The sequence below is a fragment of the Saimiri boliviensis genome, chromosome 7, assembly GCF_048565385.1.
Source record: "Saimiri boliviensis isolate mSaiBol1 chromosome 7, mSaiBol1.pri, whole genome shotgun sequence".
Lineage (NCBI taxonomy): Eukaryota > Metazoa > Chordata > Mammalia > Primates > Cebidae > Saimiri > Saimiri boliviensis.
This window is the reverse complement of record NC_133455.1, coordinates 18,664,086-18,808,264: the sequence shown is the minus strand read 5'-3', so window position 1 is coordinate 18,808,264 and position 144,179 is coordinate 18,664,086. Positions and strand designations below refer to the sequence as shown.

Sequence of the window (144,179 nt, the reverse complement as noted above, 5' to 3'; positions counted from 1 at the left end):
GCCACCATATTGCCCAACTCCAGGGAGCTCTGTTCACAGCATAAACAGTGAATGGTGCTCCCCGAAGTTAAGAAACAGGCTCGCAAGCAACTCTACGACGTAGTCAGTGTCACAGGTTGCCTATGTGTTTCTGCTCTGCCATCCTTAGAACTGGCTTTCATCCTCAAGGCTGCCCCATGATCATGGGTGGCTGCTAGAGCTCCAGCCATCACATTAAAAAGAAGATGGAAAGAAACAAGGGGCAAAAGCTCTCTGGAAGCTCCACCTAATAACTTCGGCTTATATCTACCTATCTCGTTTGCCATCCATACTGCAATGATGCTGCAAACTATAATTTCTCTTTAACTTGACATCCTACTTCCCCCCAAAAAAACATATATGAGACTTTAATTGAAGAAGAAGGAGAATGATTATTGACTCTCCCTCAAATAAGTACTGAATTGGGAGGCAGAAGGCTTAGGTTCTGGTCTCTATTTTTATCCTAATTGACTGGGTGATCTTGGGCAAGATGCCAGTTATTCACTCATTGGCCTGTGATTAGCTAGCATGCCTCAGCTTCAGGCTGGGAGATTGGATTCAGTTCTTGTCTATGTATCCATCATTTTGAAACCTAAGTTAAAGCTTCACCAACTACCCAATGCATGCACTTCTCATGGTTCAGGGCAGGAGTACAAAGAAACAAACCAATACTATCTAAGCACATTTAAAGTTCCTACTCAGACGGGATATACAGTACATCTGTTCACATCTATTAGGCCAAGGAAGCACCGGACCAAGACTGAAGTCAGTGGGAGAAGGAAGTATATTCCTGATTCAGTAAACCATGACAAGAGTGGCGAAGGAAGAAAGAATTATAAACAAATAATACAATCGATGACTACTCTCTTGAGGTATTGAGCATTACCTCAATTAATTCTCACGATAATTGCTTATGATAGGAACTTCTACCCGTTGACAGGTTTTTTTTAAAAAAGACGAAACCTGAAGCTCTATGGGTTAAGCAACTTGTTGAAGGCCACAAAAGTGTCACACCTGCAACTCAAACTGTCTGAATCCTGAACCCAGCTCTTAGCTTTCAGGCTAGCTGTAGCAATCTAGTCTGATTTTCATGTTCCTTAACTTCACATCTCCTGTAGTTCTTCTGCCACATTGGCACATATTTATTTTCTATGCAATGAAATGTTTTATGACGCTTCAGCCCAGCAGCTCACCTGTAAGCCTGCAGCATTTATGTAAATACTTCTACTATTAATATTGTTTGAGCCTTAGGTCTAATTTATTACAAAATCCAAGGCTGTCATCTTGGGAGCTGTGTCTCCTATAAGTAACTGCACTCAGAGATGAAACAAATAAATGTGAGTTTATGGATATAGTATAAACCGTTGGGAGTTCACCCGTAAGCTCCCAGCACTCACCATTCCCGTGCATGCTGGTGTCTTCTGGTGCAGGCAGCCACAACTCTCCCTTTGAGGGCTTCTCCTGGAATCTCACTCTCGAGGTAGACCAGCTGCTCTGGGGAGCTGACACCCCCAGGAACAGCGTTCAGACCATGACAGACTGGGGTTGGAAGATACATACTCCATCTTTTTATCCCTTGTGAGGACAACTTCGAGGCATGCTCTGCATTGTGTCTCAGAGTTCCCCAGCAGGAGTGAGCTTCAGTTTCCTCTGACAGCAACCTACTCATGAACACATGTTACATGAGCTTCTTTCCTTGCAAATTTCTCAACCTCCTTACTGATGCTTACTGGAATCACCTCCAAAAGCAAAACAAAATTAAACAAAACATTATGAGCACTCAGATACTTGTCTTGGGGTTTACTTCTGAGGGAACACTACTAAGGCAAGAGGTGACTCATTATTATTTTATTAGTAGTGGGAAGTAGTTGGTGTTATATACGTAGGTGGTAACTACTTGCATTCCTTTCATTGTTTATTTCCAACAAGGTTTAACTTTGTCAAAGAGGGATCCCGCAGGCTCCAATGAAGGCTTTGAATACTCTCAGAAGAAAAATGCACGTTTGCATAAAATGCACCTCCCCGGACTCTGTCGGTCCTAGATTGATTGATTCAATACAGAAAGAGAGAGAGAACGCTACAGGCAAGCACTAACTGAGGCAGGAGATCCCAGAGTTCTAACTCTGGAGGAAGCTCATAGGCTACTGCTGAGCTAATAGTCTCTTCCATTTCTGGCTTAGCCAAGTTCAGGAACATCATCCTTCATAGCTCTAAAAACTAGACTAAGCAAAAGCCAGGTGAAAACTCATTGTCGGAAATTCTTCATTACGGGCCTGGGAGTGCACTCCTCATTGTTTAGGTTGCTTATCTGCTGGCCCTGTGTTCACCTCTTCAGTTCTCCGAAGCCTTCACCCTCCAAGGCGTCACGACAGACTTCAAAGGCTTCTCCACCCTTGGAAGTGACTCGTAGATGTGTAGGTGGCAGGAGGAGGGAGCCGCAAGCAGGACTCCAGCCTCCTGCCTTTTGGCAAGGAAGCGAGGGCTGCTGTGGAGGCCAGAATTAATTCCTCCTGCTAGCCAGGAGGCCAACGCATTGGGATGAGCCAAGCACGCACCCCACACCCCCACAAAGCCAGGCTTCCCTTTCCTTAGGGTAGATTTTTCCAGTCTGCTTTCATTAGTCTGGCTCAACAATTTGATAGTGGGTGGAAAAAAAATGGGCTTTGAAAGCAGCCAGCCAAGCTTGAATTGGAATCCAGGGCTCCGTGAGAATGATTTAACTTTTCTAGGCCTTACTTTCCTCATCTGCAAAAGAGAAAATACGTATCTCCTTTGCCAAGTTGCTTTAAAAATCAAGGAGAAATCTAAAATCATGTGTCGATGAGAACAGAGCACACAGTAGGTGCTTCGTAATTGCCAACTTCGATTACTGTCACCATTATTACTACTACCTCCAAAGGTGCTTATCTGGTTTCCCTTGCTAACCCTAATTCCATTTTCTGCTTTCCTCTCCTTTCCTTGCACGCTAGAGGACGTAATTCATTTTGCTCCCCTCCCAAATCCTGCCTCGCTTGAAATACTCTCCTGGGTTTTTTCAGAGCCATGCTACCACCTGCAATTATCCCAGTGGCCTCTCTCTGAGGCAATAAGATCTTTCTTTATGAAAAAGCCACAGCAAAAACCAGTTGAAGCATTTTAGATGTGGTCTGACCACCGCCCCATTCAGTTCACCCAGAACAATGTCCCCTCTATTGAGGCTGCATCGTAAATATCTTACTTGCTTATCCTAGGCTAGGAAGTGGTCTCTGGGGCCAAGAGATTGCTTTCTTCTAATTTATTTATGGGGAAGACTTTTAAAATCTGACTCTTTGGTCTGTAAAGTCCATTACTGACACAGACAACGGCAAGGTCTGACTAAAGCAAGATACCTATTGCTCAGTGCCTCAGTTTCCTCATCTGAAAATGTGGCATGACCTCCTGTTACTAATTATGATATCTGATAAGACTATTACTAACATAAATAATAGTATTAAGAGAAACAGCAGCTCTCAGTTGCTGAGGGTTTGCAGTGTTGCAGACACTGGGCAAAGTGTCGTGTTTCATTCATACCTCTATAAGTACAGGTCATCATCATCATCATCATCCTCATTTCTCAGATGAGAAAACTGAGCATCAGACAGGTTACATACACATAGTCAAGACTATATGATAATAAGAGGCAGAGTCAACATTTGAATCTGGGTCAATGGGATCCCAAAGCCCAAAGCCCAACTACCCCCAACAATCTGTCACTTGGTAACCATGCTACCATAGTTAATATAGCAATTGAGAACCCGGTAAGAAAAACTCAAAGAGCATGACCAACACCACTGGGCAAGACGGGGTTTATCCTTCCTTCTATTATTTTTATTATAAGACCAGAACACCCTAGTAACTACCAGCCCCCACAGCCTAAACAGGCGGTAACCAGGGCTTGCTGCATGTTATGGTCAGTCTCACCCTAGAACTAATAACGCAGCATCTGCGCCCTTCCATGACCCTCCTTCCCTGGGAACTATGAGCAAACTCATTCCCCTATAAAAACAGAGAAGCCAAATTGGTTCTAAAGCAGCTGTCTTTATTATCTGGAGGCAAGGAAAAGCTTACGAAAGCTTTCTTGGGATCTGAGCCTGGTTTCGCTGTCCCTTTGTAGAAGACCCCGAGGGGAGCGCCTGTTGAGTTAATTCTCTTAGTCCCAGTGCAGAGTGGGCACAGGCTGCCTCCTGGCCTTGAACTCAGAGCTGACATGCCCCACTGGTCCTCTGGAAAGCTCGAGGCTGGCTTCTGGAAGAATGGACAGAACCTGGAATGACCAGCAGGAAGGGCCCTAACTGCCCCAACCAGAAAGCTTTCCACTCTTCAGAAGCTGCTGATGTGGGAAGACACAGTTCTCTTTGTTCTTGAGTTGGTCAACAAAATCTCTACATTGAGTCTTCTCAGCTTGAGGCTGCGCGTTTAGTTACTTCCTCCCCTACGATGAAGACATTGCAGGTGGGCAGTCCCACATCCAGAAGCCTCCACTAGATCTCCCCGTGGGTGCCTTCTTCTCAACCATCAAATCCTTACCCCTGTTGTCAACTCCTCCAAGAAGCCTTCCCTGACTACTCAACCTAGATCATCACATATCCGTTTGTTTTCTTTTCAGTACGAGAAACGACCTTGTTTGTTTAGATATTTGATGGCTTATTGGCAGTGCTGCCCATCGTCCCCTCCCTGGAATGTAGGCCACAGGAGGGCAGAGTCCTTGTCTGTCTCATTCACTTCCAGGTTTCTAAAATCTAGAGCAACGCTTGCTCATAAACTAGAGTTGTTAAATGAATAAATTCAACAAACAAATAACTGATTGAACGGAAGACGGAAGATGAGTACTCGTTTCTATTTGGTACTTAAGGAGAGAGAGGACTGATGAAAGCAAAGCAAAATGAAGAAGCCAGCAGTCCTGTGAGCTCCATGAGCAGCCACCGCACTTCCTCATACCCCAGCCCCGGCCCTTTCCTCTGTCCCTGCTGAATGGAAGCTCTCCACCAGACTGAGCTCCCGGTAACATGAGGCATTTTTTCATCTAGTTTCTTATGCCTAAAACCAGCACAGAGCTGGGTGTGAGCAGAGCAGGGCATCAGACTTTCTGGATTCAAACTCCACTGACTCATGCGTGATTTTCGACAAGTGACTTGTGCTCTCTAAAGCCCAGCTTCTTCATCAGTACACAGGGATGATAGAACTTCCCTGCTAGGATCGATGCAAGGATTAAATATGACAGTTGTGTATAGTCTAGGCCAAACTCAATAATTATAATAATAGTGCAATCATCACTAAATATGTTAAGGTCTTAAGTGTATTATTATAGTACAAAGTGTTTTCATATCTGTAAATGGTATATGCATATTTAAAATGTATTATTCTCATGTCTTAAATATTATAAAATGTTTTACTGTTTAAAATGTACTTTTAAATGTTTTAATATTTTACATGTGGTATTTTTTAATGTTTTCTGAATAAAGAAATTTTTTAAATGTATGATTTTATTTCTCCCTCTTTCCCACCGCCTGCCCCTTTTCCTCTGCAAATTGAGGGCTCAGGCTCTAAAACTTGGACTATGACAGCTCCATTTTCATTTCTGTCCTTGAGCCCACATTTCTTTCCATGCAGAAAGGTCTAACGTGAGCGTTCTTATGTAGAATAGCCCAAACAAGAGCTTTGAAATCTAACAGACTGGGGTGTGAAGCCTGACTCTATTATCTATCCCTTTAAGTTTCTCTTTCATCATTTCAAAAAGAGACTCAAAAAATCTACCTACTTCACAGGGTCATTTTGAGGGATAAAGATGAGAGTGTGTAAGAGAGGGCTCAGTCCAGGTTACATGTATTTATTGAGCACATACTCCATGCCAGCTCCACTACTAGGTACTGGGGATAGCTCAGTACACAAGAACAGAGATCCAGCTCTTACGGAGCCCCTAGTGCAGCAAGCTGTTATTTTTTCCCTTCTGAGTAGTGGACTCCATATTCCCTGGAAGGCCAAGATTCTCAAATTCCTGTTTAATGATGTGGGCTGTCTGCCTCTTCTAGCGTTTTTTTCTCCTCCATCCAACTCACCTTCCTCTCATGTTCTTTATCTAACTCACAGTGGCATTTAAAGAATATGCAGAGCTGAGTATGCAAGGCACATAAAACTAGAAAGGTGTTCCCTTAGATGGTGAGCAAATGAGAGCAGGGTCAATGCTGCAGTGGGCACCATGCTGCACCACCCAGATCCCACCTTAGACAGAAGCGTTATTCCCTCACCTGCTGGGAATGTTGTCAGCTGATGGCTCTTAGCTGGTAGCCTTCCTGGAATTGCCCTTGGCTAAAATGCCCTTTCTCTCAAGGTTACATTCCCTACTTGGGGCAGCTGACATCCAATGACTCATCCGTGCTGGTTTCCTTCTTCCAACTCAGGACAACTCAGAAGGGCAGTCCCAGTTCCAGCAGTGCCTGTGGGTCTTGCCAAGGTCTTGTAACTGCACCATTGCTCAGTCTCCCCTGCTGGCTAATCTTGCTTCCTTCTCTCTTACCTTGCACAAATCTCTATCTCAGAGTCAGTCTCCCAGGTGAATTGAACCTGCAGCTATCCTCAGTGTCCAGCATATAGTCAGCATCGATCAATATTTGTAGACTAAATGGCATATTGTTTAGGATTACTGTGATGGCAAGCAACGGAAACCCAATCCAAACATAGGAGATGAGTCACTCAAGTATCTGAAGAGCTGGAGCATGTCAGTGTCATCAGGACTCTCTCTCTCTTCTCTGCTCAGCTCTGTTCTCCCCCCATTAGCTTTATTGTCAGTCCAACCTTCTTCACATGGTGACTCCTTAAACTTCAGGTTTGCATTTACCCAGCTTTCCCCTCTTTTACTGTTTATTATTATAATTGACAAACAAAAATTGTACAGGCTAGGCATGGTGGATCACGCCTGTAATCTGAGCACTTTAGGAGGTCGAGGTGGGAAGATTGCTTGAGCTCATGAGTTCGAGGCCAGTCTGAGCAACATAGTGAGTTCTATCGAAAAAATTTAAAAAGTAGCCAGGCATGGTGACATGTGCCTGTGGTCCCAGCTACTCTGGAAGCTGCGGTGGGAGGATCGCTTCAGCCTGGGAAGTTGAGGGTGCAGTGAGCCCTGATCATGCCACTGCACTCCAGCCTGGGCCACAGAGTCTTCAATAATAATAATAATAATTGTACATATTTATAATGTACAACATGATGTTTTGACAGGTGTATACATTGTGGAATGACTAAATCCAATTCATTAACATACACATTCTCTCCCATACCTTTTTTGGCAGTGAGAAATCTTAAAGTCTACCCTCTTAGCAATTTTCAAGAATGCAATACATTGTTATTAACTATGCTCACCATGTTGTACAATAGATTTCTCCATTCAGCTTTAAGACCTTCAGAAAGAAACAGGACTTCTCTTTCCTAACAGTATCCAAAAAACTCCCCAGGCTGAATCTCATTGGCCTGGTCACATGACCATCCCTAAGCCAATCATTATGACTGAGGAATTGACTTTCCTGATTGGCTGGGCTTGAGATGCATGGGCATCCTGGGAGCTGGGGAGCTCCACCGAAACCACAATGATAGCCCAGAATCAGTGGTTCTCCTAAGGAAAAACTAAAAAATTCTGCTGTAAAAGGGGAGAATAAATGCAGGGCAGTGAAAACTCCAAGGGAGCCACGAGAAAGAATTTATACAAAAAATCCACCGTACAACTTCAATCCTTCCTTTTTTACATTATTCACACTTCCAGCACGTAAGTATTTTGGGAGAACTTTCAGTCTTCCCTGAAGATACAAATGACACTATCAGCCAAGAAAATGTATAGGCATTCTAGGCATCAACTGACAGAACAATCAGGAATTTTTTAAACTACCTGCAAAATTCCTAATATCTCTGCAAACCCAGCTCTAATGTCATGGAGGTCTTTCCGAAATTATTACAGAAATAACCCTCTGACACTCTCTTCAGGGTTGCTCTGTCCCCACTGTACTGACTCCATAAGGTGCCATTACCTATTTTAATGTCTCTTCCACTGACCTAGGAAGCTATACATAATTGAGCTTCTCAGAAAAATATTCTCCATACAGTGGAAGCTAAATATAGGCTTCTTCATGGCCTCTTCCCCAACTGGTCAATAGGAGTTTGGCCAGGATGTATGAAAGCTGCTAGAGAAATCCTTACAAAGGTTGGTGGAGATTCTATAACTTCTCTCTTTCACAAGGCTTGCCATCATCCCTGGGTGTGTAGCCAACGGTAACAATTGCTTATGTTCATAAACACTTTCTTGTGCATGCCTTTTTTCTGTTCCTATTATCAGCAGCAGTCATTATTTTATGTTTCATTTGTTGAGTTCATGATGTGTACCAGCCCCTGAGGTAAGCACCTTATCTGTATTATCATATTCATTCCATATGGCCTCAAGAAGGAGGTATGACTTATTTTATAGATGAATAAGCTGAGACTGTCTCAGAGAAGTCAAGTGATTTGCTCAAGGCTGCGCAGCTAGTAGGGAGTGGAACCAGAGCCTAAACCCAAGTGGCTGTGTGGCTCTAAGACCCTTGATGCTAAGCAATGAACTAGTATTATACTCATCCTTGCAAAGTCCTGGGAGACAAGCCAAAAAAAATGTGCTTGTCCCCATTTTACAGATGGGAACCTGAAGTGTAGATTATTAAAGGGAAATTTACAGAAAGTCACAAATATATCCTAAAGGGCATAAGGATCAGCTATGCTTCTGCAAGGGATTGTTATGAATTCAGAAAAGGGAAGCGAGGTGCAGAGAGCAGCAAGCCTGAGGAGCACTTAACTCTCCCAGAGATGTCTGGTTTCAGACATGTGCGTGAATCAAGCACTTGGCACAAAATCGACTCTGGATAGACGTGAGCTGAGGCCGAAGCCATGGACACCAGCAACCACAGAGGACTCCTGACAGATGTGCTATTTCATGCGGGACCATTCATTCACATGATGGATGTGAAGCAGCGAGGCTGAGCCCGGGGTCCCATAGAAACCAGCATCCATGGGGAAGCGCTTCACATGCCACAGTCCCCTCCCCGCTCAGACTTGGAGCCAGCCCCCAATACTGTCTGCCGGCTCCTCCCCTCCTTCTTCAGCAATGAGCTCCACTGCGGAACTTGATGTTTCCTGACCCTGCAGTACCTACCTAACCTTGCCTGTACTCTCCCTATTCCGCCACCCCCGCCCCCGCCACAGCCTGTACCTTGGTTGCAATATCTCCTCCTCATAAATCACGCGGCCATATTAACTGTCTCTCAATCAATCTCTTCCAGGTGTTGGCTCAGACAGTCTCTCAAGGAGAGTGTCTCTCCCCTTGAGGCTTAGCCGCTAAGAGCCTCCTCGTCTGGGAACAGTTAAAACCCAGATAGCTTCTTTTCTTTCTCAGGATTTCTTGGTTCAAACGTGAGACCCCCAGGATCCACAGACCGCAGAGAACTTCAAAAAAATTCAGGAGAGGGTCAAACAGGCTCTAAGGGGCATTTATCAACAGCCAGAGGCTTGGTAAATATTGTCAATGTTTGGTATTTCCACCAGCACATATTCTGCAAAGGAAATCTAAACCTCAAGCCGGGGCTTGAAGCTGAAAGCGTTGGGTCTTCCAAATTCGACTGTAAATACGAGTTTGTTTTAGAGAGTCGCCATCTCACAGTGTCTGCTCCCTTTATTGGACACTTTGGTACGTGTAGCAGAGATAATGCTATGTATTCATAAAATTCCATTTCAGTCTTTTATTTCCCACAACCTTTGGTTAGTTTTAGGACATGTGACTAGGTCCTGGCCAATGGTAAACAAGCATATCCTGCCACTTCCAGGTTTGGCCATGAGATTCCCTGGGCAATCACCCAAAATCTCCTTCCCTTTCCTCAATTACCTAGGAGGTTGTGTACTCAAAATGGAAGGAGACTAGATTTCTGAATCACCGTCTGGAGGAGAACTGCCAAAGATGGCTGCCCAGTCCATGTGATGAAAGTGAGAATGTCAAGCCACTGAGTTTTAGGGATTTATTACTGCAGCATTACTTAGCCCATCCTAATACAATTAGATTCAAAAAAGCCTATCAGTTTGCAAGATATGACTGCAAGCTACTTACATACCACCTTTCATTACCTATCTTCACTTGTAAATGCTGTAGCAGCTGTGATTAGTGGTATATCCACTGTCAAGGAACATCGACTGTTGGAGTTGATACTCAATTTGCTGTAAATCAGGCTTTCAGTTTGCCCCACTAATTAGACTTTAAATTCTATCAAGGAATCATAAAACAGTCATTAAATATTTGGGGTCTAGAATGAAGCAGACTTGGGTTTGAATATAACTTAGTCATACACACTAATATGTGAACTTAGGCAGGGTTTAACTTTCAACTTCCTCATCTGCAGAGAAGAGTGTTTGTAGTAGATATTGTTGGCTGCATTCTATCACAGTTGCTCTTTTCCCAGATCCCTTCTTTAGGATTGAAGGATTGACTCTCTACTAGAAAGATTGTCAGCTGACAGCCTTCAGATATCAGAAACAGCCTCATCGGCAGAAAGCTACCTCTTCCAAAGTCACATCCTTTCCTGGGATGGCCCATGTCCAGTGATGGATGGATGGGAGGTATAAAAGCCTGATCTCCTTTCTTCCTGTTCCCAGCTTGGGACAGCTCAAAAAGGCCATCCCAGATTCAGAGCTTGTGGTGCAGAGTCCCTGAGACAGTCCCAATTATCTCTGCTTCTTGATTCTCACGTCTTTGTATCACCTCCTCCTCATGAGCATGAACAGGATCTGCGACTTGCTTCACTGTGACAGAACACATCGAAGGTGAGGATGTTGCTGTGATTATGTCACATAAGACTGTAAGGTCCGACTTGCCAGAAGGCTCTATCCTCTGTTGACTTTGATGAAGCAAGTGACCATGTTGGGAAGACCCATGCGGCAAAAAACCTAAATGCGGCCTCCTGCCAACAGCCACCAAGAAACTGAGGCCCACAGGCATACAATCTGGAACAAACAGAATTCTTCCAACAACCACAGGAGCTTGGAAAAAGATCCCTCCCCAGCCAAGCCTCTAGTTCTGTCTGACATCCTGATTGCAGCCTTGTGAGAGACCCTGAATTGATAGACAAGAAAAGTTACGCCTGGACTCCTGACCCACCAGAACAGTGAGATACTAAATGTGTGCTAACTTTGGAATTTGTTACGTAAAAATAGACAACTAATATAAAGCTCTCTGTGGGGTTGTCTAAAGCCTTCATTGAGACTACAGTACATGGGAAGGTGAGGCAGGCAGATCATTTGAGGTTGGAAGTTCAAGACCAGCCTGGCCAACATGGTGAAATCCCATCTCTACTAAAAATACAAAAATTAGCTGGGCATGGTGTTGTGTTCCTGTAGTCCCAGCTACATGGGAGGCTGAAGCAGAAGAATCACTTGAACCCAGGAGGTGAAGTTTGCAGTGAGCCGAGATTGTCCCTCTGCACTACAGCCTGGGTGATAGAGCAAAATTCTGTCTCAAAAACAAACAAAAACCACATTATAGCTCCACTCTTTCCTCTGTTTACTCTTGCTTCCTTTCCTTATCTTTTACGATTGTTGATCCCAAGAGAACTCCTGTCTTAGCTCACTTTCTGCTGCTATAATAGAATACCACAGACTGGGTAATTTCAAAACAATAGAAATTTATTTGGCTCAATTGGCTCACAGTTCTAGAGGCTGGGAATTCTAAGAGCATGGCACTAGTGGCTGGTGAGAATGTGAGACAGAGAAGTGAGACAGGAGGGAAACGGGAAGACACTTATCCTTTTATCAAGAGCCCACTCCCATGATAATAGTATTAATCTATCCACAAGGGCAAAGTCTTCATGACCTAATCACCTCTTAAAGTCCTCACCTCTTGATACTATTACAATGGAAATTACATTTCAGCATGAGTTTGGGCCAGGACATTCAAACCATAGCAATCTTGTAATAATAAATCTCTTGCACTCTAAACTCTTAGGGTCTACCTCTCAGAGAACCCATCCTGTGACACCTATTTAATATCTACTTGTTCCCTTTTCTGTTTTGCTGATAAAACTCTGATTTTTATGTTTGATTCTCCTTGAAATGACCTTATGCTTCCAGGGAGTCAGGTCCCTGCCCATGGATCAGGAGGTGGACAGATGGATGAATGAGTTAATAGATGGTTGAGTGGAGGGAGAGAGTGAGAAATAAATGGGTAGATGGATGGATGGATGGATGGATGGATGGATGGATGGATGATGAATAGATGGATGGCTAGATGGGTAGATAGATGAATTAATAGATGGCAACACTTTCTTTTCCTTTCTTTTCTTTTTTTTAAATTGGACTTTAGATTCTGGGGTACATGTGCAGAGCATGCAGGATTGTTGCATAGGTACACACATGGCAATGTGGTTTGCTGCCTCCATCCCCCCGTCACCTATATCTGGCAATTCTCCCCATGCTATCCCTCCTCAACTTCCCCACCCCCCCATTGTCCCTCCATTGGCCCCCTCCCAATAGACCCCAGTGTGTGATGCTCCCCTCCCTATGTCCATGTGTTCTCATTGTTCAACACCCGCCTTTGAGTGAGAACATGCGGTGTTTGATTTTCTGTTCTTGTGTCAGTTTGCTGAGAATGATGGTTTCTAGATTCATCCATGTCCCAACAAAGGACACCAACTCATCATTTTTTGTGGCTGCATAGTATTCCATGGTGTATATATGCCACATTTTCCTTGTGCAGTCTGCCATCAATGGGCATTTGGGTTGGTTCCAGGTCTTTGCTATTGTAAACAGTGCCGCTATGAACATGCGTGTGCATGCGTCTTTATAATAGAATGATTTATAATCCTTTGGGTATATACCCAATGGGATTGCTGGGTCCAATGGAATTTCTATTTCTAGGTCCTTGAGGAATCACCACACTGTCTTCCACAATGGTTCAACTAGTTTACACTCCCACCAACAGTGTAAAAGTGTTCCTATTTCTCTACATCCTCTCCAGCATCTGTTGTCTCCAGATTTTTTAATGATTGCCATTCTAACTGGGGTGAGATGGTATCTCAATGTAGTTTTGATTTGCATTTCTCTAATAATCAGTGACGATGAACATTTTTTCATATGTTTGTTGGCCTCATATATGTCTTCTTTTGAAAAGTATCTGTTCATATCCTTCGCCCGCTTTTGGATGGGTTTGTTTGTTTGTTTCTTGTAAATCTGTTTTAGTTCTTTGTAGATTCTGGATATTAGCCCTTTGTCAGATGAGTTGCAAAAATTTTTTCCCCTTCTGTTGGTTACCGGTTCACTCTAATGATTGTTTCTTTTGCTGTACAGAAGCTCTGGAGTTTAATTAGGTCCCGTTTGTCCATTTTGGCTTTTGTGGATGGCAACACTTTCTTCCTTGCTGCCTGATGTCCTTACACACCGAGGTCTGATATTTCTCAAACCCTTGCCTATAGGCCTAAGCTAATGTGTGTGGTCATTTTAAGGACTTTTTATTTCCTCTATGCCAATGGCAACACAAAACATGAAACTTCTTTTCCTTAGTGTGCCTTATGTCTCTGTAAATGGAAAGTGGAGTGGGAATGCACATTTTCTTCAATGTTCTTGTTATCCATTATCACCTTCCCAGGGAAGCATAAACAAGAGTATCAGCCTGAGACATCCTAGGTTCCCATTGAGACCAAGGAGGCAGAAGTTCTCTCTACTAGTGACTTACTATGCAACCTGTGCCAGCCCCTTCTCCTCTCTGAGCCTTAGTTTCCTCCTCCGTCCAATATGAGCATTGAATGAAACATTGTCTGAGCTCCCCTTTCTGCCTGTCATGCCCTATCATTTAGGATGTGTTCAGCTGCAATTAAAAGACAAACCAATGTAACAACAGTAAAATGTGCATTAAAATATTAACAAGAAGATTAAAATTTCTGGAACTGTTGCAGCTGCTCAATAATTTCGTCAAAGATACAGACTTTTTTTTGTCTTTTTAATTTTAATTTTAGATTCAGAGGGTGCATGTGAAGGTTTGTCACAAGGGGTATATTGCATGATACTGAGGTTTGGGCTTCTATTGATTCCATTACCCAGACAGTGAACGTAGTACCCAGCAGAAAGTTTTTTCAGCCCGTATTTCCCTCTCTTACTCTCTCCAGTGTCTATTGTTCCAAACTTTATGTCTGTTTTTACCCAAGGTTTTGCTCCAACTTGTAAGTGAGAAGGTATTTGGTTTTCTGTTCTGTGTTGATTCATGTAGGATGATGGCCTCCAGCTCCACCCATGGTCCTGCAAAAGACATGATTTCATCCTTTTTGTGGCTGTGTAGTATTCCATGGTGTATATGTACCATATTTTCTTTATCACGTCCACCATTGATGAACATTTAGGTTGATTCCATGTCTTCGCTATTGAGACTAATGTATGTGCAGGCTTTTTCCAATCCTTTCTCTTCACCATATTTAACATGTCGGTTTCCAGTCTTATCCTTGTCATCTCAGAGTCATACTATAGCTGCCAGAGCACCAACTATCACACTTCACTCTAGTGTCCAATCCAAATCAGGAAGGAAAGGGCCAAGAGCAAAAAAAAAGTGTTTTCTTTTAACAAGCAGGAAAACTCTTATTAGAAGCCCCCCAACAGGATCCCTGTATGGTTTTTTGTTTTTTTGTTTTTTTGTTTTTTTTGGCCAGAACTGAATCATGAGGCCACATCTTGCTGTAAGGAAAGCTGGGAAAGCAAGTACTTGACAACAACAGCTGCAAAGCGGGATTTCCTTGGGTGTTTTGCTGCATTGGTCAGTGCAAGGAAATGAGATCTGTTTGAGGGAAGGAACGGACAGTGTCTGCTAGGGAGGCTTCAAAGGCGGTATCACGTCATCCATGCTCCAGTCTATTCAGACAGACTGAGCAGCCATGGATGAAATAATTTGAGGCCACAGTGGACACACACGAGAAAACAGGGCAGAAACAGAACTCTTGAGTACTGAGTGGCTGTGTTTGAAGAAATGGAGGCAGGGAGGAATTGGAGATGTTGATTGAATGGGAATGAGCAAGAAGAGACGGGAAATCCTGACCTCTAGCTCATCCTGCCTGGGTTCAGGGCGCTTCCTTTTGCCCCAACATTTTTACTTGCTGTACTGAAATCTTCCATGTTCCCACCTGATGGAGGCCAGCAGGAACTTGCCACAATGCTCCCTTGCTGAAACCCCTGACGTCATTTTCCATGTTCTGAAGAGTAGAGAGGAAATTCCTTCAGCTAGTTTCCAAGGCCTTCTGTGATCATGTCTCTGCCAGTCTGACTGGCCCTCACTGCCTCTGCTCTCCCAGCTCCCCGTGCTCCAGCCACACTGACCTCTTCCTGTTCCTAGAATTGATTTAGCTCAATCCCACCTCAGGGCCTTTGCACATGCTGTCCCCTCTATGTAGAGAGCCACTGGCCCTTATTTTTGCTAGTTAATTCCTACTTATCTTCCTAATTGCAGCTTAAAGAATACTACCTCAGAGCAGCCTTCACAACTTCTCTGCACCATGACATAAATCAGTCGTATTGATAGGTGTTTATCTGAGTCTATCCCTACTTCCCCCACTTCCCATACACTTGCCTTTCAGCTCCAAAAGGGCAGGAATGATATTCATGTATCTCGCCAAAAGCATAACAGAGTGATTAAAAACAGAGGCTTTAGAGCCAAGCTGCCTGGGTTTCAGTCTCAGCCATGCCACACACTAGCGGAGTGACCTTGAGCAAGTTTCTTAACCTCTCTGTGCTTTACTTTCCTCATCTGTATAAAGGTAAGAATAAAATCTACTCATAAGGTATTAAAAGTCTCACATAGCACCTCACATTCTATGTGTTATACATGCATTTGAAATAATAATAGTAAAATGTTGGCACATAGTAGGTGCGCACACACAAAAAAACTTGTTGAATAGATAAGTGATTGTTTATTTCTCTCACTCTAGGCAAAGATAATTATACCTTTCCATTTACTTATTTCCATGATAGGAACAGGACTTGGCGCATAGTAGGTCTGCAATAAATGGAGACTAATTCAATGTCTGAAAGTAGGAATGATTCCTCCCCACCGAAGCCATGTGGACTCCCAATATTGCTATCCACTTTGAGCTTTTCCCCTTCCTTCTAGAATCCAGGTGGGGATCTTCAGCTGCCTGGCCATGGGACAACCTCCCCTGCCCTCTTTGTACTCCCCCACCCCAGCCACAGATGCAGAGCAGCTTTGATCACTGACAGCAGCCTTCTTGAAAGAAAAAGAGAGAGAGAGAGAAATCTGGCCATTTAAGCTCTCTGAACATGACACTTATTAATAAAAGGAGCGGCTGTCAGCTCTGCTCCAATTAGTTATCCATTGTGCAGGGCGGATGTGGAGGCTGGAAGGTGGAGGTGGGGGGACAAGTGAGAAGTCACTGCTTTCAGATATTAAACACATGAGCAAGCCTGGGCTTGTGCTACTCAGCTGAGAAAGGCCTGGTCCCCTTAGGATTCTCCAATCTCATTGGATTTTGACAGCCGTAGGTACTACTCCCCAATCTCCTCCTGTTTTCCTATTGTCGTTAAGTTTTTTGTTTGTTTGTTTTTGTTTCTTTGAGACAGGGTCTCGCTCTATTGTCCAGACGTCAGTGCAGTGGTGTGATCATTCATGCCTCACTGCAGCCTAGACCTCCTGGGCTCAATTGATTCTCCTGCCTTAGTCTCTCAAGTAGCTGGGGCTACAGGCACATGCCACCATGTCTGGCTAATTTTTGTATTTTTTTTGTAGAGATGGGGTTTTGCTGTGTTGTCCAGGCTAGGCTTGAACTCCTGGGCTCAAGCCATCCATCCGTTTCAGCCTCCCGAAGTGCTGGGATTACAGGTGTGAGCCACTGTGCCCGGCCTGTCATTAAGTTTAATTACACAATTAATATATGAATGTGTTCTCCTTGCTTGACCCTACAGATGAGGCTGCATGGGCCCCACCCCCACCTTAGTCTCCTCGTTGTCTCCAAAGAAGTTACCATGGATAGCATTTTGGAATATATGTCTCTTCCCAAAACATATTTTATGCCTAATACTCTGTATCTCATTCAATAGATGGGTTATTTTGCATGTGTATATATTAATATGTAAACGTTTCAGTTGGAATGTGTTGATTCGCTTTGTGTTTCTTTCTTTCTTTTTTAATAGCACTGTCTTGAACATATGGTGTTACACCTGGGTTCTTTTGCTCAACGATGCCACGTAGATCCATCCAAAACAACCTCATTCTTTTTTACTAAGGCATAGCATTCCTGAAGATAGATAAATGCTGGTTTATTCAACCCTGGCTGCATATTAACTACCAAGGGGTGTGCGTTTATGTTGGGGAGGGAGGAGTCCTTTATAATATACCGATGCCAAGGCCCCTCTCTAGCAGAGTTGAATCAGAATTCTGAGGCTCAGGCCTGGCATCAGTGGGCCATAATCCCACAGTGATTTTAATGTGCAGCCAGGGTCAAAACTTCTTCATTTAGCCAGTCCCCTGTGAATGTATATTCAAACTGTTTGCAAGTCTTTGCTATTGAACAACAACAACAACAAAAGCTTTCTGGACATCACTTTGTTCCTTCTTCCCTGTACATCTGTGCTGGTATTTCTCTAGGAAAGGTTTTTGAACCTTAACGCTATTGACATTTGGGGCCAGATCATTCTTTGTGGTGGGCTGCTGTCTTGCGCATTGTAGGATTTTGAGCAGCATTCCTGTTCTCTCCCCACCCAATGCCAGATGTATACATGCACGCACATCACGGCCATCAAAAATGTCTCGAGACATATCCGGGGACAGTGGGGCACAAAGTCACCCCTGGTTGAGAATGACTGCTCTGGGGAGGAACCCAGAAGGGAAGTTGCTGGTTATATGGGACGTGCACTTTTTTTTTTTTTTTTGGAGACAGTGTCTCGCTCTGTTTCCCAGGCTGGAGTGGTGCAGTGGCGCAATCTCGACTCATTGCAACCTCTGCCTTCTGGTTTCAAGCAATTATCCTACTTCAGCCCCCCAAGTAGCTGAGATTATATGCTCCTGCCACTACGCCCAGCTAATTTTTGTATTTTTAGTAGAAACAAAGTTTTGCCATGTTGGCCAAGCGGGTCTCAAACTCCTGACCTCAAGTGATCTGCCTGCCTCGGTCCCTGCAAAGTGCTGGGATTACAGGCATGAGCCACTGCACCTGACCAATGTGCACTTTTTTTTTTTTTTAAGTAGACAATACTTCAAAGTGCCTATGCTCTTTCACAATCCCTAGTTTTCTAAGAATACAATCTTTCCATCTCTTTATCCCTGTAAGTTTGGATTTAGAATTTGGGCTAAAACCCTAAGCATGTACCTCCACTTCCCCACTACCTCCTGCAGCCCCCAAACCCAAGAATGCCTTAATGCTTTGAGATAGAATTCTAGAATCCAGAATATGAGCCTTGAGGTCTGGGGTGGTAGAAGAGACTATAAAATAAGAACGAGAACAAATTTTCTTTCCTTTCGTTTCTCCCTCCCTCAGTTCCTTTCTTCCTCCCTTCCTTCCATCTCTCCCTCCCTCACTCACTCTTTTTTTTCTTTTCTTTCTCTTTGTTTCTTTCTCTCTCTCTCTCTCTCTCTCTCTCTCTCTCTCTCTCTCTCTCTCTTTCTTTCAAGGTAATTCTGGCTAAAGGGGAGGGGTAGATATTTCCCTCTTCCTGCCCCCACCTCGAATTTCCAGAATCTACTCTCAGTCTCAGCCTCGTTAAGGTTAAGTCTCTGTCCTGGTTGTTCTCTGAGTTTTATACGTAATGAGAAGAGTGGACAAGAGGCAGGCAAAGCCAGCTGTACTGAGAGACAGAAAGAGGCTTCCCAGGAACTCTGTGTGTGTTTATGTGCACGTGTGTGCATGTGTCGAAAAGAAAATCAAATTCACAGGCTGGGGAAGGAAGAGGAGGGGGAGAGGCAATAGGACCCGGCCAGTCGTGTCTCTTTAAGCAAGATAAGCCCCCGGCCCATCCATCTCTCCTGACACTATCGGCCTGTTGTCTAAAGTACTTACAGTTCTCTCCTGTGAGGAGGAGGCCTGACTTGGGGATGCTGGGGGAGGGGAGGAAGTGAGGCCTCCCGGACAGGGCACCCTGGCTGGCCCACTTCCCCAAAGAGCAGGGATGCCTTGCAGACCGAGGTCACCTTTCCCCTCCTCCACCCTAGGTATGCCCTGTTTTTAGCTCAGCCCTGAGTGCTGGAAAGATGGGCTGGTGCTGGCTCCCTACCTGGGGCCCCATTCCCAGGAGGCATGGAACCACTTGAAACTGCAACTTGTCTTTCTCAAGTGGCAGAGAGAGAGTGTGAGCCCAGGGAGCAAGCGAGCAAGAGAGAGAGAGAGAGAGACAGAGACAGAGAGAGAGAGAGAGAGAGAGAGAGAGAGAGAGAGAGAGAAGAGAAACAGAAGGGAAAGGCCAAACCAACCCCAGCTCTCCTATCTTTAAAGGGTCCTTTAAAAATTCCCTGTGGTTCTTGCATCCATCCACCGGTCATCTACATTGGGTATTTCCAACCACCATGGCATGTTTATACCTGTGTAACAATCCTGCACAATCTGCACATGTACCCCAGAACTTAAAGTATAGTAATAAAAAAAAATCACTGTGGGTCTTACAATACTATGAAATAGATATGATTATCCTTTAAAAATCCTTTATCCGATGAAATAGGTATGAGTATTCTTTCCCTTTCTCGGAGATAAGGACACTGAGGCCCAGAGAAGTTAAATATCTTGACGGGGGTCAGAGAGCTAATCAGAGGCATTGGGTAGGATTAGGACTTGGACTTCCCTAAATTCCAAAAGTGGTGGGGCGAGGTGGCTCACGCCTGCAATCCCAGCACTTTGGGAGGCTGAGACAGGCTGATCACCTGAGGTCAGGAGTTCAAGACCAGCCTGACCAACGTGGAGAAACCCATCTCTACTAAAAATACAAAATTAGCTGGGCGTGGTGGTGCATGCCTGTAATCCCAGCTACTCAGGAAGCTGAGGCAGAATGGCTTGAACCCAGGAACCAGAGGTTATGGTGAACCTAGATCATGCCGTTGCACTTCAGACTGGGCAACAAGAGTGAAACTCCATCTCAATAATAATAACAACAATAATAACAATAATAATAATAATAATAATAAACCCATCTCTACTAAAAATAGAAAAAAATAGCTGGGCATGGTGGCAGGCTCCTATAATCCCAGCTACTTGGGAGGCTGAGGTAGGAGAATTGCTTGAACCTGGAAGGCAGAGGTTTCAGTGAGTTGAGAGCACACCAGTATACCACTCCAGCCTGGGCAACAGAGCAATTCTGCCCCAGAAAATAATAAGAAAAATAAAATACACGCCAAAGCTGACATCTGGACTCTAACCAAGACATTTCTTGCAAATCCTCTGTGATGAGAAATCGTGTGGTGAATGATTGTCTAAATTGATGTTTATAAAGGTTATTGGCTTAACCAAACTTTAGTCAGGCTTCTGAATCTTTTCCTGGATCCATCTGTGTACTTCTTTGCAAAATCCATCTTTAGCAAGAGCCCTGCTAAGTCAGGTTAGCCAGAATCTCCATGGTCCCTATCTGATCTCTCTCCATATCCGATCCCTTTCCATGTGTGACCAGGTTCTTCACCCTCCACCGCTCCCCAGGTGATGTCTGAGCACCCTGGCCTGTCTTCAGCAAGACCCCTGTTAGGTCCGTTTAGCCCTAAGCCCTAATGCTTCCTTACAGTAATTTCCCATCCACTGACCCCCAACCCTGCTCCTTGGCTATAAATTCCCACTTGCTCATGCTGTATTCAGAGTTGAGCCCAATCTCTCTCCCCTACTGCAAAATTCCATCACACTGCCCCCTGCACCTACTGTGATAGTTCCCACACCTTAAATAGGCTGCCTTGCCATCTTGAACAATCATCATGAATGACTTTTTTAAAAATGTCAACTTCTATTTAAGATATTTGGTACATGTTCAAGTTTGTTACATGAGAATATTGCATGATTCTGATGGTATGAATATCATCACTCAGGTAGTAAGCATAGCACCCAGCAGGTAGTTTTTTAACCCATGCTTCCCTTCCCCCCTCCCCTCTCTAGTAGTCCACTGTCTATTGTTCCCATGTTTGTATCCATGTGTGCTCAATGTTTAGCTCCCCCTTAAAAGTTAGAACATGTAGTATTTGGTTTTCTGTCTCTGTGTTAATTCATTTAGGATTATGGCCTCTAACAGCATTAACGTTGCTGCAAAAGACATGATTTTATTCTTCTTATGGCTGCATAGTATTCCATGGTATATATGCACCACATTTTCTTGATCCTATCTACCACTGATAAACACTTGGGTTGATTCCATGTCTTTGCTATTGTGAATAGTGCTGTGATGAACATATGGGTGCAGGTGTCTTTTTGATAAAATGACTTATTTTCCTTTAGGTATTTATCCAGTAATGGCATTGTTGGGTCAAATGGTAGCTCTATTTTAAGTTCCTTGAGAAATCTCCAGACAGCTTTCCACAGTGGCTGAACTAATCTACATCCCCACCAGTGATGTATAGGCGTTCTCTTTTCTCCAAGACTCACTAGCATCTGTTTGTTTGTTTGTTTGTTTGTTTGTTTGTTTTTTCACTTTTTAATCGTAGCCATTCTGACTAGTGTGAGACGGTATTTCACTGTGGTTTTGACTTGCGTTCCTCTCATGATGAGCAATGATGAGCATGTTTTCATATGTTTGTTGGCTGTGTGTCTGTCTTCTTTTGAGAAGTGTCTGTTCATGTCCTTTGCCCATTTTTTAATGGGGTTGATTTTTGCTTATTGATTTAAGTTATTTGTAGATTCTGGATATTAGGACTTTGTCAGATGCATAGTTTGTGAATATTTTCTCCCATTCTGTAGGCTATCTGTGTTCTCTATTGATAATTTATTTTGCTGTGCAGATGCTCTTTAGTTTAATGAGGTCCTATTTGTCAATTTTTGTTTTTGCTGAAATTGCTTTTGAATGACATGGCCAAAAGTTCTTGCCCAAGGTCAGTGTCAAGAAGAGCATTTCCTATGTTGTCTTCTAGGATTTTTATAGTTTGAGGTCTTAGCTTTAAATCTTTGATCCATCTTGAGTTAATTTTTGTATATGGTTCAGCTTCAGTATTCTGTATGTGAATAGCCAGTTATCCCAACACCATTTATTGAATAGGGAATCCTTTTCCCATTGCTTTTTATTTTTTGTTTGTTTTGTTTTATTGAGACAGAGTCTTGCTCTGTCACCCAGGCTGGAGGGCAGTGGCAGGATCTCAGCTCACTGCAACCTCCACCTTCCAGGTTCAAGCAATTCTCCTGCCTCAGCCTCCTGAGTAGCTGAGATTACAGGTGCCCACCATTGCGCCTGGCTAATTTTTGTATTTTTCGTAGAGATGGGGTTTCACCATGTTGGCCAGGATAGTCTTGAACTCACCATGTTGGCCAGGATAGTCTTGAACTCCTGACCACAGATGATCTGCCTGCTTTGGCTTCTCATTGTGATGAGATTACAGGCGTGAACCACTGTGCCCAGCCCCATTGCTTGTTTTTGTTGACCTTGTCAAAGATCAGATGGTTTGTAGTGTGCTGCTTTACTTCTGGGTTTCCTCTTTTGTTCCATCCATGAGTGATTTTTTTCTTTAATGATGGTTAGCCATTCATTCTTTATTCATTCAATAAACATTGTTTGCAAGCCACCTTTATGACAGGCTCTTCTCTGGGTATAGGCGATAAAGACCTGGACTCGATTGCTGATCAATTTCTGTTAATGTCTGCCTAGATTAAAAGACCTGCATAAGGAACAGAAAACCAAATACCACATGCTGTCCCTTATAAGTAGGAGCAAAAAGATGAGAACTCGTAGACACAAAGAGGAGAACAACAGACACTGGGGCCGTGGAGGGTGGGAGGAGCGAGCAGGAGAGGAGAAGAAAAATAACTATTGGGCACTAAGAGCCTAGTACCTGGGGTGACAAAATAATCTGTACAACAAACCCCCATGATATGAGCTTACCTGTATAACAAATTTGTACATGAACCCCTAAACCTAAAAGTTAAAAATTAATTTTAAAAATGTTTTAATCAACAAAAATAATTTAAGCCTTAAAAAAAAAAGACCTTCAGAGACGTTGTATAGTAGTAGGGGTTCTCTAGAGGGACAGGATAAATAGGGTTTATGTATATATGAAAAAGAGTTCATTAAGGAGTATTGACTCACATGATCACAAGGTGAAGTCCCACAATAAGCTGCCTGCAAGCTGAGGAACAAGAAAGGCAGTCTGAGTCACAAAACCTCAAAAGTAGAGAAGCCAACAGTACAGCCTTCAGTCTGTGGTCGAAGGTCAGAAAACCCTGGGCAAACCACTGGTGTGAGTCCAAGAGTCCAAAAGCTGAAGAACTTGGAGTCTGATGTTTGAAGGCAGGAAGCATCCAGCACAGGAGAAAGAGGAAGACCAGAAGACTTAGCCAGTCTAGTCTCTCCATGTTCTGCTCTCTCCTTTTATCCTAGCCACACGGGCAGCTCATTAGACGGTGCCCACCCAGACTGAGCGTGGGTCTGCCTCTCCCAGTGCACTGTCTCAAATGTTAGTCTCCTTTGGCAACACCCCACAGACACACCCAAGAACAATACTTTGCATCCTTCAAGCGAATCAAGTTGACATTCAGTATTAACCATCAAACCTTGGTAACCAGCCCTTAACCTTTTGTCCTTCAAAATACTATATTTCCACCAAATTGTGACTTGGGATTTTGTAGCACATCTAGGGAGCCCAGGAGAAACAGCACTATAATATTTGCTGTTGGGTTTACCGTGATTGTATCATGAGGAACATCATCAAAAAATTCTGCAGCACTGCGACATCTTTACAAGAACCCAAGGGAGAACTTGCTTCTGGTTTTCTGCAAACATCTCGATTTGTTTGTCTTTTAAAAACTCACAACCTCTTGTAGCTGACTATAATTCTCAACTTGTTTTGGCAGCTAGGAAGCTCAGAGCCAAATGTATTTCTGTTAACTACAAGGAATGTTCCAGTTCCGAAGGCTAAGAATCAAAATACCCTAAAGCTTTGTGGTGTAAAACAACCATGAATAATGCTTTTGGATTCTGGGGTTGGGGATTTAGATAGAGCATAGCAGGGGCAACTTGTCCCTGGACCGTGATGTTGAGAGTTGAGGATGGAATGACCTGAAGACTTTTCACTCACATGGCTGATGGTGGTTGCTGGGTTTAGGCTGCGGGTTTTAACTCCTTGCCACGGAGGTCTCTCCTGTGATCTGCTGTGGTCTAGTTTGGGCTTCTTCACATTTCCCCAGCATGATGTCTGGGTTTCCAAGAGCGAGTGTTCCAATGAGGTAAATTAGGTGGAAGTTGTACCACCTTTTTATGACCTAGTTTCAAAAGGGTTGCAGACTAAGGAGGTAACCCCCATTCCCCCAACCTTGTGCCTGGGCTGTTTTTAGCTCGGCTCTTAGTGCTGGGGAGCATTAACCCCCTACCACATCCTATTTGTCAGAAGTAAGCTGCCGGATCCAGCCCACAATGAATTGAAGAATCACATTCCACCTCTTGATAGACACATCGTGGTTCTGAAGGAGGAGGGGTGCAAAAATATTGCTGTGGCCCCTTTCAAAAATAAGGCCACACGTGACCAAACAGCACTCATTGACACGTGCCACTACTCTTGGCTTGATCACTGTTATGTGCATTGTTGTCTTTGTGAGTGGTATGTATTTTTGCAAGCAGCCTCAAATTATTTATGGAAATAGGCAGAAGGCAGACAACAGCTGTGACCAATGTCGTTTTCTGAGTGTTTGTGATGTGCCTGGCACTGTGAAAATAGTTCCTTCCTGGTGCCTTCACTCACTGAATTCACAAACAGCCTCTTATCACTACTTTGCAAGTGAAGAAACTAGAGCAGAGGAAATTGAAGTTCATCAGATCTGACATCGCTGAATAGCGGCAGAGGTGGGATTCAATTCCAGGCCGTCTGATTAGCTCTAGGAGTCGCCTTATACACCTTCGTTCTTACCCTTTGAGCCTTACTTCACACCAAGGGTTTGGCTTGGTATTGTAACATGAAGGCTACACAAGATTTACCCCTCTCCTTTGCAAAATATCTCCCTTGACCACCAAGTGTTCTTAATCGCCACTTTTGCCAGGAAATCAAGAGAGTATCCAGTGACCTCTGCATATTCATCAAAATTAACATTCTCTCCAACTGAGATCAGCCAGCCTGAGAGAAACGTGGCAGAACGTTTCTGAGCACCCGCTTCCGGCCCGACACGGAGCTCTCAGGAATCCAAGCACAAGGCAGTCCGTGTCACACTGGACTGAGATCTCCTTGAGGACAGGGATTGTGGTGTTTTGGCTTTGCAGTTTGGCACATCACAAAATGTACCTAGCACGGTGAATGAAGAAAGTGAAAGTGTTTCCATCCCAGGAAGGAGACTTTGGGTAAGTGACAACCCTCTAAGCTTCCATTTCCTCATCCGTAAAACAGGGATAAGATTTTCCTGCACACCTCACAGGGCTATACTGGGAATCCTTTAACTGAGTAGGTCTCCCTTCTGGCTCTGACTTCCAAAAAGCTCAAAGGCACTTTTGAGACCTATGCATGATAATCATGTAAAACGCTTAGCACGTAATCAGCCCGCGACAAACAGGGCTTTGGGAGCACTCTGGGTCTTCTGCCCCACACCCCATTATAGTTGATGGCAAAGGGGAAGAAAAGATTATATGAAGTCATTGGTCTTCTCCCTTCCCCACTCTGAAAGGGGCAGCATCAATGCAATGGGATGGAAACTGGGGCTTTGGTGTTTCAAGAACTAATGGAAATCTCCTAAAAAAAAAAAACTATTTTTGTAAACCTTTGATCCTTCAAGCCAAGATCTTTGGGCCAAATGTCTGAGTTAGTGGATTTAACCAAATGCAGTCAATGATGCTCAGGGGTTGCAGCCTCTTTGGGGTGTGACTAGTGGTGGGGTGTTGAGTGAGCAGGTGGGAATAGCAGCCTGTTTGCAGAATACAAGAAGTTAGCTCCAACGGCTAGTTGTTGCTTTGTCTCTCTTGGCCCAATTAGCACCGACTGCTATTTTTATTTTTGATGTAGGATGTGGCTGGTGAGTCAGGAAGAAAAGAGTGCCTCATTATTTGTTCTTTGCTTGCTCTTGGAAATATCAAGAATACTTGGCCCTCAAGACAAACCCCAGCTCTGGGCCTAAAAGCTAAGTCCAGATATGTTATATATTTATTCAAGGCAGCAATTGGCCAGGAAACGACTATAAAACACACATTTTGAATAAAAGAGGGAGATTTATGGAGCATTGGCGAATCTGAGTCATATCTCTCTGCCTCCCCCAGGCCAGGATCCCTTAATCACTAACATACCCCCAGCTTGTACACTCAGTGGGCACAGAATTGCTTCCTTCTGGTCCCGTCCCTGCTAAAGATGTGATGTGGATTGTGCTACTTTATCTGACAGTCGGTAAATGAATTGCCAATTCATTCTGAGCTTAGATGGGGGCTGGGTTTTTCCTTCCGAAGAAAAATAGTGGGGCTCTTTCATATGTATCTTTGATCAGTCGGGACTTGACAAATTATTTTTCTAGGAATTTCTCTATCTGTAATGCCACTGGGAAAAAATGGATTTACTCTAAAAGAATCACTTTTATGTTTCAGAAATTAGAGCAATGTAAAAGCTTTTATTGAGTTCCTCTCTCTCGCTCTCTCTCTCGATCTCTCTCACTCTCTCTCTCGATCTCTCACTCTCTCTCTCTTGCTCTCTCTGTTCCTTCAATTGTATTTTTATCTAGAGCAAGGAGGTAGGTAGCAGAAAGAGCTAGAAACATCCACTGATAATAGCTAGGCTTCTGGCTGCTTATTTCAAGTGCACGAAAGTAGCAAGAAAGTAAGTCTCAACTCCCTTATACAACTGGTATTGAGAGAGCAAAGTCAAATCTTCTGCCCCAGTTTTCCCTTGCAATAGCTAAATTTTTCCCATTTGAACTCTTTTTTAGCAACAAACTTTAACTTGAAGAATACCTGAATTATGTGTCAACAAGATGCAATCACACTGCAACTATCTCATGCCCATGGCTTAGACATAAACTTACAAATGGCAGAGGGTTGGGACAGAAGATCTTAAAGTTATTTTCATATCAAAGTTTTTATCAGTTATAGTACAACCTGAAAGAAAGGAATGTGTTGAACATATAATGGCACAGAACCACATGAACAGTTGGGTGGGTTGTGCACTGCACAACTCCAAGAGACACCACTCAGATGGACTATTGATGTGAATGACTTACCCTTAGCGTTATGCTGTGCACAAGCTGTAAAACTGAATGGAAGTTTTGAAAGGTAATTCAAAGATCATCCTAATAAAGGACAATCTTGGGGCTCTGGATCAAAGAAACTGAAGAAGGAATTTTTTAGGGACTAAATGAGCACAGTAGTTTTGATCTGTTTATTTCTACTCTCAAGATTCTCTCTCTGGGAAAGAAAGTCAATAAGCCCCCATGAGTCAACTACTCCCAGCCCCTTGTCTAAGGAGGAGAAAGTTCTTTGGTTAACAGCTTTACTTTCTTCGTTTGCATTTTCTCCAAAGCATACCCTGAGATGAAGATTTGGATGTGGAATTTTATTTGCATAAGGGGGGTGGGAAACGTGACAAGGAAGGGAAGGAAGCCAATGTGTTAAGATATTAATGTGCTAATGAGTAGGTTACCTCTGTGGGCAACTGGGGCTTGCTTGCAACTGATCCCTGCTGGAGACTCTCTGAAAGAGTGTGTGGAACATGCTCAAAATTGTCCCTCCAATGAGACAGAAGGCTTGGATATTTACAGACCAACTCCCATCTCTTGTGGCTTAGGAGACACTCTACGAGGGAGGCTTTAATCCCCTGGCACTTGCTTACAGCCTGACTCACACACAGGCCAATTACACTTCTGTGGCCAGACAAAGACCTCAGGCAGAGAGACATAGATGCTGGAGATAGGGAGCCATTGGTCTACATGGGAACTACCCACCAAAGCAACAGATGACCTGGAGGATGGGCCCGGGAGATAGGACCAGGCACTGACAATGTCTGCTGATCTGTCATAACAGAGAAAGATAAATGCCCCCTACCAAAAAAAAACCTAGGATGGCATCTCCCAAAGAAGGAGAAAGAGAAATGGATTCAGGGAGGTCACAAGGCACCCAATGGCAGTCACTCAAGGATTCCAGAATAAGTACAACTTTGCCTGGGTTTTTGCCCCGTCTCTCCCATAACCAGCGCTATGACCTTGAGCAAATCATTGACTCCACTCTGGAGATACTCAGGCCTCAACTTCTCCTTCTCAAAAGTCTGTAGAAGATTAACATCTGACATTTTCAGGGACCTCAGACCTCAGGGATAAAAACAGGGTCTCCTCTCCCAGTGGTTTCAGAGTTGTAGCATAAAGCAAAGGCTAAGTGAATTGCTCTTCAGCATGAGACATCCGCTGAGTGTCTGCCCCAGTTCATCAGATGGGGTTTGAGAGTTCACATCACAGCTGAGCTCAGAATTCGCCTGCAGCAAGAAGGACCTTAGATGTGAAAGCTCGTGTGGGGTCTTAAAAAGTAGGACGGAAGGCAGAAAACCACACTGCCACGTGTGTACCTATGCAACAATCTTGCATGTTCTTCACATGTACCCCAAAACCTAAAATGCAATTAAAAAAATAAAATAATAAAAAAATTTTAAAAAGTAGAGCTGAGGCCAGGCATGGTGGCTCACACCTGTAATCCCAGCACTTTGGGAGGCCTGAGGCGGGTGGATCACAAGGTCAGGAGTTTGAGACCAGCCTTACTAACATAGTGAAACTACGTTTCTACTAAAAACAGAAAAATTAGCCAGGCGTGGTGGCGCATGCCTGTAATCCCAGCTATTCAGGAGGCTGAGGCAGGAGAATCACTTGAACTCAGGAGGCGGAGGTCGTGGTGAGCCGAGATCTCGCCACTGCACTCCAGCCTGGGCTACAGAGTGAGACTTTGTCTCAAAGAAAAAAAAAATGCAGAGCTGAGGCTTCCGGAAAGAGAAAGAAGAAATTCCGCTGTGGACAGCAGCTTCAGCCAAACCTGAGAGTCACAGCCTGCCAGTTATGGCCTGAATTTTGCCCAGCCCCCATTGCCAAAAATTCATATGTTGAAGCCCCAACCCTCAATGTGACTGTAATAGGAAATGGGGCCTTAAGGAGGTAATGAAAGTCAAGCGAGGGCATAAGAAGGGGTCCCTAATCTTGTAGAAAGAGGGAGAGACACCAGTTATCTCTCTCTTATTCTCTCTCACTCTCTGTCTCCTTCCCATCTTCATGTGCACACAGAGAAGAGACCACGTGAGGACACAGCCAAAAGGTACATTTATATCATGGAATAGTACTCAGTGATTTAAAGAAAAATTGAATGAACTATTGATACACCCAATGCCTTGGATGAATCTAAAGGGAATTATGCTGAATGAAAAAAAGCCAAGCCCCCAAAACTTATATACTGTATAGTTCTATTTATATAACATTCTTGAACTAGTTCTATTTATATAACATTCTTATCATTTATATAACATTCTCTATGGTTCTATTTATGTAACATTCTTGGACAAAATTATAGAAATGAAGAACAGATTAATAAGTAGTTGTCTGGGGTTAGAAAAAGAGTTTCAGGGATTGCAGGTGGTTATAAAAGAGTAACACAAGAGATCCTTGTGGTGATGGAAACGTTCTGTATTTTGACTGTGGTAGAAGACACAACATGTGTGCTGAAATTGCATGGCACTAAATCCACATCCCCACAAGTGAGTACAAATAAACTGGAGAAATCTGCACAATACAGGTGGTCGTACCAATATCAATATCCTCATTGGGCTATTGTGCTAAGGTTTCGCAAGTTATTAGGGTATATGAGTAAAGGGTATATGGGATTTCTCTGTGTTTTCTTACAACTGCATGTGAATATACACTTATCTTAAAATAAAAAGTTTAAGAGAGGCTGGGCACAGCAGCTCACACCTGTAATCTCACCACTTTGGGATGCAGAGGCAGGCAGATCACTTGAGGCTAGGAGTTTGAGACCAGCCTGGGCAACACGGTGAAACCCCATCTCTACTAAACACACACACACACACACACACACACACACACACACACACACACAAAATTAGCCAGGTGGGATGGTGCATACCTGTAATCTCAGCTGCTTGGGAGGCTGAGGCATGAGAATCACTTGAACCTGGAAGGCAGAGGTTGCAGTGAGCCAAGATCACACCATTGCACTCCTGGCTGGGTGACAGAGTGAGACTAAGAAAGAAAAAAGAAAGGGAAAGAGAGAGAGAAAGAAAGAAAGAGAAAGAAAAAGAAAGAAAGAAAGAAAGAAAAAGAAGAAAGAAAGGAAAGAAAGGAAGAAAGAGGGAGAAAGAATGAAAGAAGAAAGAAAGAAAGAAAAGAAAGAAAGAAAGAAAGAAAGAAAGAAAGGAATGAAGGAAGGAAGGAAGGAAGGAAGAAAGAGGGAGAAAGAAGAAAGAAAGAAGAAAAAAAGTAAGTAAGTTTCAGAGAAAGGGAGAGAATCCAATGAGGCTGGAGAAGGAAGGCCTAGTTAGAGCTGGTAAGCCCCTGACTCAGTTTGGGCTCACCCCGAGGGAAGGATTTGGGAGGATTTGGAAGGTGATCATAGGGAGGAAGAAGGATGAAAGGAGAAAAAGCCAAGTGATTGAGTCATTGAGCTGATTACCGCTGTGGGCAACCAGAGTGCAGGCCTCTGCAGACCCTCTGAGGAATTGTGTAGAACATAACCTCTGAACTGTCCCTCCACAGGACAGGAGGCTGCAGCCTCTTTCCACCAGCTCCCCAGCCCCTCTACGGAGTGTTCCCAGAGTCATTATTTTGTGACTGTGCCTGCATTGAGGCCAAGGGAGCCTCTCAGCTTTAGGGAGAGCCCTGCTGCAGAAAGACAGATTTGTGGTGGAGCTCAAGGTGGGATGCTGTCAGCATGCACTGAGCCTTCCGCCCTAACTGTGTCTGAAATTAGAGGTGGGCAAAGAGGATGCAAGACATGGCACAGGAACCCTCTGCTACAGCAACCTCGACATGTGGAATCCCGTCCTCCAATGAGCACATACGGTGAGTCATTCTTAATCCATTTATTCAGGTCATATAGTCAACACCGTTCAGGGTGAAAATACAAGCAATGAAGACTGGAGCATTCCTGCCTCCGTGAACCTCTTTTGGTTCCAGGAAAAAATTTACAGTTCAAGAAATGAGAAGATCCCAGTACTTTGAGAGGCTGAGGTGGGAGGATTACTTGAACTCAAGAGTTCAAGACCAGACTGGGCAACATAATGGTACCCCATCTCTACCAAAAAAAAAAAAAAAAAAAAAAAAATAGAAAAGAAAGAAAGGAATGAAGGAGGAAGGAGGGAAGGAAGGAAAAGACAGGCATAAGGAAGGAAGGGAGGGAGGGAGGGACGGAGGGAGGGAAGGAAAGATGGAGGGAAGGAAAGAAGATCAACTGTGATTAATGTTTTTTAAAAAAAAAAAAAACAGAGAAGATTCTCCTAACTCATTATGTCATGAGGATGTCATAAAAGTTCTCCTGAGTGAAGTTATAGTTTCTAAGCCTCTGTTATTAAATGCGTAGAGAGGGCCAGATGCCCTGCTGAATGCTTTATATAAACTCTCTGCTTTCATCACTACGTCAGACCTGGAAGGCAGGTCTTACCACTTCCACTTTGCAGAGATGAAAACTGAGGCTTGGGGGAAGTGAATAATTTGCTCACACACCAGAGGACTAGCTGGGCTTCCAACACTAGGAAACCAGCGTTTAGCCACAAGATTACAAATCCTCCTTTACTTTTTCTGTGATCGACATCTCCAAGGATATGCCACCCAAAGCAGTGTTCTGTCACACTCCAGCCACCATCTCCTTCTGTCTCTCCCTCTCTTCTTTTAGGCTCATGGGAAAGGACAGAGATGACATGAATCATTCCATCCCCTAAAGGAGTGGGGGCAGCATGGAATGAAAGAGAAGCCACCATGAGCTGGGTAGCACTGGACTATCACCATGTTGCCTGGTATACGGACTAGCACATGGCAAGCAAATGAAAGCTATTACTGCTATTGCCACTACCCTTATCAACACCGGAGGGACATCAGTCAAATGTCAAAACTCTGCCAGGAATAACCTTCAACTTGCACACCAGGCTGTTTCCTCCACCCCAACACTCACAGTTCTGGGAACTGGAACCAAGTATGCCTAAACCAACATATTCACTTGTATTAACATGCATGACTTCTTTTTAAGTGTAATAAAAATGAATTCTGGCCAGGGGAGTGGGCTTCCACTTATAACCCAGTGACTCAGGAGGCTGAGGCAGGAAAATTGCTTGAGGCCAGGAGTTCAAGACCAGCCTAGGCAACATAGTGAGAACTCGTCTCTTTAAAAAAAGAAAAAAAAAATTAGCCAGGTATGATAGTGTGTACCTACAGTCTCAGGTACTCGAGAGGCTGAGAGATCACTTGGGCCCAGGAGATTGAGGCTGCAGTGAGTTGGCACTGTGCTCCAGCATGGTCAACAAAGCAAGAGCTCGTCTCTAGAAAAAAAAAAAAAAAAAAAAAAAAAAAGCCTTCTGAAATTAGAAAAGAAAAGGTGAAAAGGTGAGATGCTGATAATCAGTTTTTAGAGATGTAAAAATTACTCTCTTTCTTCTTTGTTGCCATGAAGGTCCAAAGTTGACAATCACTTACAAAACCAGCTATTTATTTTTATTTTATTTTATTTTGTTATTTTAAGAGAGAAGGTCTTCCTCTGTCCCTTAGTCAGAAGTGCAGTGGCTTGATCATAGCTCGCTGCAACTTCCAACTCTTGGACTCAAGCAATCCTCCTGCCTCAGCCTTCCAACTAGCTGAGACTGCAGGTAATCATGTATATCACCATGCCAGGCTGATTTTTAAAATGTTTATAGAGACGGAGTTTCACTATGTTGCCCAGGCTGGTCTTGAACTCCTGGCCTCGGGCTATCCTCTCACCTTAGCCTCCCAAAGTGCTGAAATTATAGGTATGAGCCATTAGCCACTGCACCCAACCCAAAGTCAGCTATTTAAATATGATTTAAGATGGTGCCTGTGGGAAAGCTGTGTTTTAATTATTGTTGAAAGTGATGATAATGATGATGGTGGTGGTGGTTGCAGTGGTAGTGAGGATGTTAATGTTGGTGTTTTCCTAGCCTCTACTGAGCTTAGGTCTATTATTAAAATAGTAGATCATAGGGCCAAACTTCTCAACAAAAGAAAGAGGATAAAGACAAGAAGCAGCAGCATTAATAATTATAAATCCAACCAAGCTCAGTGGTTCATGCCTGTAATCCCAGCACTTTGGGAGGCCAAGGAGGGCAGATCACCTGAGGTGAGAAGTTCAAGACCAGCCTGGCCAACGTGGAGAAACCCCGTCTCTACTAAAAATACAAAATTAGCTGGGTGTGCTGGCACATGCCTCTAATCCCAGCTACTTGGGGGGCTGAGGCAGGAGAATTGCTTGAACCTGGGAGGCGGAGGTTGTGGTGAGCCGAGATGGTGTCATTGCACTCCAACCTGGGCAACAAGAGCAAAACTCCATTAAAAAAAAAAAATTATAAATCCTAGTTAATCTTTTCATGAGCTAAGAGCTATTGAGCATTTTCTCTATACCAGGTGATACGGTTTGGCTGTGTCTCCACCCAAATCTCATCTTGAATTGTAGCTCCCATAATCCCCACATGTCTTTGGAGGGATCCCATGAGGATAATTGAATCATAGGGGGTGGGTCTTTCCCATGCTGTCTCATGATAGCAAATAAGTCTCACACAATCTGATGGTTTTATAAACGGCAGTTCCCTACACAAGCTCTCTTGCCTGCTGCCATGTAAGACATGCCTTTGCTCCCCTTCACCTTCCAGCAGGATTGTGAGGTCTCTCCAGCCATGTGGAATTGTGAGTCCATTAATCTTCTTTTTGTTTATAAATTACCCAGTCTCAAGTACGTCTTTATTAGCAGCATGAGAACAGACTAATACACCAGGCTCTGTGCGAAGCACTTATGCTCACTGTCTCATTGAAACCTCAGACAAATGAGGACTCTCTGGGGTACCCATAGTAACCCAATTTCACATCTAATCAAATGGAAGATCAAAGAGGTTGAGTGACTTGCCCAGAGTCACAAAGACAGTAAATGACAGAGTGAATTTTGTAACCTAGTTCAATGAGAGAACAAAGGTAAGGTAAGCGAGTGCCTGATTCAACATGTGTGAGTTGTGTTTATTAAAAGGGAATAATAGCTCATCCCACGACCACAGCCTAACCTGCCAAGATGACCAAGAAAGCACACAAGTAGCACCCTCAGAAAGTGGAAACAAAGAAGTATCCAGGCATCACCTTGTTTTTGAGTTGAATATGGAACATTCCATGGTGAGCAGTCTGCTGATCGGTACCAGTACCCAGCTCTGTCACTGAGGGAGCAATGTCTCTCATTAGGGTAGCTTTATCCCTTCCTCCTCAAGGGAGACAGGAGTGTGCCATCTTCCTCATAGGCTCATTTCAATGAACAAACGACAAGCTAGATTTTATTTACTAATTCTACTTCAAGTTACAAAGATACTTCATCTTCATCACAAGGAAAACTGTGACATCCCCAAAAGAACAAAGAAAATTTAAACGCCCCCAACCCTGTCACTGTTACTGTTATGTGTCCTGGAGTGCTTTTGTTTCAAGTGTGAATGTATGCTGATGCGTTTAATAGAATTGAGGAGCTGCTGTGCAAACTACCTGAAGCTTGCTTCTTTTGCTTGCAGTGAATCTTAAACATCTTCTTTAAATCTTCTCCATAAATGTGTGGGGTTTTGTTTTTGTTTTTGAGACGGAGTCTCGCTCCGTCACTCCAGCCAGAGTATAGCAGCACGATCTTGGCTTGCTGCAACCTCTGCCTTCTGGGTTCAAGCAATTCTCCTGCGTCAGTCTCCTGAGTAGCTGGGATTACAGGCACCTGCCACCATGCCCAGTTAGTTATTGTGTTTTTAGTAGTAATGGGGTTTTACCATGTTGGCCAGGCTGGTCTTGAACTCCTGACCGCAGGTGATCCATTTGTCTTGGCCTCCCAAAGTGCTGGGATTACATGGGATTACAGGCGTGAGCCACCGCATCTGGCCTACAGATGTGTTTCTTAATGGCCATGTGGTATTTCATAATGCAATAATTTATTTAACCAACTCCATATTATAGGATATTAAGGCTGTCTCCTATTTTGCATGATATTAAAAAATCATGATAGACTTTCTAGAAAATAAATGTTTATATACATCTCCGATTACTTCCTTTGGACCAATTCTTGAAGCAGAATTATCAGATTAAATGATTTGCACATTAAGACTTTTGATATATTTTGCAAACTCTATTCCCAAAAGGTTTATCTAATTTTTACTCCCAGTCATTAGTGTGTGGGATTTCCTTTCTCATTAGCAATAGATCACGTTTCTATTAAATACACATTTGCCAGGTCAATGATTTAAAAAATTATATTTAACTTGCATTTCATTGATTAGTCTTTCAAGCATTTGTTGAACATCTACTGTGTTAAAAACTTTACTGGAAATTTTCACAGATATGATCTCACGTAAATGCACAACAGTTCTTTGAAGCATGTAGAATATCTTATTTATGTATGTATGTAATAGAGACAGGGGTCTTGCTATTATCACTCAGGCTTACTCCTGGGCTCAAACAATCCTTCATCCTTGGCCTCCCAAAGTATTGGAATTACAGGTGTAAGCCACCACACCTGGCCAATTATCTCCTATTAATAAAAAAGGAAACTTAGGCTTGGACTAAGAGGTTTCGTGGTACCCCCTGCCACACACCAGCTGTGTAATCTGGGGGAATGTTCAACCTCTCTGAGCTCAAGAATACTAATGAGCTGACCCTCTTGAAAGTTCTTGTATTTCTTCTGCCCTATAACCTTGAGTCCTAAACCACAGAGGACCAGGAAGCCAGGGGGATGCTGTAATACTCTCCTGAGTAAAACAAAACAAAACAAAACAAAAAATCTACCATCTCACACATCCAGAGTACCCACTTACAAACCCACACCTCATTCCTCCATCACAGTCTCTGCCCCAGGACCTTTGCACCTGTTGTTCCCTCTGTCTGCAATTCTTTTCCTCCCCACATTATACCTGATTGATTCCTACTCATCATTAGGGCAGTGCTCAAGAGTCACCTCCCCCAGATGGGTTTAGGACCCCTTGCCTTATCCCTCTATGGCACTGTGCACTCTGCCTTTCTAGTAATTTCTTCCACTGCAATTCACTGAGGATGCACATAATTTCCTAAGGGCTGTCTCTCACAGAACTAAATCTAAGTTTCAAAGGGCACAGCCCCTATCTCTTTGCTCATCACTGTGTCCCTGGTACTTACCCCATGTCCAGTCAAAAGCAAGCATCCGCTAAATATATTATAGGAATGTAACAGTGTTCATCGTGCCTCGGTATGGTTTTATTAATGCCATGATAAAACTACATTAACTCTTGAACACTGCCTCCTAATCCTACTGATTCAGTGGAAAGATCCATGATAATCGTTTAGAACCCAAAGAGGTTAACCTGTATTGGTTATGAAACGACACTGTCCCTTGTCTGATTTCTGAAAGCTGCTGTGAACATGTTTTTAATGATTTTCCAATGGTAGCCACTGTTTGAGTGGTGGGGTGGGGGTGCTGATCCCTGACTTGGATGATGTTCTTCTGAAAGGATAAAACTGTTGTATACAGCTGATAAAAGTAGTTTCAAAGGCAATTTCTTCAAAGGCAACTCTTTTTTTTTATTAATTGAACCCATCAGAGCAAATATCTATTTGGAGCACAGTCAGAATTTGTTCAGTGAAACTACTAATGCAGTCCTTTGGGGGAACAGGAAAGCCATTGACCTAGTTTCTCCACTGCACTTGAGAGATGCTGAATTGCCATTTCTTTATAATTAATTCACACTTCTCAGGGATTCTTTGCCTGGGAAAGATCCTGGGGGACCTGATTAAATGAATAACTTGTAATCAACAAACCAATTGTTTCTTTTTCAAGGGGACGTGGCATATTTGATAGCTCTTGATAATCTGAGAGGTGTGGGCATCAAAATTACAAAAACAGAAAAAATCTTCAGCACTAATGTACTCACCAATTTGCTGCTCTTTCTGTCCCATACATGTTCTAGAGGTCAAGTTCACAAATCCTAAATCCATGGATTTTAAATAAATATCTGATTCACCAATGGTTCATAAAGTCATTTGCAATGGAACCACCAAAACGCCAGGTTCCAACAATTAATTCAGAGAAAGAGACTCTTGAAAAACCCAAACATTAGGTGTTACATATAGGATGACCAATACCATTTTTAGATAGTTAGAATTCCTAAAGGCTTTTCTTCTCTAACGCCTACACAAATTCCATTAAAACAAAAAACCTAATTCCAGGGATATAAACCAGTGGATAGATAATAGTCGGCTTTATCACACTCAAGGGCAACGGATCCCAAATTCCCCTGTGATGGGCATGAGAAAGCACATGGGGTGAGAAATTCACATGCAGGACAACCCCTTCCTGTTTCCTTCACTTCCTATCCCCTCTAGTCGGTCAGTAAAAAGAACAGGAAAAAAAAAAATGGGTGTTCAAGTTCCTTGTACTTGTTTAAGCACATGGTATTTATTAGGCATTAATGGCACACAAATATAAGGCACGAGTACTTAATTCTTACCCTCCCCCCTTAGCAACATACAGAGACATAATTGCATAGGGACACTCACTTACAAACACACTCACACTCTCACGTACTTGAACACACTCAGCCTCACATCTTACCCTGTTCTCTTTATTAGGGTGTTTCAAAAAAAAGAGAAGAAAAAAAAAACTTCTTAATCAAAAAAAGCAAAGCACATTCGAAGGAGGAAAAAAAAACACAAACTTGGTTTTGAGTATCAATAAAATTAAAAGCTCTTGGCCAGCTTGTATGCTGGGTTTCATTTCATGTTATTACTTAATTAGAATTCCTATTTATAAATAAATAGTACCAGTAAAATATTACATCTGAAGAACCCTACCATAACACTTTACTTACACACTTTTTGTTTTTAATACTGTTTTCTGTTTTCAGTAAACACAGTTTTGTGTTAGCACTGGTGTGGGCGTGATTTCTTTGGAGAGACATCATAGGTGGGTGCGTCTTGCCTTTTCTGTAGAAATTGTGGATTCTGCTTGACATCCAGTTTGGGTTTTTGGTGATGGAGGTTTGCAAGGTTGGGGATGGCCTTGTTTTTTTCATTTTTTTTTAATCAGGAAGAATATTTATTTTGGCTTTTTGTCTACAACTCTTGTCAGCACAGAGTTTGAGCCGTTATCACAGTCCTGCCTGTGTGTAAACCAGGGCTTTTTAAGTTTTTCAAAGCAAGCTTTCCGGAGGGGAAGCTATAGGCCATGTTTTAGCGACAGACAGCTGGAAAGACAGAGCTGGCAAGACAGTAGAGCTGAATAAGATAGGATGCCAGGGGGCGTCAGTGTTATCCTGACTCCCGGGGTAAGTAGAGGCAAAACTGAGCACCGTGATATTGGAGAAAGCAGGACAAAACCAAAGCAAATGGGGACATAGAGAGGCTTTTCAGAAACATCACATGGCAGAGGTAGGTGCTTTTCTTAGTCAAGGGGAAACGTGGTGAATTTAGGTTTCAGGGATAGTTTATTTGAAGGGAATCCCACAAGTACATATTTTGAAATATACTTGCCTCAGACCTCCCCCCAAATAAGGGACTGGGTCCCATTAAGAAAATTGAAAGAAAAAATATATTATTATTTATTATATAACAATGTCAACATTAACACCAAGACAGGGAAAGACTCCAGCTACGCACTAGGGAAAGACACTCAATGAGGCAAGACTTTCTAGAGCCCAAAAGAAGGAATGGGGGAAGAGATCTGGGGAGTAGCATGAATGTGGCTGGTTGATGAGTGTGGTGGTAGTGGGGGTAGGACTCATCTTTTTCTGTGTGTGTGTGTTTTTTTAAGTTTTGAGACAAAAAAGTCACATTTTTAAAATTGTGGTTTCAAGCTACTGATTAGATCAGCGTCCAGCAACCTTGAGTGCAGATGTGAACACGGGGTGAAATGAAAGATCTTGTCCGTGGGGTTCTCTTGGCTACTGTCTCTCTCCTTCCCTTTCTCCTCTGTCTCTCTCTCCTCTCTCTAGGAAATGTCTGTTGTGAAGCAGGCCTCACTTTAGCTATTGTCGTTCCACTCTGGCACCATGCCAACTCCGTGCACCGAGTGGTACTGATGTGGGGACAGAGTCCTTGGCACACCGTGAGAGTAGAGGAACTCGGGGGGCTGAAGGGTGCTGGGGGACTGCAGGCCAGTCTGAGGCCCGCACTGCCTGACCACAGGCTGGTGGGCCACGGAGGTCTGATGCTGGAACATTCCCTCTCCCAGCTGCGGGGAGCCATGGTTGGCCATGCCAGCCAGCCGGGGGACCAGCGGCCCAGAGGTGAAGTGAGCAGAGAAGTGCTGGTAGGGTAGCCTGTCCATGGGCTGCACGGTGGTGACGGTGCAGCTGCTGTAGGAAGGCATGCTTGGCCACGTGTTGCAACTGATGTCCTCCAGGCTGGGCACGGGCTCGCTGGGTGGCGCAGAGCTGGCGTACATGCAGGCCTGCCGCTGTGCCGACTCTGTCCTGTAGGAGCCACCCAGGCCCTGCTGCTGCGGGTAGCTGGAGCGGTAGAAGGAATCTTCTTCACTGGGTGACGTCTCCATGTAGGGCTTCTTATAGGGATGGTCTGTGGTGGAACATTCTTCCTCTGTGAAGACAGAAGAGACAGCAGTGAGGCCAGGAGCGAGCACCAGGCAGCTAAAAGTGGAGACAGTTATTTGGCCTAAGTACTGAAGAACAAAGCCTGAGACACTGTTAGCCCTAACTGCCATTCTGAAAATGAAAAGGAAGTGGGGTGGACTGTCACGGTGAGACCTTGGGCTATGGAGTTCCATGCAAACAGTTTGACCTTTCTGGATTCAGTTCCTTCATCAGTAAGATGGAAAGGACAATAATAGCCCTTCCTACAGAAGGCAGTGTTGAGGAATTAAATGGGAAAATACAGGAAGCACTTAGTCCAGAGCCCAGAAACATTCAATAAACAGCAACTAGCCAGGTGCAGTGATACACACCTATAGTTTCAGCTGCTTGGGAGGCTGAGGCCAGGGGGTCGCTTGAGCCCAGGAGTTTGAGACCAGTCGGGGAACATAGTGAGACCCACACACCTGATCTCAAAAATAAATAAATAAATAGCAATTATTATGATCTTTCCTCCTCGCCAGCATGTAAATTTCGTAAAGGCGGGACATTGTCTGCCATCTCCGTCACTATATTCCCAGAACCTAGTAAATACCTACTCTTAATAATAACAGTAGCATCAACAATAAGTCAAAACAAACACAATAAGTTAAAACAAACACAATAAGTCAAAACAAACACATACAGTACTCTGTGTAGCACGATTCTAAGCACTCTCCATAAAGTAACACATTTCATCCTCACAACAACCCTACCAGGTGGGTTTTACTATTACCCTCGTCTTACAGATGAGAGAAAAAGGACTCAGAGGTTAAGAAACTTGCCCAAAGTTTTACATGGCTGATAAGCAGTAGAGCAGGATCAGAATCCAAGTAGTCTGACTACAAAGTCCTTGCTTTTTACTTCCTTGTTACATAGAGAAGACATGCAATCAATATTTGTAAGATGGATGGATGATGGATGGAGGGATGGATGGATGGAGGATGGATAGAGGATGGATGGATGGATGGAGGATGGATGGATGGATGGAGGATGGATAGAGGATGGATGGATGGATGGAGGATGGATGGATGGATGGAGGATGGATGGATGGATGGATGGAGGATGGATGGATGGATGGAGGATGGATGGATGGATGGAGGATGGATGGATGGATGGATGGAGGATGGATGGATGGAGGATGGATGAGTGGGAGAGAGCTTGAATGAATGCCCAAATCCTTTCCTAATGCCTCACGTAAGCAGGTGCCTAGTTAATATTTGTTAAGTTGGTACAAGTTAATGTGTTGCTGTTTCCTGCTGAGCAAGTCACTTCCTCCGCTGTGCACTAGTTATTTTCTAGTGCAGGGCAGTGGAGATAGTTCTGTCTCTGAAACGGGGTCTCCTTTCACCACTTTGGGGTCCCTGGCCCCCTTGAAAACAAGCAAAAGTGCTGGACTATTTCCTAAAAAAACTATGTTGAAACACAATGTGTTGAAAACTGCATGTGCATACAAGGCTTTGCATACAATTTCAGGGGATTCAAAGACTCCCTAAAACCCAGAACCCAGGTTAAGAAGCCTAGACATGTCTGGATTTGAATCAGGCTCCTTTATTAATGTCTGTATGATACCAGTAGACACCAGCATCTATGCTCAGAGACTCATCATCATCTCTGAATCAAAGTGGGTAATACTTACCTCAATGGTTAGCTAAGAATTAGGTAAGATTGAGCATATAAATCTCCTGATGCCCATCAACATGAGCAGCTCTTTTTTGCAGGGGTAACACTACCAGTCAATCTCATGGTAGATATAATTTACAATAATACCTTTGAGTTATTCCCTTCAGGGGAAGCAATACTAAGGGATATCTACCAAGGTGTAAAGCTCAACCCAGACCCATTTCTTAGCTGAAATTTTACCATCCAGACTGAAAATTATCTTTCTTCATCTTCTTATCTCGTTCTAGTCAGTAAATGTTAAGAAATTATGTCTGTCTCTAGAGGGGGTAAAGAAAAATGAAACACTGGGGCATCCACGCAACTCACTGTGATGGCTGATGGCCATGAAAACAGAATGCTGAACTAAATAAATGAGAGGAAATGATCAGAGATCCTGATCATTTATTGAGCACCTACTACGTGACCTTACTTTTTATCTCACAGTAATTTTCCTCAAGGTGTCTGGTGTCATGCCTGCCTCACAAAGGTAGAAACTAAAGCTCAGAGAAGTGACTTGCCCAAAGTCACATGGCTGAGAAGGAACAGAGGCTGGAATCCAAGCCAGATTGGATAGACTTTGCCTGTACACCTTGCTTCCCACTCTCTAGATTTCTAATATCCAGTGCCACTCGTGCAATCATACAACAGATCATTACTGAGCTGCTCCCAAGTGCTAGGTATTGTACCAGGTGCTGGAGATACGGTGGTGAACAGGGTAAACGTGCCCCTGTTTTTGGTGCACGTCCTTGATCCCAGTCCATCCTATCGTGAGCAGTAAATGAGGGAGGCTGACACTCTGTGACAGAGGGTGTCCTCAGCTATAAAGCCTCAAGTAAGCCATTCTCTTAAGAGTAAATCTGGGCCAGGCACAGTGGCTCACCCCTGTAATCCCAGCACTTTGGGAGACCAAGGCAGGTGGATTGCCTGAGGTCAGGAGTTTGAGACCCACCTGGCCAACATGGTGAAACCCCATCTCTACTACAAATACAAAAAAGAGTTAGCCAGGCATGGTGGTATGTGCTTGTAATCCCAGCTACTCAGGAGGCTGAGGTAGGGCAATTACTTGAACTAGGGAGGTGGAGGTTGCAGTGAGTCGAGATCATGCCAGCCTGGGTGACAGAGCAAGACTCTGCTTCGAAAAAAAAAAGAGTAAATCCTTTGGCTTTGGTAAAACAGCTCCCCAACCTGGGTAGAGTAGCTTGGGTTTGGGTTCCACCAATCACCTCCATTTGTATCACCGTCCAAGTGACACCCACGGGTAAGCCAAAAGTGTCCACGAACAAAACGTATCTATGTTGGGGTTGTGCCCACTTAACAGCAAGCAAATTTATTTTCCGCTAGACTCTTTCTGGGCCACATCTGGGACCCATAGGATGCCCAAAAAAATTGTACCGAAGAAAAAAAGTGAAAAACACACTCTTCCAGGTGTTCTGTCTACATCATGACAACCATCCAGATGTTTGAAAACATCCAGATAGGTCTTGAAGACACTGATCTACTCAGCCTGGTTCTGTCCTCACCATCTCCTCCCTTGATTCCTTCCCTTCCATTCTTCCCTCCACTCCCTAGATTCATAAACCTGAGTGTTTCCATTGTTGCTGGAATCATAACTTTTGGGTTTTCCATTTAACCAATGTGTTCCCCTTTTCAATAATAGAAAGTACAGCTGCAGGGTACCCTTGGCAAGAGAAAAAAAAACAAGGCAAACTAACCATTCTCAAGTTTCTGATCCCCTTCCAGATTTGTTACAAGTAAAAAAGGAAGAATAATAAGAAAACGGCCGGAACACATTTTGGAAAATCGTAAAATTATACATTCCAGTCTTTAATACCCCGAAGATCTAATACAGAGCACTAAGAAAAACTCAATTTTGGCTTATTGATGAAAGCAGGTCTTGAACATTCTCAAATTCCTCTCAGGCCTCATCACATTGTAAAGAAATTCCAACTCAAGGATCCAAATTTCAGGTCAGTCATGATAAATGCTCTGGATATAATCTCTGTGTTTATTTTGGTTATGGCTTGGTTTCTCTCTCTCTCTCTCTCTCTCTCTCTCTCTCTCTCTCTCTCTCTCTCTCTCTCCCTCCCTCCCTCCCTTTGTCTCTCTCTTTTTGAGAGCCCAATAACTGTTCAACAATAAATAACTGTCTCCAGCCAAGTCACAATTAGCTTTCAGGGTTGGAGCTGTAGTTAGGTATCAAGTCTTCCAATGAGGTGAGTCCACAACTCAGCTTCAGAAAGTTGCTTATTAAGATTGGTCAATTATGGCCGGGCGCGGTGGCTCAAGCCTGTAATCCCAGCACTTTGGGAGGCTGAGGTGGGTGGATCACGAGGTCAAGAGATTGAGACCATCCTGGTGAACAAGGTGAAACCCCGTCTCTACTAAAAATACAAAAAGTTAGCTGGGCATGGTGGTGCGTGCCTGTAATCCCAGCTACTCAGGAGGCTGAGACAGGAGAATTGCCTGAACCCAGGAGGCGGAGGTTGTGGTGAGCCGAGATGGTGCCATTGCACTCCAGCCTGGGCAACAAGAGTGAAACTCCGTCTCAAAAAAAAAAAAAAAGATTGGTCAATTATATTGCAACTACCCTAAACCCAAATGAGTCTTTTAGGTAACAGGAAAGTTATTCCTGATTCTGACCACTCATTATGGCATGGCACTGTACAAAACTCTAGTCCTTTGGATTTTTCTAGATGTTTTTGATTCTGGATGAAGTGACTTTAGTAATGCATCCAGGGCACAGATACTAGGGCACAGGGTTATGGCTCCAGTGCTCACTGGCCATGTGACTGTGGGTGAATCACCAGGCCATTACAACCTCAGTTCTTGACTGCAAATGGAGATAATACCTGAACTTTTCATGAGATTTAAGTGCAGGTGAGTTTCTATCTTCCTTGCACATAAAGCGTTCAAATCTTGTCTGTCCAAATGACCTGTATCTACTCTCTTTTCCCTCTTTCTCTTTTGGAAGACTGGACAGATAGCTTTCTGAAAGGTATCCCATACTTAAAAGTATATGGGTAGATTATAGAGCTGGAAAGCTCAGAGTTCTTTAAATACTAATCCTAGTGAGCAAATATTGTCACAATTCCCACATGCGTCATTTCTCTTGCCAATTCAGTTCATTCAGCTGAAGGACCATTGTTGTCTTCCCAGATAGAGACCCTGAAACTTGGAGTAGTAATCTCTCTAGCTGAGTGACCTTCAGCAAGTTAGAAAAGTGGATATAATTCAGGCCTTCTGACTCACAAAACAGTGCTTATTCTGACAGATGTGACAGATGGCCCTAGGCTTTCCATTTTATGCAATCCTACATGCTCAGCCAACATGAAAAGGTAGCAACCCTTGACTCTTAAGGATGAGTGGGTGGATGAGTAGATGGATGAATGGGTGGGTAGATGTATGGGTGGGTGAATGGGTAGATGGATGAATGAGTGGGTAGATGGATGGGTGGTTGGATGGGTAAATTAGTGGGTAGATGGGTGGGCAGATGGATGGGCAGGTGGATGGGTAGGTAGATGGATGCATGCGTGGGTGGGTAGCCAGATGGGTTGATGAATGGGTGGGTGGATGGATGAGTGGGTAGAGGGGTCGGTGGATGGATGGGTTGATGGATGGGTAGGGGGAGGGATGAGTGAGTGAATGGGTGAGGGGATTGGTGGGGGGATGAGGGTGTAGATGAGTGGGTGGATGAATGAATGAGTGGACAGATGAGTGGATGGATGGGTGAATAGATGAATGGGTGGGTGGGTGGATGGGTAGGTGGATGAGTGAATAGTGGGTGGACAGGTGGGTGGATGAGTGGATGAATAGATAAGTAGGGGGATGGCTGGGTTTTTTTTTTTTTTTGGTGTTTTGTTTTTATTTTTGTTTTTGTTTTGGTGTCCCCATGCTCTTAGCTCTTAGTATAAAGTAGGAAGGGCTGGAATGGTATTGTGGGAAGATTCTCAACTAGAAATCAAAAGACTCAGTTTCCAATATCACCTAGTTACTACCTAAAACCATTAAATTTACATACTGGCTTATCATATGTCTCATCCAGTAAGAATAGAAGTTTCTTGTATGCAGGAGCCTTTCCACTGTGTTCTCCACTGATCCTAAGCACCCAGCACAATGTCCATTATATATTAAGCGCTCAACAAATAAAGACTAATCGGATGCATCCATCCCAGATCTACCATTCATCAGCCACATAAGCTTAGAATATAGCCCTGCCTCTTGGTCCTCCATTAGACCCCTGCAAAGCAAAGGTGGATGGCAACTCCCCTAATTCAAAGACTGCCGCAGGGAACTGGGAAATCAGCAAAGGAATGGATATGAAATTGCTTTTTAAATACACAGCCCTGAGAAAATGCACTCTTTTCCCTATCTAATTCCCCTTCCCCTCTCAATCTCTAACTTTCCTTTGAATATCTGATTCAGTCCATGGCTTTGCTGAAATCTTTATTTGGGTTGCTTTTGGTTTCTAATGGGAGTGACAGTCAGAGGTGGGAGGGAGAAAGACAGACAAGTGCTCTCCCAGGCCCTGGGGTCCTGGATTTGATTGAGTGGCATTGATAAAAGACCTTCCCGGCTTTTTTGGCTCAATCCATCGGGAGAGATAGTTTGGAGACAGCCGATTCCAAACACAAGGAGCCCTCTGGCCTGCCTGGCCCTTTGACGTTTCACTGGGCCTGACTCCTGGGATCACTGGAAGGGAGACAGACAATGAGGGGAAGTCAGATAGTGGGGCAGGCAGGGGCCAGGGGGAAAACCACCCATGGAGTTATCACTTAACGAGAATCCCAACTGGAAGGAAACCTCCGCTGATTCCTTATCACTTTACAGTGTGGAGGCTGATGATGAATTACTATTTGTTGTCTCCCAGGCAGGACAGAGAGCCCTTGGATGGAATGCTCCCTGCCAATGGGAGCTCCCTTTTGGGGGTGAAGGGAGGTGAGAAGGGCAGAGGTTTCCGGGAAGGTGAAAGGATTTCTCCAGGGTGCACACACCCCATTCACCCGGAGCCCACAGACCGCAGTGTGCATCTCCAGCCAGGCCGCTGAGGAGCTGGGTGACTTTGGGGACGTTTCCCAGTGGTGGTTTCCAAATCCACAAAGAAGGGGCAATTCTTCACCTTGTTATCGCCAACCAGCCATTATGTCCTGATTCCACCCACATCTCCAGCTTCCCCTCACATTCTGACTGGAGCCACCATCTCCCGTTTCAGACCCTATGACGGCCTCTCAGTGGGTCTGTGGTGGCAACTCTAGTCTTGTGCTATTGATATAATAACTGATATAATATAATTGTGATGGCTTCCAAATATAAAACGGAGAACTTAATCACAAGTTTAAGTCCCACCAATGGGCATGCACTGGTGGAAGGGTAAAATCTGATGTCCTTCATTAAAATGGCTTACACCTCGCTGATGCCTGCCTTTCTCTCTAGCCCTTATCCCCCCTCCAACTTTGCCCTTGCCCTGAGTGCCAGCATCTCAGCCTTCTGTTCACTTCCCAGGGGCAGGCTCTTCCTCAGCCAAGGGGCTTCATGCAAGCTTTCCTCTATGCATGGACACCCTCAAACCTCCCCTTCCCTATCCAACACTCACTGTCCTCAGATCTCAGCCTCAGTGCTTCCTGATCTTCCACCCTAGACTGATACTCCAGTTTGATATCCCTTAACACTTTACCTATCTCCTCATAGCATTCAATCATTTATTTTATTTTAATTTTTCTTTTTCACCCAGGCTGGAGTGCAGTGCTGCAATCACAGCTCACTGCAGCCTTGAACTCCTGGGCTGAAGCAATCCTCTCACCTCAGCCTCCTGGGTTAGCTAAGACCACAGGTGTGTGCCAACACGCCAAGCCAGTTTTTTTTTATTTTTTTGTAAAGATGGAGTCTCACTATGTTGCCCAGGCTAGTCTCAACTCCTGGGCTCAAGTAATCCTCCAGCCTCAGCCTCCCAAAATGCCGAGATTACAGATGTGAGCCATGTGCCAGGCTTCACAATTTTCATTAAGCCATTATATAATTACTTGTGTAATATGTGACCTGCTTGCAACAGTGTGAGCTTCCTAAGGGCAGGCTTGAGGCAAGCACATGTTCATTGAGCACTCGTAGGTGCCAGGCACTGTTCTAGGTGCTTCCTGTGGATGATGTAATTTCCTCTCATCCCAACCATATCAAGCAGATGCTACCACTATCCTCAATTTGCACGAAAGGAAGATAGTTGAGGCCCAGAAAGGTGAAGCAATTCGCCCACAGACACACAGCTACAAAGTGTCAGCAACTGGGAGTATTTCTACAATGGATCAGCCCCCAACTCCAGCCCCCTGTGGCCACTCCAAGTTGATCTTAAGTTCATCCAAGGATCCTGCAAACACTCCATGAAAGTCAAGTCATAACCTAAGAGGTTTGTGAACCTTGCATTCAAAGCCTCCCCACTGCATCCTTCAGGAATGCGTTTATAAGGATGCTGCTGTAAATATCGAACCTAAAAAGCACCATGATTCTTTTCGACTACTTCCTGCCAGTCTTTTCGTCTGGCATTAATTTAATCGATTAGACCTCCCTAATTCAAACCTGGTGAGCTCTTAACATGTTTGACCCAGTCTCAAAGACCGATCTTCAGTGGAAAATGAAATTTTGAGATTGTACCGGATGAGGAAAGGTAACCAAGACAGTATAGAGTGGTGGTGAAATGCACAGGTGTAGAATTTGCAGACCAGGCTGGGGTTCAAGAACCACTGGCACTTTTTGTTTGGAACCTTTCTGAGCCTCAGTTTCCCCATTGGTAAAGTGGGTTAATAATAGCGCCTACTCCACAGTGTTGTCAAAAAAGCTGGTGGTCTGGGACTTAGGAAGGGCTCCCTTAAATATCATATAAAACAGATTTTGTTTTATATGATATTTAAGGGACTTGTGTCCCATGGGACATTCTTAACCTCCTGCTCATGCCTAAAGAGGCAGACATATTTGCAGGCATCTGGTCTCCAGTCCATCCGGCGACAGACTGCTGGGAGTCAGGCCAGGGGGCCTGTTGGAGTGAGATTATTCAGGGCTTTGAGATCCAAGGCGTTTGGATTGACTTCAGGTAAGTCTGGAAATCAGGCCTCACCCAGGTCAGCTCCCAGCCCCATGTAAATACCAATGACAGTCCTTCATTCCTTTAAAACGCAAGGTTGGTAAATGTCAAATAGTTAAACTGTGTTACTTTCCTCATGTAACCCTAGCTCCAGAAAAAGCTACCAAAGCATCCATTCCCCTTCGTTGTTAGTGAGTTTTTTTTCCCCCTAAAGGTCTAGGCACTGGGTGCTGGATTCACAATGGCTTGTGTTGACTACTGAGTCTGTGAGGTTCAACAGGCCACTTTGCAGATTAAAATTGGTGTATTTTGGAGCAAAACAGCTATTACTTTCTGAGTCAATCCTGAGATAACACATGAAATGTATGGTTTTTTAACATCTTTTCACCAAGCCTATGAGACAAGTTGTACCCCGAGCCCAAATTTACAGACTTTTTTGAAATGAGGATTGGAAAGGTTAAGTAACTCTTCACTATTTATAAACATTTTTAAATTGCAGAGGTGAACTTCATCTTGACTGATTCTGCAGACCACAGATGTAAGCTTTAGGCTACACCATCCCCTCTGTATCTGGCTTCCAAGCTCTCACCTAGAAAGGCAGTCTTCTCTGTACTTCCTCCTGGGACTCACCTTCTGGAATGATATCTGCCACATACCCAATCATAGCTGTCACCTACTGGGTACTTGCTAACTATCAGATGCTTTAGGAAATATCACCATTTACAGAGTGAGAAACCGAGGCTAGGAGAGGCTAGAACACCTGGGTGAGGTCACACAAGAAGCAGGGAGCAGAGATGAGATTTGAACCCACATCTCTCCATCCCCAAAGCCTTCAGTCTCCTCACCGTACCATTGCCCACCCCAAGCAATGGTTCTAGCAAGTTGAGCTCAATACACTACCTGTGACAACCACTTCTACTCTGGTTCACAAGAAGGCCCACAAGAAAATTATTTCTTTATATAGCTCCTTTAGACTTGGAAGACTTAGAAAAAAAAGGCTTTCATTTCTCATGTGGCTAAGAAAACCACGGAATGCCTTAGCTTAGTAGATTTACAGGGGGGTTAAAGGGGGAAAATCACTTGTGATTTGTGCCTGTGTGTTGGTTTTGATCAGAACAACAAAAAAAAAGAAGTTCAAAATCCACCTGGAAGAAACGCTGACACATATACGAGAGAAGCATTCATAGTCACAGGGGCTTTTCTACATCACGGCTTGTAATACAAGCAGGGACCACTGGAAGCAATCTCCCTGTCTACCAGTGGGGGTGGCCAAATGAACTCCATTTTATGCTTTCCAGTCAATTCTTCCTCCTTAGCAGTTAAAAATAAAATGAGGCAGTCTCAGTTTATTAAAAGATATCCAAAATACATTCTAAAGTTTAAAAGAAAAAAAAAAAGCGAGTTGCAAAATACATACAGTGTGATTTTATCTATATTAAAAGTTTCGTTAAAAATGTTGGGTGCTGTGGCTCATGCTTATAATTCCAGCACTGTGGGAAGCCAAGACAGGTGGATCACTTAAGCTCAGGAGGTTGAGACTAGTCTAGGCAACATGGTGAGACCCTGTCTCCACAACAACAACAAAAATTTAGTAGGTTGTATTGAGGCATGCCTGTAGGCTCACCAACTAGGGAGGCTGAAGTGAAAGGATCACTTAAGCCCATATGGTTGAGGTTGCAGTGAGCCATGATGATACTACTGCACTCCAGCCAGAGTGACACTCTGTCTCAAAAAAAAAAAAAAAAAAAAAAAGTAAAAATCTAGTTCTTTTTCTGCACTCTCCGTGTGTGTGTGTGTGTGTGTGTGTGTGTGTGTGTGTGTGTGCGTGTGTGCATGAATGAATACAATAGGTCTGAACATTTCAAATAAGCTTTTTTCAAAGAAGGGGCTAGAACTGGGGATGGAAATATATGAAGGGAACCTTCAGTTTTGGCTGTATAATTTGAATTTCTTATCATCCCCATGTATTTCTGTGTTGTTTACATTTTTAAATAAATGCACGCTCCTCACCTCCCCAACCCAAGGAAAGGAAAAGATAAGAAATAATGTGAATTGACCAGGGGTGATCACACTTACCTTTCCTCTTGGTGCAATGGTAAATCTGGCTGTGCTCCTGGGGCAGTGGGTATGGGTTGGGTGGGGGCAGAAGGTCCTGGGAGGGGCCGGAGACACCATTCTCACACTGGTACTGGGACCCCAGGTTGGATGAGGTGGAGAGAGCTCGAGACTCACTGCTGAAAGGACTGTGGTTGGAGGCCACTTTTTGCCTCACGGTGCTCCTGGGGACCACGGGATATTCTTTACTGAAAGAGAAAAGATGGGATATAACACTTATCAGTGCCCTGATACAGATTTCCTGAGTGGCTGAACCAGGCATGAGAGAATCCACCAGAAAAGTCACAGAATAAGGAAAAACGGGGTCTTTGATGAATGAAATGATCCAGTTATATTCGTGTCCATCGTATTTCACAAATGTGTATTTGGGTACTAATTTTTCATGCTTTATACATCAGGCAAGTAGATTTACCAACAGTTCTATACCTAAGCAGAAAAGTAAACAAACACCCCCAGTTAAGAACCCCTTCTAACAATCAATAAACACACAGGGTGTTTTGAAATATGTCAGTTTAGTCTACCTATATCTTTGAATTCCCTAATTCGAAAGCTAGCTAATCTAAGTATTTATTTAGACTTAACTTGTGGGTGTCCATCTTTAAAGGTGGGCTCAGGTCATTGCCCAAAGTTAGTAAAAACTGGTGGCTAACCACCTATGAGGGTCAGGCATAATCCTAGGTTACCCTAATCTGGATAGATTGCTGCTTGTGTCTTAGAATTTCCTTCTGAGCTTCTGCCCTTGTGACCACTGACGTACTTAACTTCTCCATATCTTGGCTTTCCCATCTGTAAAGTAGGGATAATGAATGTCCCCGGTTCAAAGGGCTGTTGATAAAAGAAATGGGTTAATAAATTAACTGTGAAAAGACTTAGAAAGGTACATGGCACACAGTAAATGCTCAACAAATGGCAACCATCATCATCACTGTTATTGTTTTGGGCAGAAAGAATAAAGAGAGGGAAAAATGAGAGGGAAAGAAAACAAGAAAGAAGGAGGAAAAGGAACACAGACGATTGAAAAAAATAGCATGGGATCTAAGATTACGTACCTCCAAATTCAGGCCCTATCCCCCCATCCCTTGCAGTCTGTGTGTTCATCTGACACACAACCCTCCCCTGAGCTTCCAGGCTCATGTAGACAAAGTGAGCGTAATAAAAATTCCATGACATCATAGGTATAGCATCCTTCAATGTGCTCAAAATCTGGTCCCTCACACTCTTACAATTGGTCCTCCACATTCCCTTACTTCAGATTTCATACCAGGTATTCCCATTTTTTTTTCCTTAGAAGGACTCAGTAGAAACCTCTCCTGGAAGAAGCAAAGTCATGCTAGGCAGCACCACAAGGCTCAAAGGAAATGAGATAGGTGGGGGATGGATCGGACGTGGGGAGGTGGCAGAGGAGTAAAGAGAAGGGGAGCAGCTTAAAGATAAAAGGGACAAAGAGAGAAATGTCCAAGGATGGGGGAGAAGAAGGGCTTGACCCCTAACATCTCACATCCAGCATTTAGGATGGGGACAGGGAATTTTGGGCATGGCATTTACAAACTGCATATATTGCTATATTGCCATTTAAAAAATAGTTTGATAACTATATTTTAAATATAATTGGCTTCCTTTGTAACCCATGTATTCTATTCATGCATTTAATCATATTATTCTTAGAGGTGATTCATAGGCTTCAACATACTGCCAGAGAGGCCCATGGCATAGGTTAAGAACCCTATCCTAGAAGGAGCATGTGTCAGTAAATCCCAAACTTCAGTCAGACACAATTTTTACCATGACCTAGAATCATGTACTCTTTAACTTAAGACATTTTAAAAAGTCATCATCTATCCAAATAAGTTAAGCCTCGCTGTAAGTAATCATATCTGTGAAATTACAGGCTTGTGGTACTAATTATATTTCTTTTAATGCAATCTAAACGAATGTTTATATGCGTGTAGTCATCGCAACTCAGGAGGCTGAGGCAAGAGGATTGCTTGAGCCCAGGAGTTTGAGGCTGCAGTAGGCTATGATTGCACCATTGCACTCCAGCCTGGGTGACAGAGTGAAACCCTGTCTCAATCAATCAGTCAATGCTTAATTATTAAAATTAAAGAGTATACCTGAAATAATTTTATGTGCAATGAGCTACACATAACACATTTTGAAGGATTTTGAATTCATCCATTTCATTTTTTCTGTGACTCTATGTGGTAGGTATTATTTTTGTTCACATTTTACAGATTAGGACATTGAGGCCCAGGGAGATGACTTCTCTAAGACCACAGAGTTAGAAAGAGACACAACTAGAATTCTAACCCAACACGTCCTTATAACTTTTGTATTGTCTCCTAATGACCTCTTTCAATTTTTATAACATAATATGCTTTTAGGAGAGCAGGGTTTGGGGACCCAAGACTCTTTCCACTTCTATGCCCTCAAGTGTGTGACCATCTCCACCCTGTGTCCCTGCCTTTGTTTGTCATGTGAAAGCACATCAGAGTGGCCAGGCAGGGACATGGAGCATCTGCCAAGTTTCCATGAGGCTACAGACACCCTCAGGGCACCCAGGGGTCTCCTAGCTCAGCTTCCCTGTGGCATGTGCCATCTCAGAACCAAAGCTGGAGCCATCTGAGTGGCCGCAGCCATCAGAATCTCCCCCTGGGGCCAGGAGGCTGAAGGGAATGGGATTAGCTTTATAGCTCTCGCTTTGTGGTTCAAGCTACGTCATGGAAAAAAAAGAAGAAGAAGAAAAAGTATAATAACAATAAAACATAAAAGTTGTCAAAACTTGCTGGCAATTCTATTTAGATCTATTCCAATATTTTGCTGTCAGAGCCCCAGGAGGGAGGGGAAAATCTCTTTTGGTTTTACATTTTTAATAGGAACTTGTTTTTTTAATTAAAGAAAATAACCCCCAAAAAATGTTGGCTGAGAGAATTTACAAGAGAATGTATCAATGGACTCCATGGAATTCTCCATTCCATTACTGCCAAATTGCAAAATTGCTCTCTGGAAAGGCCAAGTCCTGCTTTTGATTACTAACACAGAAGTGGGGAGAGCAGTATCATCCCGATAACCACTTGCTTCTCACAGCTCATTTCCCTCTAAGGAGCCTGAAACATCTTCCCCATCACCGATCCAGAACATCTCTGTTAATGCCCGAAATACAATGTCCCCAAGCCCCTCTGATAGGTGTCAAAATACGGCCGTGGAATGGGGAAGCGACTTCTCAGTCATTACAGAAGGACACAGGCAAAGGAAAGACAATGTCAGAATCAAACAGCAGCAGGGCAGTTTCCACAGAGCTCATCCATGGATCAAAGGAACTGATCAATCAAAGAAACGTGGTTAGTATCAATATGGCGGAAATCTCTAAAGTCCTCAAGATGAAAAGATAAAACTATTTTCTTCTACAGTTTAAGAACATCCATGAGGAAGCAAGGACACGAGAGAATTAAAGTGAAAGTTGAAAAGCCCTGTGTCTCTGGAAATACAGGCAGCAAAAGGAGCCTGCTCTGTTTTTAATCATCATCATCATCATCATTCTCATCTACATTGTTCTTCAAGTGCCTCCTAATGTTCCAGCCACCGTACTGGTTAACTTATATGCTTATCCTGATTTGATCCTGGCAAGAACCTCATTTCTCAAGTACAGTTAGATTTACATTAGAGATACGAAAATGCAGACGAGCCAGGCACAGTGGCTCATGCCTGTAATCCCAGCACTTTGGGAGGCTGAGGGGGGAAGATCACTTGAGGTCAGGAGTTCAAGACCAGCTTGGTCAATATGGCAAAATCCCGTCTCTACTAAAAATATAACAATTAGCTGGGTGTGGCGGTGGGCACCTGTAATCCCAGATACTTGGGAGGCTGAGGCAGGAGAATCGCTTGAACCCAGCAGGTGGAGGTTGTAATGAGCTGAGATCGTGCCATTACACTCCAGCCTGGGCAACAAGAGTGAAACTCTGTCTCAAAAAAAGAAAAGAAAGAAAAGAAAAGAGACAATGCAGGCACAGAGAGGTCAAATGGCTTATCCCAGACCACACAGCTAAGAGGCAAAGCTGAGTCTCACCTACGGTCAGTCCTATTCCAAAGCTCATGATACCTAATACTTTTTAAGAGCACACACAGAGAAACGTATTTTCTCATAGTTCTGGAGATGTGGATGCTAGCGTGGTCAGTTTCTGGTGATGTCGTGTCCTCACATGCCAGGCAGGGAGGGTTAGAGAGGGTTAGAGTGGGGGAAGATCGATCTCTCCCTCTCTCTCTGTCTCTCTCTGTCTCTGTTCCTCTTCTTTGTAAGGCCACAGTCCCGTAAGATTTAAGCCCCACACTATGACCTCACTTAACCTCTTTTTTTTCCTATCAGTCATCATGTTTACTATTTTCACATAACATTTTTAAAGCATTTGTTTTTGGGGGAACAGGTGGTGTTGGGTTACATGAGTTAGTTATTTAATGGTAATTTCTGAGATTTTGATGCACCCATCACCCAAAGAGTATACACTGTACCCAATGTGTAGTCTTTTAAACCTCATCCCCCTCCCACCCTTCCCTCCAAGTCTCTATATCAAGGGGAATGAAGGGAGAGGGGTGAGTGATAGAAGTCCCCACAAGTCCATTATATCAGCCATCTAAACAATTAACTACTGGGCAAACGCAATCATCCCACATTATAAAGCATGCTGGTAATGGGAGCTATCTGGACATTGGATATTGGCTCCACCCAGGCCATGTCAAGAGCTACTGATCAATCCTTCTGTTTGCAGAAATTTGAGTTTGCAACAGTCAAATCTCACTGCTTTCTGCTGTATCAAGCAGCTACACCTGCATCCCATGGACAAGCTCTGACCAGAGACTGCCCCACTTCCCTGCAGACGCACGCTGGGGGTCCTGAGTACCTCGGCTGGCCTTGGGTGTCAGTGCCGCAGACCAGCTTCTCCCCAGCTCTGCCCTTCTCTCACGTTCTGTTCCACGTGAGCGAGTGCAATGAATGACGCCATTGTCGCCGGGTCTGGGTTGTAAAACGTTACAAGGGAATACTGAAATCCACGGCCAAACTGCATCCTCAGCCTCCCTCCAGCTAATGAACACCCCGGAGAACGTTTTCCACCACAGCCGACTGAATTGGCCTTTTCACAGGAGCAGGTGGCAGGGGCACTGGCATGTTGGGGTTTTTGTGTTTGTTTGTTTTTCCCTGGTGATCCTTACCCAATTTCAGGCAGCCTTTTACAAACAACGAAAGCAGTGCACTGGGGCAAGACGAGGGACTGTGAAATCCCTCTTCTCTTGGAGCAAATTCCTCTCCTCAATAGTATTTTAATCTGATTAAAATGTAAAAGGGGGCCACATAACCCCTCAAAAGCTTCCTTGATTTATTAACATTCTGATACACTTAGGGAAGTTTATTCTGATTTAAATGTGTGGACACAGCAGTGACTGTGGGATTTAGGCTCCAGCAAATAGTAAATAATCAGTGACTTCTTCAAGTCTGCAAAGAGCTTACCCAGTTTACACCACACCAGCAAGCTGGAGAAGGGTGCTGGGTACCATGCTGCTGATGAGAATAAGGGGACACGATGTTCTTACTTACAAGTGGAGCTAAAGAATGCGCACAATGTGGACATAGAGCGTGGAATAACAGACACTGGAGACTCGGAAGGGTGGGAGCGTGGGAGGCAGGTGAGAGATGAGAAATTACTTAATGGATGCAATGTACACTATTAAAGTGATAGTTACACTAAAAGCCACCTCACTGGGCCTAAATTTTCCATTGTTGACTCAATCAGGGATCTACGATTTGAGGGGTGCCAAGAAACTCAAAGGTACCCCTATCTCTTCCCTTAAGCACTCGCCACTTGTAAAAATTTTGGTTTCGGGCCTTGGATTCCCCCTTGTTAAATCCGTAGATAATAGAGTGGTAGCATCAAGCTCAGGCTCTGAAGTCAAGCCAGGTGAATGTGCCTTCCTTCAGCATCCAGCCATGAACTTGACCACTACTCTGCTGGCTGGGTTCTTTCCTTTTCCTAAGCCCCAGTCTTCTATCTGTAAAATGGGCATAATAAAACAGCCACCTCTTTGGGTTTATCAAATGAAATGATGCATAGAAAGGCATAGTGTCTATATATATATACATATATATATATATATATATATATATATACATATATATATATATGCAACGCAATGCTTCAAATGGGTATGAATACCCAAAAATATCAAATATTTAAAGTTGGTCACTTTTTCTAGGAAGAGGTACACATTTGCATTGGCTACTCAAATAGGGTCTGTGATTCCAAAAATAGTTTTGACCAAAACGATAGAGATGGTTCAGAAATCATGAGGGAAAGCCCTAGACAATTCATGACATCATCCTTTGTCTCAGTTTCCCCTTTTGCATAATGGAGAATAAAAGGCCCATCTCACAGGATAGGTGTGAATCCTGTGGGCAAAAGCTAGATATAAAACAGACATAAAAGGATAATTCAAGCTAAACTTTTAATGAATTTACAGTGATAATTCATCAAATAGTTTTGCCAGATATTTAGTACTGAACTGACTAGCTCAATATTTTAGTTCAGTCTCATAACACTAACCAGTTAAGCCAGTTTTACTATAACTTAGGTTTAGTTTTTTTTTTTTTTTAATGAGATAAAGTCTTGCTCTGTCGCCAGGCTGGCGTACAGTGGTGTGATCTCAGCTCACTGCAACCTCCGCCTCCCATGTCCAAGCGATTCCCTGCCTCAGCCTCCTGAGTAGCTGGGATTACAGGTACAAGCCTAGCTAATTGTTATTATTATTATATTGTTATTATTATTATTTTGTATTTTACTATAGACAGGGTTTTGCCATGTTGGCCAGGATGGTCTTGATCTCGTGATCTGCCCATCTCGGCCTCCTAAAATGCTGGAATTATAGGTGTGAGGCACCATGCCTGGCCACCCCCAGGGCATTTGATATTATTGTTCTGGCGAACAGCATGGGCATTGGGAGTTTTTAAAAGATTCCCAGGAGAAAGAAGTCTTCCACAAAAGAGTACACACCGGATGATCCTATTTATATGAAATTCTATAACAGACAAAATTAACCTATAGTGAAAAAAAGTCAGGACATTGATTGCCTCTGGTGAAGAGAAGGAGGCAGAGAGTGAATAAGGAGACTGGAAATGAGATAATTTTCTGGGATGATGGGAATGTTCTACAGTTTGATAGGGGCTTGGGTTTCACAGGTATGTGCATGTGCCAAAAAGTGAGAGGCATACTTAAGATTTGTGCATTTCACCCTATATAGATTTAACCTAAAATAAAGGAGTGTGAACAAAAATTAAGTCCTAGTTAATGATATGCACACTGAAGTGTTTAGGGGAAAAATGTACTCATGGCTGCAAGTTAGCTTGAAATGCATCAATAAAAAGAAGGGCCGGGCGCGGTGGCTCAAGCCTGTAATCCCAGCACTTTGGGAGGCCGAGGCGGGTGGATCACGAGGTCGAGAGATCGAGACCATCCTGGTCAACATAGTGAAACCCCGTCTCTACTAAAAAAAATACAAAAAACTAGCTGGGCGTGGTGGCGCGTGCCTGTAATCCCAGCTACTTAGGAGGCTGAGGCAGGAGAATTGCCTGAGCCCAGGAGGCGGAGGTTGCGGTGAGCCGAGATCGCGCCATTGCACTCCAGCCTGGGTAACAAGAGCGAAACTCCGTCTCAAAAAAAAAAAAAAAAAAAAAAAAAAAGAAGGGTGGAAGGAGGGAAGAAAGGACGGCTAGAGAGATGAATGGATGGATAGATGAATGGATGGAGGGATATGTGGTGGAGCAAATATATAGCAAAATTTTAATTGCACACTTAAGCAGTGAGCATATGGGCATTCATTATATAATTCTGCCATGTTTCCCACGCGCCTTTGCTTTTTCGTAATAGAACACTGAGGGAAGCACTACAGGTAATTCTAATGTTCAGGGTGAGTTGAGCACTAGGTAGAAAAAGGGGTTGTCTTTTCTGTAAAACAGCCCATGTGTGGGCTCTGTTTGCAGAAATAAATCACGTGGGCATCTTCATTCTCCAGTGCTCACTCATTCTCTAGAACCAAGGGATTACCCAAGTGTGGCCAGGGGACACCACCACCAGAGCCAGTGGAGAAGCCTGTTAAAAAACTGCTCCATCGCCAGAGCCGCTGACTCAAACCTCTGAGGGTGAGACCTAGAAATCTTTTTTAACAAGCCCCCCAGGTAACTGTGATGTCTACCAAAAGTTTGAGAAACACTGCTCAATTGTGGATGAATGAAACATACAACTCAATAGCAGGGGTGGGGGGGCGCGGAATCCCATTTAAAAATGGGCAACTTCATTACTCACTGAGGAAATGCAAATGAAAGCCACATGAGATGTATCACCTTACACTTGTTTGGATGGCTATTATCAAAAAGACAAAAGATAACAAATGTTGGCAAGGGTATGGAGAAAAAGGAATCCTTGTGCACTCCTGGTGGGGATGTAAATTGGTGCAGCCACTATGGAATACAGTATAGAGGTTCCCCCAAAATTAAAAACAGAACTATCAGCCAGGCACAGCGGTCCACATCTGTCATCCCAGCATTTTGGGAGGCCAAGGCAGAAGGATCACTTGAGCTCAGGAGTTAAAGACCAGCCTGGGCAACATAGCAAGATCTGTCTCTACTAAAATTCAAAAACATTAGCAAGACATGGTGGCACATGCCTGTAGTTCCAGCTACTAGGAGGGCTGAGGTGGGAGAGTTGCTTGAGCCCAGGAAGTGGAAGCTTCAGTGAGCCCTGATCATACCACTGTACTCTAGCCTAAGCAACAGAGTAAGACCTTGGTCAAAACAAAACAATAAATAACCAAAAAAATAGAACTATCATATGATCCAGAAATTCCTTTTCTAGATATACACCCAAAGGAAATGAAATCACTATCTCAAAGAGATATCTGCACGCCCATGATCATCGCAGCATAATTCAAAAGAGCCAAGATATGGAATCAGCCTGAGTATCCATCAGTGGATGAATGCATAAAGAAAATGTGATGTGTGTGTATACACACACACACACACACACACACACACACTAGAACACTATTCAGCCTTAAAAATAAAGAAGGAAATCCTCTCATTTGGAACAACATGAATGGCCCTGGAGGACATTATGTTAAGTGAAACAAGCCAGACACAGAAAGATCAACACAGCATGACTCACTTACATGTGTAATCTAAAATAGTCAAACCCATAGCAGTGGAGAGTAAAATGGTGGTTGCCAGGAGCTGGGGAGAGGGGAAATGGGGAGATGTTGGTCAAAGCGTACAAAGTTTCAGTTATGCAAGAGGTATAATTCCTGGAGAGCTAATGTACAGCAATGTGAATACAGTTAACAGCACAGTATTGTATACTTAAAATTTACTAAGAGGGTACATCTTAAATGTTCTCATATATATATATATATATATATATATATATATATATATATACACACACACACACACACATACACACATTAAATGTTCTCTCATTTATATATATATATATACACAGACACACAGACACACAAGAAAATAAACACACAAGAAAATAAAATGGTAATTATGTGAGGGGCTATACATGTTAATTAGCTTGATCATGGTAATTGTTTAACATTTATGTATATTAAAACATTAAATTGTATACCCTAAATATGTACACTTTTTGTCAATTATACCTCATTAAAGATGAGGAAAAACATGGATGAGTGAGTGGGTTGCTCCCAGTGCTGTTCCTGAGTAGCAGATATGCTGGGGATGGGTTGAATGGGGGTGGGGGTACCTGAGTGGGAAGTGGGGGTGGGAGGGTTCTGAGCATCCATGCCCTGACAGATAACCATGATCCAAGATGAGATCTTTTCAGAAAAATCTCAGTTTTGCAACTTCGCTTAGGCTGACTCAGCTCCCCAGACACAACCCCTCTCTTGTTTTACATAAATGCATGCTTCCCTGGAGGAAGCCAGGTGGCTAGGCTAATTACAGCCCTAAGAGAGGAGTTAATGCCATCTCCAGAATGTTGTCTAACGTTTTCTCAAAAACCACTTCTCACTAGCTGGGCATTCAGATTACCTTTAACCACAAGCATGAGAACACAAGAGTGCTAAGCCTTCAGTTTGAAAAATGATCATTTGAGGTTAAGAGCTGAAAATTAATTTAAAATCAGGAAGGAAGGAATAGAAGAGGGAGGGTTCAAATAGAAGAATTTTAACCTTTTAGGAGACCCAGGCCCCATAAATCCCTTGAAATTGTTTGAATTTGTTTTTTAATTGAAACAGCGTCTTGCTCTGCTCCTCAGGCTGGAATGCAGTGGCATGATCAGAGCTCACTGAAGCTTCAGACTCCTGGGCTCAAGCAATCCTCCTGTCTCAGCCTCCAGAGTAACTGGAACTACAGACACATGCTATCACACCCAGTTAATCTTTTATTTTTCCTTTTTTTTTTTTTTTTTTTAATAGACAGGATATTGCTATGTTGCTCAGGCTGGTCTCAAACTCCTGATCTCAAGCAATCCTCTTTCTGTCTCAGCCTCCCAAAGTGCTGAGATTACACACACGAGCCACCACACCTAGCCTGAATGTTTTCCTCTATTCATATATTGTAAATTTTTCAGAGGGTCTCTTGCTTTAATTGGATTTTCAAAAAGGGTCTTGCACCCAGATTCAGAAACCCTACCCTAGATAAACAAGGTATAGAGGGTGAAAATAAGCAACCACAGAGACGGGAGAGGTTGGTCAGTTCCCAATGTGGCTGTGTAGAGTTCTTTCAATAATCAAAATGGAGCTGAGTAATAGATGGACTTCAGTCTGGCTGGCACATCCTGAACTCCAAACTTTCCCATCCACTCTGATTGGGTGGCTCAGAATCTCAGTCACCCTCAGCAGAGCCTCAAGGTGTCCCTTAGGCCCAGAAGCCACCTCCCCTGATGCAACGGCAACACACTAAGAGAGAAAGGAAGTACAGGGAGCTTTATTTCTTCCATGAGGAACTCTGAGGCCCACCAAGTCCCCCAATCCATCATCCACTAACCCCTTGATAACGCTCCTTAAATACTTCTTATGGGGAAAAAAACAGTCATTGCTCATGATCATTCTGTGTGAGGTGAGGTAAGAAATACCAAGACGAAGGACTTTGCTGTTGCTTGTTCATAGTCTGGGGTTTGTGGTTACAAGAAGAAGAGCTGCAGCCAGTTTCGTGGGAAGGGGGTTCTCTCCACCCTGAAGAAACCAAGCTGGTAACCAGGAAGGCCCTGCATCCAAACTAACTGTGTGACCTTGGGCAAGTCAACCTGGCATCTGGCTTCACCAGAACATGTACTGTGTCTTAACACCGACCAGTGATCAAGTGTCCCTCTGGGCCAGACACCATGCTATGTGCTTCCACGCCTGCTGGGGCAGGTTGGGTTGTTTGCTTGCTTGCTTGTTTGAGATAAGAGTTTTGCTTTGTTGCCCAGGCTGGAGTACAGAGGCACAATCTCTGCTCACTGCAACCTCCGCCTCCTGGGCTCAAGTGATTCTCCTGCCTCAGCCTCTTGAGTAGCTGAGACTACAAGCATTCACCACCATGCCTGGCTAATTTTTGTATTTTTAGTCAGAGACAGGATTTCACTATGTTGGCCAGGATGATCTCGAACTCTTGACCTTGTGATCCACCCACCTCGGACTCCCAACGTGCTGGGATTATAGGTATGAACCACCACGCCCAAGCAACTGGGGCAATTTTAAAATGTGTTGACACATTCCTTGACACTCCTTCTAGGTAGAGGAGAGATCTTAGCCTCCGTCCTTGAATCTGGTTTTTTGTTTGTTTGGTTGGTCGATTTGGTTTGGTTTCTGAGACAGAGTTTCACTCTTGTTACCCAGGCTGGAATGCAATGGTGCAATCTGGGCTCACTGCAACCTCCACCTCCTGGGTTCAATAGATCCTCCCACCTTAGCCTTCTGAGTAGCTGGGATTGCAGGTATGCGCCACCATGCCCAGCTAATTTTTGGTATTTTTAGTAGAGACAGGGTTTCACCATGTTGGCCAGGCTGGTCTCAAATTCCTTGAATCTGAACCCACCTGAGTGAGTCACATTCAACCAACAGAACGCAACAGAAGTGACACTACCTGACCTCCAAGGTGTGGTCAAAAAGGACTAGGTGGCTTCCACTTCCATGAAAGAGTCTGAACACCCTGAGTCTACCATGCTAGAGAGGCTGCATTCTGATTTCTCAGTGGACAGCCACTGAAATCCCAACTAAAAGCAGCATCAACTGTGGGTGGCAAGAGTGTGCCAAGATGGACATCCTGCCTGACCTGCCTTCCAATACCTGCAGCCCAGCCATCACCTGATGACCCAAGAACTACATAGCTGAGGCCTTCCAGATAGCCTGACCCACAAATCTCAGACAAAATACAAGGGCCTCCCTGGTGCTTCCTACTTCCCCATGCACACAGTGGCAACCAGCAAAGCCTGGACTCTTCATCATAAGCGGCATTTATGGAACATTAATGTGGGCTACAGATTGCAACTGGGGGAAACTTGGGGATTTTGATGCTCTGGGAGCTCTTTGTGGAAGGACTGTGGTTGCCCTTCCTCAGTTAGAAGACTCCCAGTGCATTGTGGGGGAAACTTGTCTCTGAGCCACTTTGGCTGGCCTCACAGAGCATGACACACAGAGAACAGATGGGATACTGTGGGAGCCAGAGCTTCCCAGCCAGCCCCACTTAAGCTTGGGAGTCATTTGTTATGCAGCAGTAACAGTGAATACACATACATTACCTCATGTCATCCTTGCAATGACCCTGGAGGTAGGCTCCCGTAATGATTTCCTTTTTACAGATGAGGAAAAAGACACTTGGTGGAGTAGAAAAGCCCTGGAACTATCAGGGCAGCAGCAGCCTCACCCCAGCTCCTAAGCCTGTGTCCATCTGTGGCCCCTGGTCCTCTGTGTGTTGATTCATCCTTGTGTGCCTAGTGCTTGGCATACAGCAAACACTTAACAAATGTTTTAGTCGCATAAACAAATCAACTCAGATCAAAAACTGAGTTAAGTCAATGAGTCTCTGGGCCTCAGTTTCCTGTTCTGTAAAAGTGGGCAGGTGGATCAGATGCTGTCTCCTAGAGTCCCTTTTATCTCTACAATCCCTAGCTTCTTCTAGGAGCAGCTCTCCCCATACCTGTCATAGCGCCAGTCCAGCTGGCTTTCAGAGATATTTGGAATCTGACGCCTACTCCAGCCTCCTAGACCTCTAGACCCCTGCCCACTTCTTCCTTGCTCCAACCCAGAAAACCCTTCTTCCCAACAGATTCAGGTCCATTCTCTCTACGAGGTCTATTTCCACCCTCTCCATAAAGCCTACTCTGCCCCAGTCCCAGCTCCAGCCCCTTTGGCTCCTGGGAAGTTCAGAACTTGTTTGGATATATCTTGAAGACTGAAGCGAAGCCCAAAGAAAAAATTGTTCAATGAAAAATCAGGGTCTAGAAGGTTTCAAACAGCAATGGCACTCTTTTTTTTGGGGGGGGTGGGGGACGGAGTTTCACTCTTGTTACTCAGGCTGGAGTGCAATGGCACGATCTCGGCTCACCGCAACCTCCGCCTCCTGGGTTCAGGCAATTCTCCTGCCTCAGCCTCCTGAGTAGCTGGGATTACAGGCACGTGCCACCATGCCCAGCTAATGTTTTGTATTTTTAGTAGAGACGGGGTTTCACCATGTTCACCATGATGGTCTCGATCTCTCGACCTCGTGATCCACCCGCCTCGGCCTCCCAAAGTGCTGGGATTACAGGCTTGAGCCACCACGCCCGGCCAAAGCAATGGCACTCTTAAGCTTTTCTTGGAAATTTCTGTGGCTCACATATTATCTTGACAATGTTCCCCAAACCTTGATACCAGCCATTCTGCTATTGAGTTAATATTTCCTGTTTAAATAGCCTTAACTCCCCTCCCTTCCCTGCTTCCTTCTTTCCCTGTTTTCCTACAACTCCATTTCATTTTGGGTAATAACATCTATGAAATCACAGACCTGGTATGTCCATGCATCTGTGCACCACCTAAAACCTGTAATTCCTGTGCTTTAGAAGGCCAAGACATGAGGGTTGCTTGAGACCAGGAGTTTGAAACCAGCCTGGGCAACATAGTGAGACCCCATAGCTACAAAAAATCAACCGGGCATGGTGGTATGCACCTGTAGTCCAGCTACTTCAGAGGCTAAGGCAGGAGGATTAGTGGAGCTCAGGAGTTTGAGGCTGTGGTGAGCTGATTGTGCCACTGCATACCAGCCTGGGTGACAGGGAAAGACCCTGTCCTAAGTAAATAAATAGTTTGGGTTTTTTTTTTTTAATCTCCTTTGTCACCAATCTAAGGCTACTGTAACTTGGGGCAATATTAGTTTTTAGGATTAGATTTTTTTAAGCCACAGATTAACCTTTCTAAATAACTTTGGCACACCTTTTAATTAGTCTGCTAGAGACAGGATGTTTAAATGACTTTATGCTTTGTGCTTTCCCATAGCTCCCAAATTTTTTATAATAAGCAGTGATTGCTCCTGTAACTAGAAACCATAAACAAACGTTGGAAAATAACAAAGGCATCATCTGCATTTTCCAAACACAGGGAGCTAGGCCAAGAGCTAGAGGGGAGAACAACCAGACATTTGCCAAGTGAATCCAAAAGTTATTTCCGAGGAATAACTGCAAGGTAATGCTTAACTCTCCATAACCCTACCTCGCTCCCTTCTTCCAACTGTTGGAATTAGAGGAAATTTCATCCCTCCTGCTTTTCTCCCAGAGTCAGCTGTCACCGGGTGTGTGGGGGACAGGAAACAGGATTACAAGATTAGCAGTGAGCCTGCCGTTCCTGCCTGGCTGTTATCAAGGCTGACTCTGGAGAGCCATAGTCCCCACTTGTCACTACCAACTACAACCTGGGGGTTGGGAGAATGGCCCAAAATAAACTCTGAATAAGGTCAAAATTGGGAGCAGTGGTCCCCAAATCAGTTAAATTTTACTGAATACATAGACTAGGAATCAGGCACTCCGCAGGCATTTGCTGGTATAATTTTTATAAGAAGCTTAGAAAGTAGAGGCTATAGCTATCTATGCCCCTTCTGCAGATGAGAATACTGAGGTTCCATGAAGTTAAATCACTTACCCCAGGGCACCTACTGATAAATGCAGAGCAAGAATTGACCCCAGGTTTGTCTGACTCCAAAGCCTTCTGTTGGAGCCACCCTTCTTCACTCTTTCTCCTTCCCCAAGGACATGTCCAGAGACCTTGGCCAATGACCCCGTCTGCTCCCCCAACCTCATTGGTAGCTAGTTCAGCTCTCTGGTTTCCAGGGCAACTCCTAACATGGCCACAAAGACACACTTGACTCTTAGGCTGAGAGATTTGATTCAACATGTCAATTACTGGCTGTCTATCGATGATTAGCCACACCTTTCCTCTGTTCCATCTGCAAAGTTCCTACCCATTAAGGACACCTAGTCCAGACCTCAAGCAATCTGCAATACCCTGAGGGATGGTTAACAGCCAATTCAGACCAAAGAAGAGTCATCTGCCTAAATACCTAAACACCTGTGTGACCAGCCTGGGAAACCTGGGGAGATCCCAACTCTACAAAAAATACAAAAATTAGATGGATGTAGTGGCATGCACCTGGAGACCCAGCTCCTTGGGAGGCTGAAACCAGAGAATCACTTAAGCCTGGGAGGTTGAGGCTGCAGTGAGCAGTGATCGAACCACTGCCCTCCAGCCTGGGTGACAGAGCAAGGCCCCATCTTAATAACAAACAAACAAAAAACAAAAAAACAAATGAACATATGTTTAGAACTTTAAGACAGTTGCCCAGGTGCTGTGGCTAATGTCTGTAATCCCAACATTTTGGGGGGCTGAGGCAGGAAGATCACTTGAGTGCAGGGGTTGTAGACCAGCCTGGGCAACATGGTGAAACTCTGTCTCTACAAAAAAATACAAATTTAGGCTGAGCGTGGTGGCTCATGCCTGTAATCCCAGCACTTTGGGAGGCCAAGGCAGGTGGATCATGAGGTCAGGAGTTCGAGACCAGCCTGGCCAACATGGTGAGACCCTGCATCTACTAAAATATAAAAATTAGACAGGCATGGTGGTGGGTGCCTATAATCCCAGCTCTTTGGGAGGCTGAGACAGGGGAATCACTTGAACCTGGGAGGTAGAGGTTGCAGTGAGCTGAGATTGTGCCACTACACTCCAGCCGGGGTGACTGAGCAAGACTCCATCTCTAAAAATTAATAATAGTAAAATAAAAATAAAAATATACAAATTTAGCCAGGTGTGGCAGCCCATGCCTGCAGTCCCCAGTACTTTGGAGTTGAGGTGGGAGGATCACCTGAGCCTGTGGAGGTCGGGGCTGAAGTGAGCTGAGATTGCCCTACTGCATTCCAGCCTGAGGGACAGAGTGAGACCCTGTCTCAAAAAAAAATAAAGAAAGAACTTTAGGCAAGACTCCCTTGATCCTTGATCACTGCCATCTGAGCTCTCACACACCTGCACATGCCTCCCTATCTCTCCTTTCATGGCTGTCATCTGTCCAATCAGCTTCCAAAGTGCAGGGCCTGGGTCTGACACAGAAAAGCCTGGAGGGTAACTGGGAAAGTTTTAGGGGCTGGTTCCCAGGAGGGGTCCTGGGAAGAGACATGCGCTGACCACATCGTCTGTGGCCAGGGAAAGCTTCTTGGAGGAAGAAAAAACTACAAGGAGACCCAGTGATGGTTGGGTGATGGTCAGGTGAGAAGGAGGGGAAAGAGTTTCACACAGACCAAATGCACGTTCAAAGGGCCAAAAATAAAGAACACAGATTTGAAGCCTCTCCTTTAGCATGATTGACACATGTTAGAACAAATGGAGGAGGGTGGCCAGGCCAGATGGGAAGGGCGTGGCCAGCCAGGCAAAGGAGTCGGAATCATATAGCGAGGGCAGCAGGGGACTCTGATATGTTTGTTCTCCGCTGCAAACAAACCTTGTCCAATTTGTGTTCTACAAAGATCTCTTTAGTGACTACCTAAAGAAAGTCCCTGGAGGAGACCAGAACTGAATTCAAGGTCTCAATCAGTTAGGATGACTGGCAGTGCCTAGAATTCTGGTGGCAGCTAGAATTAGCAGCCTAAAGGAAGGGGGCTGAATTCTGAGTTACGTTAGAAGGTAAAATCAGTAGGATATGGTAACTGGTAAAGTTTGAGGGGATGACTCAAGACACCTTAAATCTATTATTCACCCCCTGCTCTTGACCTTGTAAAAAGGAAGGAAGAGGTGAGAGCTGATGAAACCCTAAAACTGCAGGCTGGAATGGGTAATTTCCCTTCAGCTCCCACCTGCACAGCAGGCATTTTGCTGGTAGGACAGAGAGGTGACTTTGTTTGGCAATGACTAAGCCACCTTAATGGCAAATCACCATCAGAGTGGGAAGGGAACAGAAAGTTGGTGCTCTGAGCCTAGGGCCATAAATAATCGAACCTCAGCTAAAACATACTTGCTGTCGTCTTTCCTATGGACTCTATGACCTAATCAAACTCCAATTTCAAAATGTAGATGCTTAAAAAAAAAAATTTTAATAATAAATTGAGAACTTGCCTATTTTAGCCACAAAAAGTACCTTGTGAGTCCACAATCTTGAAGGAAACCAATTGATGAAAACAGGAACGTGTGTACACATGTACCACATTCCTCATTTTTTAATGTTTAGAGACAGGGTCATTGTTCTGCTTTTTAATATTTGGAGACAGAGTCTTGCTATGCTGTCCTGGCTGCAGTACAGTAGTGTGATCGTAACTCACTGCAGCCTCAAACTCCCGGGCTCGAGAGATCCTCCTGCCTCAGCTTTCTGAGTAGCTGGGGCTATAGGCACATGCCACCTGGGCCAGCATTATTTTTTTAAAAGCACGCACAATTAGACCTGATAAGCCCACTATCTAAAAACAATTTTTCTGCTGCATGTATTTCTAAACGTAATATTAAAACCACAGATCTAAGGCCTTTCTCCCTTTCTGTTCTTAGGTCTCTTATCTTTCTCTGAATGAATGTGTCTATCTGCCTGACTCTCCCTTTTCATGTCTTCCAGAAAGGATAAGAAAACATCCGAAATGATCTCATTTTATTTTGAAACACTAAATTCACCAAACAGAAACACACACACACACACACACACACACACACGCACACACACACGCACACACAAACCTTCTTGGTCAGAGGGCTCAAGATGTATTTCTAATTTGCTTGCCATATGGTAAGTTATTTTGGGAGCACATCAAGAGGTAGAGAGAATGTTCCACAAAATTGGCAATGCTTGTACAATCCTTTCAAATCAGACCAAATTCCCACTATGTACATTTGCTACAGCCCGTTCGATTCATCATATCAGCAACTATGACCACAGGATATGTAAAAATACCGAGCAATTTTTAGCACCAGCTTCCAATCCTCCAGTGCCCTGGACACCACATGGTGTCAAATTTGTCTGTATTTCACCCTCAGGAAATCAAGTCATTAACTTCTCTTTCATTTACCAAGAGCTGTTGCCAAAAAGAAAAGCATTCATCGGCTGTGACTTATGGGAAGAAAAAGAGAAAGGTTCCCTACAGGGAGACAGACAACAGAGAAAGAAGAGAAGGCTGTGCCTTTTGTTCCCTGGGCGAATGGAGAACACCAAACTGTTTGTACCTTCTCTCCACTAGCAAATTTATTCTCCAGTTTGCCCAGTGGTGTCAACCCCACATGTGAGGGTTATCAAAAAATGGGACAGAGGGGCTCATTCTCCCCATTTCTCTATGCCTGGCATTCTATGGGCAGGAAGGCTGGTGGAGGGAGGTTCTGGGTTGCTGCTAGCTTACCTGGATTATTAGAGGGGTATTTGTGCAGGAGAAAGTTGAAGAATCCACTTCCCTACCTTTGCATTCTTGACATTCTGTGCAGCTCCATGTCATCACTGCCCCGAAATCCTTTGGCAAAGGGATTATTCTCGATCTTTAATTGCGTGATCTGAAGGAAAGAGGGAAGGAGAGCAAGCTGGTTGATTGTTACAAGACCACCTCGGGACATGAGCTAATAATAAATGTCATGGAAACGCAGCCTCTGGCAACCAAAAGAAGCAAATTAAGCCAGTCACGTCAACGGGACCCACGACCTCATTCAAGTGGAGGCTTTGAAACGCGTCCTCCATCGACAGCTTTTAAAAGGGGAAAAACACCTGGATTTGGTTTGCTCATTAATTGGATTCATACTCTGCATCATTCCAGCCGGGTTCTTTTGTATATTTTTTTTTCCCAATCTTGCATTTTGTGTTTGAAGCACCATCTAGGCCTCCACACTCAGTACCCCTCCCCTTCAGAAAGCATGTTGACATGCTTGTTCCACATCCGGCAGCCGGGTGAGCTCTGTTTGGAAGGGTTGGCCCCCATCTTGTGTTTCTGCAGAAAAAATGTCTTGATTATGGCCTTCAAAAATTCTATTATGCCTCATTTCATGTTCATTACAGGTTTCGCAGATAGCGTTTGCTAGTTCTGGTGGAAAATTGTGCCTAATGAAACAAACACCAACATACATAATGATAACATGTATGATAGCTATTGAACAGCACCAAATCTCTTTAATGTCCTAAGCAAAGAAGAGAGAGTTCTATCTTAGAAATCTGTGTTGCAACATACAAAGCATAGTTACAGAAGAGGGTCTTCTTGCACATTTTGGTTCCAGGCCCAGAACGTTAATTTAATCCATCAACACATTATATTAATGTGAATGTACAGTAGCAGGCCCAGGTGACAGAATGCATCCATATGGAGTTTGCTACAAGTATTTCCTAAAACTTTCATGTGAACTGAATTTTCATAGAGAATCATGTTATAATCAGAGAGCAGCATGACTCAAATATCAGTCATTCAAAGTTTTCTCTCACTGTCATTGCCATATCTACACAGCACCTGTACACTGGCTTAATATTTTTATTTAAATGAAATCACTTTTTATTTATGTTTGTTTTGCACAATATAATAACACTTCTTTATATGAAAAACTAGAATCACTTGCTATTCAATAAGAAGAAAACGAAGATATGAAATTGTCTCTAGTCATATCCAAAGCTTGCCTTCTTTTTGTTGCAAGTGGGAATTGGACACTTTTAGAGAAGGAGTTAACACAAACCAGTACTGAACTAAGACTCCCTCTCTAATAGAAGACGAGAAAGATAATTTTAAAAAGAACAACTTTCAGCCAGTCATGGTAGCTCAGACCGGTAATCCCAGCACTTCAGGAAACCAAAGTGGGAGGATCACTTGAGGTCAGAGTTTAAGACCAGCCTGGCCAACATGGTGAAATCCCATCTCTACAAAAAATATAACACCACCCAAAAATTTGCCAGGCATGGTGGCAGGCTCCTGTAATCCCAACTACTCCAGAGGCTAAGGCAGGTGAATCACTTGAACCCAGGAGGAGGTTAGAGTGAGCCGAGATCACACCACTGAACTTTAGCCTGGGCAACAGAGCAAAACTCCATCTCAAAAAGAAAAAAAAAAAAAAAATAGTCAGTGGTTGCCAGAGGTTAGGAAGAGGGAGGGATAAACAGGCAGAGCCCAGAGGATTTTTAGGATTGTGAAATTCCTCCCTATGATACTATAAAGGGGGATACACATCATTATGCGTTTGTCCAAACCCATGGAACGTACACCACCAAGAGTGAGCCCTAATGTGAACTACGGACTTTGGGTGACGATGATGTGTCAATGCAGGCTCATCAACTGTAACAAATGTTCCATTCTGTGGCGCGACGTCCCTGGTTGGGGAGGCTGTGCATGTGGTGGGGAGAAGGTATAGGGGAAATCTTGGTACGTTCTGCTCAGCTTTGCTGTGAACCTAAAACTGCTCTAAAAACTGAAGTCTCTTTTTGTTTTGTTTAGATATGGAGTCTCGATATATCACCCAGGCTGGAGTGAAGTAGTTCGAACGTAGCTCACTGCAGCCTCAAACTCCTGGGCTCACACGATTCTCCTGCCTCAGCATCCCAAGCAGCTGGGACCACAGGCATGCACCACTACGCAGGGCTAATTTTTTTAGTTTTAGTTAAGATGAGGTTTCACCATGTTGTCAAGGCTGGTCTGGAACTTCTGAGTTCAAGCAGTCCTCCTGCCTTGGCCTCCCAAAGTACAGGGATGACCGGCTGAGCCACTGTGCCCAGTCAAGTTTGTTGTTGTTGTTGTCATTCTTGTTTTGTTTTTTTTTGAAATAGAGTCTCGCTCTGTCAGCCAGACTGGAGTGCAGTGGCACAATCTCGGCTCACTGCAACCTCTGCCTCCTGGGTTCAAGCAAGTCTCTTGTCTCAGCCTCCTGAGTAGTTGGGATTACAGGTGCCTGCCACCACGCCCACTAATTTTTGTATTTTCAGCAGAGATGAGGTTTCACCATCTTGGCCAGGCTGGTCTCAAACTCCTGACCTCAGTCAACCCACCCGCCTCAGCCTCCCAAACTGTTGGGATTACAGGCATGAGCCACCGTGCCCAGTTGAGCCAAGTACTTTTTAAAATTTTTAATTTTTAAATTTTTTTAAGACAGGGTCTCACTGTGTTGCCCAGGCTAGAGTGCACTGGAGTGATCATAGCTCACTACAGCATTGACCTCCTGAGCTCAAGTGATCCACCCACCTTGGCCTTCCAATGTGCTGAGATTATAGGTATGAGCCACGATGCCTACCATAAAGTCTATTTTGTCTATTTTAAAATATTTTCTAAATATCTGTGTTTGGGTGTGTCTACACATTCTCCCTCACCCCACCTTTTTTTTTTTTTCTTTTTTTAGGTCTTTGGAGAGACAGAGTCTATGTTGCCCAGGCTGGTCTTGAACTCCTGGGCTCAAGCAATCTGCCTGCCTCAGCCTCCTAAAGTGTTAGCATTACAGGTCTGAGCCACCACGTGCAGCCCATTTTTGTTTAACTGTGTCTATTTCCATAGCTTTTAGATTTTTTTTTTCATTTTTTTATTTTTATTTTTTGAGACAGAGTCTCACTCTGTTGCCCAGGCTGGAGTGCAGCAGCCTGGGCTCACTGCAGCCTCCTCCTCCTGGGTTCAAGCAATTTTCCTGCCTCACTCAGCCTCCCAAGTCACTGAGATTACTGGTGCCCACCACCACACCCAGCTAATTTTTGTAGTTTAGTAGAGATGAGGTTTCACCATGTTGGCCAGTCTAGTCTCAAACTCTTGGCCTCAAATGATCCACCTGCCTTGGCCTCCCAAAGTGCTGGGATTACAGGCATGAGCCACCACACCCAGCCTCAGACTTTTTCTTGACTCTTCTGAATGAATAGAAAAATCTATAAAATCCTTTTGGAAAGTCATCTTAAGATGTGTACTCCGTATTCACTTGTATTTTAAGACTCTAAAAACCCGACACCTAATAGGGTTTTTCTTTCTCATTCAGGTTTTGTCACAATAAAATTTCACCCAGTTGACAATTAATTGTTTTTTAATGGACTCAGAAAAAGTTAAGGAAAAATAGACCATTTAAAAGCAGAGGAAACACATCTTTTCCTCTCACCCCACCCCCACTCCACCCCACCCCAGTCTCAGAAGCAAATGTCGAAGATGGTGAGGCTGTGACACCAGCATTTAGTGAGGATCTGAGTATCAGAATTAGTGCTCAGTCCATGATGTCACTTCTCCACCAAGAACTCAGGACAAAAAATTGCCCCAAGGAAAGAAGAAAAGGGTAGATTTTGTTATCAGCAAAAACTTTAGCTCAAATCCATTCCTTGCACCTCAAACAGATTGGCTACTGACTAATCTTGTGCTTACCATCATAGCTTGCAAAAATATCATTGCACAAGATAAGCACAGTTTCTTACATGTACACTTGTAAGGTATGTTGATCTTTATGTGTAACTTCTTTTGGAAACTGATTATAGTTACCTATATGACATAAGAATTACCCTTGAGAAATGTCAACATACTAGCTTATCTGCAGGTTAAAATATCTGTCCCCTCACGTACTATAACAGTGTTTATAAAAGTCCCTTCCTAATATGCTGTGTGTTAGATCATGGGCACACAAACTGATATACCTGGATTTCTCAGTTCCACCAAAAGGCTTCACTGAAACTGACTTCTATTTGCCATGCAAATGTACTCCCTTCGAAATCAACATAAAACCGGATATCCGGGGGAGAGTTGGGAGTGGGGGAAAAACAAATATAAATACCAGCTCCAACTGAGACAGAGGTTGTAAAAATTAATGAGAATAATTGTTGTGAATTCTTGCTTTTGAAAAAAAATTTTGAAAACCCTCACGAGGGCTAAAAATCTTAATTATGTCTCTCTATTAAGGGTTCATTTCCTGGTCCCAACCAGAAAGCTCATACCTCATAAATATAGACTCCTTACACAATGATTTAAGCAGGAGGAAAATGCCTTTTAATGGCGAAGTTAGGTTAATATCTGGGGATAGACATTGCTTGCATACACAGCCATTGTTGCAAGAACAGGGAAATGAAATGCCCACGTGACCTTTTTTTAACACCTAAATATTTCTAGGGATTGCTCTGGGAGCTGCTGACAACTGCAGTGAAAACTTTACAAAAACGTGTTTCACAGAATGAATGTCACTGGGGAAGATTTGAGTTTTTAAATATCTTTTTCAAGCTGTCAACCATCTGGGGAAATAAGTCCCAAATCCAGCCTGAGATCACAGCTGGGCTGAGGAAATGTGTCTCGTCATTAGAGGCCCTGTGGTATATGGGTATGTGATTGCAGCCTAAGAACTCAGCCCTGCTGCATACCTACCTCCACCTGGTACCTACATCCAAGCACAGAAAGATCATTCTGAAGGCACTGGGCTCTTTGACCATAAAAATGGTGGCCCTTATTTTTCCAAATTGTCTTGGCAAGTTAATCACATGCATTGCTTTTCTTTCTCTGCTCATTTATCCAAGGCAAAATGCTAGACAAATAGTCTTCGAATTGATGACATGATCAGGGAATGCGCCAACTAAACCACAAAGACTAACATTTGCAGTTGTTTTTCAACCACAGGAATAAGAACTTATTTAAAATCCCAGTCCTTCAGATTCTGTAAACTAGCCAGGAAGTTAGAATGAGTAAGCAAAGAGTTTTCAGAAGTCTGTGTTTGGGATGGAGTCGCCCTGTTAATGAACTGATCCGTTAAGTAGTCAATCGATGGTCTTATCCATCATTACTAATGCTCCGTGCTAGCTCTCTGCCAGGTCTCGCATGACACGCTTGCCAGGAATTATCTCACTGAATTTTCACAACAACCCTATGAGGTGAGTTCTCTTATTATCCCCATTTTACAGACGGGGGAATGGAGTTAAGTCATTTGCCCAAAGTCAAATAGATTTGAACCCAAGCAGTCTGCCTCCACCGTCCTCCACCTTAACCCTATGGGATGGTAAGCTCAGCTGGCTTCCACCCATGAAGTCAGAAGTCTCAACACCCGGTCCAGGTGAGACAATAAAGTAGCAAGACTGAGTCCACAAATCACATGCAACCCTGGCCCGCTTATTTAAATCACACATCATATATCCATGTGGGAAATGTTTGCAGGGGCCCGCACTTGACTGGGAAAGAGCAGTTTTGGATTTGCTCCTGAAAAGAAAATAGATGCCTTTGGTGCTCTAAAGTAAGAAGTAGGGGAGGGCCACAGAAAGTTGTCCCCCCTGAAATTCCAATCCCAGATGTCAAGGAATCTGTCACACTGGCTAAACAGAACTTTATGCACAGGTGACTCAACCAATAAAGAAAATACAAAAGCAATTCTTGTGTGTGAACCCTTAGTATGGCCATCAAATACACGTATGTTCAAATGCATATTTGGAGACGCACATTCTTAGACCTGTGAGCATTCAGACACACAATTCCCTAGATTGTGCTAAAAAAAAAAAAAAAATCACACATACACACCCCGTTGGGCAGGCAGTCATTCATGCACATCAATCACTCAATATGTGCATTGGGGAAGAAATTTTTTAAATAGAAATGTAAAGGGTGTTGGGCATATTCACAAATGGTTTCAGTGACTGTTTCACAGGGGTGTGTGTGTGTGTGTGTGTGTGTATGTACACGTGAAACTTACCAAATTGTCTATTTCAAAGGTGACTGTTTATTGGATGACAATTTTCCTTCAATAAGGCTATCAACAGAGAGAAGGAAAGAGAGAGTTTTCCCACATCTATCCACACCCGATGAATCTGAAGACCATAACTACACAGAATTTAGGGTGTTTCTTTCAAAGGACCTGAACACTCAGATGGTTTTTTAAGCAGGTCACTTTTATATGTGCACCCTTCCTGTCCTCCTACATGAACCTGGGCTTTCTTGGGGTAGAGCAGGGAAATATCTGATATATTTTTGGACTCCTGTCAGGTCTGGGAGCCTGTAAGTATATACATATATAGGAAAAATTGAGCTTCCATATTGCTATTTATTCTTTTTTTTTTTTTTTTTCTTCCTGTGACCGTCACCGCAAAGCTAAACAGGCTTATAGCAACCATTGAGGGAAACACGTTTCAAAGAGTCAGACTCAAATTGGCCTGAAATAGTTTTGTACCTTTCAGGGCATTCAACCCTCAGGTTTGCTCTCGTTAGTTCAACAAATGTGGGGATGCTCAGAAAAATCCTCCTTCCCCTTTAAAAAGGAATGGTGTTTTGAGGGGAATGAGTTTTCTTTCTGAGGGCAGGAAGCTCTCTTGACCTGGGTTCCCAGACAGACCTTGTGGCCTGGAAGGAACCATCTATCACAGCTTGGCCTGGTCACAGACAATCTGGATTTAGAGATTACCCACAGCATTTTGGAACAGTCCCGGCCTCAGTTGGGACATTCTCTGCCAAGCCAGCCTGCACTGGAATGACCTTGGAGGGGTGATAGGAGGATCTGGGATGCTCAGCCTGCCTCTCACCCTTCTCTGCCCCCCCCCCCACTCCTGCAGTCCCCCTTCCACCCCAGCCTTGCTGGTGGGGACAAGAGCTGCGAAGGGGGAGGTGTGCACCATCGCCACATCCATCTAGGTGATCTACCCTCACAGATCCCATATGAATCCCCTCCCACCTTGCCCTCCCACAGCCTTCTAAGCCCAAATCACTGCTTAATACTCCTAACAGTGTACAACCCCAGGAGGGCAAGGGCCCCTCCCCCAGCACCTATTTCTTGCCTCTCCAGATTCCAGATCTTTTCATAACAAGGCTTAGGAAACATTAAATCCCTCCTGCCCCCCGCAATAAAATGAATCCACATGCACTCGGGTATCTAAGGAACAGAGGTAAATCCTGACAAGTCAAAACAACCTTTCTCTTGAGGAAAAAGAGAAGATACTCCCCCTGCCCTCCAACCTGCTGTTATAGGCAGCCTGCTCCAAAGTCATTGCTAAGCTTCGAAATGCCAAAACCAGCGCCTGGATTTTGAACCTCGTGGGATCTGACTTTCACATAACCCACCTGGCAGTATCCCACCCCTACATCAAACTGCAGCCACCTTCTCCCAAGCAATGCATGGGCTGAATGCATGGTGTGCCTCCCCTGACCAAGCTGTCGTTCTGCAAGCTCTTGTCTAAGTCCTGGGAGCGTTATTCCAAGCTGCTGGCACCACGGGTTGTTCTGCCGTCACTTTAACAAGGCAAACCTTTCTCATGAATGTGGTCTGGAGTCAGCGATTACTGAAACAATTAGGGAAGCATCAGGAAAGTCCGGTCCTAAGGATCCTGGCAACTTTGCTACCTGCCCTGTTGCCAGTTGAGATGCATCTAAAAGGCAGAGTGAGTGCAGCAGCTCATGCCTGTAATCCCAACACTTTGGGAGACCAATGTAGGAGGAATGCTTGAGGCCAGGAGTTCAAGGCCAGTCCTGGCAACATAGCAAGACACTATTTCTATAAAAAAGAAAAGTTAAAAATTAGCCAGGCATAATGATGGTGTGTGCCCACAGTCGCACCTACTCCGGAGGCTGAGGCAGGAGGATCATTTGAGCCTGGGAGGTCAAGGGTGCAATGAGCCATGACTGTGCCACTGTACTCCAGCCTAAGTGACAGAGTGAGACCCTCTCTCAGATGGAAAAAAAAAAAACAAAAAAAAAAACATCAAAAAGGCGGAGAGGAGAAAACTGATCCCAGCAGAAAAGGTCACCCCAGAAATGAAACGGTAGCACCAGAGCCATGCAATAAGCAACCTTTCTTCCAACTAGGCATTTCATAAAGTCAATGGGATGCCTTCCTGTGCCATTTGAGTGTATGGCCCATATCGTTTGACAGGTTTGTTTCTAACTGGTGTGGGTGCATATGTGTGGTTGTGACCGTTATGCCAAGCCCTTGGACATAGTACAAACAGCTGAAACTCTTAGGCTGCAGCTTTGTCCCCACCCCAGCACCCTGGGGTCACAGTTGGTGACAGCTGCCATTCAGAGGAGCAAAGTTCCAGCAGGAAACCCTTGCAGATTCCTGCAAAAGAAAGAACAGACGGCCCCAGGCACTGGTTCCTGGGCTTCAGGCTTACCTTGTGGTTCTGGTAGGAAGTCACTGCTATAAACGCCGTCTCAGGAAAGACATGGGTGCAGAATGCTGTATTTTTTGAGCCAAATCCATTATTTTCGTCCGCTTTCACGATGTGTAATCTGGGCTGGTATTTGTGCATGGAATTTAAAATAATCTAAAAATAATAAAGAAAATGAGATTGTAAGAAAATCAAAACTCCCTTTGTCTCCAGATAAAAACCCTGCTCCCTGTCCTCTAAATTCGCATTGTTATACCAGCTTTCGAAAAATAGGTGTTTTTCTGCTGTTTTGAAAAAGGGCCAAGGATTTCATTATAAAGAAACATTTCAAAAATAACAATTTCCAACCGAAAAAGCCAGGATAATATTCCAGGAATCTACCCAAGGCACACAGAGCAGTAAATCAGAATTCGTAATAAAGTTTGCTTAATAAATTAACTCCCTGCGTAGGGCACTTCCCACCCCTAAAGGGAGCCGAGCAAGTCTGGATCGAGGAATCCCAGTCTGGAGGGAAGCCTGATCAACACTTTTTGATTGACAGGTGGTGTGGGGGCAAGGGGACAAACAAATAAACAATCATACAAATAATCCCCACTCCCAAATCTCTGAGGGATGCAAGAGAAGAGACCAAGTGTTTGAAAAACTGGAATTTAACAACAAAAAAAAGTCACCAGTTCGCTGCACAGCCTTTTTTCTGAGGCTTGGGGTGGGTGATTAGACCTCAAATGTGGGGCCTTTGTTTGGAAAACAAGCAAATGAGAGTCAATGAAAAGAGAATATATTCTGGGGGGGCGCAGGTGATCTGGCCTCCAAGGACGTCGGGTCATAAGGTGTGGGGAAGAGGCACCCCTCACGCCCCTCAAAGAAGGGGCTGATTGCCTTGGAAACTCCCTTTCTCCAACCTGATCACATTTCAGAATCCATCACCAGAATTATCTGCATACTTGGCCTCAGACAGAACGGCTACATCTGCTTTGTCGGGAATATTCTTTTTACTTCCTTCCTATCTTCCCCATGTTTAGGGGTGCTCCCAGGGACAAGAGGGGTCTTAACTGCTGTGGTCATGCTGCCATTTTTACAACCCCCATTATCATTAGGAAGAGGAGGAGGAGGAGGAGGAGGAGGAGGGGGAGGACTTCCAGGCTGTGCGTTCTTGCTGGAGCCAGGGCTGGTCACAGATCAGCATCCTTACCAATAAAACTGGGTTTGTTGTTCTGATGACGCCTGGGTTTTGATGCTCCCGGGAGGCTGTTAACGCTAATGTTTACCAAAACGTTCTCATACATCGCCACCGACCGCGCGGATCATCGCGTTTAACAGCCTGAAAATCTGGCCTGCTTTTTCCCCGGGAGCTGCGGAGGTTGTCTCAGTGACTTTGATTATTTGCATTGATGACCCTGGGGCAGGATTCTTGGACCAACCCGGGAGCCCGGCCCCAGAGGGTAGAGGTAGCTGGGGGAGGGGAGCTGCGGCCTGGCGGGGGAGGGACGAGGAGCTCGCGGGCCCTGCGGTGCCGGACTCCGGGCCGCGCGGCTCTAATCTCCGGCCGCCATGGCCCAGCCGCCTCCCCGGCCGATAGCGACGCCGACCGGGGCGGCATGGCGACAGAGAGACGCAGCAGGGCCCCGCTAGCCGCCACAGTCCCGGGCCGGCGCGGCCATCGGCCCGGCTTAGCCAAATTGCTTTGACGGCTGGGGACAGTGTGGAGACATCAGCGCGAGGGCGATCTAATGGCTCCTAATTTCATTAGGGCAGCTCTGAACGGAAGTCGGGAGTTCAGGGTGGAAATGCCTGGCTTCTGGGCAGTTCTGAGCAGTGCCGAGCCCCTCTCCCCAACTGGGAAGGTCCTGACGCTGGCAGGGATGCCAGGAATTTGGTGGTGGGGTTTGTGCACCTTCCGCAGGCATCTGCCCCAGAGAGACTCCAATGCACTCCAGAGGGGCAGAGAAAAAGCTAGGAGCTGAAACGGGAACCTCTCACTTTCCAGCGTCAAGGACCACGCAGGACCCCATCCAAGGGTCCCACTCTCCAGAAGGAGCCAGCCCAGAGATGCATGTGGGACCTTTAGAAACAGCCCCGGTTTTCCTTGGTGCTGGTAAAGTACTTGTTGGGTACTGGCAGATACATAGCCAGGACGGGTCAGCTAACGCCCACGCAAGCTGAATGCACAGAGCACCTCCTGGGAAGCCCAGCAAAAAGGACTCGTGGGCCAAACACCCGGGTTTAACAGAAAGGCTCTGCATTTGCCTGGGAATGCCCGGCCCTCCCAGCAGACTACATAGAAACCGAACGGTTCTTTCTCCCCTCCAGCAAGCCACCCAATCTCCTCCCCACCCACATGCTAAGAGCTGCATTCATCCATCAATGGGGGTCCCTGGGATCCTTTTCCCACCCCAGATCCTGGGGGCTTCAGAACTTCAGCCCCAAGGCCTCGAAGGAGCAGATTTCTTATTTGGACCTTCATAAACCATCCTCCCCTCCTTGGCCAAATTCATTCCCGCCCAGCCCCCTCCTTTCCCTGAAACTGGCAACCGTGGGCCTGTTGCTTCTCTTTGAAGCTACAACCTTCCAGGACAGAGAACCCCTCTTGCAAGTAGAGAAATCTAGTCTCAAATCTCTGCTCCCAAGTACAAGCTGCAGGACCTTGTCAAGTCATTCCCAGTCCCCTGGACTCTCCACTGCAAAAGCTACGCCTCTCGGTCCTCCCCCTAGGCTGCCCTGAGGATCAAATGCCCTAAGATGAATGAACCCACTTGTATTGCAGAATCATCCAGCTAAGGGTTCTAAAGGTGAATTCAGAATCTGTGTTCTGTTCAATGATTATCTCCTACGATGAGATTTGGGGACATTTTTTCAACAATCAGTGTTCTGTGTTTTGTTTTTCTTTGGGGAAGAGAAGTGATGCCTATATTAAGAATCCACTAAAGCCTACACTTTCTTTTGGGTGGTGGGCAGGCTGCACATTCAATAATACCCTGCGTTCAGTTTCAGGAAATTCACCAGACCTTTCTCTTGGGTCCGATCCAGACTCCAAGTTTAGGACCGCGGTTCGCCTGCTCTGGGCACAGTGTGGAAAGGGAGAAAGCTGGATGTTGAAAAGAAAAACAGATCTCCCCAGGAGGATCAAGCTAAAAAGTGGCACTGGCACCATAGTTTGCCTCTTATGAGTTCATTTTCACATCTGTAAAAGACGGGGCAGGTGAGCTGGGCTCTCCCTCTACCCCTGGAACATCCCAATAATAGGGCAGGATTGGGAAGTGGGGAGGGAATGGATACGGCTTTCACTGTGGTCCAGCCTCTGTGCAGTCTATACTAGGTACCCACTGGGCTAGAGGATTCATGTTTTCTGCAAGACTGAAACACAGCCCTCCAATCCTAACCACAGGTCGAATTCACAGACTCTCCAGGCCTGGAATGAGCAGCTTCAGTTATTCCTCCATCCCTAGGCAAAGGCAGAGGGGTCGGAGTGCTAGCAGCAAAGATGCAGCCCCAGCCCAGGTGAACCGGCAGGCCATATCTCCAGCCACCAAGGAACCATAGACACAGAGAGCTGGGGAGCGTGGATCACAGGAAGGACTGCAAAGGGGCAGATATCTGCATAGGAGAGAAGTGGAGACAGAGAATGAAGTCCTAGGAAGAAAAAGAAAGCAAAGGGAAAGCCAAATGAGGTGAAAAAGAAATAAGAGAAAGGAATGAGCGAAGAAATAAGATGGAGGGGAAAAAAAGGAAGCAAAAGGAAGTCCAGATCAAGGAGGCAGAGGTGGAATGCCCAAAGTGGGGGAAAACGGAGCAAAGAAAAGGAGAAGTGTGGGCATGCAGAGCCAGGAAGAGAGAGCAAGCCAGTGAGAAGAAGGGAGAGAGGACAGGAGGGAGAGACGGCGGCGTGGAATACAGGGCACGGTACTCACATGCCCAAATGGGTCCAGGTGGTTGTTGGTAAGCTTGAGTTTCTGGAAGGAGACGAGCTGCCTCATCCAATGAGCCCCAGTGGCGGGCGAGTCCGGGTGCACGTAGAGGCGGCCGGGCATGGCGGGCTCAGCTTTGCCTGTCACAGACCTAGACCAAGGAGAGGTATGACCAGAGGCCTGGCTCAGAGTCTGGAGGTAATGAACTTCACTGGAGCATGCTTCAGGTCACGCACCAGGTGAGGGTTGCTGAGTAGTAGCTAGACATAAGCTGAAGGCTCTCCCATCTCCCTTAGGTATCTGCAATCCCAGATGCCCCAGCCTACTTGGTGCCTGGGTCCAGGGCGGCCCCTGCCCCAGCTCTTTCTTCTTATAGCCTCTTGCATCCCATAAACAAGGGGCAGGTTCTGGAGGTCTGGACGTGCAAAAAGCCTTGAAAACTCCTTGAGGGCTTTCAACCAGGACTTCACTGTCAGGCCTCTGCACTGCTGACAGCCATGGGCACAATCTACCCAAGAAATGGGCCTCTCCTCTCTTAACCGTTTAACTCCAATACCACGAGCCGATTTTGCAATTTCATAAAAATGCATGTTCAAAGTAGGTAACTCATAAAAAATAACTGTAAATGGTTTTATGCCCCAGAAATACCTCCAAGCGCTTGGTAACAATGCCCTTTGTAAAACTCCACAACCTTGTGGGTACAGCGATAGACACAGGCACCTCGTTTCCTCTTAGCTTCCGTTTTCTCATCTGGAAAACGGGAGCTACTGGTTGCACTTTCTTCGCCTGAGAATGATTATTAAAAAGCAAATGGATAGGCACACAGGAGCCTTTAGCGCACAGTGGGAACTCAAAACAAAACAAAACAAAACAATGTTCACTGATTCAAATTCTCGGGAGAAGGTTCCACTTTCCTCCCTCCCCACTCCACCTGCCACCCCAGTGCCTACCATTTATTATCTGCGAACTTGTATCTGTGATCGTCGGCAGGTACAATGTCCATGAGAAGAATGTACTTCGTTTTGGGATTAAGGCCGGTCACCTTCACTTTGTAACTGGGAAACATCCGCCTAAGAGAGAGGGAAGGGGGTGGGGGGCGGGAATTAATGCCAAAATTTTGAAGACAGCCTCCATCCATTTTAAGGGAAGAAGGGATTCCTGGAGAAACGTGGAAGCGGAAACTGGCCCCGTTCCGCTCTCATCATGATCCAGCCCGGGTTTCCCTTGAAGTTACAAGGAGGAGGAAACAGCAGGCGGGCAACTGTAGGTATTTTTACCGAAAACGGAATCCCCGGACACCGGCGCTTCAAGAGAACTGGTTTTAAAGATGCTTCAAAGTCACCTCCATTTGAACTCTTGCTAACTTTCCTTTTTAGAACCAGACCCCTACCATGAATATTTGGGGGAGAAGAGGCTTATTAGGTCAAAGGTAGGAGCCGATCCTAGAGAATCAGTCTAGCCGGGTGCTTCCGCCGATCCTCGCGGCACCCAGGGATCACGTGTACGCCAAGGTGTGTCCGCCCCAGAGCCGCACACGCGTGGGTGCGCACAGCCTTCCCGGCCTGGCTTCAGTCCTCTGCCCCGGGAGGACGGGGGAGGCTGCGGTTCCCAGGATAACTCGGTGGGTGACCTCTGACGCGGGTCTCTAGCAAGAGCTTATTCCTGAGTGCCGCACAACTTCTCCAAGGCGCCTGGCACTCTTCCTTGGAGAGTCGAAATTCCTTGGCCCTCAGCGAAGAAATTCCAAACTCTCCCAGATTTGGTTTCAGAAAGAGCTGAGGCCTGAGCTAGGATGGAGTCGTTAGCGAGCGGATGGCCCGGAACTGTGCCTTCTCTGCTACCTTTCTGGGCCCTAGCGTACTCCGATTTCCCCTCCACCTTCTGAGGAGCACGCCCCAGGAAGCAAAGATTCTCAAGGCTGGTGTCTGGGGGAAAAGACAGGTTTGGCCTATGTCGGCTCACTCTGAGAAGGCGGGAAGGGTTGAATGGAGGCCTCTCCCTCCGAGCCCAGGAGCCGAAGCCTCGCGGTGTTTATCAGCCTGAGCAAGTGCGCCCGGAGCCAGAGGCGCAGAAGACTTCGCAGGCCTTTTATAGTTAAATCCTCTCGGCTGATGCTGGGGGGGAAAGGGGGGCTCGGCCGTGTCTTTCCTTCCTGGGGGAATAGGAAGAGGACTGCAGTTCGTTGATATAAACAGAACGCGCCTCCTAGTTCACTCAGGCCTTGGGCCGAGCGGGGAGCAGACTTTGTTTAATTTTAAATAATAATAAATGTCACTGTTGTCAGTTTATTGAGGGAGGCTTCGGCTGGAGAACGGGGGCGTCTGGAGAGGCGGCTCCACCCTCCCCCTTCACACACTCGGTGGCTTAGGCCTACCGGCCGCCTGCTCCAAACGCCTGCTCGGGGCATCCTCTAGCTTTTTGCCTTGCAGGACGCAGAAGACCCGTCCAGCACGGGTAGGGATGTGGCCAGGACGTCCCCAGGCCTGGGCGCGCGCATGCATACAGACACACACACACTCACAAACCCTCACACACTCATACTGACACACAGAGCTGCACCACCCTCCCTTCTCCTCCCCCAGAAGGCTAGCGTTTCTAGCTAAAACTCTGCGAGCTTTCAAGGGGAACTCCGGGGCGAGCGTCTTGGCGAAGCTGCCGTGTTTATCCGTGTCTGTATATAGAGCCCGGCCGAGCCCCGGTTCAGTTTCAAAGACTTCGCCTGCTTTCTATAAACAATGAAAGAGGTAGCGAATACATTCAGCAATTCGGAGTTTGGCAATCGGGTGGGACCCTGGAGCCACTCCAAGGTCAGGGAGGGTGGGGATGAGGGTAGGAGGAAAGAATAAAGTCCAAGACCCCTGAAACCCAAAGACCTTCTAGATTCTGTCTTCTCTGGGTCTCTGTTTTCTGTTTTTGCCCTTCCCTCTTCCTCCTCTCTCTTTCCCTCATTATGAAACCAGATAGCACGGCCTCCCAAGCTCTTTATTCTTTTCATAAGTGAGGTGGGCTGAGAAATGCCGGGTTTAGAAATGCCGGGTTTTGGGACTCGAACTTTTGGAGTATTTCCTCCATAGTAGGAGAGATCATGGAAGAATCTCCCTGTGCCCCTTTAACCAGAACCTTCCTCCCCACCCCACTCTCTCTCTCTCTCTCTCTGTCTCCCTCCCTCCCTCCTCTACTCTATTTTCTTCTTTTAAGTGTCGACTCTCCTTCCCCCACCCCTTTAGTATCCCTTCTCTTCCAAGCCACCTTTCCTTCCTCACCTCTCCGACAATTTCTTTTCTTCCCTCTACACGACTAGCCAGCTCACCTTCCAGCCTTGGTTATGATCATTTCCGTGCCCACTTCGTGGAATTTCAGCCACAGTTCTCTTTCATGGAGGAACACTTTGATTCCCTCCATGCCCTGCAGGAAGGAGAAAAAAAAGTCATGCTGACAAGCCCTGGCAGTAGTGGGCATTCCTTCCCCAAACTCCCCCAAAACACAGAGACTGCTCCTCCTTTCTACTGGAGCCTGTAGTCTCACAGGGTAAAAAGTGGCTTCAGCCCACTGCAGAATTATCTGGAGCATGCAACAGCCTCTGCTCAGGGATCCCTCTGTAGGCTCAGTCCCAGATGTTTGCAAAAACCTCTTGAAGCCACAGTGCTGTGCTGTCTCTTTCTAATGCCACCAGCACAAGGGTATGGAAGTATCACCCACCATAAGGGTGCTCCAGAATGTCACGAGGAGGACCGGAATAAGCAGAAAACAAACAAAAACAAAACAGAGCTATTTCAATCCACTTCAGCTGAGATACAAGGTTAAAAAAAAACCTAAACTAGAAAAACTAGAACCAAATCTAGAAACCCACTCAGAATGTTCTTATGTGGACACACAGATGCCCACACACCAGAGATACAGATGTGTACATGCTTGCTTATTCTCGGCCATGGCGGGTACCAATATGAACACATGAATTTTTAAACTAAAAGCTGTTTGTATTATCATATGTTCTCACAGTCCAGAATGAAAATTAATCCTAATGTCTATATTAACAAACTTTCCAGGCTCTCCCTACAAGTAGCTCCATTCACATCCAGCTATTTTGATTATAGGTCATGCCTGATGTCATTTAACATTTTGGCTTTCAGCTAAAACTAAATTTACAGAACTGATGCAAATATAAATGTATATACACATATATACACACACACAGGCATGCGCAATCTCTTCTTTTTGCAATAATTTGCAACAGGCTAAAAAGTGGGCTTTCCCTTCCGGAAAAAAAAAAAAAATCTGTAAATTTCCTAAACTGTGTTCATGCTCTCATTCACGCTCTCTGCTTCTCTAGAAATATACACACGTTTTCCTGAAACTTAAAAGCCAAAGAAAGACTCCAGGAAAAGCCAGGACGTTCATCGAAATCCCAAGTGCAAGTGTCTTTTCTGGTCAAGTCAGCCCACCCTACTTAAAAATAATCGGGATCTACGGAGGGGCCGACTTGAGCACCCAGTGGGTCCCTGGTTTAGGGCACAGAGCGCAAGGTGAGGCTCCTCCCTCTGCCCTGGCCCAGGCTGTAGCCTGGCAAACCCGAGGCTCCTGGTGCCCTCCCAGCAAAGCCCTGTGCGCTCCCAGCTTTGGGTGAGGACGCGCCAGCCCGCTGGGCCCCGACCTCAAGACAAATGGTGCAGTGCTCAGGTCTAGGCGGCGGTGCGGAGGAGGCAGGAGGAGGCGAAGGCTACAGAAGATCTGAAGAGGGGTCAAGCCATTGCTCATGCGGGCCTGAAGTGGCTGCTGACCCGGCCCTAATTAAGATGCTGAGGACCGATTCTACACGTGGTGCAGCGAGAAAGGAATTATCTAGGCCATTGTGAGCTGACCCCAAACAGCCGCGTAATTGAGGTTTCTCGAACAATTTAAATAGATTTTTAAAATCCTTTGGCCATAAAGGTAAGCGTCACAATAAGGTGGGTGGCAATATGTGAGCATCTGGGAAGACGGGGAAGAGAAAGGTGGAATGTAGTGGGAATGAAGAGGAGAAGGGATGATGATGGCCCGTGGGTTCGTTTTGTTTCTTGACGGTTTTTGTTTGTTTTTGTGCTCCCCTCTTCCAGAGGTGCTGAGCCGGGAAGCCAGACTCTGACTTTGGTCCCTGGAAAGGGACCCGAGGGGTGAAGTCTCCTTACCTGCTGGGTGAAGGCGGCCTGCGGGGGCGACGGGGACTTGCTGGGGGCCCCGAGCGCGCTCTCGGGTTTCGAATCGCAGGGCAGGTCTTTTGCATCAGGCTCCAGAGGCGTGTGCGCCAGGCCAAAGCCCTCGTCTGCGTCGGCCATGGTGCGCCCGGGGCCCTGTGCCCACGCAAGGTTCTGCTCTGAGGAAGAGAAGCAGGAGGAGATGGGGGTGGGGAGGAGAGAGAGAAAGAGAGAAAGGTTGGAGAGCACAGTTCTAGCGACAGGAGGGAGCAGTTTGGCCCCCAGTTTCCAGCTACCAGCACCTCCGTTCCCAGCTGAAGGAGACTGCAGAAGGCCCTAGAATTATGACTATTACCGTATTCCTAGCGGTATTACTATTACTTTATGACCAGGCACAACCTCTTGCAAAAGACCCGCGTCAGACCCGGAGGAGGCGAGGCCTGCATCTCCCCTGCGCAGGCTCCCCGCGATAAGCAAGCTGCCCGTCAAATTTGTCTGGACTTCTGGAAGAGCCAATAAAGATAAGACGTGGGTATTTTTGGAAGCCATTGGGTAGGAACCAAAAACAAAACAAAACAAAACCCAGTGTCCTTTAGAGAATTTATTTCTTCATCAAATTACAAGATGCCGTCGGAATTAAACCTCACAAGAGGAACCGTTTTCTGCAGCAGGCAAAACTGTCTGAAATAACCCGCCTCTTGCAAAAACAAAAATACAGGCAGGGAAGGTTGTGCAGATTGAGACTAGGTTCAAAAGAGAATTCATATACATCTTTTATCGGTCACAGGCCTTAACGGTAAAAGTCCTTTAAAATTAAAAGTCCTTTTCTTTACCCGAACCTTAAGTAAGATTCGTTAAAAGATTAAAAAGTAGCCAAACAGAAGACTGGATGAAGAAGGCCACCATACAGCAGTTCCGAGAGAGGCGCATCACTGCGTGCCCGCCACCAGCGCTCTACTGCCGGGCTGGGGATGGCGGGCATTTTGTGGAGTGACCAGGCTGAAGCGGGGGTTCTCTGAACGTCAGCCAGGCCTGTCTTGCTAAAGCTGCAAGCCTAGGCTCAGGACTGGCAAGGACAAAATCGTTCTCGGGTAAGTCCTAGGCGGGAGGCATTGAATCGGCGGCCTGGGTCCCCACAATGCATAGAACGGCCCGGGTTTGCAGGCATATGAGGTTAGAACATACAAAATAACAGCCGCAGAGCTGTTCAAGCCCGATGAGCCTGTCTCCTGCTCTCTGATCTCCTTCCAATCTCCTCTATACTCAAATAGGAATCACCCCCCTTCCCAAAACAGGAAGACTTTGGGAAGCGGGCACAAGCGATGGCTCCCCAAAACCTTAGCAGCTGCTACGGGAAGGGGCCAGATCCCATCCTGATCTGCAGTGGTTAGCGATCTAGAAACCGGGCCGAGGAGGACAGCTTCGGAGGCCCGACTCGCAAGCAGTTTTCTTCACCTCGTCCTCGGGGCTTCAGGGAAGCGGTGATGGGAGCCCCGCAACCTACTCACAACAAAAGAAAGCAGGGCTGGCGCCCCCACACGCGCTCCCTTTCACCGCGGTCAGCCGCAGGGAGAATCCTATCCTGAGCCCTCGCCAGGGTCGGGGGAGCTCCAGGCTGGCGGAGGCGAACAACGTGCGGTATGACAGGACCAGGCCGTGTTTTCTGCAAACATCAATGCCACTCCGCAAGCTGCGGCAGCCTCCCGGACTCCATTCGCTGGGGAGCTCCGAGCTGCGCAAAATCTCTGCGAGCCGCGCTGTATGAATACACAGCCAGACTGGAATCCGCCATTCCCTCCGCCCCAGCCGACTCGACCGACGAGCTCCCTTCTGGGCCTCCCAGGCCATCTGCTGGGTGGGTTACCTCGCTCGGTGAAGCCGGTGCATTCACCACATCCTCTGCTGCTCCTAGCAGGGAAGCCCGCGGCGAGGCGGGGGTGCAGGCATGGTGGTTCCGGGCTTCATGCGGGGTTTACTGCTTGCCCAGAATAGCAGCTACTACTGCCTACTAGGGTGCACCCACGCTGGAGCCTCCGCGGCGACTGCCCACCTCCAACACACACCTCCTCCGCTGTGCGCTTGCTCTCCCTAAATACTTCCAAGTTGGCAGGCGCCAAAGAACACAAAATAGCCTCCAAGAGCACCCGCAACAAAGTAATCTCAGTGCCCCGCTCCTCCCTTACACCCCCAGGGAGGGTAAGTTGGGAGCCCGGTGAATGGTGGAAGTCCTTTCTGAGCGCAGCTTTTAAGATTAAAGTTCCCGAGTTCGAGGTAAGAGAGTCTCAGCCTCTCCCTCCCTCCCTCCCTCCCTCTCTCTCTCTCTCTCTCTCTCTCTCTCTCTCTCTCTCTCTGTCTCTGTCTCTCTGAAATACAAGCCAACTCAGCTGAGCGCAGTGACGTTGGGTTGCCTCGATGCTCACAAATACTGAAATCGCGTATCCAACTAGCTCCCACTGCACTCTGCCTCCCTCCCCCTTCTCTCTCCCTCCCACCCTTCCGTCCTCCCTTCCCCCCCAAACTTTTCCACTAGATTTCCCGAACACTCAAATCACAATATGACTCTCAAACCCAGACCTGCAATAACTCCCTCCTCTCTACCCCTTTCCCAACCTCCATCCATCTCTGCTTCTCTGAGCAAGCGGTGGCTGCAAAAACTCCTGCACAAATCATTTCAGATGCGGTCGGCTTCTAACCGGGAAGTAATCTCCTTGACGCTGGCGGTACAGAGAACCAAGTCTAGACGTGCGCGCGCGCGTGCGCGCGCGTACACACACACACACACACACACACACACACACACTCACACACACACCCTGCGGGCCTCCGCAGCCTTGCATACATTCTCTCCAATGCCGACCTCGAGAAGGAGCGCTGCCTGACCCCGCCTGGCCGGCGCTCGCCTTCCTGACATCTCCCCTCCACCCCCTACTCATCACCCCTACTCTCAGCGACTCTGGGGTAAAGGCAGGGTGAAGGTGCATTGGGATGGGGGCTGAGATCAAAGATGCCAAGGAATCGCTGTGGGCTCCCACCCCCCACCAGTGGGGCCACCAGACCTCCCCTGCTCCAGGTGTACACAAGGCAGTGCCCAGTTTTATTAAAATAATCAAACAGTGATTGGGGACTGGCTGGGGTTTTCTTCTCCACTGGTCTTCTCTCCTTGCCGCTTCCCCTCTCTGAAATGTACTTTTTTGAGGGTGAGTTGAAGAGGTCAATAAAAGCATAAACAGAGTCAGTAGGTCTCCATCTGAGCAGACCCAGATTGGGACACCAAATATTGGTACTTGTAGAAAATGTCAGGAGTCCTTTTCTGTTTCCCATCCTTACTGTATCCCCATCATCCTGATTTTTCTAGGGTTCTGATAAGAGACTTGGCGGTGCAAGCCAAGGTCTGGAGAAAAGGATGGAGGGAGGAGAACTGCCCTGAGATCAGCAGCTGTGTAACCCTCTGTGGCTGCTCTGCTAAACTCCCAGGCCAGGCCATCGCTGCAAAATGCCAAAGTGGAATGTCCAGCCCTAAATGTGGGGCAACCAGGGAGAACACCAACTCCCCTTTGCTACAGTGCTCACTCCACCTTCCAGGTTTGTTTGCAAACAAACCGATCTTTGCCAAGGCGATTTATTTATTTGTGAAAACACCCTTGCCATCCAGGTCAGCCGGGAGGCCTTCAGGCTTGCTAACAAGGCGACCCTAAGTCGAAGACAAAAAAAACAAACATGGCATGGGGATGAGGCTGAACTGCTACATCTCTGGTAGAGGGGAAGGGAAATCCAGAAAGACCTCCCCAATCCCTTTAAGTTCTCAGAGATTTGAGGATAAAATTAATTCCCATAAATAATCTTCAGGCCCCTCCAGAGAGGAAAAATCTGGACTCTCCCAGGTAATAGCCCAGCCAGATTTGCCTAGTTCATTGAGCACAGATGGTCTGGGCTACCAAGCAAAATTGGGATTTTTAAACTATGAGAGAGAAACCATTCTTGCCAGGTGACACACGAAGCCATTCTTATTTTTGGTCATGAAAAGTAGCCGCACAGTGAGGGAAGATTCAGCAAGACCAAGACGGGGTGAAAAGCCAAGGAGCGGGGACGGGCCAAGTGCAAAGAGAAACATTTTTCCCCCTTAGTCCTCCAGGGCAAAACTCACCTCCAAATATCCCACCTCTTCTTTCTAGCGCAAAAGCCAGGAGTGCGCCTCGCTGGAGAGGAAGGTTCAGGTGAAGACTTTGAAAAGGACCCCCACAAAGAGACCTCTTTAGGCCAGATCTTCTTCCAATGTCTGTCAAGAAGAGCACCTACCTCCCAGCTCGAAGTCGGTTTGTGGTCTCGGACAAATTAAATATTACTGTTTATTACCAGGCATACCCCAATAAAATAAAGAGGCAACCAGGCGATAGCGACTATCTCACCAGCCGCTGCACCTATAGGACTTGGAGACGTCACGAGTCACGCAACCGGGCCGCGCTGTCACGCTTGGCTAGGGGGCAGCGGCGGGAGGTTAATTTCTCTCCGTCTTTGCCTATCAGTGCCGGGTCTGCGCAGCCACAAGTCCCGGACCTCTCCGCTTCGGGAATAAAAAAAGACATAAACTAACCCAGCTTTCTCCGGAGAAATGAGGGTGGTGAACATAAGACACAAATAGAACCAAGATCGACTTTCTTAGCAAGGGGGAGAGGAGGGCACCCTTCACGAAGCGAGGTGGAGTCCACCTCAGACCTCTATTAGAAGGAAATCAAGTTGTTCGGGGGACTGAAGATCCTTATTTTTTAAAAAAAGAAAAGTCCCCCACGGAGGAGCTCTTGCCAAACGAATATTGAGGCGCCACTCTAGCTGGTTAGCTTTGGGACGCGATAACTCAGGGCCCTCTCGCCGATTTGCACAGAAATAATTACTGGGTTATCGTGGAGGGGAAATGAGACAAGAGTTCTCCGTAATGTGCCTTGCTAAGAAAAAGGTCCAAGAATGCAATTCGTCCCAGAGTGGCCAGGCAGGGGCGGGGTGCGAGTGGGTGGTGGAGTAGGGGTGGGAGAAGAGAGGGGCGATTTCTGCAGAGAATAATTATAGCACCAGGGCCCGCCGAGGCACTCCATTTTGCTTTGTAATAACGACTATTATTTTTAGTCTGATCAATGGGCGTAATTTCTAAGCAGCCCACTGACGGATACGCGCAAGCTTCTGCGCGCCGCTGGAAACCCACTAGCTTCGCTTGCAAACGTACCGCGTAGACGCCCCTGGCGGCGCCGAGAGAAGAGCTAGGCCTGCCTAGCACGGAACCGGCGAGCGTCGGGCCTTCCAGAAGGGTAAGTTCCCCGCCAAGGGGTCCCGAGGGAGCTGGACGTCTGAATCTGGACTTGCCCCCAGCTTCGGAGTTCGACCCTGGGTTTTGTGCGTCCCCAGCCCCCAGGGCTTTCCGAAGCATGGCCTGGCTCCAGGCCCGGTCCGCTCCGGACTGGAACAGCAGCAAAATGTGCAGGGAGGCAGCCGGCCGGCAGAGCTGGTGCGGGAGCCAAGGTCAGGCCCGCGGGGAGAGCGGGCAGCTTCCAGCGCCGGCCACGAGCTTCCCGGCCAGCTGGACCGCAGACCCCCTTGCTTCCAGAGAGCACCCCCCGCGTCCTTCCCCTCCGCCAGGCTGGAGAGGCTGCCCCGAGCTTCGCTTTCGTTTCCCAAGCCGCTAATAACGACCTTTCCCCAAAGCCGAGGCTCGTTCGGTGCAGCGTTTGCTCCCAGATGCCAAGAATGCAACCCGAAATCCTTCTCCCAAACCTTCGTGGGACGAGATGAGCTCCTACTTGACCTCTGAACCGAGGTGGGCCGGAAGCCGAGGCCTAGGCCCCGCCGGGGCTGGAAGGGAAAGGCGAAACTCCGAGCGTAGCGAGTTCTTTTCCGTGCGGTTCCTTTCTCTGGCATCCCGGACCGCCGGCCCTGCAGCCACCTGGACCGGCATTCAAAGGATTCTACAAGTCCAGCTTCACAGACTGGCTTTCCCAGACGCTCCGGAGCCCGCACCACGAACAGAATAAAGGAGAGACGAGCGACCGCAACTAGATTTGAGAATCCTGGTTCTTTTCCCTAATCGTCTGGTCAATGAGCTCCGGAGCCGGCTGCAGCGCGCATCCTCTCTTCCTCCCTTCGAAGAAATGTCGCTTTCCGGAACGTGCTCCCAGCTGGGTTTTCTCCCGGAGTGTATTTTTCTCATTTTGCAAAATTCCTGCCCTGATTTTAATCCCGCAACAGGATAGCAGAGGTTCCTGTTTAAAAAGTCAAAACCAAAACCGAAGGGGACGATGGCTGTTAATTTTTTTTCTTCACTTTCTCCCTCCGTTTTTAAAAAAGACACATCCAGAACTACCCATTGTTTTCCTCTCAAAAGAGAACTCGCTTTAAAATACATCCCCTTCTATTTCTCTCCCGATAAGTCCCCAACAGACCCGGTGGCGACTTGGGGGTGATGAAAAATAGAAGCCCGGATGGGGCTGGGAAAATGAATACGAATTAAAACAATAGAAATGATGACAAACGAAACTTTGACCGACTCAATTTGCAAAATAAAGGGTCGCTCTGAGAGTGGGACATTCCCTGGTTTCTCAAGGGGGTCACTTCCCCTCTCACCCAGTTAGATCTGACTCCGTTATATTTTTTCCAGGACCACAGTATGTCTCTTCTCAATGTTTTATTCGGCTTCTAGTTTCCCTCCTTTTGAACGGAAGTATGTGGGAAGAATACTGGCTGCCATTATTATTATCGAGTATCCAATATTCTCCCCCCCCCCAATATTTCCACCAAAAACGATTATTGCTGCTCTGCTCATTCATGTTAGTGTTGCTTCATGTGCTTAGATGATACTGTCCTCTTCACTTTCCAAGTTTGGAGGGTGAGGGGTTTTTCGTTGGTGGTGGTGGTGGTGGGTTGTTTTTGTTTTTGTTTTTGTTTTGCTGTTCAGGGTAATGAAATGAGAACTGGAAGAGGGGACATCATTTCAAGGCCCAGCTGAGAAGGATCCCAATGCTAGAAATTTACACACTTCAAAGAGCAGAAAGGTGGAAGCGAGCGGTGCTCGGACACAAGGATACCACTGTTCTCATCTCCTCCAATCTGGGAAGTGCCCAGCCCAGAAAGGTGAGGGTCGCAGCTGGGAGAACTTGGAGCCCCCCAGGGTCACACTGAGCCTGAGAACTCCAACCATCTCCATAGGGCAAACCCACTGATAGGCCTCCCAAAATGTTTGGGGTAGGGAAAAGAAACCTACGACATTCCAGGTCTGTAACCCTGTAAGAGAGAGACTCGGATTAATATCTCTAGGTCTGGGGTGAAGGTGGGGGGCCTGTCTGGATACCTCTTCCCTCAATTGAAGGGTTCATTGGAAACCTGGGATCCCGCTGCTCTCTGGGACTCTGGAAAGACAAATTTTCTTTGGCAAACGGAACGGTGTCGCGCTGTCGACAGAGCAGACTATTTTTCTTGTTCCCTCTCAAGGTGGGGGTAGGGGGAAAGAAAAGGAAGCAAGAAAGAAAGGGAAATTAAATCCACACGTGTTAAGCTCGCTCAAAGGGCCAGAGTCAAAACCAGAGATGCAACTTCAACTCCAGTTCTGGCTGCCTGAGGGCCTCTTTCCAGCCAGCCAGGCCTCACAGAGCAAGGCGTCCCCACTGGAGAGAATTCGATCTGATGTTTCATAAAGTGCTTTATTTAAGGAGAAGGGGTGTGGGTCTGTCTCCAAGTCTATGCTGCAGGGATTCAGAATTTGTAGCGACAAAGAAAGCAAAGGAGACAGCAATTGTGATGATAATTAAACTCTTTATGAAAACTCATCTCGATGTCTTCCAAATCAACCCAGTAATTCAGGCAACCTTCAAGCAATGGCCAAAATCTTCCAGGCCATTGATTTACGAAATTTCTAAGGTCTGATCAGGCTTTTGGACTTGGGCCTAGCTGGGTCAAGAGAAGCCGAAATGCTGTTGTGTTCACTCTGAAATAGCCAGTTTAATCAGCACAGCTGATCTCTATATCCTCCCTGACTTTCATTTGGGGAGAGACCTTCTTGAGAGAGGACACTACTGGTCCCAGTTGCAGAGCCCTGGCATACATGGGAGGGAGTGGAGGCGGCCACCCTGCCTGGAACTGTGAGTGAAAACTCTAGTAATGACCTTGAGGAGGTGAAGGGAGGTGTGTGGGGGTGGGGGTGATGAAGGCGGCCAAACCCCAATCTGGAAGGATCTGTCACCGAAACAATTGCTTGGTCGAGACCTCTAATTTTTCTTCCTCTCCAGCCAGTCTCCTGCGGTTCCCTGGTGCTGAGTTTCTGGCCTTTGGTGACATCCTAACAGTAGGGTCCAGAAGCAGGGACCCCAGACACCTTGCTCCCTCACCCAAATCACACGCAAAACAGACCGGGGTGATGCAACTGACAGAGGCTCTCCGTGGCGAGCGACTGGCCGAAGTTCCCAGTGGAAAAGTTCCTGATGATTGTTTCCGCAAGGACCCTGAATTTCCCGGTCACCATGGCAACCTGGAAGTCCCACCGAATATCTTAAACAAGGGGGTGCCCCGAGGACATTTGCACAATTTGCTTCATGGTCTGAGGCCTGAAACGCATTTCTGCCTGTCGTTCTTGACTTTCTGGAGCCTCCTTCGTGGGTTCAAGAGAGCATGGGTTTTAAAACTGCCCCTCTTTTTAAACAGGGGAGAAAATGGAGGTTTAGTACCAGCTGGGTTCAGGTCTTGAGCAAAACCTCTTCTTTGAATTCAGAATTCTGACCCCAGAGCCGAGCATGTAGAGCCTATGGTGTATCTGAATCGAAACCCGCAGCCCAAACATCTCAGCCAGAAACCTGGGACTTTAGGTGTCGATTAACCTCTTCACATCTGTTAACCACCCCTATCTGCATAGGAGGCTCCCTGCAGCAGGCCAGGCAACGTTTTTCTTTACCCGGGTTCATTTCTCCTAAACAGAAGGAGAAAAGTCTGAGCATTCAAAATTGTGGCATTAATGTCTGCAAGGGCTAATGGAGTGGAAAGAATAATTTATTCTCCTTTTCTTTTTAGAAAAAAAAAATGCGATTGCAGATGTAATTGAAATAACATTAAAATCATATTTCTGGTTGCACTGCTTTCTTCTTGAATCTGTATCGAGGGGAGGGGGGAGTGGATCTTTTTATTTTGGGGTGGATAGTGGACAATACAGGCTGGTTTTCTTCAGAGGCACCGAGCCTGTAGGACCTGGCAGCAACAGCAATGCAGGCAGTAAGGAGAGAAAGGGTGACAGAGAGAAAGGGTCCAGACCTCGGGTACCAACAGAGGTCTTTGAGGGTGGGATGGGAGCAACTCTTCCTCTGGGTCCCCTCTCCGCTTTGTTCCATTCTGCTGCCAACCCCATCGTCCTCCCAACTTCTCAGGAAAGACAAAATTTAACTTCTCTCCCCTATTTCCAATGGGACAGCTAATGTCCCTCAAAGCCGCTGGCTGGCTCTGTAGTGCCTCCACCCATTGCTCTCCCTTCTGAGAGCCCAGGCAGCCTTCCTGCTCCTAACCGAAGGCCTCCTGTTTCCTTCCCTCCCCAGCATTTCGCATTAATATTTTCAGTAGAGTCCTACTTGTGTCTACACAGTCACCAAGAGAGCAATGTGGGTATTTTAGGCTTACAAATCTGTTAGCATTTGAGGTGCAATAATAGCTAATCTTTATGGCAGGCCAGGAAGGAGCCATCGTAACTTGGTTTTGATCACACGTTTAGCTCTGAATTGCTCTGAGAAGGCAGCTCGATTCTCCTCAACCTTACAGAATAAGTTTCTGGAGCTCTGGCCACCGCCCCACTCTGGTGAGTTCAAATCTGCTTTTGAACCCACCGCCCCACTCTGGTGGGTTCACTCTGGTGGGTTCAAATCTGGTAGAATCTGGTGGGTTCAAATCCACCAGAGTCGAACCCACCAGAGTGGGTCATCTGACGCCAGAGTCCAGGCTTTTATGAGACGGAGTTTCTCTGTCTCCGCAGGAAGGAGCACCGGACTGGATTGGGGGAGTGCAAAGGGCACTTTTTCAGCATCGGAAAGCACGTTTAGTTGGAGACCGGGGGCAACTGCTCGTTGTGTTGGGGAGTGAAGGCTCAGATCATTTCTGATGTCTCAGTCTTTTCTCTCCACTCCCATGAGGAAGTAGAGGCCCCAGAAGAGAGCCTGGGGGCAAACAGCCCAGATTCACTGGCATTAAGCAGGATGGGAGGGAGGACAGAAAGATGCGTTCTCCTTTCCAGATCTCACTATTCTGTTTCCAAATCCTGGCCCACATTCGTCATGGCCTCAAAGCCAGTACACACTGTCCCCTGGCTTTGAGAGAGGAAGATGGGTGGGTGGGATGGAGCCAGGGAGAGATGTGCCCTGCTCTATTTTTTTGAAACAAATAATTAGGCTCTGAGAGGGTGAGGACTTGCCCGAAGTCATACAGCCTCTTCGGGAAATGCACTCGGCTCCTTCCCTTTCCCTACTCTCCCGCGCCTTCAGGTGGAGCGTTTAAAGGATTCCCAGCGGTTCCCGAGTGCACGTGGAGGCTGCGTCCCGGCTTGCTCCAGCGGCTGCGGCCTCGGCCTGCGGAGGGCGCCGCGGTGCAGCGTGGAGTTCGCAGTCCGACACGGCCACCCGGCCTCCGGGTTCCAGGCCTCCCCCTCCCAGGCACTGCGTTCTTGGGCCGCGATAGCGCGCGCCAGGCGCGGCCCTTCGACTATCTTTGCAACGCGGCGCTCCCAGGGGCCGGAGGAGTCCCCCCGCCTCAAGCCTCCAATGGTGACAGGAAAGTCCCAGACCCCATAAGGGCTCCAGACTCGGGACCCGGAGGGACCTGCCGCTGGCGCCGCTCCTGCAGCCTCCGCAGGCGCTCCCTTCGCTTCCCGCTGTTTCAGGCTCTTTCCACCGCCTATTTGCTCTGGACACAGCGCGGGCTGCCACACGTGCAAGTTAGGAAGAAAATCACTTCTTTAGAAGGTGAGGGGCTCTGAGATCCAAAGCCGTTGAGTAGCGCCTCTAAGGGAGGTGCAAGGGATCCCCACTCTGTCACTTCCCTCCCTTCGATTCCCTCCACCCTTCTCCACCGGTGTCCTCCCTGCTCCGGGAGTCATTCTTCTAGTGCCCGAGTCTTTCCGCCTCCACGCAGAATGCATCTCCTCTGAGGCCCCCTCAGGTGATCCTGCCGAATCTCCAGGATCCTCGGCTACGCCCAAACCCAGGCCACCCTCATGCTAGCTTACGGTTCCTCCCAGATTTCTCAGCCTGCCCTGCTCGCTAGCAACAGCTCCCACAAGGGCCCGACGTCCTGGTTCCTGATCCCCATGGATGAGTATTGGTGAGCGCCCAGGACCCAGGAGACTGAATCTTACAGACAAGGGCCAGTCCTCTGGCATTCCTACCCTACGCCCAATCTCCATCTGCTACAGAACCAGAGGTTGCAGGCTGCCCAGCTGCAGAGGTGGGCTGTGTGTCTACTTTCTGTGTGGCCGAATATGGCATTGTCCTAGAGTCTTTCTAAAGTATAGTGTCATTTGAGGGGCAGCTCTGTGTGTCTCTCTGCTGTTGTGTTAGTTGTGTGTGCCTGTGCCCTTACATGTGCTTCCTTGAGAGGGGGCATTTCAGAAATAGTTACCTGTGCACTTTTTCTGTGGACCTCCTCATGTGAAAACACCTGTGAACTCATGGTACGTGGAGTCTTGTGCATGTATATGTGTGAGCTTGTGTGAGTCTGTGTGTCATTGTGGAAGTGTGTGTGTGTGTGTGTGTGTGTGTGTGTGTGTGTAGAGGGTGAGAAAACCATCCAAATATCACCTCAGGTCAGATGGTTTTCTGGGCTCATAACCTAATGCTCAGTGCCCCCCTGCTTTTTATTGGCTATTTTTATGATTATTATTTTTACCAGCAGCTCTAAGCAGAGGCCTGTGGGCCTGAGCCTCCTGGAAGAAAGTCACTGTTCTGCCATTCTGCTTGGGAGGCCAAAGGATCTGCCTGCAGCAGCCTGGGCCACCCAGAGTCTATATTTGGAAGCAAATTCCACAGCCACTTCCTGGGAACTGGGAAAAAGGTGCCTGGGAATTGGAGAGGACAGTGTTGTCAGTGAAACTTCATCCCTGTCCCCAAGCGCTCAGGGGAAGCCCCTACACCCTTGGCAAGTTGGAAATATCAGGTGCAAGATCCGTGCTGGGGCATGAGCGCAGGCAGAAATGCACCCCTTCGCAGTATTGGAGGCACAGTTAATTCCTGTATAGGTGAAGGGCATGAGTAGGTGATATATAAGCACAATCCACCTACTGACCCTCAGAGCACCCGTATCCCAGTTGTGCACACGCTCCCCCTGCACACACCTCCTGGGCCCCCACCCCCAGTCCAGAGGGACAGGGGAGTTGACTCTAAATCCTAATCCTGTGTACTTGCTGGAAGTTGATTACAGGAGATCAGATGAGCCAGTCTGGCTGCCCACAAGTCCCTTGCCCAAGGCAGTCTTTGACCTTGTCCCCAAGGGTTCGCTGACCTGGTGGACTCCAGGGAGGGTTTGCTTCTGCTGCTCTATAGACACCAGGGTGACAGCTCCAGGGCTGGCACGATTAGAGACAGCTGCTTGCAGCAAATCTTTCCTGGGCTAGGTAAAGACATGGACTGTTGAGCCCATCCTTCTGCCAGCCACCAGCCGCATGCTGAAAGCAGCAGCAATGATCTGGCCTCTGCCACCTATGACACTAAGGAGCTGGGAGGAAGCTGGTTCACCTGTTCAGGTGGCCCAGCCCCTTACTGACACTACCGCCTCAGCCCTCTGTCCCCAAGAGGTCAAGCAGTGAGATGCCCCAGACCCAGCCACTTGGGAGTCACTTAGAGTACACACAGCCATGCACAGCCACCCACTTCATACACAGGTGCAACATTTCTGTCTCACACACACACAGCACGTCAGGCAGCCACCCACCATATGTCTAGGTTCAGCAATTTTGTCACACATAGCTGCCATCATATTCATCACATATTCATATAAATGTATATGCTATACATATATTTACAAATACATGTATATATTAACATATGAATTCATACATGCATAGGTACAGTCACGTGCACACTCCAGTATTCAAAGCCATACACAGTCACACATGTATACACTCACATACACACATAGCCTGATCACAAACCCATTGCCGCTCTCATGGGCATGTTCAACAACACGTCACAGAAACACACTGCATCTTTCACATGCATAAACACACATGTATACTCTCACACTCGGCCTCACACAATAGGCAAACCCACAAGCATACAACTCTTTGGTCACATACTGTCACACATATCCTCATGCAAAGGCACACACCCACAGACCCACACCAATTCCAACACACAATCCTGCTCACCTACAACCATCCACAGGCTCACAGCTGTGCAGAAATTCACATCAGTTCAGTTACACACACACTCAAAAGCAGTCACACTTACACTCCCAGTTGTCCACCCTCACACACAACCACACACTTCCCCCCACCCCCGATATATCTCCCCCTTCAGTGTCAGGCACACATATCACAACCAAGGCCAGGCATACACACACATTAAATTGCTCATACATGCAATAGCTCACCTGTGCTCATCGCTGTGTGCATAGCTGTGCATGTGCAGTCACACACTTCCATATACTCAGTCCCAAACCACCCACATTCACAATTACAAGTCTTCCCCCTGAGTCACAGACATTAGTTCATGCCTACACTTGGATGCATGCACACACTGATGATCTGATGGTCGCATTCAGATCCATTGATTCAGGATTCACACGGTCACTGCGTCATCCCGGGGTCCCACATACATCAACCTCAGACCCTTGTGTATCCTTTAATGTGGCCACACACATAGGTACACTTGGAGGTGGGCTGCCCCTGCCCAGCCTGGCAGAAGGAATTGTGTGGTCGTGATTAGAGATTGCTCCCCACTGGCATGGTGAGGTTAGCCTGGAGAGAACCCCTTGATTCCACAGGTCCCACTCCGACTAGAAACCACCAATTCAGGAGGAAAGAAGACATGTGGATTTGGAGCAGACAAAGGAAAAGCCCATCTCTAGCCTCATCCTCAATCCTCAGCTCCCACCCCACTTCAGGTCTCATGGCTTCGACACAGCCCCATCCCCTGAGGGTGAGACCTGAATAGTCCCTTAGCAATAACTAGTCCAAATCTGTAATTTTATATATGGGGAAACTGAGTTTGAGAGGTGCAGAGAGTGAAGGGAATTGCTAAAGATTTTCAGGAGTTCAAAGCAAGCTGAGAGTGGGACTCTTGTCTTCTGCTTGCAAACCACACTACAGCAACTCTAAGAGATTCCTGGACCCCATTAACCACCTCTCCCCACAGCACCACCACTGCCATCACCATCCTTCCACCTAGTGGTCCCATCTAGCCCCCAAGGATGACTGAGTTACCTGCTGCTGAGCAAAAATGAAGCCCCAGCTCATGTCCTGATCCTGCGTACCACCCTCCAAAGGTTAGGCACCATGGCTCATGCCTGAAATCTCAATGCTTTGGGAGACTGAGGTGGGAAGATTACTTGAGGCCAGGAGCTCAAAGCTGCAAGGAGCTGGGATTGCACCACTGCACTCAAGGCCGGGTGACAGATGAGACTCTGTCTCAAAACAAACAAAGTCTTAGAATAAAACCCCAACTTTTCCCCGTATCAAGAAAGCCTTGTAGAAGCTGGCCCCTGCCTGCCCTCCTACCTAATCCTCGCCCTCTTTCTGCCTCTCCATTCCACCCAGCTTCTCTGGTCCTCATTGGCACCAGCCTTTGCTCCTACCCCAGGGCCTTGGCACGTGCCATTCCCTCTACATCCAGCTCCCCTCACAGCTGCCTCCTCTGTGGCCAAACCCTCCATGAGGCCAGCCCTGACCACTGACCATTGAAATTCCCTCTCTCCATGCCATCACTCTGTTTGATTTCTTTCATAGCACTGACCACTATCAGAAGTTATTTTACCATTATCCTTAGCACACTAATGCAGGAATAAAAAAACCAAACACCACGTGTTCTCACAAGTGGGAGCTGAACAATGAGAACACATGGACATAGAAAGGGGAATAATACACCCTGGGGCCTGTCTGGGGAGGGTGGTGGTGGGGAATAGCATTAGAGAAAAGAGCTAATGCATGCTGGGCTTAATACCTAGCTAGGTGATGGGTTGATAGGTGCAGCAAACCACCATGGCTCACATGCACCTTATGTAACAAGCCTGCACATCCTGCACATGTACCCTGGAACTTAAAAAATCATAATTTTTTAAAACATTGTTTTGCTCACGTATTAGTTTCTTATCTGTAAAATGGGGCTAACAGCGGTACTCCCCTCTGTTAGGAATTTTGTGAAGTGTAAGTGAATTTCTAGAGGTAAAGCCTTTAGAAAACACTTGGCGTCTAATAAGCACACTGTATTAGCTGTCATTTTTTGTTATGTGCTTAGTTATTATGTTTCCACCTCAGAGTCTAAGCTACTAAAAACAGAGGTCATGGCTGTCTCATTCAACACCACATCCCAAACATCCAGGATTATGCCTTTCACGTAATTGACACTAGTTAAACATGTGTTAAAATATATAATGGTGTCATAACAGATGGACTTGAATCCAGGGAGATATATGCAAAACATATACAGATGCTCCTCAACTCATGCTTGGGTCACGTTCTGATAAGTTCATCATACGATGAAAATGTTGTTAATTCAAAAATGCACTTAATACCCGGATAAACCCTTTCTGAAGTTGAAAAATTGTACATCGAACCATTGTAAGTCAGGGACCATCAGCATAAGGAATCAATAAACTGCACAGGACCAGTGAGCTCTCCTCCCTCTGGGCAATAAAAATAAGAAGACAATTCTGAATGGCGATAAGTTTGCAGGGGAAAATACCAGCCCTACTTCCTGCAGCATGATTTTTGGCTTTCTGAGCCTTGCTTCCCTCAGAAACTTCCGCTTCTTCTGCCCCAAGTGGCCCCATCACCGATTATCCCTCCCCTGTTCCCTAGGCCTTTCTTTTGCCTACCTTTCCATCTCTCCCCAGGAGCCTGGAGAAGGAGCCAGCAGATAAGTGAAAGCGGTATTTTTTATAGGTTGATAAAACCCTTGCTTATCTAGAAAGCTCTGTCCCATCCTGTGTGCCTAACTGATCTTTTGCCCAATGCCCTTTCCACCAGGGCTGCAGGTACCCAGGGAAATGTGACTCAGCCCACCCTCCTTGGCCTTCTTGCCTCTCTGTTTAATTTCCCTACCCTTTGCCTTCGGGAGAGAGGGGCTGCCCCCTAGGCAATGTTTGCCAGGAGAATTTGAAGAATCAGGAGGGAGGTGAGAGGAGATGGGGAGAGGGATAGTGAGGTCCTGACTTCCCCAATTGGATTTGCTATGCCACTATTTAATGATGCTAACTATATTAAATTCTATACTCTAGCAGCCTCTTAAATCCGTTTATGGCCCATGCTAGACCCTGAGCTGTAATAATAATAAAAATAAAATAAAGGATTTATGCATTGAGGGTGTGGACCCGTCACTGGCAGAAAAGAAAGAGCTGTTTCTAGCTGATTTTGCTGGCCTATTGCCCACACTCTGACCTCCTGTTTTCCCTGGGTGGAGGCTCCCAGGAGCAGGGAGAAGGACTGGGTTGCTGGCAGGATTTAGAGATTTAGGGAAGTGAGAAAAAGCCAACGTAAAGGGAGGATCGGCTGGGCTCTTCTCAAAGCAGTTTGTCTAAACTCTAGTCTCTCCACTTTCCTTTCTTGGGTTCATGCAGAAGAATTTGTTTGTATTGTAGCTTGAGCAGACCTAAACCCAAATTATGACTAGGATTTGAAGGGAGGGCAGACGAGCGGAGTGGACATTGCTTAGAGAGGAAGCTGGGTATTGTGGTTAAGACTTGGGCATTGCCGCATGTCCAAATCCTAGCCCTGTCACTTTCTAATTGTATGAACTTATGAACTAGGGAACGTAATTCTCTTCACCTTTCTTACCCTCAGTGTCTCAATCTGTAGAATGGGTTTCATAAGAATATCAGCTTCAGGTGGCTATTGAGAGGAAAAATAATATAACATAGTACAGTCATATGCCACATAAAGACATTTAGGTCAATGATGGACCACATAGACGACAGTGATCTCATAAGATTATAATATTGTATTTTTACTGTACTTTTTCTATTAGATGCACAAATACCTCTGTGTTACAATTGTTTAGAGTATTTGGTATAGAAACGTGCTGATCAGGTTTGTAGCCTAGTAGCAATATGCTATACCATTATAGCCTAGGTGTGTAGTAGGCTAGACCATGTAGGAATTCACACTACAACCAAATTGCCTAGCAATGCATTTCTTACAATATACCCCTGTTGTCAAGGGACATATGACTGTATATGCAAAACATCTGGCACAGGTTTTGAATAGGTCTTGAGTGCACTGTGCTAAAGAAGGCCAGACTTCTTGAGATAAGCAGAGGCAGGCTTCACCTCTGCTTATCACCGTGGGCTGGGACTCACTTCACCATGAGTCCCAGCCCACGATGAGGAGAGGAAGCAAGAGAAGGATTCAGCAGCTATATGTGGAACTGATCTCTTGGAAAACATGAATACCTACTGATCAGTATCTGGAAGAAGCTGAACCTCCTCTGAGCAAGGTTTCTAAGAAACAGGAGGCAGGATGAGGACAGAGGAGGAGGGAAGAAATGCTCATAGCTTGGTCCAATGGGCCTGGAGATCCCTGGCCCCCATCAGGGGCAGGGGGAGGAAGTGTGGCTGTTTTGTAAATTTATATTCATGGAGAAATGGCCCTCTCTGGGCTTCTATGGCCCTGCACCCCATCTCTGTACCCAGCACTTAAGAACCTAAGTTGTGACCATTGACTTCCAGGCCTGTCTCCCCACAGGACACAGCTCTTTGGGGGCAGGAATGCTGTGATTGCTGCCTCCCAGCTCCCAGATCATCAAGAAGCGCTCATTCAATGAATGGTCAAACACGAGGATGGGGAGTCTGGTTTTGTATTCCTCGCATTTGGTGTTGATGAGGCCAGAGTCGGGGACTAGGAGTGAATGTGTTCAGTTTTCCTGCCATTTGTGGCATAATTCTCACTATCTGCTTGCCTCCTATTAGGAAACTAGAAGAAAACATTTGAATACCCAAAAGAAGGGAAAACAGCATATAAAAGAGACACCTGCACTTCCATGTTTGTTACAGCACTGTTTACAATAGCTAAGATTTGGAAGCAAGCTAAGTGTCCATCAACAGATGAGTGGATAAAGAAAATGTGGTACATATACATAACGGAGTACTATTCAGCCATGAAAAAGAATGAGATTCTTTCATTTGCAACAACATGGATGGAACTGGAAGTCATTATGTTAAGTGAAATAAGCCAGGCAAAGAAAGACAAACTTCACATGCTCTCCCTTCTTTGTGGGAGCTAAAAATTAAAACAATCGAACTTACAAAGATAGAGAATAGAATGAGGGTTACCAGAGGCTGGGAAGGGTCGTGGTGGTGGCATGTGTGTTAGCTGGGGGTGGGGAGATGGGCATAGTTCATGGGCACAAAAAATAGACAGAAGGAGCTGAGCGCCGTGGCTCATGTCTGTAATCCCAGCACTTTGGGAGGCTGAGGAGGGCGGATCACAAGGTCAGGAGTTTGAGACCAGCCTGATCAACATGGTGAAACCTGGTCTCTACTTAAAAATACAAAAATTAGCCAGGCATTGTGGCATGCATCTGTAATCCCAGCCTTGGGAGGCTGAGGCAGGAGAATTGATTGAACCTGGGAGGCAGAGGTTGCCGTGAGCTGAGAGCGTGCCATTGCACTCCAGCCTGGGCGACAGAGCGAGACTCCATCTCAAAAAAAAAAAAAAAAGAAGAAGGAATAAGATTTAGTATTTGATAGCACAACTGGGTGACTACAGCCAAGAATAATTTAATTGTACATTTTAAGATAAGTAAAAGAGCATAATTGGATTATTTATAACACAAAGAATAGATGCTTGTGGCAATGGATACCCCATTTGCCCTGATGTGATTATTGGGCACTGCATGGCTTTATCAAAATATCTCACGTCCCTCATAAATATATACACCTACTATGTACCCACAAAAATCACCAATTTTAAAAAAGAATACATCTGGAACCTATGGAAGATTGATGGCATCTAGTGACCCAATTTTCCATGCTACCTTCTACTCAGGCTGACTCTAGACTTGGCCTCACTTTAGCCAATTGGATAGTAGAAAACTCAACCCCTTGTCTCTCATCTCTCTGATTTCTTTGTGTGAACGATTCTGGACCATCCTCCTGGAGGATGAGACACATGGCTGAGTCTGCTCAGTTGTCTCAACCAACGCCCTAGATAAGTAAGAAAGTCCAGCTAAGTAAGATCAACAAAGCCACCTTGTCAACTGCAGGTGACCACAAATACCTAAGAAAGCTTCATTTGGCAGACATGTCCAGCTAACTCATAGACTTATAACCCAAAATACATGTTTATTGTTGTCAGCCACTAGTGGTGCTAGTAACTTGTTATGTGGCATTATTGCAGCAATATGGCTAACCAAGAGATCCTTGAGCTACATCTAACCCTGACTGGCCCCACATTCAAGTTTTTGACAAGGAAAGAAATTGTAAACATCCAGCTTGAATTTAATTTCAAGGGTTGGCTATTGAAAGTATCAGAAATAGAGTGGTGCTTCTGACTTCAAAACCATGGAAACTAGAACTGACAAGAATTCCAACAAGGCTAGGTTTACGCTGAAGCAATTTCCTGGTTCATCTAAATCACACAGACCTAGTTTTAGTGAGGCCAAGTGAGTGGGAGCCCCTTCTGAAATCTGTGGTGGGTTTTCCTGTAGGACAAGTCACGTGATAGTGGACAGCATCCATTTCCTCCTCTGGTGACAGCATTCTGAGTTTCCCTTCCTAGCTCTCATTACCTAATAGATGGCCAATTAGCATATTCCATCCTCCAGCTGCAATGATTGGTTCAACCGTAGGCATGTGTTCAAATTCTATCCAATCAGAGGACATCTGCCAGAAATACCATAAGAGAAGGCCTCTCTACTGGCCTTAGAATGTTAAAGATGGAAAGCTTAGTGACACTGGCCACCATCTTGTAACCAGAAGGGGAGAGGTTGCCCAAACGGGCAAGAGCTATGACATCCCTAAACTTCAATGTTTTTCATCTGTAAAAAGGATAATAACTACGTCCCCTCAGTATTGTTGTGAGTGTTTGAATGAGATAATAAATAAAAAGTACCAGGCAGGTGGTCCATAAATGTAAGCTATTGTAATTAATTTGGTACAACTACTGACCTAGATCAGTATCTGATATTTAACTTGTAACTAAAAATGAGCATGTGTGTGTGTATGTGTATATGTGTCTGATGTTTTCCATGTTTACCTGAATGTTAATAAACATATCTATATCATTTATCTGGGCTCAAGTCCCAACATGAACAATTACATATCATGTAGTTTTTGTAGGTCAACAAGCTTTCTGAGCCCCAGTTTCTCTATGTCTGAAATCAGGAAAATTATATGACTCACATCATCTGTTAGAAAAATAGATAAATGACAACAATATGTGTCAGGTACAGCGCCTGGCACAGAATGAGTGCTCAGTAAATGTTTGTAATTTTTCCCACATTATTTCACTTGATACTTGCTTAAATCTCAATTTAAAAAAAAAGAATAGGTCAGCACATGTACACTACAGTGTAGAAGCTCAGACCTGAGACCTGTTGAGCAAGACACATCACCCCAAATTTTTGCTGTGGATAACCCAAGTCTCTGGGGAAAGGTGGGACATGGTTTTTGGAAAGAGGAAGGTTCTAAATGAGACATCAGCTCATAGTGCATTCCCAAGGAATCATCTACAAAGCGTCAGTAAAGGAAGGTGAGACTGTAAAATGTCTTCGATAGGTGAAAGCCCAAAAGCAAGGATGTGGGTTTAAACACCTGGAGGTAGCTCAGGCTACCATTTTATGGCAATGCAGCTGCAGGCCGTACTGGTCTAGTTTTACCCCCACCCCCATAGCTCATAAAGTAGCCATGCCTCCACGTATGCGAAGAAACAATGAATGAACGTACTTTGACCCATCTGCTGTGAGAGCTCAGTAATTTACCAGGAACAACTTACATTTCAAACAAAGAAGATGTTGGTGCAGCCCACATGGATCCTTGGGACAGCATCCTCTTCTCCCAGGAATATCAGGTCTCCATTTATTTATGTCAAAGCCTGATTTCCCCTTCTATACCCCTAGAAAGGAAATCCAACAGTACAGGGATACAATATACCAAGAGACCCCTGGAGAGTTATTAAGCAATAATGAAAGACAGTCTTGCTCAGAGCTGACCTATAGTTTCTCTCCTGCTGGATTATGAAAGGAGTTCAAAGGATGGCCCTAAAGCCAAAGTGATCGGCTAAAGCATTGGGATGTTGAAAAAGGGCCTTTCATCTTCGTATCTACATTCCAGTTGAAAGTCATTATCCTCTGCTTGGAGCTGAGTGGTCGCAGGGTGGAGCTGGTGGTCACTCATCCCAGTTACAGTTCAGTTTCCACATCTCAGTAGCCCTGCACAGAGTTGCCTGGAAGGATTCATTCACATGGCTGCTCAAGCATTCCGTGAATATTTGTTTAGAATCCAATATTGCAACACTTCCTGGCCCATGTACTGTCTAATGTCTCATTTCATCAACATAGAGAAAAACGAATGGTGAAGCTTTTAGCAAGCTCTGGTGTGATATAAAAACAACCTGATTTTTCTTGGTCTTTCAGGACTTTGGAGGAGTGTAGAGGGTAGGGAAGGGATCCCCAGTGCAAAAGCACATATTAAATCAAGCTTTGTAGATAGAGTCTCCTGTGCAGGGTATTTTTGTGTCATGGTTCCAGGCATAGACAAGCACATATGGGTGATCACAAGTAAGTTAGTAAAACTCTCTGACTCTCAGTTTCCTCTTCTGTAAAATGGCCACAATAGTACCATTTTAGAATTGTTGAGAGGGTTAAATAAAGTTCTTATGTAAAACACTTAATATATCCCCAAACAGAAGGTTACCGAATCTAATAGAATTGCTATTCTCTTTTTATGTGCTCAATGTATAGAGCTGAGAAAATTTAACCCCCCAAAGAAAGTCTTTCAGCCTTTAAAGAGGGGAAAAGCCAATCCTGAATAGGTTGTTTCTCAGCCTTCCCGACTGTATCTGAAAAGATGAAGCTGTGAACACCCACCTTGTAAGGATATTACAAAGATATTGGGGGTTACATTTGCAAAAAGTCTGACTGAGTGGAGAAACACTGTAACTCGACATCAGGTCAGGTATAACTACCATCATAAGTGACAGGCAGATCAAGGAGCCCATGGGACTGAATTTGCCAAGGTTTATTTAGTTCACTGCTATTCCCTTAACACTCACTTTTCAGCTCAAATTTGAGTATTTAGTTAACGCACCACTGATCTGCTGCTGAGAGCATCTTTTCCACCTTGTTTCTCTAGACCAGCTGAAACAAATTTATCAGATGTAGATTTGAGCTATGCTTGGAATTAGCTGAATGCTCCAAGCCTATCTAATTTAAAAAACAACATCCAGGGCTACCAAGTAGGTGTTTGTAATTTAAATAAATATTGACTGTCTACGACATGCTCCAAAACTATTCCTGGTGCTGAAGTTACAACGGTGACCAAAACAGACAAATATTTCTGCCCTCAAGAAACTCATATTCTGATGTCATACCAATCACCAATGCATAAGGGGCCTACATAACTGGATGTCAGCTGTATCATGCTTTTTCTCCAGTACCATTCTGGAAAGAACCATGCATAAAGATCTTTGCAATGGAAAGGGTGGAATTTACCCATATTGAAAAACAGAGATATGTATAAGTCTATATACATACATAGCTTAAGATACAGAAAATGACTTGAGTATTGGCCCTGTATGAGGCATTGTACTAAATGCTTGACTTAATTTTAACTCAAATTTAGTCTTCACAACAAGCTATGAAATAGGCACTCTTCTTATATCCTGTTTATAGATGAAAATACTTGAGGCTCAGTGAATAAAAGTCATTTGATTTAATAGAGAATTGCTCCAGAACTCCAACCACAATTGGTGGAAATAAGTGCAGCTTGTGAGTAAAAGCTTGGTTACTGGAATGGATTAGAGGGCATGAAATAAACTCAGACCAGTTAGAATATGGGGCAGTGGAAATGGTTTGCATGTGCATGGTGAGATGAAGGAAACCAGGAGCATTTATGTTTTTGCAGGAAGGCTGCCTTCCTGAACAAATCTTGAAAAAGTGATCCCAAGAAAGAAGACTCATGGAGACACACCTTGCTGAAAGATGACTTAAAGTGGACTGTGGTTTGAAGGTAGGTCTGAAGAGTCACATGGGCTTGAAAACCCATAAAGTCTTGGCCAGTGAACCTCACGAAACTATGTGCCAGTTGACACAGAAAGCTGGATAGGCTTTTTCCAAAGGCCACCTCCACGGAGTTCATGGAAGGCAAAGGCTTAGAGCCATCTCATACTCAGTGTCTAGTGAAAAAGCTGTCACCTTCCAAAGGATTAAATGTTATGCCTGTAAAAATGCATGCAAAAACATTACACAAACTCAAATGAGGGATGTTTTCCAAAACAACTGGTCTGTATGCTTCAAACATGTCAAGATCAAGAAAGACAAAAAAAAAAAAAAAAAAAAAAAAAAACAGAGAAACACTTCCAAATTATAGCACAACATATCAAGTAAATATGATGCATGATTCTGGATTGGTGGGAGTGGCATAGCCACAAAAGCCATTATTGGAACAACTGATGGAAATGAAACATAAACTGTGGATTTAATAATAGCATTGAATTTTCTGATTTCGGTTATTGTGCAGTGATTATGTAAGATAACATCCTTGTTTTTAGCAAACACTCTTTGTAGTATTTAAAGAGGGACAATGTCTCTAACTTGATCCCGTGGTTTCTTAATAAATATTTATATTAGGAGAGAGAGGAAGAGAGACTACTCTCTGGAATGATTCTGTCTGGGGAGGAATCCAACAGAGACAAAAGCAGAACTAAAAGGTGAAGAGGCATTGTTGGGGTCCTTTGATCTAAATACACCTGAAGCTGACATGCCACAAGCTTCCAAATTTCACAAGCCAATAATTTCACCCCTTTAAAATTTTATTTTTGCATAACCCAGTGTGAGTTGTGTTTCTATGAGTTGTGTGAAGTCAGCTGAGAATCCCTGAGTCCTGCCAATTATTGAGATGTAATATATCACCACCACATTGCAGGCACGGCGCTGGGCAACAGGTATAAAAAGATGAATAAGACCTATTTGTCAGCCTGGGCACGGTGGCTCATCCCTGATATCCCAGCACTTTGGGAGGCCGAGACAGGCGGATCACAAGGTCAAGAGATTGAGACCATCCTGGCCAACATGGTGAAATCCCATCTTTACTAAAAAAATACAAAAATTAGCTGGGTGTGGTGGGGTGCACCTGTAGCCCCAGCTACTCAGGAGGCTGAGGCAGGAGAATTGCTTGAACCCAGGAGGCAGAGGTTGCAGTGAGCTGAGAGGGCACAATTGCACTACAGCCTAATGGTCTCACAATGCGCCAATAAGGAGATGAATGTACAAGCAAATTATTAAAATACAGGTAATGTCTCTAATCTGATAATCCAAATTCAACAACACTCCAAAATACAAAATTTTTGAGTGCCAACTTGATGCCACAAGAGGAAAATTCCACACCTGACCTCATGTGATTAGTCACAGTCAACACAGTCGAAACTTTATTTCATGCACAAAATTATTTTAAAATATTGTACAAAGTTACCTTCAGGCTATGTGTATAAGGTATATATGAAACAAATGAATTTCATGTTCAGGCTTGGGTTTGTTTCCTAAGATACGCCATTAGGTGTTTGCATATATTCCAAAATTTGAAAAAATCTGAAGTCTGAAACACCGCTGGCCCCAAATATTTCTGATAACAGATACTCAACCAGCACAATAACAGATACTCAACCAGCACAATACCATCTGATTTTGCTCAATGTCTCTTCCTTGCTGAAAATAGTCTCTCTTCTTTTTCCTTTTCTTTCTTTCTTTTTTTTTTTTTTTTTTTTTTTTTTTTTTTTTTTTTTTTTTTTTTTTGAGACACAGTCTTACTATGTTACCTAGGCTGGAGTGCAGGGGTGTAATCTTAGCTCACTGCAACCTCTACCTCCCAGGTTGAAGTGATTCTCCTGCCTCAGCCTCCCAAGTTTCTGGGATTACAGGCATGTACCACCATGCCTGACTAATTATTGTATTTTTAGGAGAGAGGGGTTTCATGTTGGCCAGGCTGGTCTTGAACTCATGACCTCAAGTAATTCGCTTTCCTCAACTCCCCAAAGTGCTAGGATTACAGGCATGAGCCACCACACCTGATCCTCTTTCTTCTACCTCTGCAAATTATCATCCTTTAGGAGGCAGCCCAAGTTAACCCTCCTTCATAAGCCTGTGAACCACTGTTTTCATAGTGATTAAACCATCAGATGGCATTACTGTATGTAAAAAAATGGTAAATAACACCACATGCCCTACCATGCCAACTGCATTCACAGCTCATTGGGAATAAAGTCTATAGAGATGAGTGTGTAACAATAATTATAAAAATTTTGAAATTCAGCAAACCTTATAAATAATCTAGTTGGTAGTTAGATGAAAGGTGTGAAGGGATACGAGGTAGTGAGGTGGGAAGGTTCATGACAATTTCCAAGAGAGAAAAGCTGAAAACAGATTCTGAGGTGAACATTTTCTCAGGCCTGATAAGCCATTTGATACTTCAGACAACATTAACTGCATCTTGAAGCATGAACCTGGGTCAGAAGCTCTGTAGAATTAATTCATTGCTCAGTACCCAGGTGACAGAACCATTCGTACCCCAAACCTTAGCCTCATGCAATACACCCAGGTAGCGAGCTTGCCTATGTACCCCCTGAATCTAAAATAAAAGTTGAATTAAGTACATGTAGACACAAAGAGGGGAACAATAGACATCAGGGCTCACTAGAGGGCGAGGATTGAAAAGCTGCCTGTCAGGTACTGTGTTCATTACCTGGGTGAGGAAATCATTTGTACAACAAACCCCAGCAGCATGCAATTTACCCATATGGCAAACATGCACAGATACCTCCTAAATCTAAAATAAAACTTGGAGAAACATTAAAAAAAATAAAGAAGTGTAAAAATAAAGTAAGGCCAGGTGTGGTGGCTCATGCCTGTAACCCCAGCACTGTGGGATGCTGAGGTGGGTGGATCTCCTGAAGTCAGGAGTTTGAGACCACCCTGGCCAACATGGTGAAACACCGTCTCTACTAAAAATACAAAAATTAGCTGAGTGTGGTAGCAGGCTGCTGTAATCCCAGATACTCAGGAGGCTGAGGCAGAAGAATGGCTTGAATTTGAGAGGTGGAGGTTTCAAGTGAGCCAAGATGGTGTCACTGCACTCCAGCCTGGGCTACAGAGTGTGACTCCATCTTAAAAACAAAACAAAACAGAACAATAGACAAACAAAGACTGAAAACAAAACAAAAAAAAAGAATAAAACAAATGTCCTGAAGCACTTGTTCTTATGATGTGCCAAAATCTGAAAAAAGTTTGATGTTAAAATCAAAATAGCCTTTGAGTTGTAAAATCATGTGAATATACAACTTTATTTTCAAGGATTCTATTTTCTTTCCACCTAAAATGAAATTGCAGGCTTAAATTTTGTTTGGTAAAATATGAAACTTTTGGATCAGAAGATTTTTTTTTTCTTTTTAAAAAGACTGCATTTCACAAAATCCTAGAATCCTCACCTAAAAATGACACTGGGTCAGAAGTACTGGGATTAGTCACCCTTCCCAGGTGATAATCACATTTCTTAGATGGCAGCATTCATGTGAATTTGCCAAGAAGGCAACAAGAAGGCCCTGCTGAAGCATTGAAATGCAGGTTCCACGCAATTTTTGTGGTTTGTGCCATCATCTGAAACTTGGATCTAAGCAGAGTCTGAGCCCTTGTCTGCATATGACTAACCACCAAGGGTATAAACAAGAGCCTTTCTGGATATACACTCTATATGCGTAGTACTAGTTCTCTAGGACTGCCGTAACTGAATAACATAGACTGAGCAGGTTAAACAGTAGAAACATATTTTCTCATGATTCTGGAGGCTGAAAGTCAAAGAGCAAGGTGTTAGTGGGGTTGATTCAGTACTGAGGTCTCTTTTTTTTTTTTAAGATGGAGTTTCACCATAGTGGTCAGGCTGGTCTCAAACTCCTAACCTCAGGTGATCCACCCGCCTCAGCCTCCCAAAGTGATGGAATTACGGGTGTGAGCCACTGTGCCCGGCTCCGAGGTCTCCTTTCTTGGTGTGCAGATGGCTACCTTTTCCCTGTCTTTACAGTGTCTTTTCTCTGCATTTTTGTGTCCTGATCGCCTCTTATTAAAAGGACACCAGTCATATGGATGAGGGCCCGCTCTAATGATCTCATTTTATTTTCATTATCTCTTTAAAGGTATTGCTTCTAATTACAGCCACATTCTGAGGTAGTAGGGATTAGAACTTCAGAACATGAATTTTGGAAGTACACAATGCAGCCAATAACATAGACACAGACACTTTCTACGCCTGATCTTATTTATTGCTCACAGTAACCCCATGAAGATGGCACTATTATCCCTATTTCACTGGTGGGTAAACCGAGGCTCAGAGGGGTTAAGTAACTTGACTGTAGTTATACAGCTGCTAAATATTAGTGCTGAAACTTCTCAAGCCTGACTGACACCAAACCCTACGTTCTTAACCATCACCTTAAAGTGTCCCATGCCCTTGGCCATTCACAAGACGATTTTAAATGTGTGACCAGATGAACTTTAGAAGAAACATTAATACGTATCTCTTTATTTTAATGTATACTATTTAAAAAGATGAACTCAACAAACCCATAGTGACTTCAGATGAAGCCAAAGTAGGCATTTAGCTTTAGAAAAATAAATAAAAGAGAAAATAGAATAGACAGTGCTTGAATATAGCAAAAGTCATTAAGTGAATTTAACAGTCACTAAATTCAGAAAACAGTGATTTGTGTAATATACAAATTCATACAACCACATTGCAAAGTCACCAGTTTGCCCTTTGTCAGCTTAACACCCAGACTCATCTCCTTAAACGGTATTTAATCTCTAACTAAAAATGATCACGAAGTCGCACATCTGCCTAACATGATACAACTACCCCACATACAACTGAAACTGTGCTGATCCTTTCCCCACAAGATAAAATACTCTTTGTCTTTGAGTAATACCTATTCTTCTCCTAGCTGATTTAAACAATTATAAAACATCTATTTTATCATGCACCTTGCCTTCTCTCTCTCTCTCTCTCTCTCTCTCTCTCTCTGTGTGTGTGTGTGTGTGTGTGTGTGTGTGTGTGTGTGTGTATGCTTCTGTCTTTCTCTCTCTCCAGCCCTTTTACTCCCATATCCCTAGCCTTTGGAAAAATAAGCCAGCCATTATACCATTAAGACTTGGCTGAAAGAACAGGTTTGAACCACTGGTTATGTTTTTCTTCTAATTTCTTCCCTTCCCCCTGGATATGCTGCATTCTCTCCCTGCCACGTACAGCAGCCAGCATATTTCATCAGTTATTCACCGTGGATGCTGGGGCTTTATTAGCAAATGAAAATGGCCTGACTCCAGCTGACATCAATGGAGTCTCAGCTAGGAGCAGGACCAGAGCATTTCCTGTGGTCCCAGTCTCAGACAAACCAGTTTGAAGAGGAGCCAATTGGCTTTACCCAAGCTACTAGTGAGCTATTTTTGACATAAAAAGATGCTGAATTTAGCTGATAACTGATTAAAGAAATTGTAAACACAGCTAGTTTGGGTTTTAATATCTTGGCAGTAGCAGAGGATAGACAAAGGAAAAATACCAAATTTGTTCAGGCAAGTTATTTTTGAAAACAATCGAATCCCATCAAGTAACCAATTTCTTGCAAAACAACTGTTTGATTTTACATTTTCCTCTCTCTGCCATCTTTCTACTACTTAAATCAGTTTACACAGGAAAACAAAGCCTTAATTTTTCATGAACCTGAAGTTGGCACAGCAATGAGAAACATTCCATGAACACACCAATATGGTATGTTCCTTTCCTGTTCTAAGGCAAACTCATTTCAAAAGTTAAGATAAAATTTTCTAAAATGTTTTGATTATGTATGGAATAGTAAAATCGTTTCTGATCTCCAGCCAGAAAATAATGTCTTTAAATCTACTTCAGATCTTTCATTTTCCATAATTTAAAAAAAAAAAAAAAAAAAAAAAAAAAGGATTCACCCAGTTTGTCCATCTGTTTCTTCGTAACAGTCTTATCTTGCAAGGCAAGAAAGTATCAGTGTTCTTACTTAAGACCTGGAGAACAAGACAACCCAGAAAGTCTGAGGGACCTGCCCAGGCTCCACAGTCATCACTTAGTCCAGAATAGTTTGGATCTGTAGTTTAAGTCTTGGCTTCATTTTCCCTCCTTTGGTTTGGTTGTTTGGTATGGTTTGATATAACATTTTATTAGAAATTTATTTTCCTTCTTTTCAAGCCTATAAAACAAGACAACACCTAAGAAGAACTGTCCAATTCAGTCCTAAAGCATAAAGATTGAAATACTTATCCTTAATTAGAGTCTGGTCAGCGTTGTTACAGTATAATGCAACAGTAATATTCTTATGAGGACATATAATAGCTACTCATTATTGCAGGTTTACCACATACAGCTTTTCAAATCTCTACCTCAACCTTTGTGAGCCAGCCCTCATGTTCCCATTTTACAAAGAAAGAAACTGAGGCTCGGTAAAGTTAAGGCTGCTCCCAACCACACATACAAATGTTAACATTGAAAATATTTAGCAGTTAGCAGTGTGCCTATGCTAAGTCCCAGCAATTCTACTCAAAAGAAACTCTTTCACAGATAAAAATAAATGGTGTATATGAAGAAGCAGATACAAAGAAATTCACTGTATCATTGTCAGTAGTGGTTAAAAAAAAAAAAACGTAAAAATCCACTAGCTGAGAAAGTGGCCTTGGGCTACTTAACTGTGTGTTTCAGTTTTCTTATCTGGAAAATAAGAATAGCAATAGCAACTATTTCATAGCTGTGAGGATTAAGTGAGTTCATTACATAAAATGGTTAGAACAGTTCTTGGCACATAGGAAATGGTATGCAAGTATTAGCTACAATTATTATTCAATCATAGGTTACTATGTTGCAATTAAGATAAATGAAATATATTTATGTAATATATTAATATTTACAACTATATATTATCTACCAATATGTATTATGCTCAGAAATAGACTACTGAATAAAAAAGCAAATTGTAGACCTGTATATATAAGATTTATTCAAATTAAAAAGTACAAGCCAAAATTTTGTATTGCTAATGAACAAGTGTATATTTTATAAAAGTATAAGAAATTGGACTGCAAATAGTTCAACAAAATCATGATAGTGGTTTTCTCTAAGAAGAAGAAGAGAAAGGGGGGTGAGGTTATAAAAGGAGAAAGCACTTGAACTTTATAGTATTTTGTTTCTGTTATTAAAAAAAAAATTGAAGTGAATATGACCATTTGTTAATATGTGTTTTTCCTAGGTGTAAGTACGTAGGTATTTGACATATTAATCTATGTACTTTTCTGTATTTAAACAACTTTTTAAGTATAAAGAAAAAACCCACAAAGTTTATGTTGCTATGAGCTCACACTCAACAGGTTTGAGATCTTGCTATCCTTCTGGTTGTTTTTTTTTTTTTTTTTTTTTTTTTTTTTTCTTCATTTCTGGCAGGACAAAGGGATAGATCATACTTGCAAATGACCAAAAAAGAAAAGCATCATTTACTATCCAACTGCTCAATGATCTTTGCAGAGCACTATGAAGTCATTTTCAAAACATATCTACAGGGAAGAGCCCAGCATTTGTCATTATACCCATAAAGTACAGAGACCCTCATGCACACCCTGAGCATCAGAGACCACTCTGTCACCAAAGAGACCGAACAAGAATATCATCTTCTAGGGGCTGCCCAATACTTTACACAAAGTGAGGACTCAATTTAGCAAACAATAGTTGAACATACTTCTAAAAGGGAATAAAATTTTATCCAGACAAATTCATTTTAAAGGTTGATATAATTTGTACATAACCTTAAATTTGTAAATGCCACCATATTACTTTTTAATATGACCACAAACATTTTCAAGTTTAATGCAAATTACCTTCCTTATTGAGGTCTATCCATATTAATGTGGTAAGATTCTAGGTTCAGCGTTTGCCTCAACTGCTTATGTGACACACATACACAGGCGCACGCATGTGCGCGCGTGCACGCGCACACACACACACACACACCCTAGAGTAGTAGCAGAAATACTAGTTCTATTTTGTACAGAACCACCAAATACAGCATTTTTCTATTTGAAAGAAGCCAGTATTGGAAAATGTTAACACCTTTCATTTTTTTAGACATTGTAAGTTATAAGATACTCGTACTGACGGTAGAATCTTAATTCCTCACTAATTTTTCTAGTTATGGTCTAAGATACTGTTACCTACACTGCATCAGGAAGAAACTTGGTGGGGAAGAACGCACAGTCACACACAGAGAATAGAACACAACAATGTATGAAGATAATAAAGTACTAATTATCTTAGCTCCTCTCATAAATAAAGGAGTGTTTTCTTTCTGCCGGGCACAACTCTTAGATGCTTTACATTGCCTTGTCACATTTAATCCACATAGAAAAACCTTTCAGGCAGGTATTGCTATCATCCCCTTTTTCAGATGGGAAAACCAAGGCAGAGCACTTGAGGAACCAGGCCAAGTACATAGACCTAAAAAGTCACAGACCAGGGTGTGGATCCAGGCATTCGAGCTCTTACACACTAGGCCATGACTATATGTTGGGTCTAAAAGGTAATGGTTCAAATAAGAAAAAAAAAAATGAATCCTGCATAGATTATATCAACAAAATACACAAGAAAGAGGTCACAGTTGGAATGGCCTCAGAAAAGCAAACTAGAAGACTTGGGAAAGAAGCTGAAATAGAAACGTATTTTCATGTGTAACTTCTAAAAAATAGAATTCAAATATAATTTTTATAATAATTTGAATTTAATTTTTATAATATACAAATATATATGAAACTGACACACATTTCAGTATCTTGGTTGTGCAGTGCCTTGGACATCCTAAGTGTTCAAGAGCTATTTGCTGACTTGACCACGAGTTAGTTCCATGTGCCAAAAAATGATTCCTGGTGTCTTTCTGGAGCCTTGCTGTGGTAGCAGAGGAATGCATTTGAAGTTTGGAGGCCTCACCTGCAGAAGCCCAATCCTCAGATAAGAGGAAATTTGGTTAACAGCCCCAGCTCCTATGTTTAAGGGCTCCCCGCAGGAATCTTGGCCCCACATCCGGATCTTAACCGAGAATTTTTCCAAAGCCAAATTCTCACACCCCATTACCTTTCAGGGCTTAGCGCTGGCTCCAAGAATGAAGACCTGCTAGGATTTATGGGAACTGCTGGAGAAAGAAACAGGACTTGCAAGTCCATGGGTGGGTTTCCTATGAACAGTCCAGGGACTGACTGACTTCTGTCTCCATCAAGTCTACCTTTCCATGCAATCTGCCACCATGTATTTCAGCAAATCATCTTTGAATTTGCGTTAGAACCACATATAGAAAATACATAAATACATTTTCTTCATTTTAATTGCAAATACAATGTTAAATTTACAACTATATATTAGTTACAACTATGTATTAGTTGGCCTGCTTTGGTCTGGACTTAGCTGTTCTCCTTCCAGCATTTTATTTTAATTTATTCAATTGTGAGTGGTGGGAGATGAGGTGGAAATTAAGGGATGGGGGAGGTACTGAAAGATGTGGGAGAATAAATGAAGAAAAGAAGGAGGATATGGAAGTAGGGGTCAGTTAGATTGTAATTATTTGCTTTCAGAAACGGACCACCTCAGTTGGAAAGTATCTTAACAGGTATGTGAGCTTGGGAAGGAGATTTTCCTTAAAACCTCAGCTTAGGGCTGGGCGTGTTGGCTCAAGCCTGTAATCTCAGCACTCTGGGAGGCCAAGGTGGGTGGATCACGAGGTCAAGAGATAGAGACCATCCTGGTCAACATGGTGAAACCCTGTCTCTACTAAAAATACAAAACATTAGCTGGGCATGGTGGCGCATGCCTGTAATCCCAGCTACTCAGGAGGCTGAGGCAGGAGAATTGCCTGAACCCAGGAGGTGGAGGTTGCGGTGAGCTGAGATCGCACCATTGCACTCCAGCCTGGGTAACAAGAGCGAAACTCCGTCTCAAAAAAAAAAAAAAAAAAAAACCTCAGCTTATACACCTGTAAAATAGGACTAAGAATGCATCTCTTGCAAACCTGATGTGAGAATGAAGTGAGATGTTTTCAAGGCAGTTGCCACAACTTCTGCATGGAGTGAGTGTTCATCAGATGGTACTATTATTCCGCAAGGGAGAAGAGAAAGGGAGAAGGCAATATGAGGACTGCACAGAAAAGGAAAAGGCCGTGAGGACAGCAACCATTTTCTATTCTTTCTTTCAGTTCATTTAAAAAAAATCTATAGCATAAGTAGGACATGTGAAAGGCAAAAAGAAAATAAAACCAAAAAAAATAAGAGTAACAGTGAAAAGCAAATTTTCCTCCTTCAACAATTCAATCAGCTCTTCCTGGAGGTAATCATGTGATGGGGTGACAGTGTCTTTTATGCCCCTCTGGGGAGTCACTACACACACACATAAGATTGCATGCTATAGAAACCATTCTGTCTGTTGCTTTTAGTTGCATTGTCCTTTGCTTATATCAGAGATGCTTTCATATTTGACCATTCAGAAAGCCCTCAATCTATTCTATAGCTGCATAATATGTCACTGCTCCTTTTACTACAATCAGTTTAAACAGCTCCCCATACATGCCCACCAAGTTGTTTTCAAACTTTTGCTATTACATCAGTGCTGCATTGAACATCCTCATACATATGTGATTTTGCAAATGCATGACCACATCTGTAGGATAAACACCCAGGACAAAAATTGCTGTGTCAAAAGGTTGTGCTGCCATCATTTTGAGGACACACTAAATTGCCCCCCATAGGGGTTGTAAGTGCCCATGTATGAGTGCTTATTACCCACACCCTCAACAACGCAATATGTTAACTGAATATTTTTCATCTGCACCAACCTTACTGGATTCTCAGCTTTAAAAGAGGCAGGCAATCAATGGCTAGAAGAAGGGCTCCACAGCTTGCTGCTTGGGTCATTCCAGAAAGCCAGATTTAAAGGGCATGCACTTATGAAAATGGACTGTGATGGAGCCAGGATTTCTTTCCTGAAGTCACTCCCTTGATCGCCACACAGGAGTGCCTATTTCTCCAGTCTCCAGAAGCACAGGTCCCCAGCATGGGTCCCTAGGAAGCCTCTTCCCTTCATGAGGATAGGATCACCCTGGTATTGCCACTGACTCAGGTATGTCAACATTTTCTTCCTGTCTGGTCTGAATTGCAGGCTGAGCTTAAGGCCTGAAAGGAAGTGACCTCCTATTAATAAGGAAGTTTTGGAAAGGTGGATAGGGTTGGAGGCTACTCCTGAGGGCAGAGTGGTCAGCTGTTAATATTCTCATCACTCGGGAAAAGGGGCAGGAGTGTAGCATTCTTACACCCTTTGTCAAACTGAAGAAGTGAAATGGTTGGAAGATGAATGTTGTTGGCTCTGAACAGCATATTATGGAACATGAAGCTTTTCATTCAGGTGTATTTATGGGTTTATATTTACCCAATAAATATAACAATGGATGAACAGCTGTTGAGAAGGGGAAACCTGGGCTCACAGGGGGGAAAAATAGAAATCTGTCATCCAGGAAGGGAGCTGGGTGGTCGCAAAAGGATTTTAATCTTGGGTGGTTTATTGGTCTTCTTGAAATTCTTGCTAACTCTTAGCAAGATTTTCTCAGGAGCTCTGAGAACAAAGATGGAAATCAAATGGGCAGCTGACATGCACAGACCCTGGTATGCTCATGTGCGTGATAACACATGGGCGTACTGCTGATAACTGGATAGTTCACCCCTTCCAAATGGACAGTCTGGGTTGGCCATGGAAAGTTTGAGTTCTTACTAATCTTTTGGCCCCCTCGCCTCTCCAATGTATCCAGCCCAGGAGAGGTTAGTGCTAACTGAATGCAGGACTTCTTGATGCTGCCCTCAAAGCGTTCTCCCCGCCTTTCTAATTCTCTCCAGGCCAATGTGACCTGTTTTTAGTTAAATCTGCCATAATCAAGGAAGTTTAAGTTCCGTTGTGCCACATTCTGGGCCAAGACATGAAGAACTGATTGTAGAATGGGAAAAAGAAAGGGAGAGGGAAGAAAAGAAGAGGAATTAGATGGGGGATCGCAAAATAGAGTGAGCAAAACAGAAAAAAAGACACCGGGAAGGAGGGACTTGCAAGTGTTGCAAATATGGGGAGAAAAACAAGAACACTGGGCATGAGGTGAGGAAGGACACGGCAGGGAGGGAAGGGTAAAAAAGAAAAAGGAAAAGAAATCAGGAAGAAAGTTGTGAGGGAAGGTTGGAGGGAGGGAGAAAAGGTGGAGAAGGGAAGAAGGGGAAGAAGATCAAGGAAAGAAAAGCACGGCAAAGGTAAAAGGGGTAACAGGAAAGACGTGGAGGGAAAAGAAGAAAACGAATGAGACCCAGAATAAGCTAAATAATGAAACAAGAAGTCAAGAGAGCTTTCTGAACTGCAAGGCTTCTGAAATTCTTTCCAAGGAAACTCTGCGGCCCACTTTTGTGGCAGCACACACATCCTAGCCTCTTAAACGAGCTTTAGCTCTTGGCTAGGCTTATAAAGGCATTTTCGATTAAGTCTAATTAGCGAGTCAGAGCTAAAAGGCTGCCACAGCGGCCGGACTCCGGGAGAAAAAGCAGCGTTCCCAATTCCCATGCTCTCAGTTCCAGGTTGTCGATCTTTTGGCAGTCTCCCACCGCCATCCCAAGCTAGGATGCTCAGCCTGGCCCCCTTTCTTTCCTGCTGGTGAGGCCACCAGCTTTGGGACAGAACTCTGGGTCTGCGTTTCAGCTCTCCCTCTTAGCGCCCCGGCGTCCTGGCTGCCGAAGCCTGGAGAAGGAGCCCGCAGACGCCCACCGCGCATTGGAGCGCGCCCGGCTGAGAGTCAGCTTGGAAACCCACAACTCGCCTTTCTTGAGCGGCCAGGCTAAGGATTCTTTACGATACTAACCTATAATTTACACATTAAATTATATTATATATTTTATATATAATTATATTATTATATGTTATACTGGAATTTACACATTTTGATTCCGCCTGTAATTTGCCCTTGGAGCTCCGATGCCATAAAATCCATGGAGTCTGGCAGAGGGACCCCTACCCCACCCGGTAAGGCCCCAGCTCTCCCTGAACTTCCCTAAGCTGCTACAAATAATCACATGGAAGGCAGCCAAGAATAACGAGAAAATAAACACAGCTCTCCGGGTCCTCTGAGCGCAGGCCGCGGGTCCCTCCCGGCCCCACCTGGCTCTTCTCTGGCCTGGGGGGAGGCAAGAAGGCCGCTCCAAGATCTCTGTACTCATTGTTCCCACAGCGCAGCCCTTAACTGCTCCAGGACCTAGATTACCAGCAGGGTGACCCGCTGGCCTTTGTCCCTGCTGTCCTTTCTAGCAGAAAAATTGTCGGGCATTCAACCTCTGTTAAAAAGAAAAACAAGAACGAGCACCCAAACCCCAACAACGAAGAGCGAACGTGGACTCCAGAAAGTTTTCTCCTGTCAACTCCTGAACTTTTCTCGAAACATAAGAGACTCAGTATTCATCTTTACACCCTTAGGTCTGCGCCTGCGGGTGGGGGCCACGGGCTGTGCAGGAGCGCATAGCTGCGGGTGTGCCCTTAATTTTCATGTATGTAACGAACTGTGTGCGCGCTAACGCGCCTGCAAATAATGTGTGTGTGCAAAGACATTTCTGTCTACAGATAATTACGCGTAAATTATCCGTGGCTCCGAAAGTGCAAACAACATATGCAAACTATCATCTGTGTGCAGATAATCCCGTGCCCATGAGCCGACGGTTTGCAATTCTCAATTACTTCTACGTGCATATAATTCTACGGGCAAATTGCTCCGTGTGCAAGTGATTTGGTGTGCGCGTCAATGATTCTACAGCTGAAAATTCTGTAGATCTGTGGATGCCTTTAGAAGGCTGAAGAAAGTGCTCCAAGGAATAGTGTCTACGTGGTTAGCGCGCGCATCTGCGGCACTGGCTAAATCCCGGGAAGCAGCGCGGAAAAGCAAAATATGCTTTGCTTCCAACCATGCTTTCTCCTTGCGGAAACTGCCTGCTCCCTGCGCTGCACGGAAAGCAAAGGGAGGAAGGGTGGGTAGGTGTTCTGAGTTCTCTATCTTGTCTCCTCCAAGCTTCAAGCTCGTTGAGGTTCTGCGCGTTCAGGTTGCATCCATTTGCACAGCACTGCGCGGCGCTCAGTTGGGAATTGCCCCAGACGCCGATTGCTCTGTGCCCTGCGGACTCCTAGCTGCCGCCACAAAGCGGCCGGACCCTACCAGGGTTTCCTAGTGCCCGGATACCTGCAAGAATCTTCCCAGGGCGGGCGCAGTGGGCCCTGAGAGCGCCGCAGGGAGAAAGTTGTTGCGTTTTGCCAATCGCTCACTCGCGCTTCGAAACCCCAGTCGGTAAGACCTTGCATCCCCCACGGGCACTAAAATGCGAAGCACGTCCCGGCTAACACATCTGTCTCTCCCAGAACGCTCACGTGTGCCCAGAATTATAATACAATATAACACATCGTAATATCAGATATTATACCACGTTTACCTTCCAGTAGGATGTGTATATTGTGTTAGGCTGTGCTTATGTGTTTGTTACGACGTGCTGTGATACCGTATCTCTCAATTCCACTACCACGTGCCAAGCACCTACTTGTTTATTTCATTCGCACAATGACCCTGCAGGCAGAAGCCATTTCCAGCACTGCCTACTCCAGGCACAGAGAGGGGAAGACACTTACACAGTTGCCCAGCAAGAAAGGGGAAGGGCTTAGACTGGAACCCACAGCCTGAGGACTGGCCTGGAGTGAAAAGCAGACATCCACCCACATTGCTCGGCAGGAAGCTTTCCTACACCACATATTGCTGTTTCTGGAATAGACCAACAATATATATTTATTTTATTACATTCTCACCATCTGGCTGAGAGGAGCTGCTGCCAACCTGCATGCTGCAACCCGCTGGCTGAGGACCCAATGTGGACAGGTCTCCAGTTTTACTAGAGAGAGACCAGACACATTTTGATCTAGCCATTCCCTCCTCCTGCCTCCTTCACTGACTTCTCCTAACAACCATAGGAGGGGAGGTACAGTTATCATGGTTCACAGATGACAGCCAGGTTCAGAAAGGTAAAATTGCTTTCCCAACATCACTCAGCAAGTGAGAGAAGAGGTTCAGCTTTGGCATTCAGACTCCAGAGTCCTTGATTCTGAAAGCTGCATTTCCAAACCCAGACCCACTCTGAAGTGTCCCCAGTTTAATTTGAGTCAGAGAGTTGACAGGAGACTGTCAGTGGGAACAGGTTTAAATGAGGATATTTTTAATGTTTGGGAGTTGGGAACATCCTTGGGATGCAATAGAATCTCTGGCTCTTCCTTCCCATGGGGAGGTGTTCCTGAACTCCAATTAAATTCTTTAGAACCAGGATCATGGTCCAGGACCTCACTGTAGATTAGCTGGAGATCTGCAGGCTGCCTCCCTGAAGACAGGGCTGAGGATTGATCCTTCACATATTCCAACCTTTCCTCCTCTTTGTGTGCTGCTGGAGGGGGAAGAGGGTGTGCCCACACTTAGACATGTGTTTAATCCCTTCTTCAGCTGCAAAAGTCAGGGGTCTCTGTGACTTCAAATATAACCCCAACAACTGGAGCGCCATCACCAACCACAGCCCTTAAGGAGCTCCCAGAGCATGGACTTCTGGATCTTCTCTTAGACTTCCCTGTCACTAGGCAGAGATCTACACTGGTGAAATTAAGGGGAAAGAAAGGAATCAATATTCAGTCCAGTTGGATTATTTGGACCCCTGCCCCAGGAAGCCACATGTTCCCCCCCATACCAAAGTTGTTGGGGAGACTTTGTGGACAGATGTACTGGACTTTGTTAGTGTAGAACCAGCCTCTATCCTTGAGCTCTGTCATAGGCTACAAGATGCAGGGGCCTGAGGAAACAAAAGTATTAGAAATTGGTGCTTCCTGGGGAAAATGGGATTCACTGGCATTGAGATCCGACAGACATTTCCTAAATAGAAAACGTTGACACAATTGTCCCAAACCCTAGCCCTGTTCGTCTGCTGCCCAGTGACCTCGGATCGACAAACACAAACTCACAGTCTCTAAATGCAAGAAGAGCGTTTCAAACAAATATGGGAAATTGTTTGGTCTGCTTTTCTCTCTCTCTCTCTCTCTCTCTCTCTCTCTCTCTCTCTCTCTCTCCCTCCCTCCTCTTTCTAGGTAAAAGAAGTGTATTTACACTTCTCATGACATAATGGAGATGAAAGAAAATTAGAAAATTATCTGGAAATTTTGGCCTTTTTCCTCTCCCATATACACTTATCTGGAAATTTGGGAAAAGTTGAGAGATCTAGTGTCCGGATGACCAGAGAGATTGCTTTAACTCTCTAATTTGGGAAACATGTGGGGCAGACTCTGAAGCTCTTCATGAACACACTTGGAAGTCCATGAAACTCAGAGAAGATGCCAAGGTAACCACCACTCACTCATCACCACACCCATCTCTCCCTCCCTTCTCCGTCACAGCCTGGGGAGCAGTCATGGAATTTGGCAGGGGAAAATAAATCCAAAAGTACTGTATCAGAAAAATTCAGGAGAGTAAAGAGCCATGCAGCCACAGCTGGAGAACAGAACATTGTGCTAATACAATCTGGACTGTTGTTCCCATCTGAGCAGATGTTGACTACCTGACGAATCCAGAAAAGTCTGGGTAATTCCATATAACATTTGGATAAGTGACAGTTTTGCCTAGGTAATTCAAGAGACTTACATAGAGAAATCTGTAATTAGGCAGTGAATTCAAACCACTCTAAAAGAGTTTAGGTTAGCTGTGTTTTGTCTTAATTCAGAACGCGCAGTTTTCGCTGGAATTTCCGCCTGGGCCACACTCACGGAGGCAGAGAACAGCCCATCCCGGTGGCCTCTTTTCTCCACCAAGCCCTCAGAGCAAATCCCTGGTTGGGGGTGGGGGGGGCCTGTGGGGCTGGAGTGGAGGCCACTGGGAGGGGAGGGTCCCTGGGCGCGCGCACGGAGCAAGTTTGCCCGCGCGCCCCCAGAAACGATGACGTAAGTGGCGCTGATGAGCGCTGCGAGGCTGAAACGCAACTACAGAAAGGGTCCGCCGGCAGCGTGGGCCGGAGGGATTGCTTCACACTCCAGAATTGGGCCCAGACACATTTAGAAATGTTTTGCTGGACGTGTGCCCCGCAAGGGCGACAGCGGCCGCCGGCAGCCTGGGCGAAGCTGAGCCGCTGGTCACAGGCTGGCGCGCGGCGGCGGCGGCCACAGAGGCGTCCTAGGTGGAGGAGAATGCCTCCGCCTTTGCTTGTTCTCCCCCAACCCCCACGTTTGTGTGCCTCCTGGGGGCAAGGTTTGTCTGCCGCCTGCAGCGCCTCAGCTGTGACCAGAGAAGCAATAAGGAGCGGCGCGGGCAAGAATTTGGCATCAAAGGAAGTACTGTAGGTTTTAAGCATCGGTCTCTCCCGCTGATCGTCGGGCTCCTTGGGGCAGAGGACCATCCTGGTCACAGCTGGGCCTCCAGAGCTCAGCACCGAGCCTGAAACTAATGGGATATTTATCAAATCAACACACGGACCCAGAAACCAGGCTTTCAGTCCTAATATTCTCCTCATTCACTATGGGACACGGAATGCCCTCTCTGGCCCTGTTTCCTACGTAGAATAACAGGGCAGTCTTTGGGTTCTACTCTGCTCTTACGACTCAGTCACAAGAAGGGATAACCACAAAAACATCTGACACTAATTGACCACCTACACTTTTCTACGAGCTTTGCAGTCTCTTAATCTCCTAACAACCATCAGGGGTAGATAGCGTTATGTCCCCATTTTACAGAGGAGCAAACGGGAGGTCAAACTGGCTGACCCAGGCTGCCTTGTTCCTGCGGGGATTTGACGACTGCGGGAATCCCCTGCTCAGAAGGCGGGCGTTGCTAGAGGGCATGTTCAGCGTTGAGTCCGTGACCCAATTTCGCAAGATTTAACGACGATTCCTACACAAGTCCCCCTAACAACAAGGAGGGCCAGCCTTCGCTCCCGCTTTTCTGTTAGCTGTATATCTGGAGCCACGGAGTTTAAGCCAGCCCACCAGCTCTAAGTGTACAGACCAGGGCTGGGACCCGGAGCCGCCTGGGCTTGTGTTCCTGCGTGCTTACTCCTGAGGCAAGGGGAAAAGGTTTACCGTGATCCTGACCCAGACTATGCATTAAAAGACTGCTTAGAATTTCTAAAGCCTCTAGGCCTCTAACGTCCTAAGAAAGGCCACCCCAGTAGTAGATGTGATGGACCTAAGCCCTGGCATTCGAGCTCCGCGCTCCACCAGAGTCTTTACGCACAAGCGCAATTGCACTGGGCACGTGGGCGCAAACCCGGATCCTGCACTCTGGCTTCTGGTACCTCCTGGTTTCAGCTTCGGCCACTGCACACTCGTCAAAGTAATGAATGGAGAGAGAAAAGAAGGGGAGGGGAGGGAGTGGGCATTGTGAAGGGGGTGGGATATTTTGGAAATAATACTCTGGGAGAAGGAAATATGGACAACAGTTTATCAGCACCCCCGCCCCCATTGTCCGCATGTTTAAAGCCCCTTAGTAATTTTAGATTGTGTCTTCAGTTAATATATCTCTCTCTCTTTCCCGCGGGCTGACAGAGAAGCGCCGTTGCTGCAAGATGTCTGCAGAAATGGGTCTTTAAGAGTTTCCACATTGTTTAGCTACACAAACGTGTTTGCGGTTCCCGAGGCCCTTCCCCTCCCCCACCCGCCTCCGAATCTCATTTCACTTTATGACTCCAATTGTTTGAGGATGCCCGCGCCACATAAATCCTGCTTCGAGATTAATCTTCCTGCTTGCTCGCGCTGGGCGCAGTGATTTTTTTTTTTTTTTTTTTTTTTTTTTTTGAGTTCTTTAAAAGAGGGCGCCGAGCGGAGATTTATTAACAAGGAAAAATAGTTTATTTTTATAGCCGATCTTGGAAAGGTGGGGGTGGGAGTGGGCTGAGAAGGAGAGCCCTTCGTATGGATAAACAGTGAGGCTGAGAAGGCCGGGGGTGTTAAAGACCACTTCAGCTGGCGACTTGAACTTTTCTCACTACCTCAGCTCCGCTGTGGATGCTTAGCCAGGGGTTTGCGCTCGATCAAGCCAATACTGGCAGGTGTGCCATTTTGGATCTGCTGTTGGGTTTTGTGTGTGTGTGTGTGTGTGTGTGTGTGTGTGTGTGTGTGTACGTGTGTGAGCAAGGATCCCAAATACTCCCTCCGACAAGCCTCTTAAGAGGTAGGGAGCCAGGGTGGGATTCCCCAAACAGGCTTCTCCTCCAGGGCTGTGAGCTTTGGGTCTGTCCAAGTGGAAGTTCTTAACATGACTCCATGGATGGCGGTCACAGGTCTTCAGAGCCCTGAGGCTATTCTCAAAATTGTATTTTGGGTATATTTTCTGGAGAAAGTCCATAGTTTTCATCAGTGTCTCCCTGGGTACTTTGCCATCCAAAAGATTAAACATCTACTGATTAAGGATAGAGCTAAGCTGAATCTTTCATCTTTCCCAGCCACTGGTAGCCTGCAAACTCAAGTTGTGTTCTTCAACTAGTTTAACATGTGCCCTTAAAAACTAACCAAAGACAGGAGCCTTAAATCAAATGCATTGTAGAAGCCAGTTTCTGGCTGAATTGTGGACTGGTGATTCACTCGTTTAGAGCTAAGAATCGATTAGATCTCATTCTCAGCATCAGATCAAGAACCAACAGGCCTGTGTGTTACTTTTAGCCTCTAACTGGCTGTCTGACTTTGAACCAGTGGCAATTCCTGTCTGTGCCTCAGTTTCTCTTTTAGAAGAGACATTTTTGAAGTGTATATGTGTGCTCTCTTTCACAGCCAAGTGCCTTAGAGGGACATGTAAGGAAATAATACACAATCTTTTTGTTGTTGTTGTTGTTTGTGTGATTTTGCTTTTGAGATAGGGTCTCTGTTGCCCAGGTTGGAGTACAGTGTCACATTCACAGCTGACTGCAGCCTCAGCCTCCTGGGCTCTAGTGCCCACCTCAGCCTTCCCGGTAGCTAGCATTCCAGGCACGTACCACCAAACCTCGCTAATGATTTTAAAATTTTTAAATTTTTTGTTGAGATGGGAGCCTCATGTTGCCCAGGCTGGTCTTGAACTCCAGGCCTCAAGTGATCCTCCCGCCTGAGCCTCCCAAAGTGCTGAAAATGAAAAGCAGTGTAAACCACCGCCTGGGGCTTCTAATCTTGTAATGTTCCATCCTGCACCCTGAGCTCTTGGTGGAGAAGGATGTTTTTTAACCGTAGAGGGAATGTGGATCCCACCGAGAAGCTGATTTTTAAAAGATGAACCAAAAAAGAAAAAGAGGAAGGGGGAGAAAAAAGCACTTACTGAAATAGGCGATTCTGTATGCAGTGTTGCCGGGCCCCTGAACAGGTCTTCTAAGTCCCCCTGTTTAAAGTAAAGAGAAGCTGCCGCAGCGAGCCTCTGGGCTCCGGGCCACGTGAGCCGGTTGGCCAGAGCCGGGCGGGCTCCGTGCTCCGCTAGCCAGCGGAGCGGGGTGAGAGGGTGAGAGAAGAACGCTTCTCCTTTGATGCGCAGACCCGGGCGCAGCCGGAGACCGCCCGGCACCGCGGCGTCGGTCTGTCTGAGCGCCGACTCGCCGGTCCTCTGCTGCCCCAGTGAACTGTAGGCGCAGCTGGACCTGGGTGAGGGCGCCCGGTGAGCCCAGGCCAAGCGCTGGAAGAAACAGACTAGAGGCCGACCTCTGGCCGCGATCTGCCAGGGACCAATCCTGTGCGGCTTATTTGGGATCCTGGGATTAAGATCTCGGAGGACGTGGCTAACCACTGCAACCCTCGGAGAGTCGCTGATGCCCGCTGCTTTTCCTCCCAAATGTCTTTCCCCGAGGCTGGGGACACCTGTTCTGAGCAGAAGAAGGCCGTGGTTCAACGTGTTTGACCCCGCCCGGGTGCCCTTCTGAGGGAACATACACTCCAGTCAGCTGTGCTGCCGGCTGACTTTCCCTCTACAATGCCAAAAATTGCTAATAATAACAATAGACCACCAAAAATAAGGCTCCTTTTACTTTATAAAGATCTTCCAATCCACATCTTACTAAACTCCAACAACCCAGTTAATTCATATTAGACTTTCTCTCTGCAAGATGAGGAAGCTGGGCCCAGAGAGGTTAAGCAAGCAGTCCACGAATGCACAGCAGTGGAAAGCCTGGACCTTAAACGCAAGGTTTCAGACTCTACATTTCTGTCATTTTCGGGTACACCACAAGCAGCTTCTTACAACAGGTTCTCCCACCCCAAGACAAGACACCCCAATATGCATGCTGGCATTGCAGTGGAATGGAGCCCACACCAAGCCTGAGTGCAGGAGTCTCAGGTCCAGCTGTGGGAAAGAGAAAACGCGGACCGGAGGACAGGTTCACCGTTACTGACAACTTGGGGTACACAACCGGAGTCCCGGCGTCTCCTCCCCTCGCCCGACTCTGAGGCCCTGTGGCACTGAGGGGGCGCTGACCTCCCGGACCCCTGCAATGGCTCGCACTTTCACCCTCCCCGCTCCGCAGTGTCCGTAAAGTACCAGGCGATGCGAGGGTGGAGGCGTGTCAGCCGCTGCCCACCCACCTGACGACTTACCTGGTTGCGGGTGGATGGATGAAGAAGGCCTTCCCTCGCAGCCTAAGCCCTGGAGCGCGCGCACCGCTCCATCAGGCATCCACTGGCCTCCAGCCGCGTTTCCGGTTGTAGCACTGGGCGCCCCCCGAGTGGACCCGATAAGCTATCGGCCCGGCCCAGGAGGGGCGGTCAGCGGCGAGTCAGGGCACCTCGGACCGGCTCCCGGCTCCCGGCCCGGCTGCCTGCCAGCGGCCGCTCGGGACAGAAGCGAGATGCCTGCCTAGGCGTTTCTGGTTACAATCACCTCACACACCGGCCTGCATTCCGCACCCCCCCCCAGCCCCCATCCTTACCATGAAGTCTGAAGTCACACCTTCTCCCTGGCTGGGAAGCTTTGCCAGGGTGGGGGCGATGAGTGCCGGTGGAGCTTGTTAATCTAAGGAGCTCCAGCAGGTCCGTAAAAAGGAATATTTTCAGTGGCCAGAAAAATCAACATTGAGTTAGGTGTGTCACCCGCCCCCCATCCACCAGGAGTTCATTTTCTACTCATTTAGCCGGGACTGCCGTGTGTTCCTGATTATTTTCTGGAAGGGCTGAAACACGCAGTTTAACGGACACTGATTTGTTCTCTTTTTATGAAGATGAAGGTCTTACGGGGTAAGAGGAAGCAAATCTTGGTTCACAGGTAGACTGAAACATAATAATCATCATCATATACGTAGCTACCATTTGATGAACTCTTAGGTGTATTAATCCTTCCAAAAAAGTCATTTTACCCACTTTGTGGATGAATAACTAGAGACTTGAAAAGGTGAAGTGATATGCCAGAGTGGCATGGCTGTAGGCACATCACCCAGGTGCACTGTAGGTCTGTGCTAAATGTTTGTGGAAAGTCTGAACCCTGTTGATGTAAAGAAAAGAATCACCACACCTCCTGCACCCACCACTAGCTGATCTTGGGGGGCAGTCTGACACCCAAGGGAGAAGCAGTCCAAACCGAAAAGGCCCTGCACCCTTCCTTCCTTGTCCTGTGAAATGATTCATGCCAAGAAAAAGTCCAAACAGAATGACTCTTAACTTGTTTGGGGACTGGGACTCCACCAGACTCATTCTGAATAAGATGAGGTCTAGGGCTTTCCCTAACTTCCATAAGAATCACAACCAGTCCTTTTGGGTTTCTCTGCAAGCCGGGAGTCCTCAGGATGAAAGCTCAGGCCCCAGTGACCCCTTTCCTCTTCCCTCTATTTCTGTGTTTGGTAAGGCGTAGGAGCCAGGGCCTTAGCCATGCCTCTGGGGTCACGCCAGGCTTTGTTGAACCTCCCCCCATTGCAGAACAGGGCCGCCCAGCATCCATAGGGCAATTAACCTCATCCACCCTCTCCCTACCAGTTTCCTTAAAATAAATGTGACAAACATGAGCCTAATGATCTGCTGGGGGAAGATCTATATGCCTCAGGACTGTAACACATGGCTCCCTCCTTCCCCGGGGGGAGCAGGCAGCCCTACTTCAAAGAACAGCCTGGTTGTCCTGGGTTTCCTGGCTTTCAGGAAATAAACAAACAATCAACCAAGTTCTTTGGGTCAGAATAACGGCCACAGATAGTAACACTAACGATGATGATGATGATGATGATGATGATGATGATGATGACCACAGGTCAATAAATATTTATTGACCACAGGTTCTGTGCTAAGTGCTTCACAGAGGCTGACTCATCTGTTCTTGGCAACAGCCCTAGAAGGCAGACCATACAATTGCCCCATTTTACAACCAAGGACTGCTGAAGTTATGAAGTCAGGTACCCACACTCCTGGAGCTAGTAAGTGGTAGAGCAAGATTTGAACCAAATCCACCAGTCTTTAAATAATAATAGAATTTTTTTAAAAAATCCTAAAAAGTTATCATGTGCACTTACACACATGATAAAAAAATATCAAAGAGTATGCAGTGACCCACGCCCTTTACTCCCTTTGCTTCCCCTCCCCCGTCACTAATATCGAAGGTTGTTTTATGCATCTGTTTATATTCTTCATATCTGTGTCTAAAGGCAAAGGTTTATATAAAAGTCTTTTAAATCGCAAATGGGGTTCACAATACCCACTGCTCTGCGCTTTGAATTTTTATTATTTGGTTAACTCGATGATGCATTTTCAAAGTGTGACCTTTTCATCTATAATCTTCGTACATAAAAGGAGATTTTGCCAAACGAAAGAAGTGGGTGTCACTGGGGCTCCTTTCCTGGGGTTGGTGCAGTCAGGGTTTTTGTTTTGTTTTGTTTTGTTTTTTGGCTCAGAGTCGTTGTAGCTGCTTGGGGACAGAAATGGAGGGTGGGGCAACAAGGGGAGGAGGGACAGAGAGAGAGAGTGAGAGGGAGTGAGAGAGAGAGGGAGAGAGGGAGTGGGAGAGGGAGAGAGGGAGAGGGAGGGGGAGAGAGGGAGAGAGGGAGGGGGAGAGAGAGGGGAGAGAGAGAGAAAGAGAGAGAGAGAGGGAGGGGGAGAGAGAGGGGAGAGAGAGAGAAAGAGAGAGAGAGAGGGAGGAGAGAGGGGATATCGGGAAGTTCAGACATCTCTTACATTCCAATCAGAGATAGCAGATGTCCCAGGAACAAAACATGCTCATCCGCTCTTGGCACAGGAGTGTCACTCAACTTGCAGGAGATTTCGAAGCCTTAAATGGTCTCTCAGAGACAGGGAGGGATATGTTCATTTTCCATTCTGTGCAGAGGGGCAGGCATGCTTTTCGGTAGAGGGTTGAGCAACGCCAGACTCGCTGGACAAAAGGGACTGGGAGATGCGCCTGGCCTATTTTGGCTTTCCATGGGGTCTTCCCTGCCAGGGCCGAGGAAAGTTTATGGAATTATTTTGTGTATTTCACTCCTCACTCCCACTCCCATCCCCGACACAGTCACCACTTAACATTTTTAAATTTTCCCTTTTATTTATTTTGGTTCAAGTTAACTCACATCAAGATATTCTTTCCCAAATTGCACTGGTGGTGTCCTTCATATGGTTTTAAAACCGTTTCTTCCTGACAAACCCATGAAGCTCCAAAGTGAAGGCCAGGCAGCCACTCAAGTGACAGGTGGGAGAGGCCAGTATGGCTGTCCCCAGGGCCTTGGAATCCGACTGGAGACGTTGAAGCAGCCAGGACACAAGGCAAAGGGTGGCAGCCTGTTGAAGATCCACACTGCCATGCCTCTTGTTCAGAAGAATCATGGCCACGGATTGAGCCTGCCTCTTTCTGCCTCCTGCTTTCCCAGTTTCCTGTTCTCTAGCCAAAGCTGATGACACCTCCCTCGCCTTTTTGTTTGCTCTCAATCTCTCTCTCTCGCCTATTGTCTCTTCTTCTGCCCTTACATGAGACTTCCTTCCTTCCTTCCTTTTTTCCCTCCTTTCTTCCTTCCCTCTCTCCCTCCCTCCCTTCTTCCTTCCTTCCTCCCACCCTTGCCTCCTTCCTATCCTCTTTTATTTCTCCTTCCCTCCCTCTCTCCTCCCTTCCTCCTTCCCTCCCTTCATTTTTCCACCTCTTCTCTCTTCCCACTATAGCCATCATTCCCCTTCTTATTCCTTCATTTTTTTTTTCTCTCCTCAGAGCTCTCTTACTTAGGGAGGGACCATTATAATGCGAAATGCTGAAGGAGAGTCTCTGGGGCCTTCGCATCAAGGGTTTAGGGAACATAAGGTAACTGAAAGAGCAGTCCCTTTTATAACAACCTTCCTGGGGGCACTTTGACAGTTTGCAGTTTATTTTACAGGTTCATTTATGGCTGTTTCACTTCTAAAAAAAGTTTTCTACAGAAATAACACATCAAGAAATGTGGGCAAATATTTACCTGTAAGAATTTTCATAGCAGGGACATAAAGAACAAAAAAGTTAAAAACGTAGATGTCCAAAACTAGGAGGCTGGTAAAATTATGTTTTTATCTAGAGATTAAATATTATGCAGCCATTAAAAATCTTTTCTTATATATATATATTTTTTTATTACATTTTAGGTTTTGGGGTACATGTGAAGAACATGCATGATTGTTGCATGGGTACATACATGGTTAGAATGGCAATCATTAAAAAATCTGGAGACAACAGATGCTGAAGAGGATGTGGAGAAATCTTTTCTTTTTTGAAGACTGAGTCTCGCTCTGTCACTCAGGCTGGAGTGCAGTGGCGTGATCTCAGCTCACTGCAACTTCCACCTCCTCCTGGGTTCAAGTGATTCTCCTGCCTCAGATTCCCTAGTGGCTAGAATTACAGGTGACTGCCACCACACCCGTCTAATGTGTGTATGTGTGTGTTTTAGTAGAGACCGAGTTTCGCCATGTTGCCCAGGCTGGTTTCAAACTCTTGAGCTCAAGCAATCTGCCCACCTCAGCCTCCCAAAGTGCTGAGATTACAGGCATGAACCACCGCGCCTCGCAAAAAATCCCATTTTAAATGAGAAAAGGAAATTAAAGGTAGTCGTGTGTGTGTGTGTGAGTGTGTGTGTGTGTGTGTGTGTGTATTTGAGATAGAGTCTCACTCTTATTACCCAGGCTGGAGTGCAATAGCACAATCTCAGCTCACTGCAACCTCTGCCTCTTGGGTTTAAGTGATTCCCCTGACTCAGCCTCCTGAGTAGCTGGGTTTACAGGCACGCATCACCATACTCGGCTAATTTTTGTGTTTTTAGCAGAGACGGCATTTTGCCATGTTGGCCAGGCTGGTTTCAAACTCTTGAGCTCAAGTGATCCACCCACCTTGGCCTCCCAAAGTGCTGGGATTACGGGCATGAGCCACTGTGCCCAGCCTGTATGTATTTTTATGATTCCATTTTTATAAGTGTGTATCTGCATGTGTGTATTCATACACATTAAAAGGTGGTATATATCTATATATATATATACACAGACACATATATATACACACATATACACAGGTATATACATATATGTGTATATATGCTGGTATATACATATGTGTGTATATGTATATATGTTCATAGTGTGTATATACATGCATATATGTGCATATATGCATACCACCACACCTGGCTAATTTTTAAATTTTTTGCAGAGATAGATTCTTTTACAATTTTAAAAAGAAGGATAGATATAGGTTCTCACTGTGTTGCCCAGGCTGTTCTGGAACTCCTGGCCTCAAGCAGCCCTCCTGCCTCAGCCTCCAAAAGTGTAGGCATGAGCCACCACTCATAGCATCCCTTCCCTCATATTTCTACATTTGAAGCTGGGTGATGAAATTATGGTGGTGCATTATAGTCTCCTATCTCCTTCTGTATATGTTTGAAACTTTTTCATAATAAGACATTTACAGTGTTTATCATTATGCACAGTTCTTCATTGAAAACAGCATCATTGAAGTGCATTTCCCCTTTAAGGCTCTTTCTTAAGAGCTTTCCCCAAAGTTTTCTTTGTCCTTGCAGCCAGGATTCTAGATTCTAGGGATTCCTAAGCCCAGATGACACCCTGCTGATGTGAGCAGAACCACAGTGGGAGGAGGGGGGTGCTGCCCACTCAAACTTCCATGTCTGATGATGAGCTGTCCAGTAAGACCAACAAAGACGACAAAGGGGGCAAAGTCTGGTGAAGTCAATTAGGTGGGTTTGCAATAAGAGGTTATTGAGAGGCCAGAAGTTAACATGGAAATTCTTGTTACCAAAGGGAACTAGAAGGACCTTTAAGACCCTGGGGGACATTTGGTTGCTATTATGAATGAACAAACCCAGCGAAGCTGAAACAAGAAAATGGCAATATTGGGCATCTCAGTGGGCTGGAGAGAGGCCCAGTGCCCCTGGGGCTAAGTAATCCCAAATGCTTTGAAACCTTCTGACAGTGAGGCTTTGAAACCACTGAGAGCCACAGGGCAATGAGAGGGTGAAGGCAGAAGGTCCCCTGACAAAGGGACTGAGGTTCTAGGCACTGAGCCATTTCGGAGAAAGTTAATTATTGCCCTCTCTTGCTGAAACCCTTAAAGGAATCACCAGTAGATGTTCTAGCCTACTGGCCTGCAGAAAACCTGAATGCTGGCTTTGTAGAGAAGGGAGATGAGGCAGGAATTTTTCATACCTAGAAATGGAGACTGTTGGCTTAGCCAGGCGTCCCCAAACTTTTTACACAGGGGGCCAGTTCACTGTCCCTCAGACCGTTGGAGGGCTGCCACATACTGTGCTCCTCTCACTGACCACCAATGAAAGAGGCGTCCCTTCCTGAAGTGCGGTGGGGGGCCGGATAAATGGCCTCAGGGGGCCATAGTTTGGGGACACCTGGCTTAGCCAATAGCACAGCAGCCTGTAAGGTTCTGAGGAAGGGCCTGCCTCTGGTTCTGTGTAGTCAGCTGCTCAGCAATGCCTGCAACACAGTAGATATCCATGACTCCTTGGTGTCTATGAACTAGGGGATTAATTAGTATTTGTTGGCTTTGTTCAAAATGGCCCCACCTTTATTGCAGCATTTCCCAGAGAGTGGTCTACAACTACCTGCTTCCGGATCAGCTGACCTATTTGTTACAAACACCTATTCCTGGGCCCGGCTCCACCCTCACTGAATCAGAACCTCAGATCTGCAGCATCTACAATGTGAGTAGTCAGCCAGGTCATTCTTACACCCTGCCCCCCACAATTACGGTATTGCTACAGACACCTTTGCCACTCATTTTTTTTTTTTTTTTTGAGACAGGGTCTTGCTCTGTCACCCAGGCTGGGGTGCAGTGGCATGACCTTGGCTCACTGCAGTCTCAACCTCCCTGGCTCAAGTGATTCTCCCACCTCAGCCTCCCAAGTAGCTGGGATACAGGCACATACCACCATGCTTGGCTAATTTTTTATTTTTTGTAGAGACAAGGTTTCCCCATGTTGCCCAGGCTGGTCTCGAACACCTGGACTCAAATGATTCGCACTCATCGGCCTCCCAAAATGCTGGGATTACAGGTGTGAGCCACCACACCTGGACTCAACATGTAGTTTTAAAAGATACTGAGACACGGAGGAGACTAGTTGTGCAAAGTGATGTTACAATAAATATTATTTTCACCACTCATTTTGTGATATCCCAGGTAAACATTATACCTACTATTTGTTTCAGGTTTATTATGTGTCAGACACTGTGTTAAGAATTGTGGATAGACTGTCTGATTGCATCCCCAAAACAACTCCTTTGTGGAGACAGTATACCCATTTTGGAGGAAGGGAACTTTTGCATAGATAGGTGAAGTGACTTATGCAAAGCCGCGTACCTTTCAATGAAAACAGCAGCAATGACAATGATGGCAGCAACAATAGCAACAACAGATACTATTTCTTAAGGGTTTTCTGGAAGTCAGGCACTGTGCTAAGCATGGATTTTTTAAAACTGACAATTCGTCCATGTAATTTACCTTTACATAGACTTTCTTTTCTCTTTTTTTTCAGACAGAGTCTTACTTTGTCACCCAGGCTGGAGTGTAGTGGTGAAATCTTGGCTCACTGCAACCTTCACCTGCCAGGTTTAAGCAATTCTCATGCTTCAGTCTCCCAACTAACTGGGGTTACAGGCGTGCACCACCATGCCAGGCTGATTTTTGTATTTTTAGTAGAGACAGAGTTTTGTCATGTTGGCCAGGCTGGTCTCAAACTCTGGGCTCAAGCAATTTGTTCGCCTTGGCCTCCCAAAATACTGGAATTACAGACATGAGCCACTGCACCCAGCCTCTTTACATGGATTTTAAAATTTCTTTCTCACAACTATTTTTAATAAAATTTATCAATATTACTTTATGAATTATGTGTATCAATATTTGAAAATGTATTTTTTGAAAAATATATTTTATGAAAAATGTATCAATATTGCTTTATGACAAATGTGCCATCTGTGTTAACATGAGGTATTAATAAAGGACACTGGTTGCGTCATTCTCACAACTTTGTAAGGTCAGTATCATGATTATTCCCATTTTATAAATGAGGAAACGGGAGCCTAGGAGATTCAGTTTCCACGTCTACAAGGTTCAGAGGCAGGGATGCAGGATTTGACCCCAAATCTTCTGAATACCCCAGGAAATATAGGGGCTGAGGCTGTTTTCTGGCTATAGCCAAGAACCCTGTAGTCTTTCTCTGATGCAGCCTTTTTTTTTTTTTTTTTTTTTTTTAACAGAGTCTCACTCTGTCGCCTAGGCTAGAGTGCAGTGGTGCAATTTTGGCTCACTGCAACCTCCACCTCCTGAGTTCAAGCTATTCTCGTGCCTCGGCCTCCCGAGTAGCTGAGACTACAGGTGCGCACCACCACACCTGTGAAGCCAGTTATTTTTAAACATGAAACTGACTTTTATTCTAGGAGAATATGGAAATGGGCTCCAAGATTTCTAAGGAGCAGAGATGATGTAGAACAAAAATTAAGACATTCTGGATATTGGACTTGAATTTGTGTGGGGCTATTCCTTACTCAGTTTATCCACCTGTTAAACGGGGAGAAGGGCTCCTGAGAGTGGTCCAGCAAGAGTTAAACAGGAGGCAATTTATGGAACCATTCAGAAAAAGAGCAAGGGACCAAAAGTCAAGAAACCTCAGTCGCAATACCAGAGCTGACTCCAGGTCACCCTGTATCTTGGCCACTTGGTCCCTCTTTCTTGGCCTCAGTTCCCACAACTGCAGGATGATTCTGAGTTCATCTCTATGTTCCTGAATCGTATTTGTCACCACCTTCCAGTTTAGACTATGAGCCCTTTCCATTGGCTTAGAAGCTCAGATCTTACAGGAAAAAAAAATGAAGATGTTGGATTAAAATGCTCCTAAGTACAAGTGAACTTGGAGACATTTCCCAGGTCATTAAAAAGGGAAAATCAGCCTCCCTAAGAAAACAAATTCTCCTCTCACTGTAAGAGCAGGTTATCAATCGGAATTCTGATGACTTTGGGGCTGACAATTTTAACAACCACTTAAGTCTCACCCTGCACCTTTTATCTGAGTGCTATACAAACATTGTTAAACATGCAAGCCAAAGCCAGGGAAAATGGTATCATCTAACAGGGGAGAAGACCCAGGGGACTGAAGCATCCACAGTCCGCCTCCTCCCAGTCTTTGCTTCACAGAGCTAATCAATGCCCAGGCTAGGCTTAGCATTAATAAGTCTGGAGTCTTGCACTTTTGACCTAGCTGTTAGATAACAATTCCTTTAGCTAGGCTGTAGGTTATTAAGCACAAGAGCCAATTTGATAAATAGATGACGTTTTATTTATCTAAATTTCTGGGGGAATGGTGTTTATTTTAAAAGAGAGGAATGCAATTTATAAATAATTTATTTGCACGGGATGAGTTGAAACATTGAATCCTCATTTGGGAAAAAAAAAAAAAAAAAAAAAACACTGACTCTTGATACCTGAATTTTTCTCATTCTTTTCAGGCTCTTTAATGCCCAATTGAGTGGGATTTTGACTCACTGTTCTAATATTTCACGTTCAATCTCATGGTTGAAAATACCTTTCTCATTTTCCACAGAACAGTTACAATTCTGCAATGATTTACAATTTTGCAAAAGTGGGGTCTATTTCCTAATTTAGGATGGGTTGAAGAAAGGTATTATGCATGTACAAAATGGAATACATTCTGACATCTCTGATCTCTCTCTCTTCCCCTCCTCCCCGTCTCCATTAAGTAAAAGCAAATGATAACAACAACAACAAAACAGGTTACAAACTAGTTGGAATGCATTGTCTTAAAATGCCTGTATGTTTTATTAAAATAACAAACCTGCATGTCTTCTGGCTCAGCAATTTCATTTCCAGAGATACTCGCGAAATTGCACAATGATATTTCTACAGGGGTAGTCGTTACAGCATCTTTTGAGATAGCATAAGGTTGGAACATTTTAAATGGCCAACAGCAGGAGCCTGGTTAAAGACATCTCAAACCCCCAGAAGTGGGGATTCACACCTGTAATCCCAGCACTTTGGGATGCCAAGATGGGAGGATCACTTAATCCCAGGAGTACAAGACTCCCCTAGGTAACATAGTGAGACCTTGTTTCTTGAAAAAAAAAAAAAAAAGCACATTGTGTTAGCAAATGCCTGTGGTCCCAGCTACTCAGGAGGCTGAAGTGGGAGGATGGCTTGAGCCCAGGAGGTGGAGGCTGCAGTGAGCCATGATCACACCACTGTACTCCAGCCTGGGTGACAGAACAGGACCCTAATTCCAAAAACCTAAAAAGAAGTCATGGATTAATCCCTACAGTGGAGTGCTATACAGCCATTAAAAGAAGGAAGAGAGGAACCATCTCTGAGATAAATTCTTAAGAAACAAGCCATGTTTTCACAGTGGGTCTAGTGTGAGCCAGGCATATATAAAAGGAGACAGATTCCTGAGGAATGAGGACAACAGTGGCTCTGAGCTGGGGAACTGCACTGCTGGGGACAAAGATGAGAGGCAGATTTCTCATTCTTCATGCTCTTCTAGCCTTTGAAGTATGAGCCACATGAAGGCTTCTTATTAAAAATAAATGAAATTAGCCGGGCACTGTGGCTCATACCTGTTAATTCCAGCACTTTGGGAGGCTGAGGCAGGTGGATCACTTGAGAAATCAGGAGTTCAAGACCAACTTGGCCAACAGGGTGAAATCCTTTCTCTACTAAAAATACAAAAACTAGCTGGGCATGGTGGTGTACGCCGGTAATCCCAGCTACTAGGGAAGCTGAGGCAGGTGAATCACTTGAACCTGGGAGGTGGAGGTTGCAGTGAGCCGAGATCACACCACTGCACTCCAGCCTGGTGATAGAGCAGGACTCCATCTCAAAAAAATTAAATAAAATACATGTGAAATTATAAGTAGTCAAAGAATATGAACTTTATGCATAGAAGAATATCTTAAAAGATATACATAAAGTTGATCTCTGGGTGGCTTGGTCTGTGGATGCTATTACATTCTTTCATTTGTCCACATTTTCTGTTATTTCTGAAATAGACATGAAAAGAGTTCTTTGGTAGATTTAAAAAAAAATAAAAGGAAGGAGGAAGAAAATGACTTTCCCTTCTTTGCCCTTAGTGGTGTGGATTCCTTTATATGTGTATTTAATATCTCTGAAGTAGTCATTGTAAAATGACTGGGGGTGGTGGGAGGTCAGGAAAAGACTAATAAAAAAGAGGTTTATGGGCATTTGAGCGAGATGAGAAGGACTTCCAGATGCACAAAAGCCAAGTTCTGAGGAAAGGGAGAGAAGCCCTGCGCTAGGATGAAGTGAGACGTGCTTTTGAGGTTCACAGTCACCTTCTCCTGGGCCTTCCTGCTGAAGGACCCCAAATGCCCTGCACTCATGATGACTGCCCAGTGGGAAAATGGTGGGGAGTTGAGAAGCACTTGGGATTCCCTTTCAAGGGTGAACAAACTCAGACATTGAATGAGGCCCCCCAAAGATCACTGAGGACCAAAAAGAGGAGATTCCAAGTCTCTCTGCTTAGAGAATGCCTTTCTTTTGCACCAATAATGATAAGAAGAATATCTAATTGCAACCAAGCACCTGATCCATGCCAGGCACTGAGTAAACATTCCATACGCGTTATCTTGTTAAACCTCACAGGTTGTTATGGAGATTAAACAAGGAGAACGGCCCCTGGACAGTGGACAACCCTTGCAGCTGACTGTAACTACACTCTGCCTGCTGTCTTGTCAGTAGATTAGATCTAAGAGGTAACTGTGGCCCCTATTATAGAAGTACGGTTAGTGCCTGCCTGTATCTGTTCACATTTTCTTTTTTCAGCATGCTAGCCTAATTTCTAAGTGCCAGCACCTGAAATTTTTT

The 144,179-nt window shown here is 45.3% G+C and overlaps 1 protein-coding gene and 1 long non-coding RNA gene across 3 annotated transcripts; one reads left to right on the top strand and one right to left on the bottom strand.

Annotated features, from left to right (window-relative positions):
* Positions 1-37,757: 37,757 nt before the first annotated feature.
* TBX5 (T-box transcription factor 5) lies at positions 37,758-92,367 on the bottom strand. 2 transcript variants are annotated; one of them, XM_003932215.4, is made up of 9 exons: positions 91,518-92,367; positions 87,368-87,552; positions 85,513-85,607; positions 83,153-83,272; positions 82,206-82,353; positions 78,301-78,453; positions 69,712-69,803; positions 50,751-50,977; positions 37,758-39,917 (listed from the first exon to the last, which is right to left on the bottom strand). In XM_003932215.4, exons 2-9 carry the CDS (start codon positions 87,512-87,514, stop codon positions 39,343-39,345), a joined length of 1,557 nt encoding a protein of 518 aa, XP_003932264.1. In that variant the 5' UTR covers positions 87,515-87,552; positions 91,518-92,367; the 3' UTR covers positions 37,758-39,342. The 2 variants fall into 2 exon arrangements, with proteins under 2 accessions (XP_003932264.1, XP_010341139.1); XM_010342837.3 differs by lacking the exon at positions 91,518-92,367 and adding an exon at positions 89,238-89,837.
* On the top strand, positions 89,583-96,463 carry LOC101028200 (uncharacterized). The gene is made up of 4 exons (XR_005580099.2): positions 89,583-89,644; positions 91,546-92,670; positions 93,065-95,490; positions 95,638-96,463. It is a non-coding gene; the product is annotated as an uncharacterized LOC101028200 (long non-coding RNA).
* Positions 96,464-144,179: the final 47,716 nt, after the last annotated feature.

What these genes read in the sequence shown, in the direction of transcription:
- TBX5 (XM_003932215.4), bottom strand. Translation starts at nt 87,514, where the DNA reads ATGGCCGACGCAGACGAGGGCTTTGGCCTGGCGCACACGCCTCTGGAG. An exon ending in AGGCCGCCTTCACCCAGCAG is followed by an intron (nt 85,608 to 87,367) that starts GTAAGGAGACTT and finishes TCCTTCCTGCAG; the next exon opens with GGCATGGAGGGAATCAAAGT. An exon ending in ATCATAACCAAGGCTGGAAG is followed by an intron (nt 83,273 to 85,512) that starts GTGAGCTGGCTA and finishes CCTCTCTCTTAG; the next exon opens with GCGGATGTTTCCCAGTTACA.